Source organism: Cervus elaphus, chromosome 6, assembly GCF_910594005.1.
Source record: "Cervus elaphus chromosome 6, mCerEla1.1, whole genome shotgun sequence".
Lineage (NCBI taxonomy): Eukaryota > Metazoa > Chordata > Mammalia > Artiodactyla > Cervidae > Cervus > Cervus elaphus.
The window spans coordinates 18,408,335-18,552,513 of record NC_057820.1 but is presented as its reverse complement, the minus strand read 5'-3'; the positions used below and the strand labels follow the sequence as shown (position 1 = coordinate 18,552,513).

The following is a 144,179-nucleotide window of genomic DNA, read 5'->3' as shown; positions in this document are numbered from 1 at the left end:
AGCTGAGCCACAAGGGAAGCCCTTGAACTGAGATAAAGCAGACTTACTAGGCAAACAGCTTTTGTTTCTCTGCTTAAGATTTTACACTGGAGACTTAAGATTTTACAGAGAAGAATCAGTTAAATGCTTTCAAAAGAGACATAACTTTAGCATGGTTCTGTGAGGGGAGATGGGTGCGTGGATAGAAAGCAAGCAGGTTCAGAGCCAGGATTTGTATAGGATTCTTTAGAATAACAACAAGACAGTGTGACCTCCAGCAAATCCCACAAGCATCCCTTAATTTGAACATCCCCGTGTGAAAAATGAAAAAGCAAATCCACGCTGAATATTCATTGGAAGGACTGATGCCCAAGTTGAAACTTCAGTACTTTGGCCACCTGATGCAAAGAGCCGACTCATTAGAAAAGACCCTGATGCTGGGAAAGGTTGAGAGCAGGAGAAGGGGATGACAGAGGATGAGATGGTTAGATGGCATCACCGACTCAATGGACATGAGTTTGAGCAAACTCCAGGAGACAGTGAGGGATAGGGAGGCCTGGCGTGCTGCAGTTCACAGGGTCACAAAGAACAGGAGACAACCTAGCGACTGAACAACAACAACATTTGAAAAATGGGGGAGTCCAGCCTGTGATGACCTGGAGGGGTGGGATGGGAGGGGAGAGGGAGGCTCAAAAGAGAGTGAAAATATATATACACACACATATATAAAATTATGATTTATTTGCATTGTACAGCAGAAACCAGCACATTATAAAGAAATTATCCTCCAATTAAACAATTAATAAATAGAAAAATGAATCTAAGACAACTGTGTTGCCACCTTCCAGGACTGTTATGCAAATCAAATAAGAAAACAGACATGTACAATAGGTTTAAGGCTGATTGCCTAGGATCCTGCAGATGTCAATGGTACCATTTACTCTTCCACGTTTTTGTAGCTGACTTGTAAACCTTAAGGAAGAAATATATTTAGCATATATACAAAGAATTCTTAAGTCAAAAGTTTGTGTTTGAAGCTTTAGATAACATAATAAATAGTATAAAGAGTGACAGGGTAAGGTAGCTAATTTCTAGATATTGTACTTACAGCACATTGTGAAGAAATTATTTACTTCTCTTCCTTGTTCAAGGTCCATTTAAGAAATGGCCAGTAGTAGATTTTGGATATTTGTTCAATGAAATGATCACACTTGGTTTAACTCATTTTATAAATGACTTGGGGAAGAGATTCCTTTTTGTACAAAGACATCTTGCTAAAAATTTTATTATGAACAGTGTGCTCCATGAACTTGGGCCACTATAGATTAAAAGCAATTTTAGGGGGATAAAACCACAAAAGCCTAGCTTATATTTTGGCATGTGCTTTTTGCAGACTTTCTTAGCTTTCCTATAGTGTTCAAATAATTCCCGTAGGAATTATTCTTAGAAAATAGATATTCTCAAATGCTATTTTAGACTGTAAAAATCAAGGTCATACTTCTCAGAGCTATACCTGTGCTATTCCTATTTATATCTTCAAGGTGGCTTTTATATGAAAGGCTACAGTTCCTGATTTAGCACCAGATGTAGTTGGAAATAGGGTGGAAATGAGACTCTATTCACAAATATCTTGAAGATTATTAACAAAATAGCCAATCTTAGGGTGATATTTCTGAACAAATACATGGTACTAGCTTATCTTAAAAGTTAAATAAATGATGATTTCATGACATAAAAACATTTTGAAACTTTGGATACTAATGGCAATTTCAACTTTGATTTACTTTGCAAAATAGTTGATTCAAGTTTGTTATCATGTAAAATTGAAGTCATAAAATTTCAGATTACCCCTCTTTTTAAAAAAATCTCATGCCATACCCCAAATGACTCATGTTGAAATCATTATTTCTGGGTCTCAATTTCTTGAGACACAAAAATGTCACAATGGGTTTCTTCTAAGATTTCTTCCAGTCCACCTTTCCATGGTTTGGCTACTTATTAAGAGCACTGAATTTAATGACAGAATTGACTCTTCATAAAAGGTAGACTTTAATTGACTCACAATAACAGGAAAATAATGATCACTTACAGGCAAAGGTTCAAAATTTTCATCCACTAAGTGGTAGTTCCCGGCTCCAAACAACACTTGCCTCATCACCACTTCTATGCCCATTCTGGCTGACAGGCCCAATTTATCCAGCCACCTGGAACAGAGTGAGGCCAAGCTTTCTTCAGATTTGGAAAACAAAATAACTCCATTTTACCTCTACACTATTCTGATTTATTCCTCTGTGTGGGAGGAGCTGACAGAAAACCAGAAAAGTAGTATTAGTCATGAATAAGACATTCCGATGAAACAGAGACTATCCTTTTCTTCAGGTGCTCTCTCACTCCTGCATGATAACAAGTTCTTGAAGACGATTAATATGCCATAGGAGTCCCTATCAGGGTAGGACAACGTCTACAAAGCCATAGAAGCCTACAGCTATAGACAATTAATTATACAACATATATACTTGTTCTCCATCCTGTCGGATCCATGCCAACCCACCTCCCACCCGCAACCTCTCCACCTCCATCCCCATGTGAGGATAGAAGTAAAGGTTGCTGGTGGTTACTGAAATGCAAAATAATAAGCTTCTATGGACACCTCTTTCCTCCTATTTTTTTTTTAATGTGAACCATTTTTAAAGTCATTCTTGAATTTGTTATAGTACTGCTTCTGTTTTATGTTTTGGTTTTTCTTTATATTTTAATTGGAGGCTAATTACTTTACAATATTGTAGTGGTTTTGCCATATATTGACATGAATCAGCCATGGGTGTACATGTGTTCCCCATCCTGAACCCCCCTCCCCCTCCCTCCCCATCCCATCCCTCTGGGTCATCCCAGTGCACCAGCCCTGAGTACCCTGTCTCATGCATCGAACCTGGACTGGCGATTGGTTTTTGATCTAGAGACATGTGGTCCCCAACCAGTTGATTGAACCCGCACCCCCTGCATTGGAAGGCAAAGTCCTAACCACAGGACCACCAGGGAACTCCCCTCCGTCTTTATTTAGTGGCAAAACAAACACCTCCCCTCTTTTCTCTATTCCTCACGCCCCTACATAAGGATAAAGATGTGTGCTTTATTCGGGGCTTCTAAGAATGAGGGTAGGAGAGGAAAGAGAATAAAACCCAGTGAGGAACAGAACATTAGGTTAAGAGCATTAACCGAGTAATAGAATGTAAGTAAACAAGTTGGTTTTCAAGCAGTCAAGTTTGTGGAGGCTGGACAAGGTGGTGATTTAGTAAATCTTTAAACTCATTGGCAGCCCCTCGGGTGTGACCTCCTACTTCCGGGTTCTAAACGGTCTTGAGAATCTATGAATAGAGCTATAGGTACTCAGTATCCTTCTCAGGATACACTCTTTTACCATGTACTTCTTTAGAGAAAGGAATGCCTCACATAGTTATGGGCCATAAGTAAGGAACAAAACTTCTAAAGCAGTTCATTCATGATTAATCTGGGGCATCCATTAAAGATGTCCAACTAATTTAGTAAATCATTTTATTGCAAAATCTGGCATGAATTTTGGAGTTCAGCCATAGAAACTGTCTTTGATTTTTGGCCGATGAGTTATTTCAGCTGAATAGAAGAACAGGAGAGTACTATCCGGTCCCTGAGACAACTGCAGTTTCACTCACATAAAGCCAGCGGCAAAGGTGTTGGACAGCAAGGGCGCTCCACCCCCAAATGCAGAACTGGTCTCTCCTAACCAAACCTTCTTGTGGGGTCTGGTCTCCTCAACAACCTATGGAACAGGAAAATCTCCTTAGTAATTGCAAGCAAGAGGACCAAATATGATGCTAAAGATTACGCCACATTCAAACCCTCGAATTCCCAGACCCATCATCCAATACAGTTACAAAATATGTTCACAGTCATTTAGGTTTTGGGTAGTTAACTTTTATTGGAATACTAGGTGTGGAAGGAATGCAAAAACCCCATTCTTACAGACTATGAGAGTTTATTCTACTGAACGGCTGTGGGAAGTATTTTTAATTTCTAATCAATAAACATGGGTAAGACCCAATGCTAAGAGGAGGAAACTGAAGGTAAATAAGACCTAGTGCCTGTTCTCTAAAACTGAAAAAACATGTAAATTTATATACCCACAGAATTTAGGACTAGCTAGACTACAAAGTACTTTGGTTTTAACATTAAAAAGAGAGAGAGAGAGAAAAAAAAAGACTATTACCTGGAAAGTTTTTTGCACAGATGAAATAAAAGTGTCCAGTATATCAGGGTTTAGGAAATCTTCTTTGGTAGCAATTCGCCCATTCACATAGTAACTGAATTATTCAGAAAATATTCAGGAAGAAATAACAAACTTTACTTTCTGCTTTTAAGTTAATTAGCAACCTTTGCCCTCCTTTCTACTTCTTCCCACCCCTGTGCTATTTAAAAAAAAAAAGAAAAAAAAAGGTAGAGGTTCTACTAAGGCAAGAATAAGATGGGAGGAGACCAGTTACTCTGTCTTGAGAAAACATAGTCACAAGTGTAGGTATTGTGGGTTATCCGTTCTTTGGCAAGTACATTCATTTTAGCCACTTATCTGTTTCATGACTTAAATGAAAGTGTGCTTTGATCTTGTAGAAACCACCATGTTACTTAAAATTAGTTAAAATTTTTGCTTTATTAATATTAAAATCCTAGTACAATGCTGCTTTAAACACTATAAAGTCAATTAGCACTTAATGAAAACATTGTTTTGAAAACTAGGTCATAAGTAAAGCTAGCTGTACTTTCTTAGTATTAACAGTAGGAGACATACTTACTGATGCCATGTAACTGAATCAATCACTTCTCCCCCAGCCTTTAGGAAACTAGAAAAAAAAAGCTATTATCACTTAATCCTGATATGGATAATATATGCACACAATATATGCACACGAGTTATTTTCCCTAGAAATGGGCTGGTTATTACTTTAGGATAAAGCAACACGAACTTCCTAATTCTAATACAAATTTTTATCACAGGTGCCATTTGCCCCAAAATCTTTGATACTCTGAGCCAGTCAGTATTTGCTTTTTTGGTAAACCATCCAGTCAGGCAACAAATTGGTTAATTTATTTATTTTGGCCGCACCATGCGACATGTGGAACTTCCCTGACCAGGGAGCGAACCCTGCCGCCCCGCCCCTTGAAATGGAGGCACAGAATCTTAACCACTGGACCACCAGGGAAGTCCAAAGATTATTTAATAATAGGTGGTTTATTGAGGATCCTCCACCAAAGAAAAATATTTTTAAGAAAAGTGGCTCTGCTTCCTCTAGCTCTTACCTCTTCAGCATCTTAACAGTCTTTCTTCTAGGCTGGCCAACATCAGGACCATAGAGTTTTGCATTTTTGAAAGTAGATTTTCCTAGAAGTTTATGCAACTCAATAAAATCTTCTCCTAACTGCCATCCATCGATGAAAATACCAGCCTTCTTCTGGAAACTGTTAGGTTCTGAAAGACAGCAATTCTCAAAATAAATGCTCACCTAAAATTTTTTTCTATTTAGAAGCCAACATAAAAGCAACAGAGCATTTTTCACATTACCAAAACTTAGAATCCAAAGTCAAGAAAGGTAAGTTATCTAGTTATAAAGAATATATTACAGGAAAACAAAAATTTAAGTTATATAACTGAAGTATGAGGGTGTAATAAAACAGTTGGAAATTAATGATGGGTACATTAAGCCAATGGATATTCAAGAGATAGTCTGTACCGAGTGTTTAATAGCCTAATTTACTTTTAAAAAGATTGTGCAAAAAAAAAAAAAAAAAAAGATTGTGCAGGGAGAAGGCATTTAAAAACCCATTTCTACAATGTAATTAAGTCTTATTGAGCTTACACTGTTTATCTGTGAAATGCCATATGCATGTGTCATCTTCACTAGTTAGAATTTTTTGAAGCTCCATATTGCCCTTATAATGTCAAAAGTTATCTTAATAGCAAATAAAAATTAAGATAAATTCTTTAAAAAAAAGTCTTATTGAGAATTATAAAGGCAAATTATGTATGCATGTGAATCTGGAAGTAACAAAACTGAAGAGATGGGAGGAAGGCACGGAAAATGTCTAATCTACTTTCCAAATTACTTTATTCTTCTGCTTTACCCTGGAAACCAGACCTTCTTTGCAAAATGGAACCCAAGGAAGAGGGACACATGATGACATCACTGTTTTATCTTGCCCTGAAGAGCAGAAGGATTTGGGGATGGGTAGGGTAGAAAAATAGGGGGGGCGGGGAATGTACAGAGACAGGTAAGGATGACCTATGGTTCACATAGTTGCTTCAGTAAACTTGGTCAGAGCATCTACCTAAGACATGGTTGCCTCTATCCTTCCTTCTATTCTGCTTCAGTGCTTCACCTTGTCAGTTATCCTCAGCCACCAAACCCCAAAATCTGTGGCTAGACTTTATCATAACACATACCACTATAGATATGTATCACTTCTTTGCTTGCTTTCTGGTAGGTCTGGCTCCTTACCCACAGAACAGAAGTCTCGAGAGAGCAATGACCTCGTTCTAGAGCCAGACTGCCTGGGTTCAAATCCTAACTCCTCTAAGATTTCTCTAACTCATAATTGCCTAGCATCATAAGTAAAGAATCTGCCTACAGTGCAGGAGACAGGAGACGTGGGTTCAATCCTTGGGTTGGGAAGATCCCCTTGAGGCAGAAATGGCAACCCACTCCAGTATTCTTGCCTGTAGAATGCCATAGGCAGAGGAGCCTGGTGGGCTACAGTCCATGGGGTTGCAAAGAGTTGGATATGATTGAGCAACTAAGCACAGATGTACGCACACAGCTATATATTTAGCTCACATTTTTGTGTCTCTTTGGTCATCTATGAAATGAAGGTCAAAATTGTATTTACCATCTCACTTTCCATTTTATTTTCAGTTCCATTGGCTGATGTATGGACAAAGCACTGTCAATACGTTTGAATGGATGTAGCTAATTAGCACTTTGAAAGTGAAAGTGTTAGTGGCTCAGTTGTGTCTGACTCTTTGCAACCCCATGGATTGTACCTGCCAAGCTCCTCTGTCCATGGAATTCTCCAGGCAAGTATACGAGAGTGAGTTGCCATTTCCTTCTCCAGAGGATCTTCCCCACCCAGATATTGAACCTGGGCCTCCTGCATTGCAGGCAGAATTCTTTACCATCTTAGCCACCAGAGAAGACCCACTTTAATTAGAATTGATAAGTTCCTTGCAAAAAAAGAATGAAGAAGGAGACACTCAAGAGCCTGACCTAGAGGGAACTCTGTCCTGGAACTTCTAGCTTGAACCTATTATGAATGTCAGGATGGGGTTGCTGAGATTAAATGACAAGAGGAGAACAGATGAAGGAATGGAAAGGTAGAAGTAAACTGCTTGAGTCCAACCTGCCAGGCGACCTGCCACGTGACCCTAAAGATCCCAGAGGAATCAGGGAGCTGTGCATGCATGCTAAGTTTCTCCAATCGTGTCCGACTCTTCGTGACCCCATGGGCTGTAGCCCGCCAGGCTGCTCTGTCCGTGGGATTCTCCAGGCAAAAATACTGGAGTGGGTTGTCATTTCCTCCTCCAGGGGATCTTCCCAACCCAGAGACTGAACCCTCATCTCTTACAATCTCCTGCATTGGCAGGCAAGGGAGCTGTGGAAGTGCTCAAATGTAAACTGGGATGAGCAATAACATCTGGGCTACATAAGGAGTTTTTGGCCACAATTCCAAACTTGCACCGTTGAGCACTTACACAACTATTCCAAGACAAAAGGTGTATTTGCTATTAATAAAAAGGTCATAAATAGGAACAAATAATGCCAAAGGGGAATCTCCTTATTATGGAAATGTTTCTGGAGATGGGAGGCACTTACCATTGCCTAGTTCCCAAGAAATGTTATAATTCTTGGAAGAGCAGTAGTCCAGGAGTAACCGAGCGTTGGAACTGTCCCAGTGCATATCTGCGGTTCGTAGTAATGCATTTAGACCAAAGATCAAGTTCAGTCCTGAGCAATTGGCAAAAGTGTACAGCATATCCACTGAGTGTTCTAAAAGAAAAATGTTGCCATTTCATGGTTAGGTCAGCACCTGAATGTCAAAGTGATGAAAGCTTCCAGATTTGCTCCTCATAATGAATTACTATTTCTGTAGTTAAATGGAAGGAATTCTAGTCTTAATGAGTGCTTATAATGATGAATAGGAGTCCCAAAAAATTGGATGAAAAAAAAAAAAAGCTAATATGACTTTACTTGCTTTAGCTGCTGAATCAAGTCCATGGAACGTACCAGAGGGTTTGGTCTGACACTTGGGTTTTGCTCAAGTGACCTCAGATGAACTGGGGAAACTCAGTGCTCAGCATGCAAGGCCAGACTTTTCATTAGTCAACACAAATTCCACTCTTCATAACCTAAAAATCTCCACTCACAAACTCAGTCACAAAATGACTTGGTAATTTTGATTAGCTTTTTAAAACATTGTTTGAAAAAATCATGTTTATAATTTATTAATCCAAAATATTAACAAATGGAATTTTACATTTAAAAAACTGGCTTAGGGCTCTAGGCGTGTGGTTTCCAAGCTCAGTGCCAAGGTAGCCTTTTGTTGTTGTTCAGTCGCTGTCGTGTCTGACTCTCTGTGACCCCATGAAGTGCAGCGCGCCAGGCTCCTCTGTCCTCCACTAGCTCCTGGAGTTTGCACAGATGCACGTCCATTGAGTCAGTGATGCTCTCTAACCACCTCAGCCTCGGTTGACCTCTTTTCCTTTGGCCTTAAGGCACCCTGGGGAGTGAATTTACTGGGACAGTTTAGGAGATGAATATATAGGACATCTGACATCAGTTAAATTTGAACTTCAGATAAATAATGAATAGTTTTTAGTGTATGTCAAATACAATATTTGAAAAAACCTGCAGTAAAGAAATGATTGTTTATTTGAAATTAAAATTTAACCAGGCAACCCGACTTACGAGGGCACTGCAGAATCTTTTAAATTTGCAAGGGAACACATCGACATCTATTGGACATGATGAAAACTATTACTATAAGGTTGTTTGAACCTAACAGTTTAATTGAAACTCTTAGGCATTTCTTTTGGGCTAGATGTGCTGTGAAAAAAAATTACAGAATCACAAAGGGATTATTAAAGCTTTGGAACTTTTGAACCAAAAGTTTTTAACTTTTTTAACCAAGAACTTTTCAACCATTAGCTAGCCTATAATCTCTTTCTGAGAGTGGCAACGGTGTATTTATTTTATTTATTTTTGGCTCTGCTGGGTCTTTGTTGCTGCACGGGCTGTTCTCTAGCTGAGGACAGTGGTGGCTACTCTCTAGCTGTGGTGCACTGGCTTCTCACCACGGTACCTTCTCTTGTGGAGCTCGGACTGTAGACAGCTGACTCAGTAGTTGGTGCACGTGGCCTTAGTTGCCCCATGGCATGTGGAACCTTCCCGAACCAGGGATTGAATTCCATGTCTCCTGCTTTGGCAGGCAGATTCTTTATCATAAATCCACCAGGGAAGCCTGGCAACAATGTATTTTTGAGTGTCATCTTTAAATCAGTATCTGCATACATCTGGTGATCTTAATGTATATTTTAGAGTTATCTATTAAACAGAAACTCACTCCTTTAGTTCATTTCCCTTTTTTTAAATTTCTATCTTTTCTGGCCATGTCTTGTGGCAAGTGGGGATCTTGGTTCCCTGACCAGAGATTGAGCCTATATCCCTGTATCGGGAACTCGGACTCTTAACCATTGGGCTACCAGGGAAGTCTCTCCCCTAGTTTTAAAAAAAATCTCTATCTGGCAGATTTACCCCCTTTCTCCTTAAAAGTGGTTTTGTTTCTAAGTCTTCGGCCTGAACTACTTGGGTTATCATAGCAGTGAAACCATAAACTTAATACTGCCCATAATAGCTGAGGAGCGGTAACAACACTAGCAAGCTATTTTTGGTGTTTTTGATATTTGCTGTGTCATCCACTTCCACAAAACTGCTGCCTGTCATCAAGGACTTACAGACATCGGGGGCTGGAAAGCTGTCTGAGTCTTGCAGCTTCTTCCTGGGATCTTAGGGCTAGAGTGGAGGACAGCGTGGGCCTTTATGGAGTCCTCCCCAAGTGTGGCAACATCTATGAGCTTCTTAGAGACTTATTCCTACAATGAGTTGGTGCCCATCCTCATTTTTCTATGAGAAAACTGACACCCAAAGAAATAAAGAGCTTTGCCCAGTATCACAGAGCTATTTGGTGACAGTGCCATATTACTTGGAGAAGGCAATGGCAACCCGCTCCAGTACTCTTGCCTGGGAAATCCCATGGATGGAGGAGCCTGGTGGGCTACAGTCCATGGGATCGCTAAGAGTCCGACACGACTGAGCGACTTCACTTTCACGCACTGGAGAAGGAAATGTTCTTGCCTGGAGAATCCCAGGGACTGCGGACCCTGGTGGGCTGCCGTCTATGGAGTCACACAGAGTCGGACACGACTGAAGCGACTTAGCAGCAGCAGCAGCAGCCGTATTACTAGAGTCTGTTATAAAGGCTCTCTGACTGTCATAGTCACAGCTATATATTACACATCTATAGCAAATCAAGTCGAGAATGTGTCCTCAATCAAGAATCACATACCTGAGTTTGGGCCTTACCCTCCCACTTAAAGACTGAATGATCAGCGATGACCCTTCAACCTGCATAAGCCTCAGGTACTGATCTACAGACCTGGAACTAGTACCATCATCCATCTACCTCACAGAACCAAGTTGAAATAGCACATGGGAAAACCCTTTGTAAACCATAGAAAACTCTTATAGATGTAAAGCTCTGTTATTGCCTAGAACCACAACAAAAGTTACAGCATTTTCAAGAAACCTAGAATGTTTACATTTCCGAGTATTTATTCAGTTCATACCTTACTCTTCCTCTATCTCCTCATTTTTCCAAATACACTTTAAGTAGCTTCACATTCTATAGCAGTAACGTCTCCTAGGATAAGGGCTATATCTTACAGAGTTCAAATCCACTCTTGAAAATAAAACTGCAGGACTTCCCTGGTGGTCCATTGGTTAAGAATCTGCCTAACAACGCAAGAGACACATGTTTGATCCCTGGTCAGGCAAGATCCCACATGCCGAGGAGCAATGAAGCCCACGTGCCATAACTATTGAGTCTGTGCTCCAGAGCCTGTGAGCCTAGATGACCGAGCCCCTACACCACAGGTGTGAAGCCCTCGTACCCTAGAGCCCGTGCTCCCCAACAAGAGAAACCTCTGCAATGAGAGGTCCTCGCATGGCAACTAGAGAAAGCCCTGGTAGAGTGACAAAGACACGGTGCAGCCAAAAATAAATAAATTTTAAAAAACCCACCGAGTTGGGGGGGGTGGTTTGGGTGGCTTGTGAGGGATGGGGTGAATTGGGAGATTGAAATTGACATATAGACACTATTGATACTTTGTATAACATAGATGACCAATGAGAACATACTGTGTTAACTCAGGGAACTGGACTCAGTGCTCTATGGTGACCTACGTGGGAAGGAAATCCAAAACAGAAGGGACAGGTGTATTCGCACAGCTGATTCATGTTGCTGTACGGTGGAAACTAATACGCTGCAAAGCAACTACATTTCAATAAAAATTAATTTAAAAATAAAATAAAACTCACCCAACTTATTCCCTCCTCAAAATAAGAATAAGAAAACTCATAGTGAATTATCCAATTCCCAGTCGTTATCCAGTCTCTTATCTCTCACTGTCTGAGAGGGTGGAAAACTCCCTGGGACCAAGATAATCTAAATGAACCATTAAACATAGGCACCGACTATTGTGCCATTTCCATTTATGTCAGTGGGTTCAGCATCCAGTCTGGGAGTGGGACAATGAGGAAGGAAGGTGGAGAAGAAAGAGAGAAAACAATTAGCTCATTAAAGATGATTATTTTAATAAAGGGATCCTCCTTTCTGAAATCACACCCAAAATTACACCTATAACACTGCTTCCTTTTCCTGCCCAGACAGGTTTACAATGTGAATTTATATTCTCATGACAAATGTTGTTGTCATCTTCTACTTAAGTGAAACACAGCATCCGATGTGTCCTGTAATTAGAAAACTTACCTAGAGCTTCTAGGACACCTGTTTCAAAGGGGCAGGCCATTAACTAAGCAAAGAACACAACAGATTTTTGCTACCTCTTCCATCATATGATGCCACTCTCAGTTATTCAGACATTATCAGCCTTGGCCACAGATGCAGAACCAAGTGTAGCAACATCTATGAGCTTCTTAGATACTTATCCCTACAATGAGTTGCTGCCCAGACCAAACACAGTAGATTTCTATCTATATGTTTCTAAGACATGCGGATTAAAATAGAAATTTTTAAATCAGAAATCAAAATATTTCCAAACACAATTAACTCTGTGTAGTATTTGTCATACATTGTAGCATTGCCAATAGGGTGGCTGGGATTATACTAACCCAGCAACACAGTCAGTGAAAGAAGGGCTCTCCCCTGGTGTAGAAACTAGGAAGGTCCAAGTTCCAGGGGCAGGGAAAAGATGCTGAAAACCTACCATCTTGGTTCCAAAAAGATCATGTGAGGTGGCAAACATTTTTAAAGAAAAATTTAAGGTAAATTGGCATATGTTTAAGATGACCAAGAAAAAATTGGGACTCTATATGCCTAATAGCATGGCATCTTCTAGCAGGCCTGTATGATGATTTATTACAAATGAGACCTTACTGCTGCAGGCCTCTTGGACTTCTGTCATTCCTTGAGTGGGATCTGAGAAGGCCCTGTCATGCCAGATTTTGTTCAACTGTGGATCATATTATTTTTTTTAATCTTTTTTAAAAAAATATGTTTTATTTTTTGGCCACACCATGCAGCATGTGGGATCTTACTTTCCCAATCAGGGATCAAACAAATACTCCCTCCATTGGAAGTGCAGAATCTTAACTACTGGACTGCCAGGGAAGTTCCATAGATCATGTTAGTAAAGGATTAGAGGATTTCCCCCACAGCCCTCTGCTTCAAAATGCAAAAAATAATTTAGAGGACTACATTTTATATTAGCATATAACCTATTTTCTGATTTCTTACATGTTACTTTTCTCCTGTACCTTATACATAAAAAAATATTTTTAAAAATTCATTGGATACACTGGAATCCAGATAGTTTATAGTAAAATCTTACAAAGAAATAATTTAGTGTCAAAAATATACTCTCAGAAATGTTGACTAGCCCAATTTAACTTCAAGAGCAATTATTTTTCAGAAGTCAAAAGAAGATAGTTGTAGAGTATCTACGCAGGACATTTTCTTAACTGAGATCTGGGGCAACATCATCCCTTAGTTGGGTATAAAGCATCAATTTTCAGATAAAAATATATTTCACAGTTAGATAAGGATTGCTTGTTTGTTTTAGAAATCTGCGTAACAACATCAGGTGGCGGAGTGGTAAAGAATCTGCCTGCCATTGTAGGAGATGCAAGAGACACATGTTTGATTCCTGGGTTGGGAAGATGTCCTGGTTTAGGAAAGACAACCTGCTCCAGTATTCTTACCTGGAGACTTCCACGGATGGAGGAGCCTGGCGGGCTACAGTCCATGTGGTTGCAAAGAGTCAGACACGACCGAGCACACAGCACATCCACACACAAGTGACAACATCATCCTATTTAAACACTGGGAAACTATTTCCATGAATGGAAATAAATTCCTGGCTAGCTGAGCTAGTCCTGTGTTTTCAAAGCCATGCAGGAAAGAAAACGAGAAAGCTGCCCTGCCAGTGATACACAGTTCATCACAGGGGCTGCTTCTGGGAGGGGAAACAGAATGGACAATGAGGTGTGAATGATTTCACATTTCACTCTTCACACTTTTTTGTATTTTACTTTTTCTCAAGGAATGTATTCATGTCTTCCTTGACTTCCTAGTTCTTCAGAGCAGTTAAGGTCATTATTAGCTCGTGAATGAATGATTCTTTTTATAAATTGTTACTGCTTTACAATGTTGTGTTCGTTTCTGCTCTATAGCAAAGTGAATCAGCTACAGGTATCCATACACTCCCTTTCTTGAATTTCCTTCCTGTTCAGGTCACTCCAGAGCACTGAGCCGAGTTCCCAGACCTATAGAGTAGGTTCTCATTAGTTATCTACTCAGGAAAACGGTATGCGTGTGTGCATGTGTGCTAAATTGCTTCAGTTGTGACCAACTCTTTGCGACCCTATGGACTATAGCCCACCAGGATCCGCTGCCCATGGGGTTCTCCAGGCAAGAACACTGGAGTGGGTTGCCATGCTCTCCTCCAGGGGATCTTCCCGACCCAGGGATTGAACCTGAGTCTCTTATGTCTCCTGCATTGGCAGGCAGGTTCTTTACCACTAGCACCACCTGGGAAGCCCAGAAAAATGGTATAGATGATCTCATTTGCAAAGCAGAAATAGAGATACAGATGTAGAGAACAAATGTATGGAGAGCAAGAGGGGAAAGCTGGGGATGGGGTGGGATGAATTGGGAGACTGGGATTGATATAGATACACTATCGATGCTATGGATAAAACAGAATGAATGACTTCCTGGCTAGTAGGCAAAGTCAGATAAAGAAAACAGAAACTTGGGGTTCAAGATTGTCCACTAACTCTTGCTAACATTTGAGGATTATGCAGCTTTCCATGACCACTACAGGGCTTCTGAAATTTCAGTCCAAGTTCAAGCCATCCAAATATTTCAGGGGCTGGGACACCAGCAGGGTACCTTTCATTTCTTACTTGAGTAGGTACTGTTTTTGAACTTTTTCTGATACTGTTCTCTGAGCAGCAGTTGCTCCTGGAAGGGCCATTCCAACCGCAGCTTCTTCTCCACATCAGAAGGGATGGATCCGGATTTGCAAATATCTGCAAGTGGAAGGAAAAATTCAGAGAATCTACTTTTACAATGATAAGGTTGAAATCCCATACACTTATTTACCTAGCTATATATGTGAACTAAAGCAGGATAGCTGAGTTTCTGGTTTGGGGATCTAAGATCAGAGAAAGATGTATTCTGTTACATATGTCAAATTTGCTGCTTGACCAATCACCACAAAACAACAACAACAAACAGCCAAAGGGCATGTTTCCTAAGAAACACCACACATATACTGGTCACAGATACACTGCACATAACTTCAAGTTATTTAGCAATTCAGGAGGCTCCTCGGAAACTTGAAATTACTAGAGAACCCCCCTGGAAGACAAAACATTGTTCAGTTCTCTTAAGGTTCGTTTTCAAAATACACAGCAATTTGCTTTGCATGGACTGTATCTGCTTTGTGGCAATTTCCTCTTGCCAAAATGGTAGGACAAGGAATGCTGACTTGTATCCCTTCATATCTGGTATCATCAAAGCACCCGAGACCACAGCGTGTGTACTTGGACAAATCCACCCCATCCTGTCCGGCAGGATAGTACTTGTCATACTTCTTTATCATGAGGCAGCAGGGCTGCCAGGCTCAAGTTGCCAGGACTGGCTGACCCCCCGTGACTTCCTTTCTCAGAAGCTTCACATTCTGGCTTCCTGACAGCTGGTGCCTCATCCATCCTGTGTTCATAAAAACGATGTTCCAGAAAGTGTTGGTTGCTCAGTCAGGTCCGACACTGTGACCCCATGGACTGTAGCCCACCAGGCTCCTCGGTCCAAGGGATTCTCCAGGCAAGAATACTGGAGTGGGTTGTCGTTCAGTCGCTAAGTTGTGTCTGACTCTTAGAGACCCATGGACTGCAGCATACCAGGCTTCCCCATCCTTCACCATCTCCCGGAGCTTGCTCAAACTCACGTCCATTGAGTCAGTGATGCCATCCAACCATCTCGCCCTCTGTCGTCCCCTTCTCCTCCTCCCTTCAATCTTTATCCCTACCACAGTTTGGCCTCAGGCCGAACTACAGGGAGGGAACACAGCCCCACCCATTGGCAGAAAATTGGATTCAAGATTTACTGAGTAGCATTCCCTGCCCATCAGAGCAAGACCCAGTTTCCCCCACAGTCAGTCCTTCCCATCAAGAGGTTTCCACAAGCCTCTAATCCTCATCCATCAGAGGGCAGGCAGAATGAAAACTACTGGAGTGGGTTGCCATTCCCTTCTCCAGGGGATCTTCCTGACCCAGGGATCGAACCTGGGTCTCCTGCATTGCCAGCAGATTCTTTACAGTCTGAGCCACCAGGGAAGTCCCTCATAAGGATGTTTCAGAAGCACTTGGATAATCCCAGTGATCCTCTCTGCCCACCAGGATGAAGAAAACTGATGAATGATGGACAGACTCCTATGTAAACTTATGAGAACTTCAAAACGCATATGACTGACTGGGGAGAAAGGGCCAGGTCTAAATATATTTTGACATGTTATTCCAAGAAAACCCTCCTGCTTTTGTTCATTTTTTCCTAATTACTATTCTATTAACTTTGGCCCAGTTACTGATTAACTGTTCTAAACACTTCCTAACCACAAAAAAATGTAATATTTAAAATAGCAAAATATTGTTCATTAATATATATATAATACATTATTGTAATTCAGATATATATGGTATTTTCAATAATTGTTAAGATACTAATTTAACTTCCATTTGATGTCTGTATAGCACTTATGAAAGACACAGGGCAAATCCTCGTGGTGCCTTAGCGTGTTTCTCAGATGAAGCCCACAGACTCCTAAAATTTAGAATCACAAGCAGGAGCTTGCTCAACTTGTAATCTAAGGCTGGCGCCCAGGAATTCAAATATTCAAACTCCCCCTGGGTGACTGTGTATAGTCAATAAAATCTGAGAACCACTGCCCAACAAATCAAGCCTTAAAATCCATTCTTAGACGCAGAGCGTATCTCCACATCCCCTTATTACACCTTTCATCCACATTTTCCGGAATAAATGAGTTTAAATCAGCGCTGTCTCTTCAGCAGGGAATACTCTGTTTTGGTGCATTTCTCCCCACAGGTTGCTCTAGGCAGTTCTGCCCTTTAGTTATGATCTTTGTTCTGTTTACAGCACAATTAACTCTCTTAAGGGCTTCCCCGGTGGCTCAGACGGTAAAGAACTCTCCTGCAATGCTGGAGACCGGGGTTCGATCCCTGTGTCAGGAAGATCCCCTGGAGGGCTACAGTCAATAGGGTCGCAAAGAGTCAAACAAGACTGAGGGAGTAACACTAACTCTCTTAAAGCCGTGTTCAGCACCTTCCCTGTGCCCCCCCACGTCTCACATTCCTGAGAACATCAAGAGGAGGAAACCTGCCCACTGCTTCCTCCTTTTGTGTAGGCATCCCCACAGTTCCACTGGGAACCCTTCATCTCTTATTAATTGGTGATGTGACAAACAGCTCTCTAAGAATGCTCGTGACCGACTCAAGCGAATTCAAATAAATGGGTAATCTTTAAAAAGTTTCACCCTGGTTGACTTGAGATAGCCAGTAACTTCTCTCTTCAAAGGCTGGTTCCTTCTTGGGGTCAAAAATGAGAAAGTCTGCCTTGGTGCCACCAAATCTTAGGTATGCAGGAGACAAACCTCTGGCCAAGGTACGAAGCTTTGAAGAACTGTTATGAAGACAAGCAAGAAATTAAAATTATTTTTTTTCCCCCCAAGAAAATGACGTCTACACATTGACTCCCTTCTCTCTTGGTGGACCCAGTTTCTAACATCTAGCTGTAAGGGCGCTGGAGAGAGAAGTCATATCACTCTAACGGGGACTTCGTCTCAACTGGAATCTTCCTATTTGCAAGGCTGCTCTTATAGGCATCTGAAGGCAACTGGGAGGCATCTGACTCAGCCAAGAGCTTATATTTCAACCTGACTAGCAGGATAGGGTTTAGTGCTTTCAGAGACTTCATAATCTTCTGTGACTGATGGAGGAAAAGACGCAAGAGAGTGGAAACTACAGGAAAGATGACTCTGTGTCTCTTTGAAAAATATATTGTCTTCAAAAATTTATGTTCCCAGAGAAGTTCGTAAAGACTTATGAGTCCTTCTCCTCTCCCTCACCAACCTCCATCTCCACCCCAAGGAAAACTATCCTTTTCAATTTAAGTCAAATGAATTAGAATGGTGTAAGATTCTAATTCCTATCCACCAAGAACACTTCCAATTCAAGAAATTCTAAATGCATATGTAATCAAGCCCAAAACACTCCTGTTAGGTGCTCAGAATGGTACAGAATGTTATAGAACTGAATTCAAGTGATTTATAATCCATTCTCTCAGAAAGATGAAGATGTCATGAATACTTAAGTGAACAAAACTAAGAAAACAGAAGACGCAGGTAACAGGAACACGCTGCCATGTATTTCTGAAGCCTCACATATGGGATCCTGGCCATCATGCTCTCTGGAAAGCTCTTAAAACACATAGGACTGGTGCTGTGAGTTCTCAAAAATGGCCCATTTAATTAGTTTATGTGTGGGTTTGTTTCAAGTTGGAAAATCATGCCAGAGAACTATCTAATTGCCAATATTTCTTGACACCCGGTTCCCCCTTCCTGCAGTTTAGTTTTATTTGGATTCGTAGCGAAGTGGAAATTACTTTCTTCTGAATCCTTACTTGGTCCGAGCTAACATTCCCATTTATTTTCAAGAGGTTCTGAGGATTTCCTGGCAGATGCCACCATTCCCAGAGTTCTCTGGTGCTGTTGGGGATTTCAGTCAGTTCCACAGTGATAACATCCCTGAATGAATCTCACTTTGCGTTTCATCTCCTTGTGCCGGGACCCACCATAGGTTCAGGGACCCTCGAAAATACTTCAAGTTCTTTTAAGATGCTCAAGGTGTGGCTTGAGCCTGGAGACTGGGGCAAGGGAGGTTCTGGGAGAGGATAGACTGGAGAGGCAGGCAGGACCATATCATGGATGGCTGGTGAGCTGCTATGTCCAGGAGTTCTGGTTTATAAGATGGTGGCCATGGGAGGATTTAAAGCAAATGCACCAGACTTTTGTTTTAAAAAAGAATCCCAGGCTGCCATGTAAGTCACTGAATAGAGGGACCAAGACTGTGGTCGTGTTAATATTGAAAGAAAGTGATGGGCTGAGGTCAGGTAACAAAAGTAGGGATGAAGAGAGGTGGATAAATTTAAGACACAAGTGGAGACAGAAATATTAGTGGGCATGCATGCTTAGTCGTGTCTGACTCTGCGACCCCACAGACTGTAGTCCACCAGGCTCCTCTGTCCATGGAATTTTCCCAGCAAGAATACTGGAATAGGTTGCCACTTCCTCCTCTGGGGGATCTTTCCCACCCAGGAATTGAAACTGTACCTCCTGCATTGGCAGGCAGATTCTTTACCACTGAGCTACCTGGGAAACCTAGAAATACTAGCTTGAGTATTTAACGGAATGTTGGAGAAGGATCCAAGATTACTCCTGGGAAGCATCTTGGAAGATGGTAATATCATTTGATGAGATGAAAAATAAATAGGCGTTAGACTGGAGACAGGGATGAAGGCAGGCATGGGGCTCAGTGTTGCAAGATACCAGTGGTGCACCAATAACCATTTCCATCAGGCCCTTGGCCATGTGTGTCTGGAGCTCAGAAGACACATAAAGGGGAGGTGAGTCCTCAGTCTAAAGGTCAGTGAATGCTCAGTGTGAACCACTAGTGTGGTTACCCTTTAGTTATTGTTCAGTCACTCAGTCATGCCCGACTCTTTGCAACGTCATGGAGTGCAGCATACCAAGCTTCCTTGTCCTTCACTATCTCCTGGAGTTTGCTCAAACTCAGGTCCATTGAGTCAGTGATGCCATCCAACCATCCATCCTCTGTCGTCCCCTTCTCCTCCTGCCTTCAATCTTTCCCAGCATCAGGGTCTTTTCTAATGAGTCAGCTCTTCGCATCAGATGGCCAAAGTCTTGGAGCTTCAGCTTCAGCATCAGTTCTTCCAATGAATATTCAGGACTGATCTCCTTTAGGATGGACTGGTTGGATCTCCTTGCTGTCCAAGGGACTCTCAAGAGTCTTCTCCAGCACCAAAATCATCAGTTCCTCGGTGCTCAGCTTTGGTGCTTTGGCTAGTGTGGTTCCACTAATGTGAACCACTGGTGTGAACTAGTGAACCCCTAGCCCACAGGCAGAGTTGCAGCCCTAAACCTGATATAAGGAACTTCTGCGGAGTCACTTCAGGCTGGCCCCGTTCCACTGCTTTTTGGCCAGGCACTGATACTGGTCCCTGATTTCAATATTGGTTGTGTGTGGTGACAGAGGAAGTTCTTTTAGATTTGTGGGGCCGATGCCTGCAAGCAATTGAGACGGGAGAGCAATTGAAATGGCGCAGTCTGGGAAATGCAGGGAACACGCGTGCAGGCAGGAGCTGTGGGATCTCAAGGCGGGTGGCCCCGTACAGCCTGCCTCTGAAGTCGGAGCACCAGAGCCTGGCTCCTGGAAGGGGTGGCGCAAGTTACTCTTGACCACATTACTCTGCCTTTGTTTTCTTCTGAGCATCCAGCAGTCTCTGAGATTAGCTTCTACTGGGTTTCCTTGGTTTACTATCTACCCCCACCCCCACCTCGAGCTAAGCTCTGTGAAAGGAGGGACTCGGTGGCTCATCAGAATCTCCTCAGAGTCCAGGTAAGCACCTAGACAAGTACCTGGCATACAGCCGGTGCTTAATAAAGGTTCATATTCTTGCCTGGGGAATCCCATGGACTGAGGAGCCTGGTGGGCTACAGTCCATAGGGTCACAATGAGTCGGACACGACTAAAGCGACTCAGCAAGCATGCCCAAGTGCATGAACAGTCGAGTCCAGCCTGACAACAGGGCATGAGGGGTCAAACATAGACCGCTTCCTGAACGGAATTAAAACCCAACGCTGTGGCTTCTGCCAAGTAAACAAAATCACCTGTTTCAGAGTATTGTATCAAGGACCTTTTTGTCTGTCTCCTCTGCAATGGAATCTTTTCTTGTTTTGAGAAACAACATTGATGCTCTCTGACAAAAGCCAGATTTAAAACACCTGCGAGCTTGTCCTAAAAACAAAACTGAACAAAAGTACAGTATTTCTATCACACACGGAAAAAAGAAAGGAGGAAAATAATTCATCACCACCACCACAATGACATGGAAATAACCAAAGAACACACGAAAGCTGTGGTGGGTGTTGTGTTTCTGGAACAATTCGTTAGTGGAAAGAAATGTCTGCAGGTATTTTTATTTTACTGTATGTGTAAAAATAAGTTGCTTATCTCTGACACAAAAGCGGAGGTGTGTGGGAGCCACCCTGCACAGGCTGGTACCAGCTTGTGAGAGCCAACTGTTATGTTTTGAGAATCAGTGTTTAACTGTTGGCAGTCTGAAATCAGCCATGGCGGGGGTGTTTAGACTACAGAAATCAGAAAAAAACATAAATCAGTCTCCTCTCCTCTCAGAGAGCCAGGTGTGAAACATTGCTTGACACACCACTGTCTGAACAGTAATTCAAGTGATGCAGTGAAACCACTCAGGAGATTATGTGAAGTGAAAAAAGAAGGCCTTGGGATTTCCCTGGTGGTCCAGTGGCTGAGTGCTCCCGATGCTCCCAATGCCAAGTGGTCCAGTGCTCCTAATGCAGGGTGCCCAGGTTTGATCCTGAAGAGTTTGCATGCTGCAACTAAGACCCAGAACAGCCAAATAAATTTAAAAAATGTAATAAAAAAGAAGGAGAAGGCCTAGGTCAGAAGCCCGGGGAACAGCACCATTGAGACAAGCCAGAGGAAGAGGTGGTGAAGAACCTTAGAGTGGTGGGATAAACCCCCGGCCACGGCAGTGACACTGATCTGAAGGGGTGAGAAAGTATTTCAGTTGTCACTCTTGCCAAGTGCTTCTGGGAGACTGAATTGGTTTGCTAGGGCTGTAGTCGCAAGACACCACACACTGGGTGGCTTGAACAGTGGACCTGTGTCATCTTATAGCTCTGGAGGCAAGAAGCCTGAAATCAAGATGTTGGCAAGGCCACGCTCCCCCTGCAGGTGCTGGGGCAGGATCTACTGCAGGCCTTTCTTCAGCTTCTGGAAGCTTCTCAGAGCAGAACAGCTCCAAGTACACTTGGTGTTCTCTGTGTGTGCGTGTCTGTTTCCAAATTCCCCGTTTATAAGGTCATCAGTCATATTGAATGCGGGCCCACTCCATTCCAGTATGACCAATTCTTAACTAATTATGTCTGCGTGTGGGCATGCTTAATTGCTTCAATTGTGTCTGACTCTTTGTGACCCTACCAGGTTCCTCTGTCCATGGGATTCTCCAGGCAAGAATACTGGAGTGGGTAGCCATTTCCTACTCCAGGGGATCTTCCTGACCCAGGGATCCAACCCGTGTCTCCTGCACTGGCAGGCGGGTTCTTTATCACTGCACCAGCTGAGAAGCCCAATTGTGTCTGCAATGACATTCTTTCCAAATAAGGTCACAGACTGAGGTATCAGGAATGAGGACTTCAACATAGGAACAGTAGGGGGCCATGCAGACATTCATCCCATAATAGAGGCAAGTAAGACAAGGACTGAAAGGTATTTATTGGATTTCTCAATAAATGAAGGTCACTGATCGTATATTGGGCTTCCCTGGTAGCTTAGGTGGTGAAGAATCCGCCTGTAATGCGGGAGACCTGGGTTTGATCCCTCGGTTGGGAAGATCCAGTGAAGAAGGGAATGGCTACCCACTCCAGTATTCTGGCCTGGAGAATTCCATGGACTGTATAGATTCCATGGATCTTACATTAAGTGAAACTTAAAAATGCATTCCAATATACATTAGGTGCAAATACTGTTTGAATCCACTTAGGCAAAGTACCTAGAATAGTCAAAATCATAGAAAGTACATTGGTAGATGCCAGGGGCCAAGGGGATGGGGTGGATGGGGAGTTAGTTCTTAATAGGGACAGAGTTTCAGTGTAGGAAGGTGGAAAATTCAGGAGATGGATGATGGGGAGAGCTGCACGACCACATGAATGTACTTAGCGCCACTGAACTATGCAGTTAAACATGGTTAAAATTGTTGTTATTTAGTCGCTAAGTTGTGTCTGACTCTTTTGCAACCCCATGGACTGTAGCCCTGAAGGCTCCTCTGTCCATGGGATTTCCCAGGCAAGAATACTGGAGTGGGTTGCCATTCCCTTCTCCAGGGGATCTTCCCAACCCAGGGATCAAACCCACGTCTCCTGCATTGGCAAGCGGGCTCTTTACTTCTGAGCCACCAGGGAAGCCCCATGGTTAAAATGCGTGTGTTAGTTGCTCAGTCGTGTCCGATTCTTTGCGACCCCACGGACAGTAGCCCACCAGGCTCCTCTGTCCATGGAATTCTCCAGGCAAGGACACTGGAGTGGTTTGCCATTTCCTCCTCCACATGGTTAAAATAGGATGCTTTATATGACGTTTACCACAATTTTTTAAAAAATGCTTGAAAAAGTAAGGTCACCGATGATGTTGGAGAGATTGATTTTTTGACATGATGATGAGGTCATCATGTGGGTGGAACACGGAAAACACGAGGAGTTAGAAAGGCTGCAAACAGGAGGAGAAAGAGCAGCACCTGCAGAGGTGCCTGAGAGGGGAAAGACTTGATGTTTCTGTGCTAAGAAGAAGGATCCAGTAATAAAGGAGAGGTAAAAGATACAGGAGGGAGGAGAGGTGAGTGCTAGAGCAAAGTCCTTGGGGAGGCAGGAGTGGACAGGAGCAACAGCAGAGCTAGAAGAACTGGCCTGAGAAGAGAGAAAGGAAGAAGGCTAGACACACCCACGCTATACCTGTAGGTTCGATGGCAGGAAGAAAAACTAGTTCCAGTCTGAAAGTGAAAGTCGCTCAGTTGTGTCCGATTCTTTGTGACCCCCATGAACTATACAGTCCATGGAATTCTCCAGGCCAGAATACTGCAGTGGGTAGTCTTTTCCTTCTCCAGGGGATCTTCCCAACCCAGGAATCGAACCCAGATCTCTCGCACTGCAGGCAGATTCTTTACCAGCTGAGCCACAAGGGACGCCCAAGAATATTGGAGTGGGTAGCCTATCCCATCTCCAGCAGATCTTCCCGACCCAGGAATTGAACCGGGGTGCCCCCTGCATTGCAGGCGGATTCTTTACCAACTGAGCTATCAGGGAAGCCCAAGTTCCAGTCTAGTGACTTCATTTTCTTCGGGAATGAGAAATTTGGTCACAGGCTAAGAGTGATGAGTTGGAGGTGGGATCAGAGATTTGAAGGAAGTGGAGAGGGAGAGAGGCAGGGAAAGGAGCATGAAGGAGTAGCATCAAAGACCAAGTTAGTCTGGGGGCTTCCCTGGTTGGTTCAGTGGTAAAGAATCCACCTGCCAATGCAGGAGACCCCTGTTCGATTCCTAATTGGGAAAGATTTCACATGCCACAGAGCAACTAAGCCACAACTATTGAGCCTGTGCTCTAGAGCCTGGGAGCTACAACTACTGAAGCACGTGCTCCCTAGAGCCCGTTCTCTGCAACAAGAGAAACCACCACAACGAAAAGCCTTCACACCACAACTAGAGAAAAATCCGTGCAGCAAGGAAGACCCAGCACAGCCATAAATAAATAAATTAAATTATAATAACACCTCATCCACTTACTTAAAATTGTTTTTAAAAAAGAGCAATTAAATCTGGAGGCCAGGAATTTCCAATGCAGCATCAATCCATGTGGCTGGGAGATTCCTCTTTGCCCCTAAGAGTGTAATAGCCCAGCTATACAGGGTGTCCATTGAGATGGGAAGCAGAGGCAAGTACCTAAAACTGGTTTATTAATACACATGACTATTCATGATTAGGTAATGTTTTCCATTTCTAGGCTTTATGGCCACCTTATAGAATCCCAAGAGGGAAAATATAGCTAGACTAAGCTAGGTTTGGGTTTTAGCAAGAAGAAAAATGAGACAGGAGGGCTGTTATCATAAGAATGACTCATGGAGTAAACCAAGAGGCCTAAATCAGATATGGAAGGAATAGAAAAAGAAAGAGGCTATTCAGTAGAGGTACTTAAAAAATGGTTGTACTGGGATCCACAGACTCAAAAAAACCTAAGAGAGTGAGGAGTATAGTCCAAGAATAGAAGTTTTAAGAGTTCAGACATTGAAAGGTTCTTAGTGATGGAAAGAGTCCAGCCACAGGCATGGCATCAGGTGGCTGAAATGAAGTGGTGTGTGCTAGGAAACTGCCCTGTTTTGGGGTTGTTTTTTTTTTTTTTTTGCATTTAACAATTGCCATGATGTAAATATTCCCTTCAGGGCTGATTTCAAGATAATGGTACTAATGTCACTGGATGTGGAGTTGGGAAGAAATGAACACATTTCACAAGCCAGTGGAAGCTGGTTCCAATAACACACTGAATGAAGATTATTAGAAAATGCGGATGTGAAGAAACTGAAAGACAGTATTCAAGTGGACTTGAAGTCACCTAGGAAGGTGGTGGGGCATGGGAGTGCAGAGGAAACTGAGATCAGTGCTGGTCATCAATAAGGAGGAGTAAGTAAGAAGGGAGTAGATGCAGTGGCAAGGAGCCGATGAGGAGAGCCAGACGTGGAGACAGTGAACCTCACACAGATCAGGACAGTCCTCTCCAGCAGGCAGCAATTATCCAAGCTGGGTGTTTTAGACACTTTGCGTAGATTATTTTACTTCATCCCCAAACAACCCAAAGAGATAGCTGTCTTTATTACTCTCATTTTACAGACAAGGAACCTGAACAAAATGAGGCTAGGTCGTCTGCTCAAGGTAACAAGCCACTGGGGATTTGAACCACAGCAATCTGGAGTTCAAACCAGTGGGCAATGATCTAGAAGCTGCCCTGGGTAATGGGAAGGGGCTGCAGTGTTGGACAAGGCACACCCTCTACTCCAGAGGCTACTTCAGAGGAGGAGTGGCATCTATTTCTCCACTTGGGTCTTCAGAGAAGAGCTCAATTTGAGCTAAGGCAAAGAAGAAGCAGGAATGTTCTCCAAGGAGGATGCAGCAGGGTTACCATTTTGCATAGTTCCAGGCTACCATTTTGCAGGGCTCCAGGCTGCACAGTGAATGGTTTGGGAGGGAAGGGAACCGTGAGCCTGTTCAACCAGGGGGGAGTCTCAGGGATCAAAACATATGAGCCTATGGCTTGTGACTGTCCTCAGTTGTCTTGTTGGCCGAGGTTCTTTCTTTCAGCAACAGGAACACAGGGTGAAGTGTTAGTCGCTTGGTCATGCCCGACTCTTGGCGACTCCATGGACTGGAACCCACTAGGCTCCTCTGTCCATGGAATTTTCCAGGCAAGAATAATAGAGTGGGTTGCCATTCCCTTCTCCAGGGGATCTTCCCAATCCAGGGATCGAACCCGTATTCCTGCATTGTAGCAGATTCTTTACTGTCTGAGCCATGAGGGAAGCAAACATCAGTTATCCAAACATGCATTTGGCATTGCTGATAAGTGCTTTTCCCAAGATGAAAAGCAACTTTGTCAATGAAGATAAAGGAATCTGATTATTGAAAGTTACAAATAATAAGTATTTGTCAAATTGGCAAAAAGGGATGCACTTTGCTGAAATAAAATAAGCAAACCATTTTTCTTTTTTTGGTCATGCCACGAAGCATGTGGGAATTAGTTCCCTGATCAGTGATGGAACCTGGGCCCCCTGCATTGGGAGCTCAGAGTCTTAACCACCGGAACCAAAGTTTAAATCCTTTTGAAAAGCAAACACTGCTGCATTTTTACTGCATAGTCACTGTGTAGCGCCACTGTTTTTTCTCTGTAGCACTCCTGATTTCTACCACTGGCTCAGCACTCTAATTTTTATCTTGAGTTAGTGAATTGTGCTTGATATGTGTCTTGATTGAAATGTGGCTACACTGCCAAGATGGTAACCACACATGGTAACCCTTGAAATGGGGCTAATCTGAACAGAGACGTTCTGTGAATATAAAATACACACCAGATTTCTTTGAAGACTTGGTTCGAAAATCAGTGTAAAATATCTCATTAATATTTTGCGTTGATTTGTATGCTGAATGATAATAATTTGGATACTTTTGTATTAAGCAAAGTACAATATTAAAATTAGTTCCTCCTGGTTTTTTTTTTTACTTTTTTTTTTTTTTTTACCTTTTTTAAGTATGGCTACTAGAACACTTTATACGACGAGGCTTGTGCATGAGGCCCACATTCTATTTCCATTGAGTTGTGCTGGTCTCTGCCCTCCCATCTTTGAGAACCATATCTTCAGGCTTAGGAAGTTTTTGCCAGGGTTGTCGATGAGTTTCCTCCGGGAAGAGGGCAAACTGAAAAGATGCTCCTTTCTGATTCTAGATTGTTCTTTCATTGGCATTGCAGTGCTGTGTACTCCATGTTCTTTAATTGCAAATGTGGGAAACAAACAAAGAAACAAACAAACAAACCCTAAAACACATCTGTCTGCCATTATGGGAATCTGGAACCAGAACCATCTGTGAATTTGCTGAGGTCTTTTTTGAAGTACCGTCGAGGAATGGGCCTTGAGTTTCCTATTCTCACTTCCTTCCATCAGTCGTCTCAGTTTGTTTCCAGACAATCTTTTTCTCCCATCCCTCCTCTGCTGCCTTTAAAAAAATATAAACTGCTTTACTTTCTTTTTGTGTCTTTTTGTGTCTGTGCAATTAGCATCTGGTTTCAAATTCTGCTCCTTCATCTCATAGCTGGCTGACCATGGGCAAGCTGTTAAATCTCCCTAAGACTCAACCTCTTCATTTTAAAAATGGGGATAATAACAGTCCTGACCTTAGAGCTTTGTAGCAAGGACTAAATGAACTAATACCCAGGAGATGCTTAGAACGGGGGCTGGCCTGTGACGACGGCTCAATGAGTGTCAGCTATTTTTATAATCCTTTCCTTCTTAGTATTTCAGCTTTTATCTGCTCAGTTCTTCACCCAAGCAGTTAACTTTTGAGGAAATGAAATACAAAGATGTCCATGTGACTCTCTGCTCCTGTGACAGATAAGCCCTGGGTCGTCTTCTGTGATGGAAGCTAAATATTTTGTCTTCTGAGATGACAAGGTCACTTCGGGCACTGTGCCAACCATCCTGGGGAGATGGACCCGCCAGAAGCTCTAATTCAGAAGCTCTGTCCTAGGTGAGAAGGGGAGGGAGCTTATGCCTCCTGAGCTGGAGTCTTTAAGGTCTCAGATGAGAATTGCATGGATATTCCTGCAGATGCCTCTGGGAGTAGACACGGAAGACGAGCAGCAGCTCATCTGGGAGCCAGCCCTGGAGCCCTTGTGAAGAACAATACTCTGTATTTTGTAAGCAAACAGTTTTATTAATTGCACTCTATACTGTTTTGGTTTTCATTATCCTCCAGCCTTTGACAAAAAGGTGGAGACCAGTGGGGGAAGAAAGAGTGCTATGAGAAATTAAGAGATGCATTTAAGAAGAGGAGAGGGTATCCCACTCATTAAATCACAGGATGGAAGTTGTGTGTGTGTGTGTGTGTGTTTGGGACTGGGACTGGGGTGGGGGCGTGGTGGGGAGGGTATTGCTTGTGAGTTGGTTAGCTTGACTGCAGGGTGATCAGACTGGAACCCCAAAAGTCATATACTTCAGGGTTTTTTTTTGACTTGTTTCCCCAGGAAGGGATCCTCAAATGCTCTTCTTTGGGGAGGGGAGGGGTAGGGTATATGCTGGCCACAGTAGCAGAAAAGGACTTAAGTTCTCACATTTTAGTAAATAGTTATTTACTTAAGTCTTTCTGTTTGCAGTAAGGCACCTCCCATCCTCTCTTCCCCTATCACATCCTCCCATCCCCACTCCTTACTTCCCTTCTAGGCCTGGGATCCTCACATATGGAGCCCTGTAGCCCAGTGTTTCTCCAGAGTAATCTTTCTCTCAACCAGCACCAGGGGCTGCCTAGTATCAGCTCACTATGGGTAAGGGGAAGGGTGCAAAGTGGGAACTCCTTCCCACCAGGAAATTCTTGGTGGAAAGATAGAGGTTAATGACCATCGAAAGAAATCCACAGAGAACTGATGAATGGTTAGCAAATACTCACCAATTTCTAGGAAGCAATTGACAAAAAAGCAATTAAATTAAACAAAAAACAATTAAAAGAAGCAATTAAAATTTGAGCACTGTCAAACATTATGCTAAGTACTTATTTATTATCTCATCAAATGCTCAGCACAATCTTACAAGAAGGTTTTAGAAGTTCCACTGTAAAGTTGGAGAAATCAAAGCTTGGAGTTGCCAAGCAACCTGTAAAAACCAAGCCAATGGGTTCTGACAGAGTTGGGAATCAAGGCTGGTCTCAGTGTAGCCGTTCGACCATTAGGCTGTCTGCTTTTATTTGCATAGTGCTGCGGCTCCTGCTTAGTCGCTCAGTCGTGTCTGACTCTGTGCGACCCCATGTAGCCTTCCAGGCTCCTCTGTCCATGGCATTACCCAGGCAAGAATACTGGAGTGGGTAGCTATTCCCTTCCCTAGGGATCTAGCCGACCCAGGAATCAACCAGGTCTCCCGCATTGCAGGCAGAGTCTTTACCTCTGAGCCCTATTTGCATAATAAATAACTAGAATTAGCAATGACAGCAGAAGGCCAGCCAGTAGGTGTTTGGTAATGGCAGGACTCCCGGTAGTTTTGAGTTGGGTGAAAGGTGTGGCATTCTCTGGAGGCTCTCATGACCCAGATGAATGGCCTAGATGGCCTGGGTCTGGCAGTGCCCTGTCTCAGGATCACCCTACACTCACAGGCAGGGGCCAGGGAACCTGCCTACACCAGGCTCAGTCTTCCTCAAAGGAGAAAAAAATTCCAGCTGACAAAGCAACTCCACATTTTGCAGCCTCATCTTGGAGACAGAGGTTTTCGTTAAGGCTCTGTAAATCACTGTATCTCCCAGGTATCACTGATATATCATTAAAATTTTTTAAATGACTGTAGTATGGGAAATTTCTGTACCTAGGGCACGACTTTGCTGTGAACCTAAAACTACCGTTTAAAAAAAGTTTTATTGGGACTTTCCTGGTGATCCAGCGGCTGAGACAATGGAAGAGGCACACTCACTCACAATGTAAGGGTCTGGTGTCCCATCCTTGGTCTGGGAGCTGGACCCCACACGCGGCAACAAAAAATACTGAGTGCTTATGCAGCCAAATAAACATTAAAAAAAAATAAAAGTTTTACTCTAGGATAATAAGTAAGCTTATTCTCCTTGACGGCCTTTTCCACCTCCTCCTTCTTTCTTTAACCTTCCTACCAGCGTGTAAGAAACTGGAGCCTGGCACAGTTAGTGGGCAGCAAATTCAAGCGCTCAAAGCCCTCCGGGTGCGCTTGGCGGGTCCCCTCCTGCCGGCGAGTGTCTGGGGCAGGTGGAAAGTTTCTTTTCTCAATTTCCCCCCTAATATCTAGTCGTCAGTTGGCGCTCAGGCACCACTTGCTGAATGAATGAAGGCGGGAAAGGGCGGTTCGGGGGACCCAGCAGCGGGGGTGGGCTGGGGAGAGAGAGAGAGAGAAAGGAGAGAAAGACAGATGGTGAGAAGGTCCCGGAGTAAAGGGAGGAGTGGCCGGCGGGCCGGCCGGGGACGTCAGGAGGCCAGGAGCGAGGAGGCCAGGGTCGCGCAGGGCGGCACTTACCCCAGGAAGGTGAGGAAGCGCGGGTCCGTGGCCAGGTTGGCGTCGATGGTGAAGGACAGGAACGCGGGACTCACCAGGTGCAGCGGCCGCTCGGTGGAGAACTCGAGCTCCGCGGTGTCGTCGGCCGGCGCGCCGGCGGCTGGGGCGCCCGGGGAGCAGGGACCCAGCGGCCCCAGGAGCAGCAGCAGCAGCGACGGCGGCCGCAGCCCCGGCCTCCCGCGCGCGAGCATCCCTGGCTCACCTGGCCGCCCCTCCCGCCGGCCGCGCGCAGCCACCGCCGGGACCTTGCGCACTTCCTCCCGCCGCGGGCGCGGCGTCCTTTCTCCGTCCTCCCCGGCTGCCTCCTCCCCTCACCCCTCCCACCGCGCCCGCCTCCCGGCTCACTCCCGCTTCCCGGTACACTTTCCCCCGCGGTGGCTGTGTCCCGTCCACTTACGAAATCACCCTCACCCCTTCGAAGGGTGCGGACTTGGCCCGGATCCAAGAGCCCGGGAGGCCCGGAGAGGCAGCTCCCGGGAGGAGCGCTGGGCACCCCGGACCTGGCTCCCTGAAGCATGAAGTCAGTTAGCGAAAAAGCCAGCGGTTCCTCCTTCCAGGTCCTCCCGGTGGCGCCCACCGGGTCTTCTGACTTCAACTCAAGCCTCCAGTGAGCATACATCGCTTCACTCTCTTCTGGCTTTGGAACACTTGCCGGCCACTCCGTGTCCCACTCTTTGCCACCCCCATAGACTGGGGCCCGCCAGGAACCTCTGTCCTCTGTCCATGGGATTCTCCAGGCAAGAATAACTGTTGTGGGTTCGCATTCCCTTCTCTGGGGGATTTTTCCCGACCCAGGGATCAAACCGGGGTCTCCTGAATTGTAGGCGGATTCTTTACCAACTGAGCCACTGAAAGTGAAAGTCGCTCAGTCGTGTCCGACTCTTTACAACCCCCATGGACTATACAGTCCATGGAATTCTCCAGGCCAGAATACTGGAGTGGGTAGCCTTTCCCTTCTCCAGGGAATCTTCCCTGATCCAGGAAGGGAACCCAGGTCTCCCGCATTGCAGGCGGACTCTTTACCAACTGAGCTATGAGGGAAGCCCTTAGAGCTTGCCAAGATCTAATTAACTGTGTGTCCTCTGGCCAGAGTGCTGTTTCCCAGTCATCTTACTTTTGCCTGAAAAAAAATCTGACCTTGGCATTAGCTAACCTACACCTGGAAAGAGATCAAAACACCAAACATTTCTTATCAATTTCTCATGAAAACAGTATTTATCAGAGCATAGACCTATTCGGTGAGCCAGCGTCTGAAACTCAGGACATAAAGCCATACAACATGTTCAACACTGAAATCAGATTGATTATTTTCTTTGCAGCCAAAGATGGAGAAGCTCTATACAGTCAGCAAAAACAAGACCTGGAGCTGACTGCGGCATAGATCATGAACTCCTATTGCCAAATTCAGACTGAAATTGAAGAAAGTAGGGAAAACGACTAGACCATTCAGGTATGACCTAAATCAAATCTCTAAAGATTATACAGTGGAAGTAAGTAATAGATTTTAAGGGACTCGATCTGATAGAGAACCTGATGAACTATGGACCGAGGTTTGTGATGTTGTACAAGACAGGGAACAAAACCTTCCCCAAGAAAAAGAAATGCATAAAAGCAAAATGGCTGTCTGAGGGGGCCTTACAAATAGCTGGGAAAAGAAGAGAAGCGAAAAGCAAAGGAGAAAAGGAGAGATATACCCGTTTGAATGCAGAGTTCCAAAGAACAGCAAGGAGAGATAAGAAAGCCTTCCTCAGTGATCAGGGCAAACAGATAGAGGAAAACAATAGAATGGGAAAGACTAGAGATCTCTTCAAGAAAATTAGAGATATCAAGGGAACATTTCATGCAAAGATGGGCTCAATAAACGACAGAAATGGTATGACCTAACAGAAGCAGAAAATATTAAGAAGAGGTGGCAAGAATACACAGAAGAACTGTACAAAAAAGACCTTCATGACCCAGATAATCACGATGGCGTGATCACTCACCTAGAGCCAGACATCCTGGAATGTGAAGTCAAGTGGGCCTTAGGAAGCACCTCAACAAAGCTAGTGGAGGTGATGGAATTCCAGTTGAGCTATTTCAAATCCTGAAAGATGATGCTGTGAAAGTGCTGCACTCAATACGCCAGCAAATTTGGAAAACTCAGCAGTGGCCACAGGACTGGAAAAGGACAGTTTTCATTCCAATCCCAAAGAAAGGCAGCATCAAAGAATGCTCAAATTACCGCACAATTGCACTCATCTCACAGCTAGCAAAGTAATGCTCAAAGTCCTTCAAGCTAGACTCCAACAGCATATGAGCCAAGAACTTCCAGATGTAAAGTGGGATTTAGAAAAGGCAGAGGAACCAGAGATCAAATTGCCAACATCCGATGGATCATTGAAAAAGCAAGAGGGTTCCAAAAATCATCTATTTCTGCTTTATTGACTATGCCAAAGCCTTGACTGTGTGGATCACAATAAACTGTGGAAAATTCTGAAAGAGATGGGATTACCAGACCACCTGACCTGCCTCTTGAGAAACCCGTATGCAGGTCAGGAAGCAACAGTTAGAACTGGACATGGAGCAACAGACTGGTTCCAAATAGGAAAAGGAGTACGTCAAGGCTGTATGTTGTCACCCTGCTTATTTAACTTTTATGCAAAGTACATCATGAGAAATGCTGGTCTGGATGAAGCACAAGCTGGAATCAAGATAGCCAGGAGAAATATCACCTCAGATATGCAGATGACACCACCCTGATGGCAGAAAGTGAAGAAGAACTAAAGAGCCTCTTGATGAAAGTGAAAGAGGAGAGTGAAAAAGTTGGCTTAAGGCTCAACGTTCAGAAAACTAAGATCATGGCATTCGGTCCTATCACTTCATGGCAAATAGATGGGGAAACAGTGGAAACAGTGGCAGACTTTGTTTTTTGGGGCTCCAAAATCACTGCAGATGGTGACTGCAGCCATGAAATTAAAAGAGGCTTACTCCTTGAAAGGAAAGTTATGACCAACCTAGACAGCATATTAAAAAGCAAAGACATTACTTTGCCAACAAAGGTCCATCTAGTCATCTATGGTTTTTCCAGTAGTCGTGTATGGATGTGAGAGTTGGACTATAAAGAAAGCTGAACACCAAAGAATTGATGCTTTTGAACTGTGGTGTTGGAGAAGACTCTTGAGAGTCCCTTGGACTGCAAAGAGATCCAACCAGTCCATCCTAAAGGAAATCAGTCCTGAATGTTCATTGGAAGGACAGATACTGAAGCTGAAACTCCATTATTTTGGCCATCTGATGTGAAGAACTGACTTATTGTAAGAGACCCTGATGCTGGGAAAGATTGAAAGTGGGAGGATAAGGAGACGACAGAGGATGAGATGGTTGGATGGCCTCACCAACTCAATGGACATGCCATGAGTTTGAGTAAACTTTGGGAGTTGGTGGCGGACAGGGAGGCCTGGCATGCTGCAGTCCGTGGGGGCCGCAGAGTCGGACGCGACTGAGCGACTGAACTAAACTGTACTGAAAGCCTTACAAACACGGGCTAGCAACTGTCCCTTGAATGTGGATCCTTTGCCAAGTTTCCTCTCGATGCATTTTTCTTTAGCTATTGGCCCAATTTTTCTTCAGATTCCCTTTGATCCCTACACTGATGATTCATTATTGAAGGAGGAAACAGAACAGGCTCTATCTTGAAAGCAGGACTCCAACTTGGGCCGGACTGTGGACTTTGAGCTATGTGCCCAGTATCTATGGAAACGACATACCAACTTGAAAACTAGGCCCCCAGAACCCAACACCTAAAAGAATACCCTAATTATCTGTGTAACCGAATAGAATCATACATTCTATTATGCTTATTGGGGTATGCCCACAGTCCTATTGATAATTGTATACTGTTCCAACTACTTAGGCTTAAGGCATATGAATCATGGGTTAAATTTGATAGTATCTTTCTTTCCCTTTGTTCAGACTAGTTTCAGGGAATTTGGGGAAGTGGGTTTGGGCATGTACACCTAGGGTATATAAGGTTTTCACAAAAACTGGTCGGGGTCTTTGGCTAAGAGGAGACTCTACCTTGGGCCCGCTGCTGTAATAAACTGCAGTCCACTATCTGCGTTGTCCTTCTGAGTGAGTTTGTTTCCCAGAATGTGTGGCTACAACATTATAACAAGCACCATGTGCTTGCCTGGGTGCCTGCTCAGTTGTTGGACTTTTCGCGACTCCATGGACTGGTCTTCTCAGGTGGCACAGTGGTAAAGAATCTGCCTGCAATGCAGGTGTCTTGGGTTTGATCCCTGGGTTGGGAAGATTCCTTGGAGGAGGAAATGGCAACCCACTCCAGTATATATGCCTGGAAAATGCCATGGACAGAGGAGCCTGGCTGGCTACAGTCCATGGGGTTGCAAAGAGCTGGAGGTGACGGAGCACACCTGGGAAGTCCAGCCATGCCCTTGGGATTAACTGTGCCCGGTACCATGAGAGATGCTTCTCGTGGTAAGTGATGTCTTCTCACTTACTCCCACAACACTGATAAGTGGGTATTATCTTCATTTTACATGTGAGCACCCAAGCTCTGAGACATTGACATTTCCAAGAGTCAGAATCCGGATGGGAAAGCACTTATAGAACCCAGAGGAAACAGCAGCCTGTCTCAGCTGAAATGTTAACTTCCTCAAAGACTCTGCCTGAATCTCCAGGCAGCTGAATTCCCCCAAGACACATTCTCGCAGCATCCTGAACTTTGCAGAACTGAAACCACATCTGTTAGCATTGCTCCCCTGTTGGCCTCACCTGCTGGATTATAAACTCCAGAGATGGGGTTTGTCTTGCCTACTGCATTCATGGAAGCTCAAGTCACCCTCACATCAATCAACACTGAGCAAGCAAATTACACTAAAACCTTTAGAATTTTCTGCTTAGATTGTGCCTCCAATAAAGCAATAAGTACAAATGGATTATTCTGAAATTTATATCTAATTTTCACAGATCAGTCTATTAAGCAATTTAGATGTTGTTGTTTTTTTTTTCATCCACACCACGGGGCTTGCAAGATCTTAGATCCCCAACCATAGATGGAACCCCGGCCCCGGTAGCAAAAGCTCTAAGTCCTAACCACTGGGCCTCCAAATTCTCATTAAAAATTAAAAGTATAGTTAATTGAGGAAGGTTACAGTTTGGAGATTTTACATGTGTATGTATCCATCACTTAGTAATTTTACAGTTTGAATCAGGTTTATATCCTTCAGCAATCCATAAGAAAAAAATTCCTGCATAAGCACCAAATTCCCAGGAGATCATGTGGCCACAGACACGGAAGCAGAAAAGCAGATGTCTGGGCTCTTTTTCTGCCTCTGTCATGACGTTGCTTCTACAACCACCACACCCCACCCCACCCATGCCCTTGTTGTCATGGGACAAAAGTCACACCGGTTTCTCTGGAATATTTGGGCGATTTGAAAAATTGATCATTGCAAGTTTCCTAAAGAAGTCCTTGTGACATCCTGAGATGTGGGTCAGTGTGGTCCACATGCGAGTTACTAATATGGAAATGGGGAAAACATCAATGAGGAAGTGAAGAAAACTGACTTGCATAAATGATGGTTGAGATCTGATGAGTTCCTGGATCCTGATCTCAGTTGGTTTGATCCACTATGCCAGATAAGAATATATTAATAACATAAGAGTATACAGGCACATGGGAGGGAGGCTATATGGCAATATTAATAGATCTTGTCATTTCAGAGACACTTTATAATTAGACTCCTTACATTTTTATGGAAAATTCCAGCTTACATATATCCTAGCTGCTGCTACTGCTAAGTCACTTCAGTTGTGTCCGACTCTGTGCGACCCCATGGACTGCAGCCTACCAGACTCCTCCGTCCATGGGATTTCCCAGGCAAGGGTATTGGAGTGGGGTGCCATTGCCTTCTCCACATCCTAGCTAGAGCCCTTTAATTGGGTTGGCCAAAAAGTTTGTTTGGGGTTTTGTTTGTTTGTTTGTTTTTGCAAACCCTTATCTTACGGAAAGCCCCAAATAAACTTTTTGGCCAACCCAACACCAGCATCCTAGCCCTGCAATTTGGGAGGATGTGAAAGTTTGGGCCAGTTTTTCAACTTCCCAGAGCTTCAACTTCCTCATTGGGAAACTGGATGTAATAACGCATAGTTCACAGTGCTTGTTTTGAGACTCAATTAACCTAATACATGTAACACAATCTAGCTGCATATGCAATATGAGGTACGTGTTCAAGAGATGAGTCATTATTATTATGACTCATTTAATCTTCACAATAATCTCATAAAGTAGATTTGGACCCAGTTCTCTGATTCTAAGTCCAGAGATTTCCCCCTATTTTCTCCCAGATTCAGTGACACCCAAATTTTATGATGATCATGATTTAGAAATAAAAACCTTCAAATAAACTAGGACGAGTACATGCAAATCTCAATAATTATGCAGGGGCATCATTTCTGTGTGATCTTGAATTGACTTCAGTTGTGACACTGGGTTTTTAGGTTCTCACAGAAGGTTACCTGGTCTACAACTGCAAACACTTATAGAACAACAGCTGATTTCAGAGCATCATCAGAGAATAATATTTTCACTTGTCTGTCTAGAAAAATTAAGATTTTCCTAAAGCAGAAATCCCTTAGTGAGGGCAATCTCTCAGGCATTTGTGGCTCCCTCCAGATTGTGGTGCATGCGTGCTAAGTCACTTCAGTCGTATCTTTGCAACACTATGGACTGTAGCCCACCAGGCTCCTCTGTCCATGGGATTCTCCAGGCAAGAATACCCGAGTGGGTTGCCGTGCCCTCCTCCAGGAAATCTTCCCAACCCAGGGATGGAACCCACTTCTCTTTATGTCTCCTGCATTGGCAGGCAGGTTCTTTACCACTAGCATGGTACACAGCTACTATGTTGTCAGTTATTAGGTTAAGACTTACTGAAGTTTTAAAATTTTTTTTAATGATCCCACTGTAGTCTAAAGCAAAGAGAAACTGAAAGCAAGTATATGCCAGAGGGTGGAAAGAAGGAAGTTAATGTGTACTGAGCATATGTTATTCTTCAAGGAGCTCTTACACGTTTATTAATTCCTCTAGTCATTCCAAGTTGTGCGTGCATGCATGCTAAGTCGCTTGTTGTGTTCAACTCTCTGTGACCCTATAGACTGTAGCCCACCAGGCTCCCCTGTCCATGGGATTCTCCAGGCAAGAATACTGGAGTGGGTTGCCATGCCCTTCTCCAAGGGATCCTCCCAAGCTAGGGATCAAACCTGCATCTCTTATGTCTCCTGCATTGGCAGGTGGGTTCTTTACCACTAGCCCCATCTGGGAAGCCCCTCAAAGATGTACTGGGTGCCTGTAATGTGTCAAGCACTGGGCTGGGCAGTAGGAAGCGGCAAGCAAAAGGAGTCCCTGCGCTCTGCAACTCTCAGTCCCCCTGGGGAGGCAGACGGTATTAAAAATAAAAATCACACAGAAGTGAAACTGCAAGTGTGGCAGATGCTTCAAAGATGATCATGGTGCTTTACATGCATATGTTGAAAGATTTGAATTTGGGTGGGTGGGGCTGTTCCAGTGGAGGTAAAACTTAAGTTGAAAGATGAATGATGAGTAAACAACTTGGCAAAGTTGGGGAGTGGGAAGCATTCAAGGCCAAGGAGATGGCTTGTGCATGGGTGAGGGTGCTGGACCGAGAGAATGCAGGGACTGGCATTGCAGGGTCTTGCAATATCCCTGTAGCAGTGGGGCTAGAGGGGGCACTGGAAGGGCTTCAAGCTTTTGGCAGGCAGAGAAAGGATGTGATATGATCAGATATATATTTTATATAATATTTAAAAATTTTTTAAATTTTGGTCTTCATTGCTGCATAGGGGCTTTCTTAAGTTGCAGCAAGTGGGGGTTCCACTCTAGTTGCGGCGCTTGGGCTTCTCACTGCTGTGGTTTCTCTTGTTGCACAGCCTGGACTCTAGGCATGCAGACTTTAGTAATTGTAGCATTGTACTTGTGAGCTCAGCATGTGGGATCTTCCCAAACCAGGGACTGAACCAATGTTCCCTGCATTGGCAGGCAGTTTCTTAACCACTGACCACCAGGAGAGTCTTAGATTTATATTTTAAAAAGCAAACTGTAGATGTTCTGTTTCCACTCTTGGGTGGATGTCTGTCTGTACAACACGGATGTGCATCTCTCTACAGCTCTAGACTAGGTTCCCAGTTTGTTTCTATTAGCTTTATGTCTATGTATACCTATAATTATGTATTTCACTCTATGTCTGTAGGAAAGTAGGTACTTGGAGCCAGGAAGTAAGCCTAGGGGTGTCAGAGAAAGCAGGAAGTATTCCTAGAATAAGGACCTATAAGTTCCAGTGGGCACACATGGTAACCAGGTAGGTTATTGTGGTGTGGGCTGAGGATTTATTCCAAGGTCCCCAGAGGAAACAGACAGCTCGATTTTGGTCACCAGTCTCTGGGATGACGAAGGCCCTGGGCGTGCATGCATATTCAGTCGCTTCAGTCATGTCCAACTCTTTGTAATCTCGTGGACCATAGCCCGCCAGGCTCCTCTGTCCATGGAATTCTCCAGGCAAGAATACTGGAGTGGGTTGCCATTCCCTTCTCCAAGGGATCTTTCCAACCCAGGGATCAAACCTGGGTCTTCTGCATTGCAGGCAGATTCTTTAGCCACTGGGGAAGGCTGAAGGGCCTGGAAGACCCTGATAATTAATTACACTCATGCCAGAAAAGCACAATAAAGTGAATTAAGTGGGACATTATTCATTGTTATCTCTGGTTCTATAAACAGTATAGACAATGCAAACGTGGGCAAAGAAGGAAATTTCCTGCAAATGCCCTGGAAATAAGGAAGTAGTTGGGGACATAGGGAGGCGCTATCCTATTCCATATTACATGTAGTGTACGCTATCTACTGTGTTCTTGGTTTGGGTCCAGGCATCAGGTAACTGCCAATGCAAGAGACGTGGATTTGATCCCTGGATTGGGAAGATCCCCTGGAGAAGGAAATAGCCACGCCAGTATTCTTGCCTGGAGAATCTCATAGCTTAGTGACTAAATAACCAGGTAGCTTGGGGCTCTCTTAAGAAATAAGTGCTATGAAGTGGAGTGGAAATATTTCCTGCTTTGTTGACTCCAGATAAGGCGTTAAGGTGGCCTGTGTAGGAAACCGGCCCTGTGGTGGAACTGATTCAGTGCTGGTGACTTGGGCCTTGTAATGGTAATTGTTTGCATCCAGATTGCGGCCAAAGTGCATATTGGAATGCTCAATGAGCTGGATGGTCAGTGGCTTCTATAACTCTCATTGAATAGTTATTTTGGCATGATTGTGCAATTATTTGAATATTGCATTAGACTTTGTCATCTACTCGTAAAATGAATAGAAAATGGAAAATACTATGGCTGAGAAACTTGAGTCTTGTTAACTTATTTCATTTGCAGCCAGGTGGGAAATCATTAGGGGTGGTGATAGAGGCAAACCTTTTTTTCATTTTTTAAAAATTGAAGTATAGTTGACTTACAATGTTGTGTTAATTACTGCTGTACACCAAAGTGATTCAGTTATACCTACATACACATATATTCTTGTCCATTACGGTTTATCATAGGGAATTGAATACAGCTCTCTCTGCCGTACAGTAGGATCTTGTTGTTAATCCATTCTACACATTGAAAGCTTACATCTGCTCACCCCAACCTCCCACTCCATCCCTTCTTCAACCTGCTCCCCTTTGGCAACCACCAGTCTATTTTCTGTTTCCATGATTCTGTTTCTGTTTCATAGATAGATTGATTTGTACCATATTTTATTTTTTTTATTTTCCATTTATTTTTATTAGTTGGAGGCTAATTACTTTACAATATTGTAGTGGTTTTTGTCATACATTGACATGAATCAGCCATGGATTTACATGTATTCCCCATCCCGATCCCCCCCTCCCACCTCCCTCTCTACCCGAACCCCCTGGGTCTTCCCAGTGCACCAGGCCCGAGCACTTGTCTCATGCATCCAGCCTGGACTGGCGATCTGTTTCAGTATAGATAATATACATGTCTCGATGCTGTTCTCTCGAAACATCCCACCCTTGCCTTCTTCCACAGAGTCCAAAATTCTGTTCTGTACATCTGTGTCTCTTTTTCTGTTTTGCATATAGGGTTATCGTTACCATCTTTCTAAATTCCATATATATGCGTTAGTATACTGTATTGATCTTTATCTTTCTGGCTTACTTCACTCTGTATAAGGGGCTCCAGTTTTATCCATCTCATTAGAAATGATTCAAATAAATTCTTTTTAATGGCTGAATAATATTCCACAGTGTATATGTACCACAGCTTCCTTATCCATTCGTCTGCTGATGGGCATCTAGGCTGCTTCCATGTCCTGGCTATTATAAACAGTGCTGCGATGAACATTGGGGTGCACGTGTCTCTTTCAGATCTGGTTTCCTCAGTGTGTATGCCCAGGAGTGGGATTGCTGGGTCATATGGCAGTTCTATTTCCAGTTTTTTAAGAAATCTCCACACTGTTCTCCATAGCGGCTGTACTAGTTTGCATTCCCACCAACAGTGTAAGAGGGTTCCCTTTTCTCCACACCCTCTCCAGCATTTATTGTTTGTAGACTTTTGGATAGCAGCCATCCTGACTGGCGTGTAATGGTTGATTTGTAACATATTTTAAATTCCACATATAAGTGATATCATATAGTATTTGTTTTTCTGATTTACTTCACTTGATATGATAATCTCTACTTGCATCCATGTTGCCGCAAATGGCATTGTTTAGTTCTTTTTTATGGCTGAGAAGTATTCCATTGTATATGTGTACCACATCTTCTTTGGGGCTTCCCAGGTGGTGCTAGTGATAAAGAATCCACCTGCCAATGCAGAAGATGCAAGAGATGAGGGTTTGATTGCTGGGTTGAGAAGATCCCCTGGAGTAGGAAATGGCAGCTTGCTCCAGTATTCTTGCCTAGAAAATTCCACGGACAGAAGAGCTGTGAGATACAGTCCATGGGGATGCAAATTGTCAGATATGCCTGAGCGACTAAACAGGCACACCACACACACACACACACACACACACACACACACACACATTTTCTTTATCCAGTCATCTGTTGATGGACATTTAGGTTAGTTCCATGCTTTGGCTGTTGTAAATAGTGCTACTATGGACACAGGGGTGCAGGTTTCTTTTTTAATTATGGTTTTCTCTGGGTTTTATGCCTGTGAGTGAGATTGCTGGATCATACGGCAATTCTATTTTTAGTTTTCTGAGGAACCTTCATACTGTTTTTCACAGTGGCTGCACCTAGAGACAAATGTTTATCCTCAATCCAAAGTTCTTCAGACATATGCAGGCCAAATGTGCATTTGTATTAAAGAATCTATCCAAAAATGCTAGAAATAACCTTATTCCAATCCCAATTCAAACAAAGAAACTTTGTTTTAAAACATTTGTGGGGAAATTAGGGAAATACAGACTGGATATTTAATGATATTAGACAAGTTGTCAGTTTTTTTTTAAGTAGGACAGTGGCATTGTGGCTATTTTTCAGAATCTTTATCTTTTAAAGATGTATGCTGAATTGTTTATGGTTACAGGGATATGATGTTTGTGATTTTCTTCAAAATGGACTCAGCCAGAGGAGGGTTTAGGTATGGATGAAACAAGATTGACCCTGAGTGAACAGTTACTGAAGCTGGGTGATGGGGATGCGATTTTATTTTCTAAATATAGAAGTAGCAGTATTTCCCAAACCACAAGTCCTCTGTAACTTGAGCTTTCCATCCTCCCATAGAAAGGTGAGGACCTATGCTTCTTCCCTTGAATATTAGTCAGGCTTATAACGACTTTGATCAATATGGCATAAGATATTGATCCAATTTGTTGTATAGCGGAAACTAACACAACATTGTAAAGCAACTACACGCCAATAAAAACTAAAAAAGAAAGAAATATAAAGGTGAATGGGAAAGTTTCACAGTTCCTTTAGGTATGAAACTGAATGAAGAGTATTGTGACCTCCCTCTTCAGAGCAGATAAGAATTGTCAAATATAGTTAACCATGTAAAATATTCTGATTTTCAATTAACTAAGAATAGAAATTGGAGAAGGGAGTGGCAGCCCACTCCAGGATTCTTGCCTGGAAAATTCCATGGACAGAGGAGGCTGGTGGACTACAGTCCATGGAATCACAAAGACTTGGACATGACTGAGTGACTAACACACAAGAATAGAGATAACCTATTTCCTTTCGTCCAAAATTATGATGATTTTCATTTTTGGCCTTCCCTACTTTCATAAGGATTTAATTATTGTCAATAGTGTGACCAATTTATAAAAAAACATGGCATAAGAGAAATGACGCAAGGTGACTTCTGAGGCTAGGTCATGAAAGCCGTGCAGCTCCCACCTGATCCCCTTGGTTCTCTTGCTCAATCGGGATGCTCCCTCTGGGAACCCAGTTGCCATATTAGGAGAAACCTAAGTCAAAGGGAGACACTCCAGTCAACAATCTCGGTTAATTTCAGCCTTGCTGTCACCGCAGCACAGGGACAGACCTGTGAGTGAAGAAACCTCCAAACGTTTCCAGCCTGGGTGATTCAAATCACACCACTCATTTTGCTCTTTGCAGTTGAGGACCCAGACACTGCGGAGCAGAAACAAGCCACATCTGCCATGTGCTGTCCAAATTCCTGATCTTTAGACGCCAGGAGCATAGTAAAATGGTTCTTGATTTATATCATAAAGTTTGAGGTTATATAACAACAGAGGAATGAAATAGAGGGGCATTTTGCTCTTTATCTATTTGTGTATATATTTGAAACTGTCCATAATAAAAAGTTTTCAAAAGATTTGTATGGGCACCAAAAAAGAATGCTTAGAGAGATTTCTCTAGTGGTCCAGTGGCTAAGACTCTGAGCTCCCAATGCAGGGGGCCTGGGGTTTGATCCCTGGTCAGGGAACTAGAATCCACATGCTGTAACTAAAACCTGCAGCCAGATAAATAAATTTTTTAAAAAATAGAATGCTAGAAATACAACATCAGGCTGTCTAAAAGATATGATGTCATGAAGGGTTTTACAATGGTTTTAGCTCCCTGGGGATAGAATACATCTTACAATATGGTAAATTTTCAGATTCCTTGATCATGCACACACAGCCTATGAGAAAGTCAGAGGCTGTCTAGATGAGATTTCTTGTATAAATTTGGAGAGGAGAGAGTTTGGGGAGATAGTGGGCAGGGGAGACTCTAGTGTTCAGAGTAAAAGGGTCAAATTAGAGTAAATTGCAGCTTCTAGGTAGGTTTCTACATTTTATGTGCAGAGAAGCTGTCCAAATCCACATTTCTTCTTCACTAATATTTGGATTATGAAATAAAATTCATATTTTATGGCAAGACAAGAAAAATTTAAATGTGAGAAATGTTCTCTACCCTTTGGTTTCGTCTCTCCCCACATTGTATATTGTGTATCTGTTACTGCATTGAGCAAACCTCCCCTGTAGACAGAAATATCTGCTCAGCCATAAGATGCAACATTCTTCCAGCATTAGTAAGACAACTCCTTAAAAGGTAGCATTTCTTTTTTATCTTATAAGGGGTCATGATGACACTTAGATCTGGATTGCGTAAACTGTCAATGCTACACCATCCAGAGAAAAATAGATGTCATATGGTATCCCTTATCTGTGTAATCTTAAAAAAAAAATACAGATGTACTTATCTACAAAATTGAAATACAGTTACAGATGTAAAAAATAAACTTATGGCTATCAAGGGGTAAGGGGGAAGAGGGATAAATTGGAAAATTGGAATTGATATAAACATACTACTGTATATAAAATAGATAGCTAATAAGGACCTCCTGTATAGCTCAGGGAACTCACTCAGTACTCTGTAATGGTTCATATGGGGGAAGAAAGAGTGGATATGTGTGTTTATATAACAGATTCACTTTGCTGTAGACTTGAAACTACAACAGCACTGCAAATCAATTATACTCCAATAAAAATTTTAAAAAACTGACACACAAACACACACAAAGAAAGTAAATGTTTGACAATTAAAAAAATGCGTCATCTAATGTACAGCCCTCTGTCTCAGAAAACTGACACAGCTCTGCCTTGCCTTTTTCTTTTTTGATTGGCTTTACCACAAGCGGCATGTGGGATCCTAGCTCCCCAACCAGGGGTCAAACCCAGGTGCCCTGCTTTGGGAGTCTGGAGTCTAAGCCACTAGACCATCCTCTGCCTTGACTTCTAAAAAAGGAACAGTTGTTGGAGCTTTTTGAAATTCTCAAATTTGATTCAAATACAATTTTCCATTTCTTTCTTTCCTGATTAATTTTTCAGTGACAGTATTATGGATAATCTTTTCTTTTCTTTCACAGGTGATTAAATTCCCAGGAGTGCCGCAAAACAGGCTGATCAACTAAATTGGAGAACTCTGTACCTCCCTTTCCTTCTCTTTGTCTCCTGTGCTTTGTAAGGGAGAAAGTGTCATCTTTCTCTAAAAATGGAAATAGCCTTATTTTACTTCTATTTCTAAAGTGAATTCATGTTCTTTAAAAAATTAAGTAATTAAAAAAGTAGTATGTTTAGAATCAACTCAAATGTCTACTGGTGAATAAACATGTAAACAAATGTGGTATATACATACAATGAAATATTATTGTCTTAAACAGGTAGGAAATCCTGTCACAAGCTATAACATAGATGAATCTAAGGGATATGGCTCAGATGGTAAAGAATCTGCCTGCAGTGCAAGAGACCTGGGTTCAGTCCTTGGGTTGGGAAGATCCCCTGGAGAAGGGAATGCACTCCAGTATTCTTGCCTGGAGAATTTGATGGACAGAGGAGGCTGGCGGGTTACAGTCCATGGGGTTGCAAAAAGTCGGACACGACTGAGCGACTAACACTTTTGCGTTAAGGGATGTAATTCTATGTAAAATAGGGCAGTCACACACACACACAAATTAATACTGTATGTTCCACTTATATGAGGTTCCTAGACTAGTGAGATTCATAGAGAAAGTAAAATGGTAGCTGTTAGTGGCTGAGAGTTGGCGGGATGGGGAGTGGTTGTTTAATGAGTATAGAGTTTCAAATTTGCAAGATGTAAAAGATCTGGAGATATGGTTTACAATAATACGAACATACTTAGCACTACTGGATTGTACACTTGAAGAAGCTGAGATGGTGAGTTGTAAGTTATATATTTATTACCACAATAAAGTGTTTTATATTAGTACATAAAGAAATGAATAAAGAAAATAAGTGTCTTCATAATCTTATAGCCTAGAAATAATTAGCATTAATAGACATATATCCTTCTGTACATTTTTCCTATAGTGACACACATACACACTTATTTTAATTAAATATGGGATCACAGGACTTCCCTGATGGTCCAGCAGTTAAGACTTTGCCTTCCAATGCAAGGGGTATGGGTTTGATCCCTGGTCAAGGAGCTATGATCCCACGTCTTGTGGAACAAAAACCCAAAGCGTAAAACAGAAGCAATACTGTAACAAATGCATAAAGACTTTAAAAATGGTCCACATAAAAAATGTTTTAAGTAAATAAATGTGGAATCATATCATATCCACTTTAACAATAAACAGGCTATCTTTTCATTCAATAGATAGGTTTCCATGCTCCATTTCAGTGGTTGCAGAGCTTTCTGTCATACTAGATGTGTGGCAGAATAAAACTTTCTCAGTGATTCTCAAAGTTTTTGACCTCAGGACCCCTTTACACAATTATAATTTATTGGGAAGTAAAAAAACATTTTTGTGTGTTATATCTGTGATATTTAACGTACTAGGTATTAAAACTGAAAATTTTTAATGTTTATTCATTTAAAAATGATTATTATAAACACATTTAAAATTAATATAAGTAACACAATTGTGAAAATAACTACATTTTCTCAAGTAAGACACCTAATGTGAGACCTGACTCATTGGAAAAGATCCTAATGCTGGGAAAAACTGAGGCAGAAGGAGAAGGGGCAGCAGAGGATGAGATGGTTGGATGGCATCACTGACTCAATGGACATGAGTTTGAGCAAACTCTGGGACACAGTGAAACCTGGCGAGCTGCAGCTCATGGGGTTGCAGTCAGACATGACTTAGCCTCTGAACAATAACAAAGCAAGACAATTAGTGAGAAGGGTGGCATTGTTTTACATTTCTGCAAATCCTTTTCATGTCTGGCTTAATAGAAGATGGCTGGATTCTCTATCAACTGCTAAAGTCAGTCTGTTATGATATTACATGTGTAGCTTCTGGAAAACTGCAGTTATCTCGCAAGAGAATGAAGAGAGCAAATAACATTTTAGTATTATTATGAAAAGAGTTTTGATCTCCTAGACCTCCTGCCAGGATATTGGGATCCTTTATGGACTCTGGGCTGCATTTTAAGAACAGTTGTTTTATTGATATTATTCTGGGTCTTTTAAAGAATACTTTTAAAATTTCAGCTTTATTGAAGTATACTGACATGTTAAGATTTTTAATGTGTACATAATGGTGATTTGAAACATGTATGCATTGTGAAAAGATTCCCCAATCTAGTTAATTAATATATCCATCACCTCACATATTTATTGTGTGTGTGTGTGGCAGAGAGAAGACATTTAAGTTCTACTCTCTAAGCAAATTTTAAATATGCAATACAGTGTCATCAACTATAGTCATTATGTTTTACATTAGATCCTCAGATCTTATTCGCCTTACAGTTGAAATTTTGTTTTACCAACTTATACTTTTTTTTTCTTGTCTTCCGTTTAGAACAAGTAGTCCGCCAGACTCATTGTCCCATGGGAGGGATGTAACAAGGCAAAAAAAGAAGAAAAAAATTGAAAAAATTAAAAAACCTTTCATTTCCAAAAGCCTAATCCTCTATGGAAATTGTGTGAGGTGCATCAGAGGTAACATGTCACCAGAGTGCAGTTGCCCAACCTCGTACACTTGGTGAAAAAAATCATTCTATTTTGTGTATTATATAATTATGATAAGAAAAATAAAATACAGAGCATGTAGTCGCTAAATATTTGATTTGTACACAACTTCCAAATACTATCTCTTCCATTTTCTTAAGAAAAGACTTGAGCTTGATTCTATGAACAAAACATTTTAATATCCAGTGTTGTGTTTGAAATGGTTGGCCACCATCTTGATCAAATTCTTTGTTCATACAAATATATAATAACCAGCGAAAAAATTTTAATAGTTATAATTCTATTGTAAGAATCTTACAGCAACTCCTTTTTAATTTCATGACAAAGATAATGTTGAAATCTCCTGTGATAAAGTGAATATGTTTTTAGATACAATTGAACTTTTTCATAGTAAGTGTTTCAAAAATACTGATGAAATTGTAGTTGGCAGAAAGGTCTTGACAATGACCAAGAGGCAGGTGGGCCAATAGCTGTTCCCGCTGACACCAGGGCTGATGGTTACCTGGAAGCTCAGTTCGGTCCATTACCTGCCTGCTCCCTACAAATACTACCCCTTGGCACCATGCAAGTGCCCCTTCCTCAAACTCAGATATAATCCCGCAGGATAGGAAATATTCCCTTTTTTAAAAACTCTTTATTCTGTATTGGGGTATAGCCAATTAACAATGTTGTGATAGTTTCAGGTGGAAAAATTCTTAAATTGTTTTCTATTTTAAAATGTTTATTTTTCTTTTCCATTTTGCTTTATTATGAGATATTGAATGTAGTTCCCTGTGCTATACAATAAGACCTTGTTGTTTATCTATTTTATATAAGTAGCTTGTATCTGCTAACCCCAAACTTCCAATTCATCCCTCACCCCACCTCACCACCAACCCCTGGCAACCAGAAGCCCATTTGCTGTGTCTGTGAGTCTATTTCTGTTGCATAGATGTATTCATTTGTATCATGTTTTAGATTCCATGTATAAGTAATGTTATAGGGTATTTGTTTTTCTCTTTTTGACTTACTTTGCTTAGTATGATAATCTCTAGTTGCATCAATGTTGTTGCATTATTTAATTCCTGAGTAATATTCATATATATATAAATATATACATATATATATGTATACACCATATCTTCTTTATCTATTCATTGTGTCAATGGACATTTAGGTTCTTCCATACCTTGGCTATTATGAATAGTGTTGCTATGAACATAAGGGTACATGCATCTTTTCAAATTAGTTTTGTCTGGATATATGTGCAGGAGTGGAATTGCTGGATTATGGTGGCTCTATTTTTAGTTTTTAGAAGAATCTCCATACTGTTCTCCATAGTGGCTGTACCAATTAACATTCCCACCAACAGTGTAAGAGGGTTCCCTTTTTTCACACATGAAGAGGGAAAATTATTAATTGACTGAGATTGTGTCTACTCTTTCTATGGAATGGGCTCAAAGTAAAAATTGAGTTGTCATAGAAGTATTTATAGTTTTATACTTAAGGCATACCTCAATTTGTGCTCTGAGATTCATCTCTGCCACAGAGTTTATTTACTGTATTTCCAAAGGTTGTGTTATGATAGACAACACTTTGGGGAACTTCTTTCCACATACATTTTTTTCAGCTAACTTGTCATTATTTCCTTAGATTAATTTGCTGAAGCAGACTTGCTGGGTCTCATGTTTGCAACACTTGTTATTTTCTGTCCTTTTTTAAAATTATTATTATTATACTTATCCTAGGAGCTGTGAAGTGATATTTTATTGTGATTTTGATTTACATTTCTCTAATGAAAAATGATGCTGAACATTCTTCATGTCCTTATTAGGCATTTGTACATTTTCTTTGAAGAAGAGGCCATTTAAATTCTTTGTCAATCAGCTTATTTTATTGATATTGCAATGTAAGCTATAGACAGTATACCCTTAAAGACTTCAGTTCAGTTCAGTTCAGTCACTCAGTCATGCCCGACTCTTTGAGACCCCATGAACCGCAGCACACCAGGCCTCCCTGTCCATCACCAATTCCCAGACTCCACCCAAACCCATATCCATTGAGTTGGTGATGCCATCCAACCATCTCATCCTCTGTCATCCCGTTCTCCTCCTGCCCTCAATCTTTCCCAGCATCAGGGTCTTTTCAAATGAGTCAGCTCTTCACATCAGGTGGCCAAAGTCTTGGAGCTTCACCTTCAGCATCAGTCCTACCAATGAACACCCAGGACTAATCTCCTTTAGGATGGACTGGTTGGATCTCCTTGCAGTCCAAGGGACTCTCAAGAGTCTTCTCCAACACCACAGTTCAAAAGCATCAATTCCTGGGCGCTCAGCTTTCTTAGTCCAACTCTCACATCCATACATGACCACTGAAAAACCATAGCCTTGACTAGACGGACCTTTGTTGACAAAGTAATGTCTCTGCTTTTTAATATGTTGTCTAGGTTAGTCATAAATTTCCTTCCAAGGAGTAAGAGTCTTTTAATTTCATGGCTGCAATCACCATCTGCAGTGATTTTGGAGCCCAGAAAAATAGTCAGCCACTGTTTCCCCATCTATTTGCCATGAGGTGATGGGACTGGAAGACATGATCTTAGTTTTCTGAATGTTGAGCTTTAAGCCAACTTTTTCACTCTCCTCTTTCACTTTCATCAAGAGGCTCTTTAGTTCTTCTTCACTTTCTGCGATCAGGGTGGTGTCATCTGCATATCTGAGGTTATTGATATTACTCCTGGCAATCTTGATTGCAGCTTGTGCTTCATCCAGCCCAACATTTCTCATGATGTACTCTGCATAAAAGTTAAATAAGCAGGGTGACAATATACAGCCTTGATGTACTCCTTTTCCTATTTGGAACCAGTCTGTTGTTCCATGTCCAGTTATAACTGTTGCTTCCTGGCCTGCATACAGGTTTCTCAAGAGGCAGGTCAGGTGGTCTGGTATGTCCATCTCTTTCAGAATTTTCCACAGTTTATTGTGATCCACACAGTCGAAGGCTTTGGCATAGTCAATAAAGCAGAAATAGATGATTTTTGGAACTCTCTTGCTTTTTCGATGATCCATCAGATGTTGGCAATTTGATCTCTGGTTCCTCTGCCTATTCTAAAACCAGCTTGAACATCTGGAAGTTCACAGTTCACATATTGCTGAAGCCTGGCTTGGAGAATTTTAAGCATCACTTTACTAGCTGTGAGATGAGGGCAATTGTGTGATAGTTTCAACACTTCAACATGAAAATTATTACCCATAGTTCAATATTTGTTTACGGTTTCTTTGTTTCTAGGAAAAATTTACATATAGTGTGTTAAAAACAAGACAACAGGGCCCAGATGGAGTCACTTAGGTAAAGATTCATGTCACTAAACTGAGAGAGGACAGTTTCAGCACTGAAATGGAACCTTCAACCAGTCAATCAGGAATCACTTGATCAGCACTAGTTAGGTAATTGGCCTGTTAGACCCCTGCCATCCTCTAAGGCAAGTGACCTTACAATAACTAGTCTGCTATTTTGCCTGTTACAACTTCCTTATTCCATTCCCTTCTACCTATAAAAGTCTTGCATTTTGTCCAGCTCCTCAGAACTCTTTTCTGACTGCTATTGGGTGCTTCCTGATTCAAGAATCACTGAATAAAGTCAATAAAATCTTTAAAATTTACTCTCTTGAATTTTGTTTTTAACAAGTGAAGTGCACAAATTCTACGTGTAACATTGGATGACTTTTGACAATGTGTGAATCCAAATCTCTACCACTCTGGAAACTTTCTTTAAACCCTTCCGCAGTAAATCCCTACCCCCATCCCTCAAAGCAATCACTGTTCTGACTTCTTTCATCAAATATTGCTTCAGCCTGCTCTAAAACCAAAAAAAAAAAAAAAAAAAGAACCCTAGAATCATACATTATGTACAGTTGCATAATACTCCTTTTAGTCAGCATGATGTCTTCAAAATTAATTCAGGTTGTTGTATGTATCAGAATTCATTCATTTTTTTCTAAGCAGTTTCCATCCTATGTGGAGAAGGAAATGGCAACCCACTCCAGTACTCTTGCCTGGAGAATCCCATGGACAGAGGAGCCTGGTGGGCTACAGTCCATGGGGTTGCAAAGAGTCGGACATGACTGAGAGACTTCACTTTCATCATATGAATACACCACTGGTTGTTTATCCATTTTTCTATCAATGGGCATTGCCAATTTTGGGCTAGGATGAATAAAGCTACTTAGAACATTCTCTTTTCTTTTTTAAAAAATTCTTATTATTTTATTTATTTTTATCTTTTGACCATGCTACAAGGAATGTGGAATCTTAGTTCCCTGACCAAGGATTGAACCCACGGCCCCTGCATTGGAAAAGCAGTCTTAACCACTAGACCACCAGGGAAGTCCCCAGAACATCCTTATCTTAGTCTTTCTGTGGACATATATTTTCATTTCTCCAGGGTAAATATCCAGGAGTGGAATTATTTGGGTCATAGGACCTGCCAAAATTTTTTCCCAAGTGACTGTACCACTTCACACTCCTATAAACCATATTTGGGTATCTTGATTTTTCCACACTTTTGCTAACATTTAGTGCTGTCAGTTTAAAAAATTGTACCCATTATATGCCCATATAGGGCATAAAAACCTATCTCATTGTGGTTTCAATGTTCATTTTGCTGATGACTAATGATGTATTTTATGTGCTCAATTGCCATTTGAAAAGCTTCTTTTATGAAATGACTGTCTAAAAGTTTGTTAATTGTATAGCATTTTAACTTACATAAGGGTTGTATGTCTTTCAAGATAGTAAAAATTTAAAAAGAACACAGAATTCTGACCTTTAAGTACCTTAAAAGCCAAGGAAATGCACTGGCATGAGGGATACACCTAGGTGAGGTGTGAAAATTCTGTAGATTGACTTAAGAATGAGGACCTGATAGCGTTCACACCCAGGGAAGTGGGCCAAGGGACCAGAGTCGCCTTATGATTTTTGCAAGCTTTGGGCACTTTTGCCTTTGTGGGGAAAAAATCTTATTGTATTTTTACTACTGCATTGGAATAAAGATGAATATAATCCAAACTTGATTTGGTATTATATATGCATTGTTATCATATTAATATTTTCTTCTGATTTTAAAAGAAATTAAAATTAGAATATATTTGTGGGCACCAGTTCGATCTTGGGTCAGGGAGAGCCCCTGGAGTAGGAAATGGTGACCTGATCTAGCATTCTTGTCTGGAAAAATTCAATGGACAGAGGAGCCTGGTGGGCTACAGTTCATGATATCGCAAAGAATTGGATAAGACTGAGCACAGGCACACACACACAAAAGTAAGTCCTAGTCACTGGCCACTCAGCTTCATGGATGTCAGCCTTGCTGTTCACTGCCCACTCCTTTAAATTACAGCACAAAAAATGATAGTAATTAGAGATGGGAACTCAGCCGAGGCCGGGTTGTGAGAAAAGCGGGTCAGGCTGCAACTTCTGGTTGTTCTGCAATGTCTCAAGAACCTGAGAAGATAATTTCCTGGGTGTGGAATGACATCATCTTTTCCTTGGTGGGTAAGCACCTCTCCACCTTAGAAGGCAACAAGTATAGGAGTGTTTAGGAAAATCACACGAATATCTTCTGGTTAAAGAAATTGTACATATTTGATTTTTAAATCCTTAAGAGAACTTGGCCTGTTTTCATAATATTTTAGCTTTGTAACCCCCAGTTAAATGTATAACTGGGCAACTGATTTGGCTCCTGATTTTAAGTTGAGATGTTATAAGTTTAATTTATGAGATTTTAACATAGGAAACTTTTGTTTGTTTGAATAGTACTTGAAAGGTAAATCAAATATGTTAAAAGTATAAACATAGTTGGAAATATTTAAGGGAATCTACTCATTTAAAAAATTTATCCTTAAGGGGAATGTTAAAATTGTCCAGATAAATAAAAAGAATTACATGTTTTAAAAACTGTGGGACTTCCCTAGTGGTCCAGTGGTTAAGAATCAGTCTGCCAAATGCAGGGGACATGGGTTTGATCCCTGATCAGGGAACTAAGTTCCTACATGTCATGGGGAAAATAAGTCCACGCTCCACAACAAGAGAAGCCACTGCAATGAGAAGCTCGCACACCACAACTAGAGAGTAGCCCCCACTTGCCACAACTAGAGAAAGCCCACGTGCACCTACGGAGCCAGCACGGTCAAAAATAAATAAATAAATAAATTTTAAAGACTGTGACTTCTTAAAAGCTTAAGAAATAATCAGGTTTTAAACAACTGAGATATTAATTAAAAAAATAATTTTCTGTGCACAGACACTACCTATGAGGACATTAAAATTAAAAAAAAAGACGTTGAGAGTGTCTATTGCTGCAGTGGAGGAAATTTGCTTTAGATGAGGGTTGAAGAGAACAGGTTGTGAAGGAGGGGAAGCCTGGAAAGCAGTGATAATAGGACCTTCTCCTCTTACAAAACTTCCGATTTGACATGTTGGGGCTTTGGCTCCGAACTCAGACGTGTATCTACAATGGTATATGTGCTGGATACTGACACCCCGATGTCAAAATTTCAGGTCAATCAATTTGCTATGGTCACCAAGGGCTTCCCCAGTGGCTCAGCTGGTAAAGAATCTGCCTGCCAATGCAGGAGATGTAAGAAATGTGGGTTCAATCCCTGGGTCAGGAAGATCCCCTGGAGAAAGAAATGGCCACCCACTCCAGTATTCTTGCCTGGAAAATTCCATGGACAGAAGAGCTTGTGGGCTACAGTCCCTGGGGTCGCAGAGTCGGATGCAACTGAGTGCAGGCACACAAACCTTTCTATAACAAACTTTAAATCTTTCCATCGGCACCTGAGTTCTCAAATATGACTTCCACCTTGGCCCAGACTCTCTGCTTTTGCATTATTTATCTGACTTTTTATTCCAACCAGATTCTTCTTTGTATTCCCTGGGTGCAAATTAGAGCTTTTGGAGTCAGTCTCAAATTTTTCAGTCATTCAGTTCAGTTCAGTTGCTCAGTCATGCCCGACTCTTTGCGACCCCATGAATCGCAGCACGCCAGGCCTCTCTGTCCATTACCAACTCCCGGAGTCCACCCAAACCCATATCCATTGAGTCAGTGATGCCATCCAACTATCTCATCCTCTGTCTTCCCCTTCTCCTCCTGCCCTCAATCTTTCCCAGCATCAGGGTCTTTTCAAATGAGTCAGCTCTTCACATCAGGTGGCCAAAGTATTGGGAGTTTCAGTTTCAACATCAGTCCTACCAATGAGCACCCAGGACTGATCTCCTTTAGGGTGGACTGGTTGGATCTCCTTGCAGTCCAAATGACTCTCAAGAGTCTTCTCCAACACCACAGTTCAAAAGCATCAATTCTTCAGCGCTCAGCTTTCTTTATAGTCCAACTCTCACATCCATACATGACCATTGGAAGAACCATAGCCTTAACTAGATGGACCTTTGTTGACAAAGTTATGTCTCTGCTTTTTAATATGTTATCTAGGTTAGTCATAACTTTCCTTCCAAGGAGTAAGTGTCTTTCAATTTCATGGCTGCAATCACCATCTGCAGTGATTTTGGAGCCCAGAAAAATAAAGTCAGCCACGGTTTCCACTGTTTCCCCATCTATTTCCCATGAAGTGATGGGACCGGAAGACATGATCTTAATTTTCTGAATGTTGAGCTTTAAGCCAGCTTTTTCACTCTCCTCTTTCACTTCCATCAAGAGGCTCTTTAGTTCTTCACTTTCTGCCATCAGGGTGGTGTCACCTGCACATCTGAGATTATTGATATCCTGGCAATCTTGATTCCAGCTTGTGCTTCCTCCAGCCCAGCGTTTCTCATGATGTACTCTGCATAAAAGTTAAATAAACAGGGTGACAATATACAGCCTTGACATACTCGTTTTCCTATTTGGAACCAGTTTGTTGTTCCATGTCCAGTTCTAACTGTTGCTTCCTGACCTGCATACGGGTTTCTCAAGAGGCAGGTCAGGTGGTCTGGTATTCCCATCTCTTTCAGAATTTTCCACAGTTTATTGTGATCCACACAGTCAAAGGCTTTGGCATACTCAATAAAGCAGAAATAGATGATTTTCTGGAACTCTCTCGCTTTTCCAATGATCCATCGGATGTTGGCAATTTGATCTCTGGTTCCTCTGCCTATTCTAAAACCAGCTTGAACATCTGGAAGTTCACAGTTCACGTATTGCTGAAGCCTGGCTTGGAGAATTTTGAGCATTACTTTACTAGCGGGTGAGATGAGTGCAATTGTGCGGTAGTTTGAGCATTCTTTGGCATTGCCTTTCTTTGGGATTGGAATGAAAATTGACCTTTTCGAGTCCTGTGGCCATTGCTGAGTTTTCCATATTTGCTGACATATTGAGTGCAGCACTTTCACAGCATCATCTTTTAGGATTTAACACAGCTCAACTGAAATTCCATCACCTCCACTGGCTTTGTTCATAGTGATGCTTCCTAAGGCCCACTTGGCTTCACATTCCAGGATGTCTGACTCTAGGTGAGTGATCACACCATTGTGATTATCTGGGTCATGAAGATCTTTTTTGTACAGTTCCTCTGTGTATTCTTGCCACCTCCTCTTAATATCTTCTGCTTCTGTTAGGTCCCTACCATTTCTGTCGTTTATTGAGCCCATCTTTGCATGGAATATTCCCTTGGTATCTTCCTCAGGAATCAATGCAAAGAAATAGAGGAAAACAATAGAATGGGAAAGACTAGAGATCTCTGCCTTTGAGTAATTTTATTAATTGTATTATTTTCTGTAAAAGATCTATACATGTCTGTATTCATTTGCTAGGGCTATGATAAAAAAGTACGCCAGACTGGGTGGCTTAAACAAAGAAATTTATTGTCTCACTATTCTGGAGGCTTGAAGCTCAAGATCAAGGTGTTGACAGTGATGGTTTCTATCGAAGCCTCTCTTCTTGGCTTGTAGACAACTGCCTTCTCCCTGCACCTTTGGATGGCCTCCCTCTGTGTGTCTGTGTCCTAATCTCTGCTCCTTATAAGGACACCGTTAAAATTGGATTAAGATCCATCCCAATGGCCTCATTTTACCTTAATGATCTCGTTAAAAACTCTTTCCAGATGCTGTCATATCCTGAGATGTTGGGGTTATGATTTCAACATATGAGTTTAGGGGAAAACAATTCAGTTTGTAACAAATCCCTTGCCAAGTAGACTATTTTGTTCCCAGCATTTTTCATACCACGCAGATTTTCTTTTCTAAAGCTAATTTATTTTTACATGTAACAGATAAAAATTTTTTGTGGTCAAATATACCCATCTTCCAATTGTTTGACAAAAGCTTATTTCTTAACAAACACTTGTTCTGTATTTTCCAAGTCTCATGTAAATGTGTTATCATACTGTCATAATTTGAAAAGATAAAAATTAAAAAAAAAATTTAAAGCTTATTTTTGCTCTGTTTATTCATATAACTTTAAAGTATCTTGAGGTGGTTCTGATATTATTCAAGTGAGAACTTAAAGAGTTTTTATTTCTTTAAATTTTAAACTAGTTATCTCAACATCATCTTCTAAATATATCTTCCTTTACTCATTTGAGTAATAATAACAAAATAAATAGTAATAACAGATAAACAATAATAAAATAAAGAAGTAATAAATAAAGTTGTATTTTTATGTAACTCTGTTGTTTTGCACCCAAGACCTATATAAGGTTCAGGCCTTTACCAGAATGAACGACATAATATTTCTTTGTATTTTCAGTTGGCACATCCCTTAGTCTGTCTGGAGGCATCTTAGGATGGTAATTCGCAAATGGCATTACTTGCTTCCTTGCTCTGGTCTCCTCTGCAGTCCCCCAGGGTCCAGCCTCAATTTTGCTTCACTCTTAGCTGTTGGGGTTGGTGGGATCACTTGCTCCTAGCCTCTGAGATAGTAAGATGGATTTTTCGTTTCACCCTGTTGGGCAATGGATCCTTACAATCTTCAGAGATCTGAGGGGTATGGAGGTTTGAAATAGCCATTCTGTTGAGTGGAAGAGGGAGCTGATCAGAGATATGCAGTCTGATTTCTGGGCACGGCTGAGCCCATTTGAGGTTGGTGATCCTGAATTTAATGTGGACACCTGCAGCTTCATCGTGTGAATCTCTTCAGTAGGGACTGGAGAGATTTGAATTCCTTTTGTGGGGATTGAAAACAAATGGCGTGGAGAGGTTAAAATCAGAGGAGAGATGCAGACAGTGAACAAGAAAGAAAATACTTTATCCTTTCTGGGGAGGGAGGAAAGGAGAGGGTGTGTGTGTGTGTGTGTGTGTGTGTGTGTGTGTGTGTGTGTGTGTGTGTGTGTGTATGTGTGTGTGTGTGTGTGTGTGTGTGTGTGTGTGTGTGTGTGTGTGTGTGGGCAGGGGTGTGTGTGCAGGAGTGCCTGCCTGACTGTCCCAGTGCCCTCCCTCTGATAGTGGAAGTAGAAATGGGAGGACCCACTCACCCATCCCTTGGCAACCAGGCTCCCTCCACCTGACGCTGGGAGTTTGAACCTGGAACAAGCCCTGTCCTTGGCACCTGCAGTGATGTTCTGTCGAGATGGCAGCAGCGTCTGGCCCCAGTGTCCCTCCCAACAGTCATGGCTCAAAAGATGACTCCATATTCTTTCTTTTTTTATTCCTGGAGCTTCCTTGGTTGCAGCTACTTTTCCAAGTCTGGTTCTTAGGCTTCAAGCCAATATAGTGAACACCCACCATTCCTTTTGTTATAATAGACAGTGTCAATTTCTGTGACCTGCTGCCAAGAAACCTGACTGTCGCTTGCAGATGGGCTCTGGAGCTAAGCACGGGTTTTCATTTCAGCCCTAAGGGCTTCCCTGGTGACTCAGATGGTAAAGAATCTGCCTGCAATGCAGGAGACGGGGGTTCAATCCCCGGGTCAGGAAGATCCCCTGGAGAAGGGAACGGCTATCCCTCCAGAATTCTTTCCTGGAGAATTCCATGGAGAGAGGAGCCTGGTGGGCTACAGTCCATGGGGTTGCAAAGAGTCGAACACGACTGAGTGACTAACAATTTCACTTTTTATCTCAGCCCTAGTACTAGCTTTGCAGCCTTGAGCAAAAACACTTAAGCATTCTAAGTCCCAATTTCTTTCATTTTGTAAGGGAAGAATATCTATCTTACAGAGCTGTTAGATCAAATGAAACAATAAGTGCAAAATATCCTCAAAAACACCTGCCTTTTGTTGAGATCTTGATGAAGAACAGTTACCTTTTCACAAAGTGTTTCCATGTGTGTAATGTCACACGACCTTCACACAAGGCAGGGTAGAAATCCCCGTTTCAGAGTTGGAAACTGAGGTTCAGAGAGGCAAGGTGACACCCTCACCTTGCCGCTCACAAGCTCACACAAATCTGGGATTTGATCCAGGCTTTCTGAATTGCAGTCCAGCTTCTAAGAGCCGTGGCTGCGGGCTTGTAGGTGAATAAGAGAGTTTCACTGGGTGTTCACGGTTACATGTGGGGAAAGGTGATTTGGAGACAGGAATGTGGGACTTAGGACCAGCAAGACACATTGTCATCCCAAGATGACAGTGAAGAGTGAGGTCTGTCTGGTGTACGCCGGCTCAGAGGGGAAAGATGTACAAACAGAAGGGGTGGAGTAGTGCGCAGAGAATCGGTGTCTGTACAAAGCCGGAAATAAATAAGACCATGGGACTGATTGACAGAATCAGGCGTTTCAACGAGGTCATACAGAAAGAAGACTGAGAACAGGCCGTTGGATGTAGTTACAGAGACATCACTAGTATTCAAAGACTCCACACTGTTCCCCAGTCTCGGCCTATCTAGATCATCAAATCAACAAACATTTTTAAAAATTGAAGTATAGGTGATTTGCAGAAGGCAATGGCACCCCACTCCAGTACTCTTGCCTGGAAAATCCCATGGGCAGAGGAGCCTGGTGGGCTGCGGTCCATAGGGTCGCGAAGAGTCGGACACGACTGAGCGACTTCACTTTCACTTTTCACTTTCATGCATTGGAGAAGGAAATGGCAACCTACTCCAGTGTTCTTGCCTGGAGAATCCCAGGGACAGGGGAGCCTGGTGGGCTGCCGTCTATGGAGTCGCACAGAGTAGGACACGACTGATGTGACTTAGCAGCAGCAGCAGCAGCATAGATGATTTACAATGCTTCTGGTGTCCAGCAAAATGATTCAGTTTTACATGTGTACTTATATATATTAAATCTTTAAAAATTAATTAATTTATGTGTTTTTGGCTGCATTGGATCTTCACTGCTGTGCATGGGCTTTCTCTACTTGCAGAGAGCAGGGGCTGCTCTCTTGTTGCGGCAAGTGGGTTTCTCTCTGTGGTTTCTCCTCTTGTTGCTTCTCTTGTTGCGGAGCACAGGCTCTAAGCACAGGCTCTGTAGCTGCGGCACATGGGTTTAGTCGCCCCGTGACATATGGGCTCATCCTGGACCAGGGATTGAACCCATGTCCCCTGCACTGGCCGATTTTTAACCACTGGACCACCAGTGGTTGATGTCCTATATATCCTTCTAAAATGGACAAACATCTTAAAGCATTTGTTTCATTCACAAAAGTAGTCATAAATAGAGTAAGTAGACTTAAATAAATAGAATAAGAACAGTGACATCTTTCATAGAACATACTGTATTCTGGTTTTCACTAAATATCATTAATCTTCTAAATGGTAATGTTCCCAGAAATGGAAGTACATAATAATTTCTAAAATCTCCCCCATTTGCTGATCTTTAGTACATTTCTCTATTGATCTCTGGAAAAAAAATGAATAGTTTTTCTGATACATGTAAGTGCACAGTTAAAACATTTTAAAAAGCCAGCAATACAGGTGATATAAATCTATTTCCTTATGTCTAGGAATAGGAAGTATATAACACTAGTGAGCAGTTCGGATTTTTTTTTTGTTCTTTGCAAGTTTCAGGAGTATAAATGAGTGCCGAGCCTGACAGGTTCACTCAGCTCTAAAATTATAAGACAGGAACACATTATTTGAAATTGACTTTGGAGGTCAATCGACATAGACAAGAGAATTTTTTTTTTTCCAAGAGAATATTTTTAAAAAATCTTACCTGGTTGGGGCTTTGCGTGGTCTTCTCTATATTTTCTGGGGATATCTATGACACTGGGTTCTCTTCATGACAATGAAAAAAGACATTATTTGGAGAATATAATGTTATTCTCTTGTGTTATTTTTTGAAAATCTATTTTCAAATGTATTTTAACGTAAAATATAAACATATTTTATCGGAATGTACTACTAATATGTTTGCATCATCACAGTTTATGATCTTTGACCTCTGCTTAAGGCTGAAAGAGACACTGGCTACTTTTGAAGTCAGTTTTTGAAATTTTTGAAACCACTTTAAATTGACTTTTAAAATTAACTTTACTTATTTATTTCTGGTTGCTCTGGGTCTTGGTTGCTGAGCGTGTTTTCTCTAGTCACAGAGATCGGGGGCTTCTCTCTAGTTGCAGCATATGGCTTCTCATTGCAGTGGCTTCTCATTGCCGTGGCTTCTCTTGTAGCGGCCCACGGGCTTCAGTAGTTTTGGCTCCGGGGCTCTGAAGCGTGGGCTCAAACAGTTGTGGAGCATTGGCTTAATTGCACTGAGGCATGTGGGAATCTTCCCAGACCAGGGCTTGAACCTGTTCCCCCTGCCTTGGCAGGCTGATTCTTACCCACAGTACCAGCAGGGAAGTCTATTTTTTTTTTTAATTAATTTCTATCGGAGTATAGTTGCTTCACAGTGCTGTGTTAGTTTCTGCTGTCCGGTAGAGTGAATCAGCCGTGTGTGTACATATAGCCCCTCTTTTCTGGATTTCCTTCCCATTTAGGCCACCACAGAGCACTGAGTAAGGTCCTGTGTTATTTACAACAGGTTCTCAGCAGTCATCTACTGTATACAAAGCAGTGTGTATACGTTGATCTCAGCCTCCCAATTCGTCTCTTCCCTGCCTTTCCCCCTTTCATGTCCCGACTTTTGTTCTCTATGTCTGTGTCTCTATTTCTGTTTTGCAAACAACATCATCTGTACTTTTTTTTTCTAGATTCCACATGTATGCGTTAAGATACTGACTACTTTGATAGCCTCGAAACAGGCTCCAGGAAAACCATCCACAGCACAGCCTTTGAGGCCAAACCCAACAAACCCATTGTTTTCCTCAGTGCAGTTCGAGTAGCCATCACTGCTTGGCCAGACACCTGGCAGAATTCAGCTGTTTGACTTCGACCATGCTTGTCCCAGCCCCTCAGAGGTGCTGGCTCTCAGGTCTGTGCTATCTGGGTTTCCCTGGATCATGCCACTTCTGGTCCCACGGGTGGCTCGGAGCTTCTTGCCAGAACTGCAGGACTGATCATGAGAGCAAGTAACACAGGTTCTTTTGTCAATCCAGGGCTAAGCGTTATAAACACTCAAAAAGAAGGAGAAAAAGAAGAAAAGCCAAGGAAGGCGTGGTGTCTAAATGTGATCTCAATGTGTGTGTCAGTTATCAACTTCTTGCCCATCAGCTCAAAATCTACTGTTTGTTATCTGCTCTGTGGTAATGGGTTAGACCCTCACATCACTTCTCATTTCTGGAGAGCACGTTGTTGGGCTTTGTCAAGAGAAGACACTGGAAGAACGCGCAGGAGGAAGGGGCTGTTCCTGGGTCTGGTTCTTCCATTTCATTTCCCCCAGATACGCATCCCCCTGACCCAGGCTGAAGCAGTAGGACTGCAGCAGGTTCCCTGTGCTGGGCAGCTAGGGGTCCCAGGTCTGCTTTGCCATCAGAGGTTCCACTGCCGCCCCAGTTTCTGGGCGTGGGGACTGATAACACCCATACTTGCTGCCTTTGCCGGAGAATTGCCCTCAGCTACCTAGCTGCTGCCTCGGCCCACCCAGGAGGCTCTGTTACCCTCTCACTCACCCTTGAGTTGTCCAGTTGTCCAGTGACTGATGAAGAAGGGTACAAACAGCTTCAAAACAACTAATTCTGCTTAATAGATAAACCTCTAACTGTAACCATTTAACTAGCCAGCTGCTTCTTTTATTGGCTTCTGTGTGCATACCACTAAACTTTTTTCTCCTGTTAATCTTTTGTCAGTTTAATTCACAGGCCCCAGGGACTGAACATAAGGGGGTGGAAGAAAAAGTTTTTCCTTCCCTATAAAGGCTTTGGAAAAGAACTGCTTTTTCATTTGTGGCTGTGTGGCTTGACTATGTACAAATGCAAACTTCCCAGCTCATTATCTTAACAAGGATGGATGATTCTTCCAAATAAGATGTGATCATTATTGCTCTCATCAGCTTCTAGCAACTGCTGGACCATGTCTGATCCACAGATGTTCACAATGACCCTTCTCTCCCTGACACATGACTAATAGGCAGCACATTCATAACCTTGTTAAAAATGTAGACATTTTCAGGGAAGAAGAAATGAATATATGCCAAAGTGTCAGTATGAGTTATTTCTGGATGAGACCATTTTTTTATGACTCAAATTTTAATTTTTAATATTGTTTTTTATTGGAGAATTTTTTTTGGCAATGTTTTGTAGGATCAGACCATTTTAAATTTCCTTTTTTGGGGTTTTTCTTTATTTTCTAAATTTTTAGCAGTAAATACTAGTATTATAGTATAAAAAAGCTCTTTTCTCCACAATTAATAATATTTAAAAACAAAAGTAAGTCATTAATCATATAAGATAGACAATGCCCTCTAGATAATTCTTGTCTGCTGATATTTTATTGTTTTTGTTTTACCTTCTATCCTGATTTGACATTGCTTTTTAAGTATTTACCGCATACTCAGCACTCCTTGCTCTTTGGACAGTTACATAAGTAGCAGCAGGGAAGTCATTTCCTCTGGGATTTTGCCATCTATGCAGCGGTTCAACTTTTGCCTCCCAAACCTGAAACCAGAGCTCATTTTACTATACTTTTTTGCAAAAAAAATAAATAAATAAATAAATACCCCAGCTAATCACTATTTCTTTCTAGAGCTCAGTTATGGGAATTGTTTTTATTAAGCACAGCTCCCATTAATAAAGAAAAGGAGAAAATTTTAAATGAATAGAATGATTTCCTGGAAAGAAATATGAAACAGGAAATCTTTCTTTTGAAACAAAGGTGATTTGAAGGTCACATACCAGTTATTTGAAAACAGTACTAATATTTATTATAATTTGGTTAAGGACAGGTTATAAGAACATTGAAACAAATGGAACTTGAACTGAATCAAGATAAAAGAAAATCACTGTAAACTGATATGAAATATCCTTATTAGAGGGCTTCCCTGGTTGCTCAGCAGTGAAGAATCTGCCTGGCAATGCAGCAGATGTGGGTTCGATCCTGTGTCAGGAAGATCCCCTGGAAGAGGAAATGGCAACCCACTCTAGTATTCTTGCCAGGAAAATCTCATGGATGGAGAAACCTGGCGGGCTACAGTCCATGGTGTTGCAAAATGTCAGACACAACTGAGTGACTGAGCACATCTTATTAGAAAACCACAGAGAGATGTGAGCATCCACGTCTCTGAGTTTTAAAGAGTTTGCGCTTTAATCTCACTAATCAATTGGCATGGGGGGAGGGGAATATAATTAAAAACAAAATCTCTTCACAGCCCAGAAAACCCCTCTGTGAAGAAGAGGTAGAAAACCATTGTATTATTGAATAAGTGTAAACCAGAATGCGATGTGCAGGTCAGGCCATCTGCTAAGAGATGGCAGAGATAGAAGGCCACCTCACACACTCACACCAGAGAGGGTGCAACCCATGGTGTTAGGTCAGTTTTTCCATTTGCAGTCGGGGACAGCTGACATTAGGTGCAGCTCCTCCTGGGAAAGTGGGGGGGGGAGGGGGGGAGGGCTTCCTTGATGCAAATTTATTTCTTTTAAAAAATATTTGTTTATTTATATTTATATATTTATTTGACTGTGCTGGATCTTAGTTGTAACAGGAGGGACCTTTGATCTTTGTTGCAGCATGCAGGATCTTTTGTTGCAGTATGAAGTTTCTTTTAGCTATGGCCTGTGAGATCTAGTTCCCTGACCAGGATTTGGACACAAGCCCCCTGCACTGGGAGCTTGGAGTCTTAGCCACCAGACCATGAGGGAAGTCCCAGTGCAACTTTCTAAAATATGGCTCCCAGGTCCTTGGGAAATATCCCCAAGTTTGAAACCAATAAGAGGCTTATTTAGTCAATAAAAAGATGCATATGTATACAGAACAAGAAATTCTGAAAGAAAAGGAAAAAGTAAGGGGGCTCTTTCCAGCAAGGATTAAACCTCTTATTTGTCCTTACACGTACTGAGGGGTAATTTAACAACTCAGTTGTGTCGAATAATGAGCACAAAAAAGAAAAATGTAATTCAGCAAATGTGAAGTTTAGTTCCCACCTCCCCCCCTTTTTTTTGTTTGGCAAAATGCAGAAACATACCCTTTTCTGATTGCCCAGACCAGGGCTTATAAAGTGTGGCACTGTCAACATTTGGGGGCCAGATAATTCTTTGTGGCGGGAATTGTCCTGCGCATTGTAGGATGTTTGGCAGCATCCTTGGCCTCTAGCCACTAGATGGCAGCTGGGCATCCCCTCCTCACTCAACCTATGACAGTGAAAAATGTCTCCAGATGGTGGCAACTGTCCTGGGGCATGGGGATGGGAACCATCCTCCATTAAGAAGCACTGTCCTAGATGAATGATCAAGACATGCAACCCAAATGGGTAGTTGAGTCTAAGACTGGGCTAGGATGCTAGTAAGCCTTCTGCTCTCACTCCAGGAGCAACGCCTGTACGATGCATGTTGCGGTAATGTTTGCTCAAGCACGGGCTGAGCCCTGCTATTCTCAGAGGAACTCAGAGGCAGTCTTCTTAGTGGAAGACATCTCTCTGCTAGCCCACCATCCAGCTTCCTTTTTTTTTTTTTTTTTTAAATAAACACCTTGATTGTCTTTCTCAATCAATCCAGAGAGGTGGGTTATGACCCAAATCATTGTAGCTTTAGGGGTTGTCTTGTATCTAAGGACTGGTCAACTGTTCATCCTTCTAGCCACCATGAAAAACATGAAAGAGGAATTCTTTTTCCCAGCTGTGAGGATAAGGCTGACTGAGAATGGAGGCAATTCTGGGGGAAGCAGAATTACAGTAAACAGAGACAGTGTCTTGTGGAGAAAATTTGATTCCTGGATCTAGCCATGCCTGAAGCCATCTTCTGAATCCTTTGTTCATGTAAGTCATCACAGCTGTGACTGGGAATTCAGCAAGCAAGTGGCACACAGCACTCAGATTCTTCACTCTTTCCTCTTCTCCCAAATAGATCAGGGAGGTGGAGATGGAAGGGATCGTGGTCTTAACATCCTCCTCAGATCACCAGCCCAGGTTGGATGCATGAGATGGGTGCTCAGGGCTGGTGCACTGGGAAGACCCAGAGGGATGGGACGGAGAGGGAGGCGGGAGGGGGGGATCGGGTTGGGGAACACATGTAAATCCATGGCTGATTCATGTCAATGTATGGCAAAAACCACTACAATATTGTAACGTAATTAGCCTCCATTGAATAAAAATAAACGGAAAAAAATAAAAAATAAAATCCTCCTGTAATCTACCTCATCATTGTGCTTCTACAGCTGCTCTGAAGCTCCTCTCCTTATTCACTCTTGTTATAGTTACAGTTCATGACGATGCCTTCTGTCTGCTACTAAGTTCTATGTTTCCTGAGGACCAGGACCTATCAGATTCACCTTTCCATCCTCTGCAGTGCCCAGCTGGCCCTCAATAGAAAGTACAGGTTGCATAAAGCAACTTCAGCAGGTACCAGATGCTGTGATTGACCTGTATCTTAAACCGAGGCCCTTCTGGTTTCCACAGTAAGATTAGAGGAACAATTTCAGCAATGTTCTGGTGTTGAAAGCTGGGCCTGTTTATTCCCTCTTTGTCCATTGGATTCCATCTGTCCTTTCTCTCTGTCTTCTTTACTCATAGTTATGGACAGACAGTATGGCCAAACAGCTCACTGTCACTTTGCCAGTCACTTCCTGTTTTGCTGTTTGTTTTTTTTTTTTTTTGAGATTCCTCTACCACGCCCCCAACAGCCGCATGCATGAAAACTATGATTTTATGTTGAAGCTGAAGCTCTAATACTTTGACCACCTGATGCAAACAGCTGACTCATGGGAAAAGACCCTGATGCTGGGATAGATTGAAGGCAGAAGCAGAAGGAGAAGAGGGTGACAGAGGATGAGAAAGTTGGATGGCATCACCGATTCAATGGACATGAACTTGGGCAAACTCTGGGAAATGGTGAGGGACAGAGAAGCCTGGTGTGCTGCAGTCCATTGCATCAAAAAGAGCCAGACACGACCTGGCAACTGAACAACAGCAAGTAAGCAACAGCAAACTTCAGTGCTTAAACAGAACACCAGAAAAGCACTTGAAAGTCTCTTAACTCACAATATGGATGTGACAAGTGGCCCCAGAAAAACAAAGAATGGAGCTCATTCTCTTCCAAGCAATTTGAAGTTCCTATGGAACAGTTTCCTGTACAATTCCAGCAGAGACCAGCCAGGGCACCAGTTTTCAGGAGTTGAAGTCAAGCTTCTCATTCAACAGAGATCACCAAAGTTCCCTGCGGAGGAGTGGAAATGTAGGACGGGAAGCTGTTGGGGAAATTAAAATGGAGGAGGTCTTGTTCGGGCTTCAGAAGCAGGAGAGCAGGCCTCCGAGCTGCCTGAACACTGGAGGTTTCCATGCCTGGCTGCAAGCACAGCTAGTAAGGTGGTACTTTATACAAGAAAGGGAGCAAGTCTTGGAATTCTTGCGTCCTGGGGAGTCTGACCAGCTCCTCGGGTTTGACAAAATCCTGTGGCTGCTCACAAGATCAAACAAAGGTGCAAAAAGGTGAAAGGAAAACCAGGGCTGCATTTTTCATGCAAACTGATGATGAAATCGGTTTGCAGCCTGGGGTTACAAGAGAGAGCCCCGGAAACTGCAATTTGAAGCCTCCTCTGTAGGGTGGATGTGCTGCCCACGACCCTTTCCCAGTTGGGACTCCAGATTGCTGTTAACCAGGGATTTAGCAGTGCTGTCCCAGTCTGAATGTAGTGTGGCCCAATTTGGTGATCTACAGGTGGCGCTAGTGGCAAAGAATCCGCCTGCCAATGCAGGAGATGCAAGAGACAGTGGGTTCTCTCCCTGGTGGGAAAGATTCCCGTGGAGAAGGATCTGCTCCAGTATTCCTCCCGAAAAATCCCATGGACAGAGGAGCCTGGTGGGCTACAGTCCATGGGGTCGCAAAGAGTCAGGCAGGAGCACGCAGGTACCTACGATGCTATGCTCCATTGTCTCCATTTCTTTTCTTTTAAAGATTGGATATTGAAATTTAAGTCAAATAATCCTCTAGACAAATACTTTAGCCACCTGATGCGAAGAACTGACTCATTGGAAAAGACCCTGATGATGGGAGAGATTAAGGGCAGGAGGAGAAGGGGACGACAGAGGATGAGATGGTTGGATGGCATCGCCGACTCGATGGACAGGAGTTTGAGCGAGCTCCGGGAGTTGGTGATGGACAGGGAAGCCTGGTGTGCTTCAGTCCATGGGGTTGCAAAGAGTCGGACACGACTGAGCGACTGAACTGAACTGTGAACCTTCTAGAAAAATTGAAATTGTTTATGTGTGTATTGAGTGGTTTCTTTTGGTAACAAATCCTTTGAACCTAAAACAAAAGTAAAGCTTTTGGCAAAACAGACACCTAGACCCTAGCCTGCCTGGCAGCCTCTACAGACATAAGACCCAGTCAGTCGGTCACTGTGTGTGAAAGAAACCACTAGCCACTGTGAATCAGGAACATGCCAATCATGCATTTGGAATAAATAATGGGAAAGACGTTTTCTCTCTGTTGAATTGACAAGAAAGCTGTTTCAGCAGCATCTGCTAGGATCTGCTCTTCTCGAGGGAAACAACAGCAAGAAGGGCACCTCCTAGTCAGTTTCCACCGGAAGTAAACGCTGCCCTTGGTAAGAGAAGGGCAGACGCAGCCACAGCCGAGCTTGATCTGCACGTGGGACCGTTTGGTGGAGCATCAGACCACACTCATCTTTTTCTACGTGTGGACTTGTGCCTTCCTTTTGTGCTTCTCTCAAGGACTTTTAGCCTCTCCAGTGAGAACACATGTTCCTCCAGCCAACTTCTTGGCAAAGGCAAGTCTTTTTGGCGTATTAATGATAATAGGTGCTGGCATAAATCTAGGAGGCCAGGGCGCCAGGGAAGGCGTGACCCAATTACTGACAGCTGATAGAGCCTCGTTTCTCTGCATTTTAGTTTCCCCAGCAGAGGAACAGACACCACCATCAGTAACATTTCATTTTGAGTCAGTGTGTCTGCACAGGCTGGAACAACTAACGTGCAGCCTGTTGCCTATAAAAGTCCATGCCCCCTTGAGGTCACTCTGGACTGCACCTGCTCAGGCACAAGTGATGGACAGAGGGAGCTTTTCAAGGTTGTTCCAGTTTCTGAAGGCTTCCTCCTGCTGCAGGAGTCTTGAGAGGTGAACTTACGAGCTTTGTGAAGAACTGGAATAACTCCTGCGAAACCCCCTTCCTACTCCTCTGTGACCATGCTGAGAAAAAGAACTAAAATTAAAGACCAAGGCCTAGGTTTCATAACATAGATGGAAGGAAACCAAATATCAACCTTAGTGATGGCATGTTGTTTTGAATTTTATTTTTTAATTTTTTGGCTGTGCAGCATGTGGGATTTCAATTCCCCAGTTGGGGATCAAACCCACAACCCCTGCAGTGGAAGCAGAGTCTTAACCACTGGACCACCAGGGAAGTCCCAGTGATGGCATGTTTTAAAGTGAGCCAAGTGGTGCGTGTTGAACTAATTCTAGAAAGTGACAGATTCTCTTCTTGACCAAATTTTAGATGGACTCATCTGAGCCCTCTTTTTGACCAGCCCTTAACTCTGGCCTAGAAAAACTGCAGACTCTCAGCATAATTGATTCCACCCCCTCCCTCCCAAGCCTCCTCTAAAAGGTTTGATAGACACTAACATAGAGCCTTGTAGCTCAAGGCTGCCACCTAGGATGACCCCAGTCTCCCTTTTTCTCAGTCAGCCTGAGAAAACCACCAGGAGGACTACTGTTTGTTCCAACTTAGACCTGGTAATAGACAGATAGGCCCCTGAACACTCTCATCCCTGTCTGAGCATTTACTTTAGGAGGCTGTGCTTGGCTTGCTCTATCTTGCACCACTACCTCCTGTCGTAAAGATACTAGGAGCTTGCTTCTCCTCTGGATAAGCATCAGTGAATAAACAGAGGCTCTGGTGGAGTGCCCGCTCATTCCCCACTGCTGCCCTGTGCTCCTATAAAAATGCCCATTGCCTCTGCGCTTGTTGTTGTTCAGCTGCTAAGTCATGTCTGACTCTTTGCGACCCCATGGACTGCAGCACTATCTCCCGGAGTTTGCTCAAACTCATGTCCATTGAGTCGGTGATGCCATTCAACCATCTCATCCTCTGTCATCCCCTTCTCATCTCACCTTCAGCTTTCCCACCATCAGGGTCTTTTCCAATGAGTTGGCTCTTTGCATCAGGTGGCCAAAGTATTGGAGCTTCAGCTTCAACATCAGTCCTTCCAATGAAGATTCAGGACTGATTTTCTTTAGGATTGACTGGTTTGATCTCCTTCTGTCCAAGGGACTCTTAAGAAGTCTTCAACACCACAGTTCAAAAGCATCAATTCTTTGGCACTCAGCCTTCTTTATGGTCCAACTCTCACATCCATACGTGGCTACTGGAAAAACCATAGCTTTGACTGTACTGATCTTTGTTGGTAAAACGATATCTCTGCTTTTTAATATGCTGTCTAGGCTTGCCATAGCTTTTCTTCCAAGGAAAAATGTCTTTTAATTTCATGGCTGCAGTCACCACCCGTAGTGATTTTGGAGCCTAAGAAAATAAAATCTGTCATTGCTTCCACCTTTTCCCCTAGTTGTCGTGAAGTAATGTGACCAGATGTCATGACCTTAGTTTTTTTAATGTTGAGTTTTAAGCCAGCTTTTTCACTTTCCTCTTTTATCCTCATCAAGAAGCTCTTTATTTCTTCTTCACTTTCTGCCATTAGAGTCATATCATCCACATATCTGAGGTTGTTGATATTTCTCCCGGGAATCTTGATTCCAGTTTGCGATTCGTCCAGCCCAGCATTTTGCAAATGTGCTTTGCATATAAATTATATAAGCAAGGTGACAATATACAGCCTTGATGTACTCCTTTTCCAATTTTGAACCAGTCCGCTGTTCCATGTCCAGTTCTAACTGCTGCTTCTTGACCTGCATATGTTTCTCAGGACGCAGGTAAGGCAAGTCTGGTATTCCCAATAAAGAATTTTCCACAGTTTGTTGTGATCCACACAAAGGCTTCAGCGTAGTCACTCTGCAGTTAGTACTGAATAAATTCTATCCTTACCACTTTACCTAGTGTCTAGCTTATCTTTGACAAAGCTCAGACGTACATTTTATTTCTGCCCTAGGGAGCAAGGACTGGACAGACAGATCACAGTGCCAACAAGGCAAGGCTGTGAACTTGATCTCCATATGGCTCACGGTCACACGTGTCCACCTGTCAGGTAAGGTCTCACCAGGGCTTTTCATTGATCACAAGGTGATCCAGGTGAGCACGTAGCGATGGCTTGGCACAGGTCACCTGCTGCTGTTTTGTGGTTTCTAGTTACTGCTTCAAAAGCGCAAATATTCGGATGGTGTGGCTTGCAGCTTTCCCTTCGAACAGCTCAGCTAGAAGGCAACCCTCCTGTCGCCATTCATGTCTCCTCTCCCCTCTCTGCCCCGTGCCCTCTGTTCTGTTCGCTTTCAGTCTGTGGCTGACCTCTTTCACCAGTTCTCCCTCAAAGACACCGCCTCCCACTTCTCTGTCTCTAGCGCCTTGTAAGCATTTCTCTTTGTTATGTAGTGCTTCATTATGTTACTGTCATACCAGCCGTGGCTCACAGTTCATGTGCTTATTCTAAGTCACTTCACTTGTGTCCAACTCTTTGCTACCCTATGGACGGTAGCCCGCCAGGGTCCTATGTCCATGGGATTCTCCAGGTGAAAATACTGGAATGGGTTGTTGCCATTTCCTACTCTGGGGATCTCCCTGACTCAGAGATTGAAGCCCCGTCTCTTACATCTCCTGCATTGGCGAGTGGGTTCTTTCCTACTAGCACCACCTGGGAAGCCAGTGATGCTCTACTGCTCCTAAAAGAAACAGGAATCAGATATTCCCCCTCTCGTTTTCCACCTGTAACTATCATCAGGCTAAGCATATCGACAGTATTCAGTAAAATGCATGTAAATGTTTTCGTTGAGATTTTTTTTTCATTTATTTTTATTAGTTGGAGGCTAATTACTTTACAATATTGTAGTGGGTTTTGTTATACATTGACATGAATCAGCCATGGATTTACACGTATTCCCCTTCCCGATCCTCCCTCCCTTTGTTGAGATTTTGAATGACTCTGATGAATTTCAGCAAAATGCTGAATTCCTTCATCATTTCTAGAATGGGCAGTAGACTCTCAAAGTACTTACAAATTTACACAGAATTAAACTAGTGTTACTGTACTTCATGTAGAGTGAGTAGATTTTTTCCAACTTTGTGTGTGATCATACAGTAATATTACATTATAAAAGACGCTGATTTAGCACACAGCAATATAATGGCTGGTTCTTTATACTTACATTGCTGGCAGCCTACATTTCCCTAGCTTTATGCATATCTCTTTATTATAATAACACACTTTATGCCTCTTTGAAGACAGAAAACAAACTTAGGGGAAATATCATGGAATACATGGCTCATAAAACCCCTCAGAAATTAGGGATGCAAACTTCCAATCTCTGTGATAATCGGATCTTTTTTGCTATTGTTTTGTTTTAGTCGAGTAGGGATAGAACTTCTACATTTTACTTAAGTTGTTGAAGGGATAAATAAAAAATCTTTTCACTGGAGAAGATGCAATTAATAAAAATGGTAGGTATTTACCATAGTTAACCTCTACAAAGAAGGAACCCTGTCTGTGCATAAATCTCCTTTGGGGGAGGTTTAATCATCTAATACATTTGGTTCAGCTAGAGCAAAATCATTCATTTCCTCTCGAGTGGCAGTGTTAATTCTAATAGCAAAATTTTGATACATTACATACATATGCTCTCCTGAAAGAGAATTATCATATCTTCAAGTACTCCAAGTGACCACATATCACTTGGGCAACCACTTATGGAAGAGAGAGATCAAAAGACTGTTTTATAAATGAAGCATGCTAATTTATCACATCGTATTTGTCACCACGTCATAGCATTTTAGGCAGGAGGAAGGCCTATTATATATGCTGTCTGCCATCTTGATCAACTCCTCTCCAAACACACATAGGGTAGCCTGAAATGCGAATTTGTGTGTGTGTGTGTTAGTCATTCAGTCGTGTCCAACTCTTCGCAACCCCATAGACTGTAGCCCACCAGGCTCCGCTGTCCATAGAATTCTCCAGGTAAGAGGGTTGCCATTCCCATGCGAATAAACACAAGGGAAGAATTACCAGTATAATCCAGCTGTGACCTAGGCTCTGTTCCTTATCAATGGAGTGATCCTGGGCAAGCCACACTTTCTCATTTGTAACATAGGGTAGAAAACGAAAATGTACCTCAGATTCCTCAATAAGGAATCTCTACGCATACAAAATACTTAACATATTGTTGACACAGGGTAAGCCCTCAATAAATGGTGATTTATTGTAATCCTTATTATTTATCATTGACAGTAATAAAAGAAAATGCAAATTTATCAGTATGATTCTAAATTACTAGAAATTGTCGAAGAAAACTAAGTATAACAATGCTTACATGTCCTTGTGCTACTTTTTGTCATATTGGTATGGAATCCAAAAGCTGTAGTGATTCTTGGTCCTTCCTGAAAAAAATAGCAGTTTGGATATTTGTTGAGAGGATAGCTGCATTTGAAATGCTTAAACTGGATCAGAAAATTGATGTACCCAATAGAAAAAAAAATTGTTTTTTCTTTTGGTGGTGCTTGTTTAAGCTCATAATGCAAATCCAAAAAACCTAGGACATAAGAAAGGTCTTAGTAAAGTTAAGCACTCTAGAAATGGGCAATCTTGCTCATAGTTTGAAAAAAAAAATCCAAAAAGGAAAACTGGACAGCAACACTGGAATTGCTAAAATTTTAATGTGTGGAATCTCAATACAAGGGAACTACAGGTACATTTCTTGATGCTTCAGAGAAGTCAGATGACACCACCAAAAAGTCTACATTCAATTCTTTTCATTTTACCTAAAACTTAAGTTGGTTTAAGAATACAGGTTGAAATTCAGCTGAATATTTTCCTAAAACATGATGCAGCCATTGTTTGAATGACATGCTTGGAGTGATGCATCTTCTCCACTGTGACTTAAGTGTTCCCTGTACTTCTTTGCCCACCACTCCTTCCCTCCAACTTCTGAAAAAACTAACACAAAGCAAAAACTCTAGATCTTGGCCTCAGAGGTGGGCAAAGGACCAACTAGACCAATGAGAATCTCTTCAGGGATTTCTCCACCTGGGATGGCAGCAGAGAGCTCTTTCTGCTTTCATCTTGAAGCCATTGAGTCAGTCGGTCTAGGGTTGCCTGACAAAGAAGAGGTGGCAAGCCCTGAGACGCTAGTCTCTGGTTCCAGCTGCTCCGAGACCAGTGTTATTGCTGTCATGGTTTAAGAATGTGGCCACTCTATTTTCTTTTTTGTTTAAGCTAGATGTACCTGGGTTTCTATCAATCAAAACTGAAAAAGCATGTTTATTACACATTAAATTCTTAAATGTCTTTGAATCTATTTTTATTCTCTGCTGTGTTCCCACTAATCTACGTCTCTTCTCTAGAGCGGAACTGTCAATGTCCTTGTATTTTAACATCTTTTAGGGCTGATCACCCGTCACTGCCCCTGGTACACGTTCAGTTGGCTCGCCTTACTGACACACTGGGGGCGGGGCAGATGGTCCCAAACTGCAGGCACAGGTTTTCTAGTTTCTGAAAAGGTATCCCTCCAACCTGCTGCCTCTAATCTTAATAAATTAATAAAATGAATTATATATCAGCCTCATAAATTGATTAGCCAAGAGTCAGGGCTTACTTATAGCCTTATTCACTTGGGCAAACTAATAGAGCTGGGGTGTCTAGGTTTTAAAACACTGAAGACTCGACTGTGGACCAGTGGACTGTGGACACCTCATGGCTGAGCCCAAGCAAGCCAGCAGGCGGCCAGCTGTTCTCTTACGACTTTTTTAGCTGCAACAAATGGAATACATTCAGTGCAGCCCTGGACTCCACCAGGGCATTAGGACGCTGTTCTGTACCTCACATGAGGGCATGAGATGTGGCGATGTGATGTCATGCTGGAGACAAAATCAAGGTCAGGTGAAAGGGACACTCAGGAAGGACAAAACGGGGAATATTCTACCAAGGCCAGACTGTCTAATGGTTAAGTGCACAGACTTTGGCGTCCCAGGTGGCTCAGTGGTAAACAACCTGTCTGCCAATGCAGGAGATGCAGGTTTGATCCCTCGGTCAGGAAGATCCCCTGGAGGAGGAAATGGCCATCCACTCCAGTATTCTTGCCTGGGAAACCCCATGGACGGAGGAGCCTAGTGGGCTACAGTCTGTGGGGTCGCAAAGAGTTGACATGACTGAGCATGCATGTACAGACATCAGATTGAGATCGCCCAGGTCTGAAGTCCCTGCTTTGCAACAAGTATCAACAGTACGTGACCTTGGTCAAACTACTCTAGTTTCATCGGCATCACTTCCCCAGCAGCACCTGCTCACTTGGTATCTCTGTGGCACATTTCGGTAGGTCTAGCAATGTTTCAAACTCTGTCAGTATTCTCACATTTGTTAATGTGACCTTTGATGTTACTGTCGCAAAAAGGTTACAACTCAGCAAAGGCTCAGATGACGGTCAGAATCTTTCAACAATATTTTTTATTAAGATATATGTTGTTTTCTTTTAGGCACAATGCTATTGCACACAATAGATTCTGGTATAGTGTAAACATAACTTTATATGCATTGGGAAGCCAAAAAATTCATATGACTTGCTTTATTGCAACAATCACTTTTTTGTGGTGGTCTGGAACTGAACCCGTACCATCTTTGAGGTGTGCCCATATTACAATGAGCTAAAATGTTGAGGCACAAAGAATTTAGACTGTGGCTCTATCTGCAAAGTTGCCAATGGATGTCTCTCAGACACACGAGGAAAGCTTTAATTAAACCAGTTCAGTACTTATAAACAGTAATAGTTATTACTCTTTCCCAGTTTAACCAGTCATCTACATTTGAGCTAAGAATCAGAAAAGGGAAGGGAGAGAGGTAATATTTAAATTTTTGTGTTAAAGAGAATCTTTAAATTATCAATTTGAGTAAGAACTCATTTTTCACAGAGGTCCTTACTTTGTGCAGAAAACTGTGTAGATGCGATGTGGCATACAAAGACCATAACACAGGTCTTGGCCCTCCAGGGGATTTCAGACTAGCAGCATTAATAAAGACCTGGACATGAGTGAGGGACTCACAAAAATTAGAGGAGGGAAAGAACCCATGGATGGGGTGGCGATAAGGCTGAACTTGGACAGTTTCATAGAGGAGACAGTATTTGAGCATTTTTAGTTAAAGCATATAATACATTTCAAAGATAATTTTCCATGCACTGGGAATAGCATAAGGCAGATAGGAAATAGTGGGTTTGTGAATCCCAAGGAAAATTCTGGGATTGCAAATAGTCCAGTTTGATGAAAGAAATGGGTAAGAGGGATAATGAAAGGTCTGGTTGTAAAGGTAGGCTGGGGATACGCTGGGAAACTTGGATTTCATTTTGTGGTGGACACCAGACTTTGGATCAGAGAAATAATGCATAATTATTTATGTAAGTATGGATGAGAGGAACATTCAAACATCAGCCACAGTTCTTTATATATAGTTAAAATATATTTTTTTTCATTTATAACTTATAGGAGAGCTTTAATAAAATGCATGTACAATAAATAATTCATACTTAAAAATGCTCATCAGATAGCTTCATGCCTTTTCAGTGGAAGAGGCCACAATACCAGGGAAATCAGAAGGCAATCTCAATAATTCTTCTACTTCTTCTTGCAAAGCTTCTGCTTTCTCATGCAACAGCATCTACAACATAAAAATCAAGATGTGAAGCAAAAATGTGCATTGTTAGGGAACTGCTAACATTTTACCACCATCTATTCAATACCTGAATCCTTATGTATCAGCATAATCTAGACATTAAAACTAATAATGAGATTGAAAAATGGTCACTTAAGAACAGCAATTATAGTAAATGAAGCTGAGGCATTTAAAGCCATTTTAGCTGATCACTGCATTTGGTATACCAAAAATAATGGAGCTTTAATACTCTCAAAGGTTTGTTTTATTGAAGACTCAGCCACTTAAAATTAACTTTTAACCTATAAAATTTAAGACAATTTTGAAAAAATTTAATTGGTTCTTAAAAATGTTACCCTTTATATATAGATTTTATTAATCCTCACAGTTTAGTATGCTATCTTTTAAAAACCTATTGAGAGAGTTAAAGCCTGGGGCCCTTTAGGGATCAAACCAGTCAATCCTAAAGGAGATCAGTCCTGAATATTCTTTGGAAGGACTGATGCTGAAGCTGAAGCTCCAATACTTTGGCCACCTGATGCGAAGAACTGACTCATTGGGAAAGACCCTGATGCTGGGAAAGATTGAAGGCAGGAGGAGAAGGGGATGACAGAGGATGAGATGGTTGGATGGTGTCACCGACTTGATGGACATGGGTTTGAGCAAGCTCCAGGAGTTGGTGATGGACAGGGAGGCCTGGCGTGCTACAGTTCAAGGGGTCAAAGGGTGGGACATGACTGAGTGAGAGAACCGAGCTGAACTGAAGGAGGAAGTGCACATGCCGGCTCAGTTTCCTTAAGCCTCCTGCGACGATGTGTCTTGCCCGATACATTGGGCTCTCTTTAGGTCCTGAACTAATGATGGTACAGCACAATGTCTTACTCATGGAAATGCTTTTCTTAGGCTCTTTGTTAAATGATTATAATTGTAACAAATCTTTCCTGGGAACCTGTTTCTCAAGACTTGTACCCCTGATTACACAGCAACAGTGTATCTGGCCCAGAGACCTTGCCCTGAACACATTCTCCCTGGCTAATCTTGCACCAAAGTTATCTCAGGATGTATGCCTTGGGAAAGGGTCCGGTGGAACTCTTACAACCTTGAGGTATTCTTTTTATCTATTCTCAGCAGCCAGCTGAGAAGTATATAAGGCCCAGCTTAAACTAGTGAGGCGGGGACTCTTTCTACCCACTTCTGATGTCTATGTCAGAAGCTTTCTCTGTTCTGTCAACTTAAAATTTTGCACACAAAGCTCTGAGTGACTGAGAATCTTCTTTGGTCCTGGAGTTAAATCTCCTTCAGAGACCACAAATCTGGCGGCACCCTTTACCATAAGCTGTCACTATCAGTGTTTCAAAGAAAACTTTTCTTCAAGCTCCTAAAACTAATATGGTTAATTTCAAAAGGAGCATAACAAACAAAGAAAGTTATTTCTAAACCTGGTACATAGTAGATGTCAATGAATACTTGAATAATGATTTTTCCCCTTTCTTTAAAAAACAACAGAAACCAAATGTTGGTATTTACTGCAGCTGGGTTTGTGTATATTGGGTGTGAAATACTTGCACTATTTCTCTTACAACATTTAATAATAAAAAGCTCAATAAAAATCATAGAAGATAAAACTACTCTCTCTACCAATTTGATATAAAGCACAACATTACGAGCATTATTGTGCCTGAACTTGTCTAATACTTTTAACATTCAAACTCACTTATTAAATATTTTGGCCACTGTTACTGCAGCTCTCTTGGCATCTTTTTTAAAGTTGTTTTTTTTTTTTTTTTTTGATGTGGGTCACTTTAAAAGTCTTTATTAAATTTGTTACAATATTGCTTATGTTTTATGTTTCGGTATTTTGGCTGTGAAGCATGTGGGATCTTACCTCCTGGACCAGGCCTGATCAAACCCATACCCCTTGCATCAGAACACCAAGTTTTAACTACTGGATCACCATGGAAGTTCCCCTTTGTATCTTTAATAATATATAATCTAATACTATAGTCTTGCTCTACTACTTACTGATTATCTGTGTTTCCTTGGGTAAATCACTTCATTTCTTTAAATCTCATTTATTTATTTATTCAAATATTTGTTAAACATCTACTATAGGCTGAATACCATGCTAGGTGCTCCAGCAATGAAATAACTACAATTTCAACCCTATCAACCCAAAGAACTCCTTATCTACTAGGACAAATTGTAGTGTCCTGAGAGGGCTGTCACGAAGATCAATCACAGTCAGACAAACAACGGGAGAGCCTTTCAAAAAAGTAAGCTGGAAACTTACTTTTCAGTCAGTTTGATTTATATATGACAATAGTGTAACAATGAACTTAAAGAACACACACACACAACTGTACAATTTCAGACCACAAGGATGGAAATATAGTTGAGATCAAGAAGGAAATAATCCCTTGCTGTTTAGTTGTTGTGTCCAACTTTTGGACACGATGCCATGGACTGTAGCCCGCCAGGCTCCTCTGTCCATGGGATTTTCCAGGCAAGAATACTGGAGTGGGTTGCCTTTTCCTTCTCCAGGGGATGGTCCCGACCCAGGGATTGAACCCATGTCCCCTGCATTGGCAGGTGAATTCTTTACCACTGAGCCACCTGGGCAGTTCAGACAATCCCTAACTGCTGCTTACTGGATTTACCCACCTGGAGCAGGAGGTGGTGACAAACTGGGCGGCACCTAGGAAAGTGTAACCAGGACAGTGAATGACCTAAAAGCAGACTGCTGACTCCAGGTGAAAGAGACAGAAGAGAGAAACCTTCGGAGGCCACAAGAGCTGTTTTCAAGTATGTGAAAAACCACCAAACGAACAAAGGAAGAGCCGGGTGGCAGAGGGCAGTACTAGGATGCCATGGGAGGCATTTTAAGGCAGCCTCATCATATTGGGATGCTCTGTGTAACACTGAGTCCAAAAATAGAACTTAGTTCTTGAGGTTGTAAATTTCTTGTCAGTGAGGGTGTTTAAAGGTGAGAAGACCAGATGATGGGGATGCTGAGGAAAGGACTTCTGTGACAAGAGTAGTAGGAGGCAGAGTTCAATGAGTTCAGAGTTCCTTATATTTCAGTGAACTCTTAAAAGTGCCTTTATTTTTTAGATCCTTTTTCTCTTTTTAACAAGCCTTGTATCATAACACGTGCACTATTTTTATCCACATATTGTGATATATATCTTTGTGCCTGTAGTTAATATGTCTAAAGTACAAGGAGACTACTCTGTAAAATATCATAAAGATTAAAAAATGCCTTGTTTGCTTACCTTGGCTGATGAAACAATTTGCTTGGCCTGGCGTCTTGATAAATGATCAATTGTCCTTATCAGCACTTCAGGATTTGCATTAGCCAAGTGCGTTAGACTTTTATAACCTGCATTGTATAACTGTCTTGCTCGACCCTGCAAAGTATTTATAAAAATCATTAGGATCAGAATTGGGGATTAGGAAAAAAATAATTAAAGTGTTTTACTGAAGGGAAAAATTCACTTGCAAGAGACAGGAATAAACTAAGATAATAAAGTAAATATGAAGAGATAACACATCAGAATCTGAAGGAATTTTAAGTGTTTTAAAAGAATTTTAAAATAATTTGGGTGGCTCCAATCTGACTGCAAGAGAGCTAGCTTTCTGTGCAGCTGAGGTCAATTGATGTTTGCTGCAATCAGAAATGAGAAACCTGGGGACTTCCCTGGTGGGACAGTGGTTAAGAATCCACCTTCCAGTGTAGAAGACGTGGATTCGATCCCTGGTTAAGGAACTAGGATCCCACATGCTGTGGGGCAACTAGGCCCATGTGCCACAGTGACAGGTCCCACATGCCACAACGAAGATACCCCGTGCTCCAACTAAGACCCAACACAGTCAAAAATAAATAAATTAATTAATTAAATATTAAAAAAAACAGAAATAAAAAACTCCTTAGGGCACTTAGGCGAGGGGCATTAGTTCAGATCCCCAATCAAATGTTTTGGTTCAGTATCCCTAGAATGCTCTCACTATCTACACAGGCACCTCTGGAGTGTGTGTGTGAGTGTGTGTATGTGTGTGCACGCTTTCCCAAGCAGAATTCCTCTGGTTTAAGAACTGAATAACAGAATAAACAGAAAACAAGGGTTGATCAAAAACAGAAAGCTGAGAAACCAGCTGAGGAAACCTTCATCTCATTCTCTTAGAAAATGTAAATGACCCTCACTGCCACCGAGTGACCAGCACCTTCAACAAGCACGGTCTCAGCTGACAGAGGCGAGTCTTCGCTGGAGCGGAGGAGGGTGTGGCACACAGGTGTACTTGGGGAGAATCACCCTGTCTCTACTGTTACATTTATCCACAGATGTGATTTTTCATCAGGACTGCCTCTGGATTGACAGGGATTTCGGGGAGGCCATGGCAGCAGTTTATTAAAAACAAATAAAAAAAGATTCCCATGATAAATGAGCAATATGGCTATTGTTGCCACTTACCCTGTGAGACAACAGTAAAACCTGACTTTTCTGTGAGCTGAAATCATCTCAGTTGGGGAGCTAAGAAGTTACTAACCTCTAAAACCCCAGTCACTTCCATGAGCGGGACTAGCTCTGCCTTGACACAGTAGGTCAGCTTCTTGGTGAGTTCTCCCAAAAGGGCCCTGTAAGCCCAGAACTCCTCAAGCTCCTGCAGAATGCAGAGAGATACACAGAACTGAAATCTCGTAAGTTATTTCAGAATCCAGTACGTGTGACAGGGGGCTCAGAAAGGACTCGCCCTTTGGTAACCTCTGGAAGTTGCGTAAAAGCAGAGGTGAACAATGACTCTGAGCAAAGTTACTATGAGCAAACACGGCAGAGGCGGAGGGATTTGAACAGAACGGTTTTAGGACGAGGACAGAGAGTGTAAACTGAGAGATAAGTCAACAGGAAGAATGCTAGGGAGGGGAGCTCAGGAGAGAGGGAGCACATGTATACCTACGGCCGATTCATACTGACGGCGAAAAACATCACGATACTGTAATTATCCTCCAATTAAAATAAGAAAATAAATATTTTAAAAAAGGGTTCTGTTCACCTTGATCAAAACATAACAAGATGTGCAAAGCGTGTACCATCTAGTAATGGAATTACCTCACAGAAATGTAACACACAGGAGGAGAAGGCCGCAGCTCCAGAGAGAAGGCTTTGTATATATCCTCGAGGCATGTTAAACTTTTCAGACACGCTCCAAATGTTGGTCTCTTTGAGCAAAGTATAAAGAATGAAAGACAGGTACAGTCTGTTGACAATGTTCTTGTCCACCTTCTAGAAAGACACAAATAAATTCATGTATTGGACCTGCTTAAAATGTACATCCCATTCAAACTGGACAAAAGGTAATGAGAACGAAGCTGCACACAGGACAGAGTGGTTCTACAGAAGTAAATCTCAGTCCTAACAAATGTACTTCAGATTAGTTCTAAGTATTATTTTTTCCAAGTCTATAAAAAAAGAGAGATGTCAAACTGTTTCCAATTTAAATTTCCTTCTGTAGCAAGTATAGTGAGTTGAACGGTCCCTCCCCAAAAGATATACTCAATTCCTAACCCTTGGTGCCTCTGAACGTGACCTAATTTGGAAATAGAATCTCTGCAGATGTAATTAGCGAAGGATCTTGAGATGAAACCATCCTGGATATACAGGGGGCCCTTGAGCCCAATAGTCAATGACTGATATCCTTATAAGAGAGAGGACATGAGTGACAGAGAAGGTGGTGTGAAGATGAAGAAGGAGGCAGACTTTGACGAGATGGTGACTACAAGGATCGCTAACCACCATCAAAGGCCGCAAGAGAGGCAAGATGGTTCTTCCTCAAGCCTCTAGAAGGAACAACTCTGCCAGCATCTTGATTTCAGACTTCTGGCCTCCTGACCTGTGACAGAATAAACCGTTGTTTTAAGACACCTGGTTTGTGCTAACTTGTGATGGCAGCTTTAGGAAAAGAATACGGGAAGAGAAGGAGTTGGGGAAACCTTTACATGTACTGTAGTATTTACAGTGTTGAGTGTTAGTCACTTGGTCATGTCCAGCTCTTTGCGACCCCATGGACTGTAGCCCGCCAGGCTCCTCTGCCCATGGACTTCTCCAGGCAAGAATGCTGGAGTGGGTTGCCATGCCCTTCTCTAGAGGATCTTCCTGCTGGGTCTCCTGCATTGCAGGCAGATTCTTTTACTGTCTGAGCCACTGAGCCACCAGGGAAGCCCCTGGAAGTACTTACAGATTGGGTGTATATATATACACACACACATTTGGGGAAACCTTTACATGTACTGTAGTATTTACAGTGTTGAGTGTTAGTCACTTGGTCATGTCCAGCTCTTTGCGACCCCATGGACTGTAGCCCGCCAGGCTCCTCTGCCCATGGACTTCTCCAGGCAAGAATGCTGGAGTGGGTTGCCATGCCCTTCTCTAGAGGATCTTCCTGCTGGGTCTCCTGCATTGCAGGCAGATTCTTTTACTGTCTGAGCCACTGAGCCACCAGGGAAGCCCCTGGAAGTACTTACAGATTGGGTGTATATATATACACACACACATATACATATACATATACATATATGACTGTGATTATAAATTAGACAAATGTGTTTATTTAGATAAATATGTTAATAAGCTTGTTTATATTGTAAACTAAGAGTAAATACTAGCTTCTATGACTTAGACCTGGTCATGGTAAATAATTAATGTTTCCAGAAGTTAAAACACTGAAAGAGAAATGCTTCCTGTAGTTGACAATTTCTATTCTGTATATCTGCTTTGGCCTGTGGTGCCTAGTGATTATTTTTTGTGTAAAACATTTCATAGCTAACACCAAGCTAACACAGAAACTGCATAACACAAGCTTGAAATCAGAGAAAAAAAGAATGAACTTTAAAGAGAAAAGGGAGGTTTAAAATATAAAATTATATCCTCTACTATGGTAAAAGAATGTTTAAGGTGAGAACTTAGAATGTTTGAGAGCTTAGATGAGCACATTGAAGAACGTAAGAATTTCAGATTCTGTATGTTTGATACTAGATCACCCTTTTAAAAGATTTAACCTGAAAAAGCATGATAGTTGAATAACAACTAGGAAAAGATCACTTTTTAATTTCCCAATTTTAGTGCACCTTCATTATTAACTATAAATTGAGTCAATGCAGATTTTTGCTTAGAATGTATTTTCTAAGCCAAGAAAAATGACATGATTATATTACATGGCGAGATAAGTCACTTTATGCCAATTTAAAGATCTTTTACAAGAAATGTTTAAAGAAAAGGTCCGTTTCAATGTGGAGAAATCAAGTAGATTTTAAGCAAATATGTTCTCTAGAAATCTTTTTAAAAAGATACTTCTAAAGTATTAAACTAGTAACGCGTTCATTTGTAATTAAGATAAAGTCATGCTCATACTATTTTAAATAATTATAAATTGAACAAACATTTATTGACTTTTATAAAATGTAACAAAAATAAATTCTGATTCAAGTTTCAACAGATGTATTATTGTAACATGATTTTATAAACATTTATTACTTGGTAATGAGCTCCAAATTAATATTTTTTAAAAATATATTTTAGAGTTTGAAACAAAAGGTTTAAGAAATATTTTTATTCAACATTCTGAAGGTCTAAACAATAGTCACTTCTGAGGTAAAAGACCCAATCTAAATACTGACAACAGGAATACTGACGTACCATGCATTTATACTTTTATGATAGCTCAATACAGGGGACAGCTACACCATTCAATTCAAATGTAAGTAAAACATATTCCATTTTTCAAAATGAAACTAATATCTAGTATAAATTTAAGAGATATACAGGGAAATGGTAGGTAAGATCATTAGGCTTCAATGAAGATTAGATTACCAAAGAAAATGAAAATTGAAAAAAAAAACCATAATTATTATGAGGTAGAAAATTATGTTAATTAAGGAAATGAATGTATGTTTGCCAGAGAATTATTTTCACTTCTCGTACAGTTAGTGGCGCATTCAGCACTTGATTCTTGTTTGTTGACTTAACTTTAAAAGGCAAAAATATAAGATATCACACAAGAGTACTTGTCTTCTCTGCTTCAACCTTCTAAAATGCTTTATGTACTTCAAGTACATTGGTAGTTCTTTGGGACAACGAAAAGCACCAACAAAAACAAAAATCCAAAAACTCATCTTATGTTAGAACTCCTAATGCCAAGTGGATTCTTAAGAAAAAGTTTCTAGAAAACTTTTCTCCTGTGAACTGAACTTATTTCAGGATTCTTTTCTATAACATTGTGAAAATATCTTACAATTGTTATAATTTAAACCATAATAAATAGCCTAAGAAAAATAGGTTAATAAGGTTTACCTTTTCCTATGCTAAGAGCCTTACATGTGCATGACTATTTTAGAAATACAAAGGTACACAAAAAAGGGCCATCACAACCACCCAGAAATAACATTATTTTTTTAAAAAATACCTAAATTTCTGGTCTGCAGATGTTTTGAATAGTAAAGTGGGAATTATATTAAAGATGAAAAAAGTGAACCAAAACAACCAAATCAACAAAGGAGATGAGATGACAGCATTAATTTTGTTACATGAACTTAGCTATTTAGGAAAGAAAAAAAAAAGACTATGGTACGTACCTTCCTAATAGCCTGACCTGATGCTTTCTTCCCAATAAAGTTCTCAGAGACTCCAACCAGAGCAGCGACATTTTGTTCTGCTGGACTGAGTTGGTTAAACTACACAGAAAAAGAATATAGAGAGAAATTAAATTGTAACTTTAAAAAGTCTGCCATTAACCAAATCTAGTAGTCATATCACATTTTCATTATTATAAAAGCTATGAAAAAATAACACAAATTTTACTTATAAGTATTGCAAATACTGTATTACAAGTAATACAAATAACACAAGTATTTACTTACAAGCTTGCAATATTTACTTATAAGCTTTACAATATTTTTAATGTATTATTAAAATATAACAGACTTTAGTAGAATGAACTTAAAGACATGGCCGCAAATACTGTAACCATGGTCTGATTTTCATGGACTGTGTTTATGTTTCATACGGGAGATGCCTGTTGGGGAGAGAGAGGAGAGAAAGCTTTTGGAAGTAATTGCATTGTTTATATACATGTGTTTGTGTGCATGTGCTCAGTCATGACCAACTCATGGACTGTAACCTGCCAGGCTCCTCTGTCCATGGGATTCTCCAAGCAAGGATACTGGAGTGGGTTGCCATTTCCTGCTCCAGGGGATCTTTCCAACCCAGGGATCAAACCTGGGTCTCCTGCATTGGCAGGTAGATTCTTTACCACTGTGCCACCTGGGAAGACCCGCATACTGCCACTGCCCATTCACAGTAAAATCATAGTAGACTGTGCTATACCACTTGGTTTTGTAACAGGTACAGCCAGTTCCGCCTTGCCAATGGCGATAAAGAGGATTATTCCTTCTCAGGTATCAACATCACTGGGTTTGGTGTGACAGGACGTGACACTGTGTATGACTCTGATAGAGCTTTCATGTAATTAAACTCTCAACCATCAGCAATGGTTTTCTTTACATTACAGGCATTAGAAAATGGAGTGGGCACCACATCCCAAGAGTAACCACCTTGAGGGGATGGGGACCAGGCATGGTCCTTTTTTCTCTTCTGCACCTTTCTTCAGTCTTTTCTCTGGCTATGAAAATATACTTGAAATTGGGCCTTTCATCTGTCGAAAGGCCCAATTTCAAATATACTTTAATAGCAAAAAAAATGAATAATCACACGATAAAAATCATATTGTGATTATTTTAGCCTGTATTGCAAAATCTTATCTTCTCACCTGCCTGAAGTATATCATCCAATCAGGGTCACACTGAGAAGCCATATCATAGGGAGTTGTTAAGTAGATTAGATGAAGAAGGCTTTCGAGCATAAGTCCCTCAAGACCTTTCTTCAAGTCTCTGTAAAGAATGTCACAATAAGCCAAATCTATTGTTCCTAAAAGAAAGACACAAAGAGTTCATTTTTCATAATCACCAAAGGAGGAAAGAGGTGATTTTAAAGAAAGTCTGGTTTACCTAAACAAAGTAAAAGTCTTGAGGGACTTCCCTGGTGGTTCAGTGGCTAAGTCGCCACACTCCCAGCACAGGGGGCCCAGGTTCTATCCCTGGTCAGGGAACTAGATCTCAACCTGCCACAAATAGGAGTTCAAGTGCCACAACTAAAGATCCCTTGCCCCCAAATAAATTAAAAAAAAAAAATTCTTTACAATTTTTTACTATGTAACTTAGCACAAAACTTAGGTCATTTTGATATTATAGTATCCATCAACATTTAATAAGTACATACCTTCTGACCTAATTAATTTATTCTTGGGAATCTAACCTAGAGAAACATTTCCACACATATCCAAAAATACATGAACACAGATACCCTTGTTTATAACATAGAAAAACCAGAAACAGTGTAAATGTCCATCAAAAGGGGAATGGTTAAATACATTACAGTATCCATAGTATGGATGACTATCATACTAAAACAAAAATGAGGTAGATTTAAAGGGATTGATGTGGGAAGATGCTCATGATTATTTTTTTTTCATTTTTTCATGATACTTTTTAAGTGAGAAAAGCAAGCTGCCTCCAAACACTTAGACTATGCAATATGTATGTGTGTGCATGTGTGTGTGCTATGTATACATATATGTGAACATATATATATGCATACATACATGTAATACAAACATAAATATACATACACAAAATATTTGGAAGAGTATATATACCAATTTGTTATGAAATTTTCAGAAAATGTCTGGAAAGATACATACCAAATTGCTACTCTTGGTAGGATACTAAGATTTGTATGATTACTGGGGGAGGTGAGCATAAAGGAGGGGGGACCATCTTTTTCTTCATGTATTTTTACAGTATTCTAAATTACTTGCAATTCAAAACATTTTTCAACTTTTAAAAATTGAAGTAGTTTAACAGTTTGTAAGATAAGATTATTATTATTAATATGAAATTACAAATCTAATTTAGAGTTACAGAAAATTTCTATTTTTTCCAATGCATTTCCTCAGATTCACAGTCAGATTCAGGTAAGCTCTTACCCTTAAAAGAAGCTCGTCCCAACTTTGTGATATGAAAATTATTTTGGAACTCTTCTTCAGAGCCATAAATAGTATCTTTTTGTAGAAGTCCTTTTTCTGTCAAGTATCTAAGTGATTCCATAGTTATTTCCCAGAGACTTTTTTCTTTCAACAAAACCTTTTGCTGAACACCAAAAAACGTACCACTCATAAAACGATATATGTCATCCAGATTTGTTGCAATCTGAAATAATTCAGGATACCATTAGAGCAGCTTTTCTAATTCAAGGCATCATTTTGAATGAATAATTCATCAACATGAGGACTCATTTCCATACCTCAAAGCTATTCAAATAAAATATCATTATAAAATCTACATAGTTGCATAAATGTACTTTTATAATAATATTTTTAAATGACAAGAAAAAACAATTGAAGGGAGAATATATTTACCATATTTATACTCTTAATGAAGACATCTACACATTTCTAATTCAAAAACTCCTTAGGTTTTTGAGTAATTTTTCACAGTATCTCCAAAGCTGTGTCCTCTGCTCACTCCCCACCAGTTATCACTAACTCCCACTCAGCCTCCTTCAGAAATCCTCCCTCCACCCCCCTCCAGCCACATGTGAAAATATTCTTTAGCTCTAAAAATTGTACTTAAAAAAACACATATGGAAAACACAACTGAAAGTCTCCACTAAAGCAGGATCTGGCAATACTCTCCCTGACATTTTACCTGAAAATAAACAGCAGTTTTCTACCTCTTTTTGTCTCTCGCATCCCCATCTCCTTTCCTTGTTCTTTTGCTGCCTTTTTTTTCTCCCCCCAACTCACTGTTTAAAACTTATAATACAATGGTGGTATTCAGACGTAGAGCTGACTCTGACTATGCGTAACTTACATTAGCCAATTTCAATGAAATCAGCACGTTATACTAAAATACAGTTGATCAATAAGCATATTTCTCTCTGTTTCAATTCCAATGATATTTTACTGGGAAAACTTAAGTAGTAAATTCACAGTAAACCAATATAAAGGATAACAAAAAATATTATGGAGCAGGGACATTTCCTAATGCTTTTTCTCCTTTTAATAAAAGTCCATCCTTAATATAATATTCATTCAGGCCAAAACTGCACTTTTAAGATATTCAAGAACTGATACTCAGTTTATAGATTATCAACATACTTAGCTTCTATATTGTTTTTTAACTGAGTACCGTTAACACTAGGGGTAAACCAACCAACCAACCAACCAACCCCTCTACTTGATCCTTCTAGCTACCATCACATTACCCTTGTATCCCTCTATAATTGATTTTAACCCACTGGGATAGCTTCTATCTCTGGCTTCTCAAAGCTGGGTTCTCCACTGTTGCCCCAACCTGCAAGTTTAGCCATGACCAACTCCAAAGCCAGACCATAATTCAAGTATTTACTGAGCAGCAACCACACGCCAGGCACTATGCTAGTCACTGGGATTTGGTGATACAGGAGAATAAACGTGGACCTGTCCCAGGGCTTCATTCCTGGGGGGTAAAGTTATCAGCTAAAGAAAGTCACTAACAAGAATACAACTACAAACTGACGGGTGCTACTAAGGAAAGAAGTGTGTTTCTGTAAAGAGCATCCAAGACACTGACTGCACTCAGTGGGAAGGGAAGGCTTCCCCAGGAAGTGTGGTGAAGTGCAAGTCCGATGGTGGAGTAGGGGTGGGTGAGGCTGAAACGAGGCGGAGAGCTGAGACGAATGAGTCCCAGGCTTGCAGACCACTGCGGCAGGAAGGGCATAGGACATGAAATGAAAAGAGAAGGACAGTGTGTCTGGAGCGCAGAGTGTGAGAGCGTGCTGAGAGACGGTAGGACGCAGAGAGAGGCAGACGCCAAACCTACACAGCGCTGCTGTTCAGTCGCTCAGTCATGTCTGACTCTCTGCGACCTCATGGACGCAGCACGCCAGGCTTCATAAGGGCTTCCCAGGTGGCCTGGCAGTAAAGAATCTGCCTGCCGATGCAGGAGACGCAGATCCGATCCCTGCGTCGGGAAGGTCCCCTGGAAAAGGAAATGGCAACCCACTCCATTATTTTTGCCTGGAGAATTCCATGGATAGAGGAGCCTGGTGGGCTACAGTTCATGGGGTTGCAAACGAGTCAGACATGATTCAGAGACTAAACAAGACAGTGATTAGGGATCTGGACTCAATCCTAACAGCAGTGGGAAACAACCATTAACAAATTTTAGGCAGAAAGGGATTTATACGTGGGGAAGACTGATCTATTGAAGAATAATATGGAGGGGGTGTGGGAAGGCAGGGCAGAGCTGATGCCGGGAGACCAGCTGGGCGACCATCATAGGGATCTAGGCAGGACCTCAGCACCTGGAAAAGAGAGTGCAAGCAGCCTATGTGATCTCTTTTTGCCTTGGATTCTTTTTCTTGTGAAAGCAGAACTATATTATTTCATTCAAAGGTATACAAAGATCAGAGATAAAACATATCAAGTGTCTAGCAGGGTGTCTGAAACATAGTCGTGAGAAATGATCACTGGAGGCTCCCTGCGTCCCAGGGCGCAGCAAGTGTTATGTTCTAATTCCTGGAGTTTCCATCTCTTCCACCCAAAACCTGGTGTCCCCAAGGATGCCTGCCTCCGCCTCCTGCTCTTGACCTCACACTGCCCTTCTCGAAGCCTCTCACCCCTATCCCACTGGTTGTTTCTGTCCGGAGGACTTGACTTCTCCTTCAATTCTAACTCCAAAGAGTTTTCTGCGTCTCCACCGCGTCTGTAATTCCAGCCTCCTTCCACAACTAGGGCCCGGTGATGAAGCCTACCCCAACGTGCAGGAAGAACTCTGATGGGGTTCTCAGCATGGAGCCCCGGAGCCTCTAAGGGCAGGTTTGGAACAGCAGTTGCCCACCAGCTAATCTCCTGAGCTGACTCAGCCTGGTCTTCTTGCTGCTGTACTTCAGTTGTTAACACAGAATTTAACTGACACTGTTGAGCCCTATGGATCTGGCATTACAGGCCCATAAAAGCACACCCCTGTGACCAAGTCGGTTCCCCCAGGATTCCTGTACCTGAGTGCACTGGTTTCAAGTGAAGCCTCAATTCCATTGTCTTGCATGGAGTCCTAACTCATGACATACTCCTACTTGTCAGATGTATATTTTCTTCCCACCTTTTCACTGCTTAAGTAGCATCTTTAGAAGAGAATTATAAAAATATAAGGTCTATTGATTTTTTTCTTTCATGATTTATGTTTTTAGTTTTCCTTATAAGAAATCTTTGCCTACCCTAAGGCATTTCCAAATAAATTTCAGTATTGATCTTTAATTTCTAAAAAAAAAAAAAAGAAAAAAAAGAACAAAACCTGTTGAGATTTTGATTGGGGTTGCACAGAATTTATAGACCAATGTGGGAAGAAGTAACATCTGAACAAAAGTGAGCATTCCAATTGATGAACATGGTATCTCTCTCCGTTTATTTAGGTCTTCTTTAACTCCTCTCAGCAGCGTCTCATAGTTTTCGGTGAGAGCAATTTACACAGGGTAACAAGAGACGGAGCCGTGACTGGGACACAGGTGTGTGTGACCAAGAGCCCTTGCTCTAAACCAGCACAGAACACCTGGACGCGTGCTCCACGGACACGTGACTATGTTACAACTCTTCAGTCTAGTATTTAAGCACTCTCTCCCATCCTCTCCAACCAAGGCACACAGTCTGGCCCAACTTCCCACCCAACCTTCTACTCTTAGGTTATCTTCAGCCCTTCTCTATAGCTACAATATCTAGTCTTTTGACTGTTATTCCACATCATCTTAAGGTTTCTCATCTTTCAATTTAAGTACCCGGAATGGCTTATTCCTTCCCTCTGTTTATCTAAAACCTCTACCTCCTTCAATACTGAGGACTAACTCCTCTTCTTTTCTGTAGCCTTTCGCTGTTAACAATGCCAGGGGATAAAATATTACACCATTCATCTACAAGGCAACCAAAACGGTCTCATGATATCTTTTACTTATCAATTACCTTTCGAACTTTCACTTACACCAATTTTGGATAATAAAGGTAAGCTATATGATAGATTAAGAGTCCTGGATTTTAGTTAGATAAAGCTGAATTCAAACCCTGGCTTTACCAGTCTGGGACTGAGGGGCCTTGGGCACAAGAGAATAAGCCTGAAAAAGAGGTTTTACTCAAGAATAACCTGAAAAAAGAGAGTCAATTTCTAATCCTAGGGAAAAGAGTGTTTTCCCATTGTGCCCCACCCAACTTCTTTTTTTTTTTTTAATTTTCTGCCTGATAAAGGCTATACTGACTTCACAAATGGTTATTATGCTCAGAGGACTTACAGGGGATCTTTTCTTACCAAGGCAGAGATGCTGGATTATCTGACATCAGGACCCATGCTTCTAAGGCTCCTTTATCCCCCACAGTATCCACCAAAGTCTCTTACTTGTAATGGATGCCCAGTTATTATTTGTTCCATACAATTCAAAGGATTAAAAATGCACATATAAATCCAGATTCAGATTTATCATGTCACAGACTGCTTTTTTTCACATTATATAGATGTGAACATTTTTTTCAACTTTCTTTACAGTTTTCAAAACTTTTCAACTGCCACTGTCTCAAATAATAGCAATAAGATATAAAAATAATAATAAAAAATACCTTCAAACCAATCAAAGAAAGAAACAAAGCTTGGATTCCCTTGGTGAATTCCTGAACAAGATGGCTATAGCAGTTTTCCAGTGGTCTGCTTATTAACTCCAATACCTACAAGAGTTAAAGCAATACTATGTTTCAAATTATAAAAAATAAATTGTGCTTCATATAAAATTTTATAATTTGCATAGATCTTGTGGAGGCTAGGAGAGAGAAAAAACAGAGACAAAAAAACAAGAATTTAGCAGGTATCCACATGAAAATGGAAGAAGACAGGGAAAATGCTTTTCATTGAAATAGAGAACTATTCAAGCTACTCTTTCTAATGCTTAATCACAGAGGAAAAGGAAACATTATTCAAAGGAATATTAATAATTAATTTTTAAAAGATGGTATCAATGGGCAAAATTAAAGATTGAGAAAAGTCAACAAAACAACCAACCAACAACCAGATTATTACCTGTTGCTTATCTTTTTCTTGCAATATAAGGATGCTCTCCCCGACAGAATCTATTCCAGCACGGCCAGCTCTGCCAATCATCTGTTTATACTGATTCTTCTTTAAAAATTCCTTAGCAACATAGGGGGCTCTTAATATAACTCTATGGAATTGATAAAATTAATTAAAAGTGATATTAGATCTATACCATTAGCATCTATTTTTAAACTCTTTGTTTCATTATTTTTATATGATATTCAATTTAGTGACATATTAACTCAAAATAATACATAACTACTATTTACCAGTAATCTATGTTATGATATTCTAGGTTCTTTATGTATATTATCTGTAATCTTACAAAACTTGTGGTGATAATATTCTTATGTACTTTAATTTTCCTTTACAAAGTGGTTGACTGAGGCACAGATAAGTAGCTTATCAAAACCAACAAGATTAGTAATTAACAGAACCATAATTTGAGCTTAAGTCTGCTTAGCTGCAAAGCTTATGATCAATCCACTATAGCAATAATCTCAAAGGTTTTTGATTTGATACTCCATAAATGAAAAATCTGACCACAGGCCACTAACATATGTATATTTATTTATGAATTTGTATTGTCAACTACATAAAATTGCAGATTTCAACTGTTTTTGACTTACAACATGGTGATTTCAATTCTATTTATGTATACAGAAGTCTATAGCCAGCCTTCCTGGTCAAAAATGAGAGAAAACCTGTGCTATTTACCTAAACTATTCAACCAAGTACTTTATTTATAAATCTCAATGGACAGACAAGATTATCGAATACATGAAGAAAACACAACATAGAAGAAAACAATGAGAACATACAGAATATACATCTGACAGAGACAGATAATACAGGGAACAAAAAAGAACTTTAAAAAATTGAATTAGTATACACAGAAAATTCTGGAGGGTACTGTATTTATAGTAGAAGAACAGAGTACTATAAAGAAAGAATAATAAAAGAAGAGAGTTCTTAGAAATAAAAAATGAATTCATTTAAACAATTCAACTGAAGAACTGAATAATGAATGAATATAGTTCAGTTCAGTTCAGTCACTCAGTCATGTCCGACTCTTTGCAACCCCATGAATCGCAGCACGCCAGGCCTCCCTGTCCATCACCAACTCCTGGAGTTGACTCAAACTCATGCCCATCAAGTCGATGATGACATCCAGCCATCTCATCCTCTGTCGTCCCCTTCTCCTCCTGCCCCCAATCCCTCCCAGCATCAGGGTCTTTTCCAATGAGTCAACTCTTCGCATCAGGTGGCCAAAGTATTGGAGTTTCAGCTTCAACATCAGTCCTTCCAATGAACACCCAGGACTGATCTCCTTTAGGATGGACTGGTTGGATCTCCTTGCAGTCCAAGGGACTCTCAAGAGTCTTCTCCAACACCACAGTTCAAAAGCATCAATTTTTCGGTGCTCAGCTTTCTTCACAGTCCAACTCTCACATCCATACATGACCACTGGAAAAACCATAGCCTTGACCAGACAGACCTTTGTTGGCAAAGTAATGTCTCTGCTTTTTACTATGCTATCTAGGTTGGTCATAACTTTCCTTCTAAGGAGTAAGTGTCTTTTGATTTCATGGCTGCAGTCACCATCCGTGGTGATTTTGGAGCCCAAAAAAATAAAGTCTGACACTGTTTCCACTGTCTCCCCATCTATTTCCCATGAGGTGATGGGACCAGATGCCATGATCTCAGTTTTCTGAATGTTGAGCTTTAAATCAACTTTTTCACTCTCCTCTTTCACTTTCATCAAGAGGCTTTTCAGTTCCTCTTCACTCTCTGCCATAAGGGTGGTGTCATCTGCATATCTGAGGTTATTGATATTTCTCCCGGCAATCTTGATTGCAGCTTGTGCTTCTTCCAGCCCAGCGTTTCTCATGATGTACTCTGCATATAAGTTAAATAAGCAGGGTGACAATATACAGCCTTGACGTACTCCTTTTCCTATTTGGAACCAGTCTGTTGTTCCATATCCAGTTCTAACTGTTGCTTCCTGACCTGTATACAGGTTTCTCAAGAGGCAGGTCAGGGGGTCTGGTATTCCCATCTCCTTCAGAATTCTCCACAGTTTATTGTGATTCACACAGTCGAAGGCTTTGGCGTAGTCAATAAAGCAGAAATAGATGTTTTTCTGGAACTCTCTTGCTTTTTCGATGATCCAGCGGATATTGGCAATTTGATCTCTGGTTCCTCTGCCTTTTCTAAAACCAGCTGGAACATCTGGAAGTTCTCGGTTCATGTATTGCTGAAGCCTGGCTTGGAGAATTTTAAGCATTACTTTACTAGCATGTGAGATGAGTGCAATTGTGCAGTAGTTTGAGCAATCTTTGGGATTGCCTTTCTTAGGGACTGGAATGAAAACTGACCTTTTCCAGTCCTGTGGCCGCTGCTGAGTTTTCCAAATATGCTGGCATATTAAGTGCAGCACTTTCACAGCATCATCTTTGAGGATTTGAAATAGCTCAACTGGAATTCCATCACATCCACTAGCTTTGTTGTTAGTTGGGGTATAATTAAAAGCTGATATTGTAATGTAGAAAGTAAAGGAGTTACATAACTCATATAGACTGAAAAACGTGTAAGAAAAGTTATGAGAAATGAAAGACCTATTTAATTGTCTAACTGAAGTTATAAAAGCAGAGAAAGAGAGAAAATGGAAGGAAAGATAATACAAGAAATAACTGAAAATAATTAAGATGAAGAAAAGCATAAAACTTTAGACTGAAAGAATGTACCCAAGGGCTATGCAGTATAAATCAGAAGTAGCTAGAGACTTCTTTGGTGGTCCAGTGGTAAAGAATCTGCCTGCCAAGGCAGGAGACACAAGAAATGTGGGTTAATCCCTGAGTCAGGAAGATCCCCTGGAATAGGAAATGACAATCCACTGTGGTATCCTTGCCTGGGAAATCCCAAGGACAGAAGAGTCTGGTGGGCTACAGTCCATGTGGTTCTGAAGAACCGGATGCAACTGAGCACACACCTTATAAAATGTTGAGGTTAAAGAGAAAAGCCTACAGGGCTGGTGCACTGGGAAGACCCAGAGGGATCGAGTGGAGAGGAAGGTGGGAGGGGGGATTGGGATGGGGAACACATGTAAATCCATGGCTGATTCATAATGTATGGCAAAAACCACTACAGTATTGTAAAGTAATTAGCCTCCAACTAATAAAAATAAATGGGGAAAAAAAAAAAGAGAGAGAGAAAAGCCTACAAGCTTCTGGAGAGGGAAAAACAGCAAGCTTATGTAAGAACAAAAATGTCCACCACTAGAAGAATGCTACAAAGGCTCCTAAGGGAAAACACTGAACCTAGAATTCTGTTCGCTGCGAGGTGTTCAAGTGTGAGGCTAAACTAAATAGCTTCAACTATGCAAAGGTTCAAAAATTTTTATTTCCAATGCATCATTTAAAAATAATTACCCAAGGATGGCAAAATAAAAAATGGATCACAGAAGGAAGATGTTCGATACAATGGGCAGTGGTAGGCAAAACAGAACAAAAAACAAAAAAACCCACAAGTATGATATATTGGTAAGTTTAAATAATTATTGATTATAAGATGAGAGAAGTTGATGTTTGGTAGAAACCAACACAACACTGTAAAGCAATTATCCTTCAATTAAAGGTAAATAAAATTTTTTTAAAAATGAGAGAAAATTAAAAATCTAGACGTAACATTTTAGGAAACTGCAACAATACATGAGACAGTGTAGAAAAATATACAAATGCTAAGACTCTTGTAATGTTGAGCAGAGGATACAGTTATCAATTCTAAAATAATAGAAAAACACATTTGATTACCACTGTTAAAATTTTAAGAGTAACCATTGCTAACAAGAGAAATAAAATATATAACTTCCTTTTTAATTTCAACAATTGTCTGAAAAAATGGAAAACTTACTAAGTGACAGAGTTTGAAAACAAAAGAATCGAAAAAGATATAGTTGGCAAAAAAAATACATATATAGTTCTAATGTTCAAAATAAAGTCACTCTGAGGAAAACAAGGACTTATTCTATTGTCAAAAGGTGTAATTCAGCCACAAGATATTTGGAGTAAACTATTATATACCTAAATAGTTGTGAAACACAAAGCAAAAAATTGTAAAAATGTAAAGAGGAGAAGTTGGTAATTCCATAATTACAGTGGGAAACTAACATACGTCTCTGGAACTGACAGATCAAAGAATCACAGGGAAAACAGAGGAGCTGATGACATGACTAATAACTGCGATCTCATTGAGATACATAAAAGTGCATACCCAACATAAAATATATAGTTTAAAGCTCTTGGATGATTTATAAAAATTGACCATTTATTTGGGAAAAATAGTCACAAATTTTAGTGTCATCAATAACTAAGAGTGGAAATCAACTGCACAGGCCCACAGCTTTGGTAATAATTGAAAAGGTAAACGCTGAAAAAAAAAAAAAAGATACTATTAATAGACTCAAAAGTCTTCATAGATGAGTTCTCTAAGGTGTCAAGGAAATCTCTATGTTAAATAAACTCTTTCAGATAAAAAAAAAAAAAGAATGGTCGAAAGCTTGCCAACTGTTTCTACATAACTAGAATAACAAATCCTAATATCAAAACCAGATAGGGAGAGGACTAAAGAAAGAAGGAATAATACTAGCAAGAGATCTACTAAGGGACTTCCCTGGTGGTCCAGTGGTTAAGAATCTGTCTTCCAACACAGGGGACACAGGTTTGATCCCTGGCTGGAGAACTAAGATCCCTCCTGCGGTGGGGCAACTGAACCTGCTCACAACTAGACAGAGGCCCATGTGCTGCAACAAAGAGGCCATGAGGGGCAGCTAAGATCAGACACAGCCAAATATAAACTTAAAAAAAGAGAGAGAGATCTACTAATGCCATTTTTCGTTAAGCTATTAAAGGAAATTAACCAAACAATCAACTCAGCAAATGCTGAAGAAAACATTTGATAAATTCGCATTCATTACTGAAAAAGAATAAAACAATTAAAAAAAAAAAAAAAAACCTGTTGGCAAGCTGGGAACTGAAAAGTTTGGAGCCGGCCAACAATGGCTGTGTCTTACCTTCTCGCCGGCAGGTTAACGCCTGCCGCGAGGGTGGATGTGCAGGTGAAGAGGCAGAGGACCCCTGTGGAGTAGGCCTCCTCCAAGAGCTTCCTTTCATTGCTGGTTAAGCCACTGTGGTGATAAGCAACTCCGAACGGGATGGTGTGCTTTAACACACGACACAGGTTGCCACCGCTGACATTCTTCAAGTTCTTAATCACCTCCTGTTTTTCTTTCTCTTTGTGCTTCAGATATTCCCTAGGGAAAAGATCTGTTAGAACCCTTGATCTTATAGGGACAGAGCATTTGAATTTGAATTTTAGTAGCTACATGTAAACATTTTCCTTTTAAAATCGTGTTACTTTTATTGACCTAAGTACATAAAATGTTCTTAGAATTGTAATTCCGATTTCATTAACAGGCAGTTTCTCTCAACCTATTTGGGGATCACAGAGTCCTATGAAAATCTGCTTAAAGTTAAGGGAAAAAACAGATATTCACATTAATACAACACTCTGCACCTCACTTCAGAGGTTTTGTGTACTTCCTGAAGTTCAACCCTGTACTTCCTATGAATTCACGAATGCTGGGTTTAAACATCTGCTCTAGAAGTTATATGTTTTTTTCACAAGAAAATACATCTTCAGTGAAGATTAATTGCTTTGTCATAAATATTCTTCTCTGAAGAGAAAAATATATATATATATATAATTAAAGCATATGAATTATATGTAAAACACTACCTAAACATTAGCACTTCAGAAGCCCCAGTAATATCCTACAATGCCTCCTTATCTAGAAGCACCTATTTTTTTCAATTCTCTTCTAGAAAAGAAAAAAAGGAAAGACTAAGTACAACTACTAATTGGCTATAAAGCAACAACTTCTGAATACCAGGAGCAAACAAATATAGTCTGTGTGCGTGCTAAGTCACTTCAGTCACGTCCAACTCTTTGCGACCCTATGGACCGTGGCCCGCCTGTCTCCTCTGTCCATGGCATTCTCTGGGCAAGGACACTTGGGGGTGTTGTCATGACCTCCTCCAGGGGATCTTCCCTACCCAGGGACCGAACCCAGCTGTGTTCTTTACCACTAGTGCCACCTGGGAAACCCGAAAAATATAGTCTAACATATAAATATAATACACGCAGCTTTTGTAGCAAACTCGTTGTAGCTTGTTATATTGTTGTAGCAAGCTTCATGGAAAGCACAGACAGCTCTGACTGGTGCCAAATGTACAAGTTCAGTCATTTCACAAGAAATTGAGAAATGGGTGGCAAAGAGACAATGAACAATGGGGCAGGAAGTGATCCAGAGTCAACAGTGAAAGAACCAAAAGCGACAGCTGGGTAGGGAGCTATAGACTTTATGTTACTATTTTCCACTCAGAGCTTGAGGTCCTGAAAGGGACAAATTCTTCTCAAGGAATTAAGTCTTAAGGACAATTACCCTATAATTTAAGAGAAGGGAGACATTATTTGTAAATGACCAGATAAGACATGGATCTATGGAGAAGGGTTTTGTGGGGGGAAGTTGAGATGTGAGCTGGGTCCTGAAGAACAGGTTAGAGGTGGCAGTTGATAGCTTAGTGGTGAACAATACTGCCAGATTTGTCATCTCCGAAGGAGAAGCTTTAACTCCGGGACCAAAGACAGTCTCAGTCACTTGGAGCTTTGTGTAGATTTTATCTAAAGTGAAAGTGACAGAAAAAGCTTCTGACAAAGACATCAGAAGAGGGCAGAGAGTACCCGCCTCACTCATTTAAGTGGGGCCTTATACACTGCTCACCTAGCTGCTGAGAACAGATAAAAAACACTCCAAGGCTGTGAGAATTTAGCCCAGACCCTTTCCCATAACATACACCCTGGGATGACATCAGCACGAGATTAGCCAGAAGGAACAGGTTAACCCAGAGCTCAGGGCTGTGGAAGTTTTTACCCAGACCTTCTCCCACAACATACATCCAAAGCTCAAAAAAAGGCATGTCCTTGAACAAGAGATACTGCTGCCTACAAGGCCTACTTGTCTATGTTAAAAGAATGCAAAAAAGAATGTTGACCTGCTCCTTAAAGGGGCCTTAGGCTTGGACTCCTTATAGACCTGCCTAAGCTAACTTTTTACAGTGAGGTGGTGGGGAAGTACATTATTGACAGAAGGTAAAGCATGATCGCAGGCATGGAAATGGGTGGTTCAAAGCATAAACAAAGGCGGCAAGTAGGGACATCCCTGGTGGTCCTGTGGTTAAGGATGTGCCTGCCAATGCAGGGGACATGGGTTCAATCCCTGGTCAGGGAAGATTCCATATGCTGCAAAGCAACTAGTCTGTGTGCCGCAATACTGAGCTTTAGAGCTCATGATCTGCAACGAGAGAAGCCACTGCAATGAGAAGCCTGAGCACCACAGCCAAGAGCAGCCCCTGCTCGCTGCAGCTAGAGAAAGCCTGTGTGCGGCAACAAAGGCCCAGCACAGCCAGAAATAAATGAATAAAAGAAGACAAGAAGTTCAATCTGGATGATGTGCTGGGTAGATAAAGAGTAGAAGAAATAAGGATGAAAAAGTACTTTGGGTCAGATTTTAGCATGAATCTAGGCTAAGAAGCACTGTGGTATCACTATTAGGGAGATTTTTAGGGAAAGTGATACAATCAGAGCTTTGGCCATTGTCAGGAAATAGTGTTTAAAAGACATTCTTTACTTAGAAGTCTAAAGCACTAACAGCCATAAAAAAGATAATTTTCCTTGAGGTTGAGACAATCACTTGGGGAAAACTCTGCTTCAGTCTTTGCACTTAAACACACATAATAAGCATATTCTAGGAGACTGTACTATACCTGCTTCCTGTGAAAGTTATGATTAGGAGGCAAATAATTAAGATAAGGGCTGATACTCCATGACTTTCAAGAAATTATTTTTTGAAGATACTACTGAGATCAGAAACCCTTTAGCCCTAGATTATATTCATCTATGTATAAATTACAGAAAAACAGAAAAAAGTATGCTCTAAATATGACAACATTTTAGTTAACAGCCACCAAGATGGGAGCTAAACTATTTTATTGTTTGTTGTTCAGTTGCTCAGTTGTGTCTGACTTTGCGACCCCATGGACTGCAGAACACCAGGCTTCCCTGTCCTTCACCAACTCCTGAAGCTTGTTCAAACTCATGTCCATTGAGTCAGTGATGCCATCCAACCATCTCATCTCATCCTCTGTTGTCCCCTTCTCCTCTTGTTTTCAATCTTTCCCAGCATCAGGGTCTTTTCCAGTGAGTTGGCTCTTCGGATCAGGTGGCCAAAGTATTGAAGCTTCAGCTTCAGCATCTGTCCTTCCAATGAATATTCCGAGTTGATTTTCTTTAGGATTAACTGGTTTGACCTCCTTGCAGTCCAAGAGAATCTCAAGAGTCTTCTCCAGCACCACAGTTCAAAGGCATCAATTCTTCAGCACTTAGCCTTCTTAATGGTTCCGCTCACATCCATACATGACTATTGGAAAAACCACAGCACTATATGGATCTTTGTAGGCAAAGTAATTTCTCTGCTTTTTAATATGCTGTCTAGATTTATCATTGTTTTTCTTTCAAGTAGCATCTTTTCATTTCATGGCAGTCACCATCTACAGTGATTCTGGAGCCCAAGAAAATAAAGTCTGTCACTGTTTCTATTGTTTCCCCATTTATTTGTCATGAAGTGATGGGACTGGATGCCATGATCTTAATTTTTTAAATGTTGAGTTTTAAGCCAGCTTTTTCTCCTCTTTTACCTTCATCAAGAGGCTCTTTAATTCCTCTTCACTTTCTGCCATAAGGGTGGTGTCATCTGCATATCTGAGGTTACTGATATTTCTCCGGGCAATCTTGATTCCAGCTTGTGCTTCATCCAGCGTTTCTCATGATGTACTCTGCACAGACGTTAAATAAGCAGGGTGACAATATACAGCCTTAATGTACTTCTTTCCCAATTTTGAACCAGTCCATTGTTCCATGTCCAGTTCTAACTGTTGCTTCTTCACCTGCATACAGAGTTCTCAGGAGGCAGGTAAGGTGGTCTGGTATTCCCATCTCCTTAAGAATTTCCCACAATTTGTTGTGATCGACACAAAGGCTTTAGTGTAGTCAATGAAGCAGAAGTAGGTATTTTTCTGGAATTTTCTAAGGATTTTGAGCATTAATTTGCTAGCATGTGAAATGAGTGCAATTGTGCAGTAGTTTGAACATTGTTTGGCATTGCCCTTCTTTGGGACTGGAATGAAAACTGACCTTTTCCAGTCCTGTGGCCACTGCTGAGTATACTCAGGACCTTTACCTTAAGAAAGCAGCAAGTAATATGGAAAATGTATTTAGAGGAAATTTTCCTTCAGAAAGAGTTAAGTCCTATCTCTTTACGAAAGTATCAAGGGTGCATCACAATTCACTAACTAAAGGTTCCGGGGAACCAAATTTTTAAGTATGTCAATATTAAACATCAACATTTACGACCCAAATAAACTATTACCCCTGAAAAGCAAAATAAGTCAAGGGTATAAGTTGACCAACAACCAATCTCATTTCACACAGTCAAAAGTCTGTCTCTAAATTTCCCCATCACTTATTCGGTACTATATTACCTTATTCTAAGAAAACAAATGACTCACTGAGCATCCCTCAATGATAATTTAATTTCCTTACATTTTTATAATCTACATCAACATTTTAAAGTCAGACTCTGTTACTGAAATGGGAAACACTCCTTGACTTTATCCCAAACATCTGCATCTTTGTGCCAGCCAATGAATTAACTCTGTATTAGGCCAATCCATGACAGTAGGATTGTGGGGGCAGGTGGAGGAAGGCTGGGTTTGAATCCAGGGTACTGATCTGTGCAGAGTCACACAGCACTGGCTCAGGGGCCCATAAGAAGTCTGAAAAATATGCTAACACAACACATGGGACAAAAAGGTACAGAGAAAACTAAAACTGTTCATACTTAAGGTCATTTTATACTTATCTCTATAACAGAGCCCATGGTGAAATACTATACAATTACAAAGCAGTACATTTCTTTATTATTTAGCAAGTTCAGTTCCAATGTACACACAATCCAAATGTGAAGCTTACTAAGAATACAAAGGCAACAGTATTTAATTACAGAGAAAGTTAAGCCAAAGATACGATTAATCCCTACACTGCTAAGTCCTCTGATCACACAGGCCTTCATCCCTACAGTGATTATTGATTAGTCTTCTGATCACATGGTGCTTCCCTGATAGCTCAGATGGTAAAGAATCTGCCTGCAATGCAGGAGACCCAGATTCGATCCCTGGGTTGGGAAGATCCCCAGGAGAAGGGAATGGCAACCCACTCCAGTATTCTTGCCTGGAGAATTCCATGGACAGACCATGGGGTCGCAAAGTATCAGACACGACTGAGTGACTAACACACTGATCACATAGGCCTTCATCCCTACAGTGATTATTGATTAGTTCTCTGATGACATAGGCCAGTGGTTGACCTTGGCTGTATGTTGGACTTGCTTAGAAGCTTTATAAAATAGTGGCACCTGGGTCCCATTCCCAAATATTCTGATTTGTCTTGGAGGTATCTTGGGCACTGAGATTTTAAAAAGGCCCCAAGGTGACTCACTGTGGAGCCAAGCTGTTGTTTAATCAGCATTCTCTTACATGTAGCCTTAGAATTTTTCTCTGGCCATTTCACATCTGTGAATTTCACAGTTCAGCTTTTTTCCCTCAAGGCCAGGACCTTTAGAATCTAGTATAATAACTTAGCATAATGTCTGCAAAAAGTAATCAGTGCTTGTTAAACAGAATATAGGCATGTAGATCATGATAAAAAATGAAACAGAATATTTTTAAAAGATTAACATACTTGCTTAAACTTTTGCATATCATTTCTGCTACGTTTTCACAGTTCTTCTTAGTGGGACAAAAAACTAAGCAGGAATAATTGGGAATAACTTCTGTCACCAGTGCTACCAATTGATCAGGATCCATCTTTTTCAGAGTATCGGAATACTGCACGACAAGATTTAGGAACAAAGTAGTTAGCAGCCATGAAAGCCTTTCATTTTACCAGTGTGCTCTGAAAGGTAAGTAAATCAACCATAATTTTGAACTCCTCATTTAATAAATATGACCATTTAAAAGAAAAGATGCAACCTATATTACACAGCAAAATGTTAAGTCCCACTTTTGTTATTAGGGTTTTGTTACGTGTATTTAATTTTAAATAAAGGAAGTGAAAATAATCAATTTTATTAATAACTCTATGGCCCGCCCATCTTCACCAAAGCAGAAAAAGTCCACAGAGAGAAACACAAATTGATCCTAATAATAGTCAAAGAACTGCATAAATAAGTTAAACCTCTTGCTATTACTAACAGTTTTCAAAAACATATTCAATCATACTACAGGACATGTTTTCAGAAATACAAAATATATTTATCAAACAGACATAAAGAACTCAAAGAACAAAAAAAAGTAAAGTTATTTAAAATCTCCTCACTTTCTTCAACTTGACTGAAAACTAATTAAGATACAGATTTAGAATAATATACCTTTAGGTTGTTGTTTAATCGCTCAGTTGTGTCTGACTCTTTTGCAACCTCATGGACTGTAGCCTGCCAGGGTCCTGTGTCCATGGGATTTCCCAGGCAAGAATACTAGAATGGGTTGCCATTTCCTTCTCCAGGGGGTCTTTCTGACCCAGGATCGAACCCCCTGTCTCCTGCATTGGCAGGTGGATTCTTTACCACTGAGCCACCAGGGAAGCCCAATATACCTTCATGGAATAATAAAACTGCTGTAAAATTCCTTTCTCCCTTTTCAATGTCCTCCATGAAAACCACAGAACATTAGCACAGTAGACATCCATATTTTCATACACCAATATCTGAGCTATACAGCTCACAAATATTTCTTCTTGCATTACTGTTGCTGCTGAATGAATAAACATTTATGGGAAAGGTCTCCAAGCTTTCTTGGTCCATGGAGCCCCAAGGTCAAAAGAAAGTTGTGATTACTAGGTAGTTAGGTCCAAAGAACAAGGATGCATTTCTTCACAAATAAGTAGCCATCTGAATAACAACAAATGTCAGTTGAAAAAAAAATTTTCATTTCATTCTTAAATAACTATCATAACCCACTAATGAGAAGTATGCACACCTGGGCCCTCCAGTCTTTCAAGCCAGGAAACCCTTATTTCCTGTTCCACATTGATTTTCACATGGTATTTGCTTACAGTAAGTGCAAAAAAAAAAAAAAAAAAGATAAAATCACCAACTTCACAAAGATATACTATCCTAGGAAGTAATGTAGTGTGATCTAATACTGACATTGGAAACTGTCTGAACCAGTCATTTGTATGGTGTCCAACAGATGTCCAGCATCAGCTTTTTTTCTCTGAAATATATAAACTGTCCCATGGTACCCATGTGACTCCTTTGCGGTGTCCCAGGGCAGCTGGGCACAAAGTCTAGGAACCTCACCATCAGGGATTATCAAGGTTACCTTATAATTAAGGAGGCGTGAAAAAGTCATGCCATTCTCAGCTCTGCTGTCAACTTCATATATTGTGTCATTTATTTTCAGGTATTCTTTTAATTCAACCTTGAATTAAAAGGACATTTGTAATTAATATCATATATAAATTCCTCTTTATAGAGTTTCAAATTTTGTAAAATATGTTCTAAAACAGTACAAAAACTTTATCTTTTCTAAGGTATGCAGAATACTTCAACTTAAATTTCTTTCCCATTTAAGTTTCTTTTTCCTTTAAATCAAAATAGGGATTACTATCCTTGAAGAAATACTTTTGAATTAAATAGCCACATATCTAAAAGGAAAATCAGACACTTACATTTGTCACAAGAGGAAGTAAAAGTGAGCCAAGTGTTCACTATCTATTATTAAGGAGTTATTTGTGTTACTCCTCCAGATTTAAAACTTTATTAGTCACCAGTTTTAATGTGAATACCATCAAATTATTTTCAACTTAAGTATCTGTAGACAAAAGAAGTTTGTAAATAGAGCCTACTGAATTTTTTCAAGAATAGCATTGAGAAGCTCAATGCACTAGCCACTGTACCACACAGCCAGCTACAGAACACCACCTAACTTGACAATTAAGGTCAGGAACTATCTCTTGAAAATTCTCATATTTGGTGCAAATATAAAAACATCAAATTTCAAGTTAAAATTTGGTGATTCTAAAAAATTATTTTTTGTAAACCTATTTAGACACAGAGACTACAGAGTACATGTACATTATAAGCTTCTCTCAAATAACTATGAACAACATGTACTTACTTTCTTCAAGCCTTTTGGGAACACTGTTATTGGGGAGTTTAAATTTATATCCATGTGAGGTCTTATTTTAAAAAAGCATTATAACTATCAAAACTTAAATCTTTGAAAACAGTTTTTAACTTTTAAGATAAACTTTTATATGTGTCAATAACTCAAAATGTGAATCACTAAATTCTCACCAGATGAAAAAATTTACCTTAGAGAATATAAAGTGGAAAAGCAGAATGGGTCTGAAAATTTTCATTCAGTAAGTATTCACTGAAGGCCCATGAGCCGGCACCCATCCCGGCCAAGCTCCCTGACCCCACAGTGCATGTTCTCTCCACACAGGCTTGTCAGCATTTAGACACAGTGAGTGGCTCCTTCATCACTCTCAGAATTTTTATACAGTACGTTTGCTACAAACAGAAGATGGCACATAGCAAATCAAACCTTGGGTACATACTGGTCTAAACTGACTGGTGTAATATTCTGCTTGCAGGAACTCTTGCAGGTCTTCAACATTGTTTAACGTTGCACTCATACCAATAATTTGAGTCGTCTCTAAAAAAAGAAAAAGTATCGAGAAAAATGTGTTATTTAGTATATCATAACAGTAACTTTAGCAACCTTTTTGTGTTTGTAATTTTTCCAGAATGACGTGGGAATGAGGGGGCAGGTAAGACAAACACAGTTGACCGTGAACGAAATGAGGGTTGAGGACACCACCCCTCTGTGCAGGTGAAAATCCGTGTAAAACCTGGAGGTGGCCCTCCTTATCTCCAGTCCTGCCTCTCTGGACTCAACCAACCACAGATCCTGCGGTACTGTAGCACTTACTACTGAAAAAACTCACTTATAAGTGAACCCATGCAATTCAAACCCGTGTTGTTCAACAGTCAACTCTATAAAACCAGACTATTAACCTGGCAGATGATATTACTCAGAAGAGAGGTATAAGCTGGTCACACAAATTGGAAACCATCAGAACACAAGAAGACTTTGAAGTCATGCGTATGGATGAGAATTAGCAGAAACTGTATGAAGAAGGAAACAAGGGATGAATCTATGGTATACGATCAACGTATATGATGAACACACTTAGAAAGTAGTGTCACAAAGGAGAACAAAAGGAGAAACTGAAGAGAGCCCTTTTGTTCAAATATCCATTAAGTGTAAGGCACTGGTGACAGAAAGACACATAAATATGTACCAGTATACTTATATAAATAAGTATACAGCAGCAGTATACATAATTATACACATACGTATACAGAAGCAGCGTATATAAATATACATGGAAGTACACAGCAGCAGTGTACCTAAGTATACAGCAGTGTACGTAAGTATACACATAAGCGCCCAGTAGCAGCATGCATAAGTATACAGCGCAGTTATATAAGTATTCATGTAAGTATACAGCGGCAGTGTACTTAAGTATACAGCAGTGTACGAAAGTATACACATAAGTATACAGAAGCAGTGTACATAAGTTTACAGCAAACACATGTCCATTATGTGCAGGTACTATGCTAGATGCTTCACAAAGACTCATGCTATCTCCACAGCAATTCAGTGAGGAAGGTTCTATTACTATCCTCCATTTTTGATGCACAAGGAAAAAGAGGCACAGTTACTATCAGTTCAGTTCAGTTCAGTTGCTCAGTCGTGTCCGACTCTTTGCGATCCCATGAATCTCGCAGCACACCAGGCCTCCCTGTCCATCACCAACTCTCAGAGTTTACTGAAACTCATGTCCATCGAGTCAGAGATGCCATCCAGCCATCTCATCCTCTGTCGTCCCCTTCTCCTCCTGCCCCCAATCCCTCCCAGCATCAGGGTCTTTTCCAATGACTCAACTCTTCGCATCAGGTGGCCAAAGTATCGGAGTTTCAGCTTCAGCATCAGTCCTTCCAGTGAACACCCAGGACTGATCTCCTTTAGGATGGACTGGTTGGATCTATACTATATAGTATACCTGCCCAAGGTCACATACAAAGTTAAAAGTGAGCCAGGATTTGAATCCAGCTGCAGAGTCTGCCCTTAGTCATTACACTGTTCTACCTCTCAGTGCTAACACATGATTGGTCTTACAGAAGGACAATAGAGAAGTGAAAAGAGAATGGTGTTTCAGCACCCAAGGGAAAAAAGAATGAGTACTCAAATACTGAAAAGAAATTAAGACAAGAACTATCAGTGTACACTGGATGTGACAAGTAGATGATCATTCTCCCTTCATCCTCTGCTTTATATTTTTCCATAGAATGTATCACCATCTGATACTATCTGTTTCCTTGTTTATCTGCTTATTATCTGTTCACTTTCACTAAAATATAGGTTTGATAAAGGCAGGGACTTTGTTTTATTCACTGCTACATCCCTAGCACTCAAAATAGGGCCTGACATGCAGTGGGTACTCAATAAACATTTTTTAATCAATGATTATAAAGTGCTACAATCTGCCTAAATAACAGTTATCAAAATTTTAAAAATAATTCTTAAGATTTGATCTTTATGATGGATAATTTTCTATAAACTATTATAGTACCTAATAAGCTATTGCAATAGTATATAAAAATAAACATTTAGAATAAATATATCATATAAATTTAGAAACTATCTGATGGTGCAAAATAGTTCCTTAAAGTGACTATTTACAGACATTTTTAAAATGATATTGATGGTGGCGATAGCAGCAAACCTTTAGTGTGCTGAGCATGGCTGAATGCATTGGTCACATGTGTTACCTCATGTATTTCTTACAACAATCCCATCAGGTTGATACCATTATTGTGCCCATTTCACAGATGAGGAAAGAGTGGTTGAGTCACATGCCTAAGCACACAGAGCCAGTAAGTGGAGGATACTGATGGGGACATCTTCAAATGCTAACTTCATTTATCTTCATGATTCTACTCATGCATCCAACAAAAATGTATAAGCTTACTTTAGAAATAAAAAACTAAGAAAGCTTAAGCATCTTACTCTAGGTTACATAATCTAGCTAGTGATAGAATTAACTCTTTTATAGGTCTCTTGATTATAAATCAACTAGTGACCACATTTGAAAAAAAAACTTACTGCTCGTGTAGAGGATTTTTGCCAGAGTCATTTCCAGTATAGCCCCACGGCTTCCTTCACCAATCATGTGCAACTTTGAGATTTAAAAAAAAAAAAGGATAAAAGTAAATCTACATATAATACCTACATAAAACAAGCATATATTTGATGAAATGAAGAAGCAATGTTTGCTTTATAACTCAAGCATTTTAGTTATGGTAACTAGAGTACATACACATTATTTCACTGATATTTTAAGTTAATGAAGTTATCCCCAGGACAATGTCCTGGCATCACGAATTCATCAGTACTATTATAAAACTGAACATATACACATAAATTTACTCTTCAAGAAACAACTGACACAAAACTGAATTTGATTACCAAGCATTAAATGCCTTCATCTAAATACTGTCTATATCTTAAAATACTCATCCTCATAAGGTATTAAATGGATACACATAATACTGTTAGTACAATAAAAATGTTGATACATCAACAAACATAGTAACCAACCTCATCTACAACAACCAGACCCAGACTGCTAATTCTTCCAGTTTCAATCAAGGAGTTCACCAGACTATGTCCTTTTTCAATAGTGGCAATATATAATGATTTCTTTTCCCTTCTTTTAATTGGAGGAAATTTTCCTTTGCTTCCAGCATACTCCTCAACAAAGAAACCCAGTTCTATACCAAAACTTGACAAACCTGAAATCTAGAATATTAAAATAAACAAAAAAATTCAGATAAATAAGAACTGTATTAAGTGTTCACAGGGATTTAAAAAATCTAAAATAGTGTTTAATATAAATCAATGAGAATAAGGTTACAGATAAAGCATATACATCTAAGAAATGTCATAACTAATGTATTGATCCTTGAAGTGAATGCCACTTTTAAACTATGTAATGAATGTAAAAATAAATTTTAATTCTCTTCTGATATTAAAAAACATCATAATAACTCATTTATTTTGATAAATAATTGGTTAGTTTCTGCTTGAAAAAGCATGCTAAATATCAGTAGAACATTTGAAATGGAGTTTAATTCACAACTTTAGGGGGAAAAAAACTCTTTCTTAAACAGTATTAGAAGAGATTTTTAGTAAGTACACCACACTGCTTCTACACATCCTAAAAATAATAATTCTCCATCAGTAAGGCTACCTCTTCTCAGTCAAGAAAAAGTTGTTACATTTATTCTAGTTTTTATTTTATCTAGTGTTTATCTAGTATTTATTTTATCTGAAAGTGAGAATAACATTAACAAATACCATTTTAAAAAATCACACCTTTTCTTGAACAATTGCTACATATGGTAGGATCATTAAAACATCTTTTCGTCGGCATAGTAGTTCTTGTAGCATTAAAATCTCAGCCACGAGGGTTTTCCCACCACTTGTTGGCAAGGAATATATTAAATTTTTTCTTTCTTGCACAGATTTCAATGTTAAGCAAGTATGTTGCCATTCTGTGGAATTGAAAAAAGAAGGAAAAAAGCCTTATTTTTCCCTTCTACAAAGTTTTCTAAGAAGAAAAAATCAAATCCTATCCTGTGTAGCATCTTCTCATAGTAATTAATGCAACTATATATAAATATCAAAAATCTCCAATGCATGGTGTGCATACTAGTTCAGGCCTGGTTGGTGGGGTGGGCAACTAGTTCACCCAATTGCCAGCTGCAGACTGAGGTCTACGATTCCACCGGGCAGGCAGGCCTGCTGGACAAGAGGTATTGCCTGCGACATCAGAAGGGCTAAGGGGCCTTTCAGGGATCTGTGTGAATTCTAAGGCCTTTCTCTTATGTTCAGTAAGGACACTGTGTAAGCCTCCCTTCCTCATTCACCCAACAGAGAAACAGAGCGAAGAGGAAAAAAAAAATTGAGAATTTACACAAACCTAGAGACTATTCAACCAGCTTTCACAGGGAGCTGGTTTGAATGGTCTGAATACCATTTTAAACTGATGAGAGGGACTTCCCTGGTGGCCCAGGGGTTAAGACTCCACACTCCCAATGCAGGGGGACTGAGGTTGATCCCTGATGAGAGGATAAGATCCCGAATGCTGCATCTAAGATCTGGTGCAGCCAAAAAAAAAAAAAAAAAAATCCTTAAACTGATGAGATTGCTTAAACCATAAAAGACTAGTGTTATTAACTATAACATCTAGATTTTCCCTGGTGGCTCAGTAGTAAAGAATCCACCTGCCAACGTAGAAGACACAAGAGACATGGGTTTGATCCCTGAGTTGGGAAGATCCCGTGGAGAAGGAAATGGCAACTCACTCCAGTATTCTTGCCTGGGAAATCCCATGGACAGAGGAGCCTGGTGAGCTACAGTCCATGGAGTTGCAAGAGAGTCGGACATGCCTTAGTGACTAGACAACAAAATCTAGAGTTTCCACAAGTTAGCAAGGTGGAATTCATGAAAAGGATCATATTAGATCCAAAACAAAATGTGAAAACTGGTATAAGTACTTTGTAGGAAAAGTGGACAATGTGGATCATCAAAAGTCTTCAAAATGTGCATTATATTTACCTCTAGAAAAATGGGCAAAAGATATGATAAGACATTTCACAGTATGGAGAAATGCAGATGGTTTATAAATACATGAAAAGATGCTCTACTGTTACCTATTAGCTTGGCAAAAGAAATAAACCAATAAAAAGCATTAAATAACTACCTAAACAAAAAGCCCCCCACATGTAAAATACAGAGTTGACTAGAGCAGGAACAAACAGGCACTTTTGTGTGTGGCTGATGAAAGTATAAACTGCTACAGTCTTTTTGGGAAGCAATCTGTCAGCAACAAACATAAAACTGCATGCTGCCTTTGATCTAGCAGTATTGCTTATAGAACTCAACACTGACAGAAATAAAAAGCATGTGCATATGTAAAGATTATGTGCAAGATGTTCACCATAGCATTGTTTATATAACAAAGAGTCAACAGGGTAAAGACTGAATTATTACACAATCATATGAGCTAATTATTTGCAGCCTGAAATATATGCAAATGATTATGTATTTTTTACTTTAAAAGCATTTCAGGATTTTACAGTACAGGGAAATAATAGCCATTATTTTGTAATAACTTTAAATAGAATATGTAACCTATAACAATATTGAATCACTATTTTGTACACCTGAAACTAATATGTTGGGTAGGCTGCAAAGTTCATTTGGGTTTTTCCACAAACTGCTGCTGCTCACTCACTTCAGTCATGTCCGACTCTGTGCGACCCCATAGACAGCAGCCCACCAGGCTCCTCTGTCCCTGGGATTCTCCAGGCAAGAACACTGGAGTGGGTTGCCATTTCCTTCTCCAATGAATGAAAGTGAAAAGTGAAAGTGAAGTCGCTCAGTCGTGTCCGACTCTTAGCCACCTCATGGACTGCAGCCTACCAGGCTCCTCTGTCCATGGGATTTCCCAGGCAAGAGTACTGGAGTGGGGTGCCATTGCCTTCTCCGCCACAAGCTGCTATAATGTTGTAAATCAACTATGCTTTGATAAAAAAAAAATTTCAAAAATATTTAAATACATTGAATATTTAATACTTAAATATTAGAAAATACTTCAGGCTAGTATCACCCATTAGTTATCCACCTGCAGATGTTTATGTGAAACTACATGTCCACATTTTATCCAACTCAGAGTTTTAAAGTATAAAATGACCAAAATAATAAATACTTGGAAATAACATTTTTCTTCACATACTAAAAAAAGTTACATTAACTTAGTTCCCAACATTTTTATAAAACACACTAAGCATGTAATTCTATGCCTAAAAGGCAAAAACAACAGTATTGTATAAGGTTGAGGTTCTCTAACTCAGGAGCTCTCAAACTTGCTGCACACCAGGATCAGGAGGGCTTATCCAAGCAGAATGCCAGACCTCAGCCCAAAGTGCTGACTCAGGGGGGCTGGCGCGGAACCTGGGAATGCGTATTTCAACAGATTTCCAGGCGATGCTGATGCTGCAGTTAGGAACTGCACTTTGAGAAGCACTGCTTTAGCTCAATGAAAAATAACACACATATTCATGCTTTAAATTGGTCGTATCGTCATCAGATTTACAAATACTGAGATTTTTAAAAATTATTTACTAAAGTTCTTACTTTAAAGCAAACAATATATAATTACTGACAGTCATAACCAAAGTTCAACTTGGCAAGTTCTTGACACAATATAACCGGCAAAAAAATGATTATCCCTTAACAGATCAGGAACTAAGGCTCAGAGTCCAAGACCTGTGGTTAAGTGACAGTGCCAGAACTCATCATCAGATTGACAATCCCCAAGATTCCACATGTCACGCGACAATCAAGCGCATGGGCACAACTCCTGAGCCTGCGCTCTAGAGCCCGGGAGTCGCGACTACTGAGCCTGCGCTCTAGAGCCGGGGAGTCGTGACTACTGAGCCTGCGCTCTAGAGCCCGGGAGTCGCGACTACTGAGCCTGCGCTCTAGAGCCCGGAGTCACGACTACTGAGCCCATGGGCCCTAGAGTCTGTGCTCTGCAACAGGAGAAACCACTGCAACGAGAAGCCTGCACACTGCAACTAGGGAGTAGCCCCAGCTCGCTCCAACTAGAGAAAGCCGCCTTCATCAATGAAGACCCAGCGCGGCCAAAAATAAATCAATAAAAATAAATCTTAAAAAAAACCAAAAAGATGAGTTAGGTAAGTCTTGTCCTGAGAGCAGGAGATGCAGATGAAACATAGAACAAGGTGCTGGTAAAAAAAAAAGCAGAGGACAGAAAAGTAACATCTACTTCAAGGACAATACACACCTTTAGCTCTTGAACTGCAAACCTCACAGTTTAGTTTTGTTAAGACTCTTGTAAAGCCTTGTATTAGACTTTGTTTCCCATAGTCCTACTACTCCAACCTTAATGTCTTCCCCCAGAGATAAGAACCCATGTTTTCAGGTGGTTCACAATACTAACTTAGGAGTTTCAGAAGTAATTATGAAGTGATTAGACAGGATGCTCTTTCAGGATGGCAGCAAGTGTCCCTTCTTTGTCTAAAATGACACATATTTGAGCCAGGATTTGTGAAAAAATGTTACAAGACAAATTAGCTATTACTACTATTTCTCTGCATTTAAACCCTAACTTAAGCTGTCTTTAAAGATGTTTAATTAATAATATTATCAATACTGACTCACTCAAGACATCTGAGTAGTCAAAGGAATTTCAGCAACTAAGTTTTGGTAGCAAAGTAACAGTCAGCCAAGGAAACTAAGAAGACGGAGGAGCAGCCAGCTAATTAGGAAAAAACAAACACAAACAGGAGTGGAATGTCAAGAATTGGGTGTTTCAAGAAGGGTCTGGTCAGTTATGTTTGGTAAGCAACTGAAGTCAGGGAAGAACTAAAGTCTCACTGGGTTTACACCCCAGTCATTATATAACAAGTGACAACACAGACCCCAGAGGTGGAATGGGCTGGGAATTATCTGAGGTGAGGAAAAGGAGACAGCAAGAATAACAGGTTGGAGCAGTGTGGCCACGAAGGGAAGAAAAGAAATTCAATAGCAGCAGGATATGGATGGAAGGCTGAGAGGACTGAGTTTTTGATTTAAGGTGAGAAATAGAACCATGGCAGCATCTTTTTTCTACTGATTTGCACCAATATTATGGTAATAAGGGTAAATGTTTTTTCATTCCAGCAAAAAACATTACCATATAATTTTTCAATTCCCTTGAACTGAACATAAAGATCTCTCACTTTGCTGGGTAATGAATAAAAAGGCCCAAGGTCATCTGATGATGACTCGATTGTTTTCTTAGCAACATTAATTTCTTCAGATAGGAGAGTCTCTTTGAGCTGTTTAGTCCTAGAAAATATTGGTGTTTGGGCTTTGGCATTTCCAGTCATGGTACTTTTTAGATGATCTTTCAGACTTTTTCTCATATTTGCATCTGAACTAGGTCTGATTTTCGAAGAGGATTCAACAGTCTGCTGGGGCTGCTCTCTGCTATTAACGGGCAATTTCTCATTCACAGTCTTAGGAGAGGATGAGTTCCAATCCTTTTCTTCAGTAGATGGATCACCCAAATCACTGGAAGACTTATACAAATTTTCAAAGAATAAAACCTGAGAAGAAGGTACATCATACAAAATATCAGCTTCAGGTTCAATAGAGACATCTTCATGCCTGCTCTGGTTCTTCATGTGCTCATCTATATTTAATTCTGTACAGTCACCTACAGTAGGAACATTGAGTGTGTTATGTTTATTGCTTCCTGAACAAAGATCTTCAGTGGCATGGTCTGTAGCATGGTTCCTATGTTCAGGAAGTTGCAAATACTTTTGTTCCAGATCATCAACTTGAGCTAAAAGAGAGTTCTCAGCAAAGCTATCATAGTCACCAAACATGTCCTCTTCACTGTCAATGATCTGGAAAGAAAACAAAAAGATTTATCGTGGAATCTAGCTTCATTAAGAATAAAAGTTTCAGCTGAAAGCTCTCTTAGGTATATAATTGTATGGTCACATACGGATCACAGACCTAAATGTAAATAATCCTATAAAATAGATACTACTGTTCCATTTTACAGATGTAGATACGGAGGCCCAGAGACGTTAAGTGACTGACATCAACTGTACTCCTAGTGATCCTGGGATCCTAATTCTTAAGCTACCGTTAAATCCTTTAAGATGGTAGCAAGACCGACGGCCATCTACTGGGAGAGATATTATCTCACTAGGAGTTTCTGATAACCGCAGTACTGTTTCCTGTCCCATTTGCAGACACTGGCCTGCAATAAAATCATGCTTGTGCTACCCGGCACTCCAAGAAAATTGTTCTTAGAATAGAATTGAAAGGGAAAGTCTGACTTGGGACAGTCTATAAACAGAAGAGGTATAATTTGGGGGTAGCAACATAGGGAAGGGATTAAGAACACAAGATTTGTAATAGGAAGTGTAGTTTCTTTACTTCTCGGTCTCGTTTCTGTTGTAAAACCTGGATAAAGCAAATAGCTTAACAAAGCCCATAACAGGTCTGGGTACTTTTAGTACAAGGAGAAGCAAAAACTTGGAAGTACAGGCTTGTGTCATGCCGTTCTTTTTATGTCTCAAGGTCTATGTTTCACAACAATATATATCTACGGGAGCTATCAGGATTAACAGCGATAACAAAGATGAGGTAAGCCCAAGAAGACTAGTAGATGACCTGTCAATTGCTTGCACCTGAGACGGGAACGGCCGAACGCGGCAGTTTCAAGTTCCACGCCTTTCAGTGAGCATGCGCAGTGGGGACCTGGGACTGTATCATCACTCCAAAGGTGGGAAATAGAACGAGGAACTCAGGGGAATCTGAGAGGTGATGGGGCTGTACCTCGACCGGCTGCACGTCCACGGTTTTCCGCCGCCGGCTCCCGGCCTCCATCTCCTTGTCCTCCTTCTCCTCATCGCTGGGCTTAAGCTCGGTCGCGGGGCAGGCGGTAGAAACGCTGTCTAGGCTAGGACGATTTCTTTTGCGGACGGACACCCGCCTGCGGATGCGGGAACCACCTTCGTCCATGGCAGGGCCTAAGGGCCCAGCCCCAACTTCGTTTCCCGAGACCCAGCCGCCAACCCCCTAGTGGAGGGGTAAGTGCAGCAACGAGGGGAGCGTAGCAACAGGTGGAAGCTGCGCTCCCCTCTCCATCCACCTTGGGAGGACTGTTTTGGGACCGGAAACGAAGGCACAAACCTGGGAGCCCGCCCTCTCCTCGTCCAGTCGTTAAGTGTGCTGGGTTGGCGGCTCGGCAAGCGGTGGGGGCAGGGTGGGGGCGGGGTGGGGGGGAAGGGGCGGAGAAAGGGAAGGTACTGCGCAGGCGTATTGAAAACCCCACCTGCTCTTTTGATTCCCGGCAAACTGCGGAACCTTTGAACCGAGTCCTCGGGCCTCTAGGGGAAGTACACCGGAAGGGACTTGTCAGGACGTTTTTGGAAAGAGGAAAGGAAGGGGAGGAGCAAGGAACCATGGCTTCTCTGGTAGCTCTCTGCAGTGGGCTAGGGAAGAGAAAGTTTACGCGTTTCCCAGCGGCTTTTGTCTGCCTCACAAATCCCGGGACTCGTGCAGGTAAAGTCTCCATATCCTAGGCTCTTTTGTAGCATTGCTGCCATTGGTTTAGCTCTAATTAGGTCTTTGGAGTCGTCGCTGTTAGCTAAAGGACGCCGGTGTTTAGGCGATTGTTTCTCCAAAAGAAGTGGGCATCTGTAATGGCCCGTGTTTTAATTGACTAGTATTTTAAAGCTGAAGAGGGCGTGAGATGCCGTCCAGTACAGTGTTTTAACGTACGAGGAGCGATTCTCGAAAAGAGGCAGGGACTTGCCCAAGATCTTCAGGTAGACTTGGTAAGGAAGGAGCATTTTCAGAGTCATCTAGCAGCAAATCGCAGATATCCGAGGGCCCCAGATCAGGGCGAAATTGTGACATAGGCCACGGAATCTATCACTTCGGCACTTTTATCTGCTTTGGGCTTTTTTTGTAGAGTCTGTTTTCATTTTCCCTTTGGTATGACAATGCCTTTCAGTTTTGCATTAAAATCTGTCTCTACCCACGGGAAATAAATTTCAGGAACAGGTGAGAGGTTGTATGGCTAGGGGTATAGATGCCCTTTTCCATACGCCCCAGAAAGCATATTTATCCTAAGTCTACCACTGCCTCAAACCTAAAAGCCCTTTATTTTACTTTGTTAGTAATAATGAATATAAACCTTTTACATTATGTCCCGTAGTTCATCTTGCCTCAACAGAAACACAGTCTTTCCTTAGCTGCTGAGCTAACAAAAAAATACTTTGTTGCTGTTTCTGTTTAATTGCAGTGCTGTGGAGAAGCTGTTCACAATATGAACAGGTAACCAGCAATGAGGACCTGGTAAGAATTTTTTTTTCTTCCTTTTAATAAGGCATTTGCAACTAAGCCCAGATTATGTCTTTGCTTTTAGAATTCAGCTGAAGGACAGAGACAATTAAAATGATACTCATTAATCTGAGTTTGAAAATTGTAATTTATTGATGAAAGTGAAGTCGCTCAGTTCTGACTCTTTGAGATACCCCATGGACACCAGGCTCCTCCGTCCATGGGATTTTCTAGGCAAGGGTACTGGAGTGGGTTGCCGTTTCCTTCTCCAGGGAAATTTATTGATGAGTAGTCACTTAAGTGAACTTTGAGGTAAGCGAATTCCTAGATTCTTTGCAAGAAGCATGACTTCTGCAACACCACCATATTTTTCTTTCTAGATACGTGCTTTGGGAATTTAAAAAGGTAGTTTTGATGCATGCTGTAATTGCAGGAAGTCCAACAAAGGGGTTGTGCAAAGTTTATCCATACCTTGATTCCCTGTCCTCATTTCAAATTCAATTCTATTTTTATCTTAGTCATTAAATTTTTATACCAGGACGTTAAATACAGTTTCTTCTAAACAGTAGATGTATGTTTTTTATGGATTTCAAGTACTAGCATTGGATTTAGGCAGTATAGCTTTTCTTGCTACATACAAAGACAATTTGATACTAGTTAGACCACATGAAACACATAGAGAAGGAATAGTCATTACACATGAGTTGAATGCAAGTTGCATTAGGAACATTTGAGGAATTGGAAGAAACAAAAGAACTCCTATAGTCCCTTTGAGCATCCATCTTGGTCATCTAATTCATACCATAGTCAAGAGAGTAAATGAAATTACTAGAGCTTCTCTTTAGGTCCTTAAATCCCACTGAGACTCTCATGAGAGCTAAGGGTTCCTCAGAAAAAGGCACAACGTCCCATTTATTTGAAGTTTTTTGTGCAACTACAGGGGCTGAAGACTTCAAAGCCATTTCTAGATTCAGAATCTGTATACTGGAGACACCTAAAAGTGATTTTAGGACGGAGGCCGTGTGATGGAAGCTTTAGAAGCAGTAATGAACAAAGAAAAACCAAAAAGGCTGGCACAAACTTATAAAATAGTCTGGGACTGTTTTAAATTGTTATAAAACAATTTTATACTACTATAAAATTGTAGTAAAAAAGAAAAAATAAATCTGGGAAGTATTACATAACCTGTGGAGACACTGGGGCTTCCCAGGTGGTGACAGAGGTAAAGAATCTGCCTGCCAATGCAGGAGACATAAGAGACGTGGGTTCAACCCCTGGGTCTGGAAGATCCCCTGGAGGAGGAAATGGCAACCCACTCCGGTATTCTTGCTTGGAGAATCCCATGGGCAGAGGAGCCGGACTACAGTCCATGGGTCACAAAGAGTTGGACACGACTGAAGTGACTTAGCACACACATGGGGGCATTGTCTTTTTATAAAACAAAAATATCAGTGAAACATCTAGAGAAGTGTAGGGATGGATCTAGAGATTATACTAGTTTAAGAATTGCATATGTTATCTGTTGTGCTGTCTTTCTTAAGTATAAGAATTTTTAGTCACCTACAATCTGGGCAAAGCATTTTTAATCACTTACTGAGGATTTTATTTTTTTCCTCCGATAAACCCTTTTTTCTCCAAAGATTGTATTTTTCACAGAATCGTCCTCCATCAATTAATCCCTCCTTAGCCAAACTAAAACAAGATATTTGTACAAAATATGTATGAGTACACGCAAACCTTTAAAATGGCCTTTTTCAGAAATAACTCTTATTTTTCTTTTCTAAGCCAAGCTGTTGTTATTTATTCATTTTCACAGTGAGAAAGGTACAACTAATCCCTTGGAGAGATTTAAATGTGGTACCCTAAGATTTAAGTTTTTTTGATTCAAAGTTAACACAAAACGCATTATCAGATTTTTGTTTTCTTCCTTTATGCTAGCCTATTCCAATGGAAAATCCTTATAAGGAGCCTCTGAAAAAATGTATCTTGTGTGAAAAACGTGTAGATTATAAGAATGTACAGGTGAGATCTGGTTTTACTTCACTGTGATACTTGATTTGGGACTTTTGCTCTTTTACTAATACAGTAGAGAAGCAAGTTGGCTTTTATAATAGGCTTTGTGTAGGGGTGACTGTTTCAGCTTCATAATTTCAAATCTGGTTATACTTTTATGTATAAGGCAGCTATTTTATTAAAATAGGAACCTCTTGACTGTCCTTCATTTACTCTTAATCATCTCAGTGTTTCTTGTTTTTTGCTTCACCCCAAACCTCTTAACAGTAGCTCCCTGTGGCAGTGATTCTCAGTCACTGGAGTTGAGTAGTTAGGGAAAAGCTCCTGTGTTGAAGTTGCTATCCGTACCTCACCACCAGTATCACTACTGAATTCATTTTATCTGTTGTCGAGCGCTCAGCAGATTAAAAGTGGCAAATTTGGGGAAGAAGATGGTGTCGGAGTTAAGTATACTGATAGTAGTATAAAGTGATAGCTTCTTTGGTGGGAGAAAATCCAAGAAACTGTAAAATGCAAGTATTAGGATTAATAAAACATAAGTAACAGCAAATGGCCTGATATACCTGTACATCTTGAAGACCTCACTATAGTCTGATATTATGGGACTATCATGACAGATGGGATGTTCTGTACCTTGTTATAAGCAGCAGTGCTTTAGAAAAGTTATCTATGGAAAAGTCAAAAAAACAGCTTTAGCACTGAAAGAACATGCTCATTCATCTGTTGTATAGACTTTTTTTTGACACACTGGGGAAGAGATGTTAACTTTCGCAATTACTTTAGTTACTTAAAAAAGATGACCTGTTAATAGAATGAACATAACTCAGTGTTTTTATTTGTATTTTTGAAGTTTGTCTAAAATTTATTAATAAGCCTTTTATAGCTTGAAGGTGACATAAGGTTTGTGTTTTGAAATGTACACAAGGTTGAATACAAGTGTATTAACATATAATTTTTTTCCTTTCCAAATATAACTCAAACCAGCTTTTATCCCAGTTTATTTCTCCATTTACTGGATGCATTTATGGAAGGCACATAACAGGTATTTTGTTTTCTATTACAGCAATTTAAATGTAGATAAACCTACTTCTGTTATTTAAAAAAACGGGCAGATTTTCAAATATTGCCACAAATTACTATTAGACCAAAAACTATGGATACTTTGAGAAAGTCTCTTCTGAGGCTGAAAGGGTAATTATTTTGCGTATCTTCTTATACTCAGTTAACTATATAAGGTGACAACAGAGAGAACTCGGGCTTTGCTGTTCTGGAATATACTGTGGTCATCCTCAGGCTCTCATTTAAACCAGGGGCCTATTGCCTACAGGCCAGATCGGATCTGCCACTTGCTAAATAGCTTAGTTTCCACAGTGTCTGAGCTACAAGAGCAGAATTAATGATGACAGAGACCTTGTGGCCCACAAAGCCCAAGATACTTATTCTAAGGCTTTATACAGTTTTCCAGCCATTCTGTGACCTAACTGTCATGCATTTTGAATGTTGGCATTTAAGAATGTTGGCATTAAGAATGTTGGCATTTAAGAAAGTATTTTCTTTTATAGGTCTTTGTGGGAAGAAACAAAAAGAAATCACAAAAGCAATTAAGAGAGCTCAAATATTGGGTAAGAGCATCTGAAAAACTGAATTATGCTAAACAAAATTTTGCTCATTGTCTTTTGTGAAGAACTTTCATTCTTTCTTCACAGGGTTTATGCCAGTCACATACAAGGATCCTGCCTATCTCAAAGACCCTAAAGTTTGTAACATCAAATATAGGGAGTAAATTATATAAAGTTATTACCAATAAACATATTTTGCAATAAGTGGTTGTGTGGTGCTAATACTGGCTCAAACTATAAGATTTAATAACCACTGAGTAGAAAAACAGGCTAAATCTTGTCAAACTATGAAGTATTAAGTTTTTAATTCTTACAGTAATTTGGGATGAGTAAAAGGTGTTTCAGGAGTGAGGCTTCCTCTTCATATCAGAATGCTCACTAGGTAAATCAGATTATTTAAAATGTTAATACTTAAAAATAAAATAAAATGTTAATACTTGTCATATTTACATACACATATATTTTAAAATGTTAACACTTGTTACATTTAACATACACATACATTTAAAAAATTGTTACTGTGGAGTCTTCACTTAAATCTGGCCCCCCAAACAGTTCATACAACACACTGCTGACAATGTGATGTCAAACACAGCAGGGCTGACTTGTACTGGAATTTGACTTTATCCCCAGATTTTGTGTTGTAAACAGGACTGTAGAGTATGGGTGCAGGGCAGTGGGATGCTTGTGTAATGTACAAATCCCACAGGACAGGGTGTGAATTTGAAATTGTTAAGGAAGATTTCCTAACAAGCAGGTAAGTAAGCCTGGTTGGGACCAGGCGTCTTCTCTCTGCAGATGTCCCATGGGGATGGCCAGTAGTGCAGTCTGTCACAGGACCCAACACTCAGCTCTGGACTAGTCTATCATAAACTAGTAGTGTCCTCTAAATAAGCTGATCCATACGCAATCTGTTCTACATCTCTTACTCCAGTAATACAAACAAATCCCCAAAAGACAGAGAATGAGAAATGTCTTACAAGCATTCTTTTTCTCCTCATTCCCTGAAGGTTGGGACATCAAGCTTATTTTAAAATTAGGGCTCAGACAAAACCCTATTTCCTCTCCTGTCCTGTGCTGCTTAAGTAACCAGTGAAGCAATCCCAACAGCAACTCATGATTTGTACACATTATCCCAGGTACTATGTGGGCTCCATAAGCGCCCCATAGTAACTAATGTCTGTTAACACATAAATAAAAGATGACAGCAAATTCACAGCTAATATTAAAAAAACCATCACTTAGGAAGTCACTGATGGAAGAGCAATGTGTGGGTTCAACATTTCACCCAGAGAATAAAACATGAAGGCTTCATGTGATGTGTCTTCATGGGAAATTCTGTTATGGAAAAGACATACAAAAACCAAACCATAAAAGTGCTCTTAACCTACCTCCACTTAACCAACTCACTGAACAGGGGCTTTACATCCTCCTCAAAAACCACATGGAAGCCCACAACTCTCTTTTATCTGTTGAGTTCTGTATTACCAAGAATCAATTCTTTTGTTCCCAGATCTGTGTCAGTTCTGTTTTTGTACTGATGAATATAAGCATTAAAAAGACATTACTATTGCAATGAAAACCAAGTAAAATGCTTTGAGAAGACCTGATTAAAGGCAACTAAGTTTAAAAAAAGTCAAATTAGGTGTGGTTAAGACAAATAAGATTGGGAGTGGGAAATGAAAAAACCCTAGTAGCCTTTTGTGCTTAGGCTGCTTTGCAAACGTCTTTAAAGAAACTAAAACTGGGGCTTACCTAAGTAATGGATGTGATTCACACAGAAGTCCAGTAGTGTTAGCTGTTCAGGTGTGTTCCCCTCTCTGTGACCCCATGGACTGTAGAATGGCAGGCTTCTCTGTCTGTGGCATTCTCCAGGCAAGAATACTGGAATGGGTGTTCTTCCCTTCTTCCGGGGGTCATCCCAACCCAGGGACTGAGCCCAGGTCTCTTGTACCGCAGGCAGATTCTTTACCACCTGAGCCACCAGGGAAGCCCAGGAACCCCAGTACAGTCATAAAAATGTTCCTGGCCCGACAAAAGTTTGACAAATGAATATATGCTTCTGCTTTATGTTAAAACAGAATCTCTGTGATAGACACCATTCATATTTATATGGGTCCCACTTAATGGGCTTTTTCACCTAACTGAACAAGTGCTGATCCAAACACACTGCATTACCAGGCTTGTTCTGTACTCAAATTCTTAGAGCTGAACACAGTAAAAAAAAAAAAAAAAAAATCCGGCTTTCCCCTTCCGCTGATCAAAAATCTCCTTTTGGCCCAAAAGAATCAGAAGGTAGGAGACTCTGGATATTCACCAGAACCCTTCATTCTCTCAACCTCTTCATCTGTTTCTGGGCTGCTCACTGTGGATGCTCTTTCTTGGTTACTACTACTGGTATCTGTTTTAGAGGGTCTAGTCTGTATCTCTCCCAGTCGTGACTTCTTGAACTGCCACCCATCATCCGTGTCTGAGGCTTTCCGCTTGGTCACCGGCAGGGCACTACGAGCTGGACTAGCTTCAGGAAAGTCTGTGTATTCCACCATTAGGGTTAGGTTGTCTACCCCACCGAGAGGGTGGGTGGTAGTACAGCTACTTCCAGAAATGCGCCTATTTTTCAAGGAGATAACACATGAATGAAGAAGTTCACAATCTGGAAAAAAGGTCCGTAAAGCTTGACAAAGCAAAACGTTCTCCTGAGGGTCTTTTTGGACATTCTTCTCTCCTAAACAAGCAAGCAAACAGTTCAACATACGGGATCTGTACTACAAAGCTCTTGTATTTATTTGTAAGTAAAGTCAAAAGGACTTTAAAGAATTCTACCAGATTACCTACATTAAGAAAAATGATAATCCCAAATTTGTATGTCACACTATGCTAAAAGGAAATTAAAGTTATATTTCTTAATATCAAGATAGTATAGCTGCAGTTGTACCATGTTCTTTGTTGGGTGGGGTTTAAGAATATTAATAGAAGTTATTTTTAATCCTCAGGTGGCAAGTTCATCAGCTAGTGCAATCACCTCATCCATAATTCCAATCAGTGAGAATTTTTCTTTAAAGCAAAGAAAGTAGTGATAACGTGAACTTTTTACTTACGTGTTGCTTGCATCTGTGCTTGTTTTCTTTTTTTAATTTCTCCTTTTAATCTATTTACATCATTTAATAGTTTTTCTACGGCTCTCTCACTGTGTTCCACTTTTTCACATATACTCTGCAAAGTAAAATAATTTAAGGGCATAGCTAAAGTTCCAAATTGTTACTACAGTCTAGGTTCACAAATAATACAAAATCCTGTATCATCGATTATTTCCCTTTAACATTTTATTTTGCAGTTTTCTGAAGGAATAAGTTCCCACTTACACAGTTTTATCATTCAAGTTATTTCCTAGATAATACACAGAAAAAAGATATTTAACTTGCTTTGAAACAAATTATTTTGAGATGCATAGTTACTGCAAACATGTAACATTAAGAAACAAACAATAAATATGAAAAAAGTAAATTGTCTATTACAAAATAAAACAACTGATGATTTCAATTCCTGTAAAGCTATTTTTGAAATGCAGAATGGTCTTAAATGTGTCATCAGTTTTTAAGTACTAACACCCTTTGATTCAGTGATTTCATTTTGGGGATGTATCTTAAATAAGAAACAAAAATTTATATATGATGATGGTTCTCAAAATACTATCAGATGAAAAATAACCAATTTCCAACTGTAGTGTAGTAAGCCTGTTTTCGTGCATACTTTATGGCACTTCTCCACCCAGCCTATTTCTCATGAACTTACGCATCCTGCCCTAAGAGTTCACCAGCAACCTTTCACCAGCCCGACCCAAGCAGAAATATTACGGCAGCCAACTGGCCAAGTCCTAATCTCTCGAACAGAGGAGATCTAAATGCAGAGGCTGTAGGTTAGCTGCTTTCTCGTCAGCCAGTGGGTGAGGAAACAAGATCCGTAGAGACAAGGAAACCAGTGTGCAGACACAGGAGTCCAGATGGCGTTCAAGCTCCCGGTTCTAGTTCCTTCCTAGGCTCAGTGACCTGCCGTCTCTTCCTCTCACAGACCTCTCCATTCCCTAAATTAGCCCAAGTTGGTACTTTTTAACGTAAGAGTTCTAATATGCCGCTCTAAGAAATATACTATTAAAAGGAACTAAAATATGAGAAATTACTTGATACATCAAATAAAAATCATGATACAAATTTCTATGTCCCCATCACTGTCCACAGGATAAAAGCATGTATATGTTAGGGGAAAACTGAAGAATGTGACAAAGTGCAAACAGTTCAGTTACAATGGTAAGACTTTTGATGTTTCTCTATTTTCAAAGTTTCTGTCATGTCATTCATATTAAAAAAAAGAAGTACAATATTACTAGTGTGTAAAATGTATTAACCTAACCCCATTTCTCTTGGTGCGCTATCCTGAGTGTGGTGGGCACAGAGCATGCTACTCAGATCCCCATCTGCAGGAAGCAGAGCTGACCGATGGCTCCTGCTGCCATCCTTTTAGTTCCACTACTGTGTTCGCGCTTAGGTCATGCTCCCCCCGGGCCTCCCTTAGCCAATGACTGAGCACAGTGAGGATATGACAGTCTATTCCTATAGGACACCTTTGCTCAGACTCTGCATCATCTGGCTGAAGTTTTTCTGGCCATGTAGTCCACAGCTCTTCCTATCCCCCTCACCCTTCTTCCCTGTCTCCTCTCTCAGGTGTCCGACTTAACATGGCAAGTCTCCCTGCCACTCTTGGGCCCTCCGCTTTATTCTTCAGAGGCCTAACAAACCACTTGCATGTCTGAATTCCCGTATTGACGTCTACTTCTCAAGGGACCTGAGTGGACACAGTGAGACAACTCAGTACTGTGGCAGACTGTTTTGTTCTCAAATATTTGCTCCCCTTTTGATCCTGTAAAAGGGTCATATATCCTGCCTACTACCATGGCATCCTCTGGTCAGTAAAATGTGAGCGGAGGTGACATGCCAGCTCTGAGCAGAAGTTCTAAGAGCTGCTGTGAATTTCCACCAGTTTTGCTGCTCTTTTCCCTGTCATAAGATGAACTTGCCCCACATTAAGGGCTGGACCCCAGAATGAAGATGACATTTAGAAGAGAATGCAGCCAAGACACCGTGTGAATGAACTTTTATTTCTGTAGGTTACTGTGATGGAGGTCTTCGTTAATGAAGCTAAACTAATACAAAAACTTATGTCTAGTCAACTATGAAGCTGTCCCAGAGTATATATTCAGTGATCAATGTGATATGAACTCTGTAAAAGATTTTTAAAATTTTTTAATTGGAGGATAATTGTTTTACAATGTTGTGTTGGTTTCTGCCATACAACAATGTGAATCAGCCATGAATACATGTATGTCCCTTCCCTCTTGAATCTCCCACCCCCACCCCCCAACCCTCATCCTACCCCTCTAGGTTGTCCCAGAGCACAAGATTGAGCTTGCTGTTACATAGCAACTTCCCACTAGCTATCTGTTTCACATATGGGAATGTGTATGTTTCAGGGCTACTTTGTCAATTCACCCCACCCTCTCCTCCCCGCAGCCCCCCACCCCCCTGCCCCGGCCGTGTCCACAAGTCTATTCTATAAGAGATCTTTAAATGTTTAACTTACCTTTAATTCATCTTGTAAAGAAGTATACATTTCATTTATCTTCTGTACCTCCTTTAAAGATCCATCTTCTTTAAAAAATTGAGAGCTGTAAAAAAAATTACCATTTCTTCCAGGCAAATGTACAGAACTCATTTTAATAATACAATGAAAAAACTTCTTTGTAGTTGAGGAACAATGGAAGATTGTTTTTATTGGCTTTGCAGGGACCATCATTTTGTTAACCTGTTTGTATACAGCAAAACCAACCAGGAAACCTAGTTCATCTATCTTCACCTCAGCAAACTTTTCAGCCTCCTAAATACTACTTCCAGGACTCAAAAAGAGAGGTTAAGTGAAAGTAGACAAAGACTCAAGGAGAGGGGTAGAGGAGGGATCTGTCTTGGCAATGCCATCAGTCAGTTATTTCACTAAGTTCAAACCATCATTGATTGAAAAAGGAAACATTATATATATATATACACACACACACACACACACACACACACACACACTATATATATAAAAGAAAAACAATTCTAAAGCATATTTTATAAACCCCCTGATTGAGATAAATATAAAATTTTGTGTCTTAAAATCAATGAAACATGGTATTCAATTTCAATAAGACACTGTTAACCACTGTGGGAACACAAAAATAAATAAAATCGAGTTCATTAGTCTCATAAAATTTACATTTAGTAAGTACCCCACAGTACCAGTGCTGTGATTCCTGACATTCATTATTCCCTTACTGCTCACAAAACTTGCAGTTCCACAGTTGACACTGTGAGTCTTGACTAAAGCCTTATTTTTCTTTATTTAATATCCAATATAATTTTTTTGCCTTTATAATCTGAACTGCTAACTTAGAAAATTATTATTTTGAGGCTAGCTCCTTAATCTAAGAGTAAATATGTCACAATATGTAGGCTGTACACTACCACCCCCCTTTCATATTTGATAAACGGACACATGCTGGAAGGAAATAGAGAAGTTAAAGGTCTCGTTTACGTGAATAAACTTGAGGAATGTGGCCATTAGTTAGTTTTCCTTCCATTTTTATTCTCTTTGTAATAAAAAAAATTAACTTCAAAAAATGAATAGGAGTTAAGTTTACTGGGAAAGCAGTTGAGGAATCTCACCTGTGTGTTTTTACTGCTCGATTGAAACCAGCGGATGTACAGGAACCAGATGAAGTTTTATAACCCAGTTGTTCGGACATGCCTAGATTGGCCACCACTAAAGGTATCCTATGAAAAAGTCTGAAGATATAATTTTTAAAATAAATTTAAAATAAAGTGAAAGGCTAGCATCTAGTTATTAGTATAGACTGCCTTTTCCCTACAAGATTTAAAAACAAACAAAAACCCCATTTCTTACTACTTACCCAAGAAAAATTTATTGAGGCAAGTAGCTTTTAAAAATTGTGAGATGTGCACAGTGTACAATTATTGTGTGAAAAAATATTTAATGGCTATCTTAACTGATCACCACACGTGAAAATAAGGTATTACCATTGCAATTCTTCCTATCTTTCATGAATGATATAGTTACTCTTTATTGGTACTGTGAACTTCATTTTCATACTCCATGAAAATGCTGTCTATATTTCCTGTGAAGAGTCCTATTAACTCATTTTGCTGGATCAACAAGAAACACTTTGTCTACAGAGTCCAAGATTCTGTTCTGTACATCATGTCAATGTATAACAAAAACCACTACAATACTGTAAACTAATTAGCCTCCAACTAATAAAAATAAATGAAAAAAAGAAAAAGAAACACTTTGTTTCCTGGCAGAGGTTAAGAGAAAAGCTGCTCAGGTACACAGGCTTCCGGACTACATTATATTCCTTAGCAACTGATACCTAAAGCATGCATATGCTTTCCACCTTATGGCAAATAACAGCAAATTCTCAGTGTCAGAAACACAAGTCATCATTCCACTGTTTAGTTGCTAAGTCATGTCCAACTCTTATGACCCCAGGGACTGTAGCCCACCAGGCTCCTCTGTCCATGGGATTCTCCAGAGAAGAATACTGGTGTGGGTTGCCATACTGGACTTCTAATCTCCTTATCTGACCTTCATTTTCCCATCTATAAAGAACCAATGTTAAAACAGACCAAATAGAATTACTGTGACAATCTAATGCCAATACACAAAAACAGTAAGCCATAAATAGTACAATGAAAATACTGAGCACATTTTTCTGTTATCTGAAAAGAGCCAGTAACTGGCCAACATTTACCCTTTCTGAGGTTTATATAAGGCATGCTCCAGTCGATGAGTAGAGCAGCTTTCCGTTATTATACTTGGTGTTAGTAACAGAAAAACAAGTTCCCGGCTTGAAAGATGCTGCTGTAAGTTTTTGTGAAGCAGTCTCTCTCTAAATGTCATGATCTGGTCTGAATGACGTCGGAATTTGTACCAACCAACCACATCCTGAAAGAAAATAATATATCAGGTGTATACCTTCATGGTTACAATTATTATGTGTCTTACTGTCATAATTAAGTAGTAAAACTGACAATCTTAAAAATGGCTTTCTTAATATTCAGCAAGACTTGGGGCCTAAATAAACAGAACATACACTTAAGAATATGCTTTAACCTTATATATAGTGTGCAAACTGACTTGCAGTTAAATTACTTCCCATTCAGTTACAGGGCTACAATTTTATTCAATATGGATTAAAGGAAAAATTCTTAACTTCCTCTAGTTCTCTGATGGCATTTTCTATCTTAAATCTTAATCTTTAGTCAAAACTTAAATGAAGAAAATGTCAATGAAAACTAATTAACTTCTGTCTGGATCCTTGGTTTGCTAAGGAAGTTAACTGAAGCCAATAGCTTTTAATTGAAATTTATACAATAGGCATGTTATCACAGATTTCGTTGCAAGATTAAGACCATATGAAAGGGTTTTGTAAATTATAACATGCTAAACAAATGTGTTGTTAGTATCACTAAACCTTTTTCTTCAAACTGGGAAAAATCTCATTCACTGGAAACTTAGTACTAAGAGAAAAACTACCACTTTGGAGATCTCTGACAGTTTCAGCAACTAATTTTTTAATGTTTGCATGTTTAAATTGAGGAAATTAAAATTATTTTAAAACGAAAACATTTTTACAAGTACATTTTTAAAAATTTATTTTTAATTGAAGGATAACTGCTTTATAATTGTGGTGTTTTCTGCCTTACATCAACATGAATCAGCCATAGGTATACATATACCCCCTCTCTCTTGAACCTCCCTCCTACCTCCCACCCCATCCCACCCCTCTAGGTTATTACAGAGCCTGGGTATGAGTTTGCTGAGTCATATAGCAAATTCCCATTGGCTATCTATTTTCAATATGGTAGTGTCTGTGTCCATGTTATTGTTTCCATTCATCCTACACTCTCTTTCCTCCCCTCCCCTCCGTGTCCATAAGTCTGTTCTCTATGTCTGAGTCTCCACTGCTGCCCTGCAAATAGGTTCATGCGTACCATCTTTCTAGATTCCATGTATATACATTAATATATGATATTTATTTTTCTCTTTATGACTTACTTCATTCTGTATCACAGGCTCTAGGTTCATCCACCTCATTAAAACTGACTCAAATGCATTCCTTTTTATGGCTGAATAATGTTGCATTGTATATATGTACCATAGCTGCTTTATCCATTCATCTGTCGATGGCCATCTAGGTTCCTCCATGTCCGAGCTATTTACAGGTACATTTTTAAATACCCAAATATAATTGGAGGAAAAGCTCAAGCATTTTCAACAAGGGATGCTTTTTGAAAGAAACTTCCTTTAATAAATCTACTTTTATTCTTGACTAAGAGATCAAGAAGTTTTAAGGGGAAATAAGTACCAAGAAAAAAATATTGTCTTTGAACAAAAATGTTTTTTGATCATTCAGCAAGTTTTAACTGAACACCAAGCAGGCTGGGGAGGATCCGGGTGAGGCGCTGTGTGGGAAACCATCCCTGCAATAGGAGAAACTAACTGCAGCCACGGAAAAGGACGGCAGTGACTTGAGTCCATAAGAAGTGGTGTGGGAAGGGGCATGGTGGGGGTGGAGAAAAGGGAGACACTAGGTAAGCCAGCACAGCCAGGAGAAGGAGAGAACAAGATGAAGATTCTTCATGACTAGCTTTGCTTTCAGAGAAACCCCTCTGAATTTCTGGAAAGAACAAGCCGTTCCTCACCTGCTTTATAGAAGACACTGTGAAGACATGCTGCTTGAAAGTTCTGTCAAAGTATTATACATTTTCAGGAGCTTAAAATAATACATATAATACAAAAAGAGAAAAGGCAAATCAGGGAATACCTTCTTGACATTTGATAATATTTTCTTCAGTGCCTGCTCATTTACTTCACCAGAAGAATTATAAAAGCTGTAAAAGATAAAATTAAAGGCATTTGAAATAAACTAAAAATAGGCATGATTTTATTGGCACTTTTAATTTTAGTTACTCCTAGCCCAACAACCCAACATTCATAGACTTACTTACCTGTGAGTTGAAGTTCTAAAATAAATAGGAGAGAAAGTTCTCAAATGAACAGACTTAAAAATGGTAGTAATATGTGGTCCATAAGCAATTAAAAAGGAAAAGGAATGGAGAAACTTCAAGGGATAAGTATGGGCACCACATTTTTTTTAACCTAAAACAAAACAAACTATCCATTAAATACAGGTATTTGTAAGTTCACATAGCTAGTTCACAATTTACATACTAAAACTTTTTTTTACAATAATGACACATACAAAAGAATGTGTAATGAAGCAAAACAAAAAGAAAACAATTTATTCACTGCTAATTCCAAAAGCTACACTTAAATTAAGAGAAGTGCTTTGGGAGTTGGTTGTCTTCTGGGGGGATCGAGGAAGGGACAGGTATTAGTTTAGTGATCTCTGTTCTGTAGCTGGAATGTTAAATATAGATAGGAAATGTAGGGAGAACTGAAAAGTATTTCTACAAGATTCTAAAGCATTGACTTCCAACTTTCTTTCCCCTCCAGGGCTGGCAAATATCTTCCTCCTTTTTAACTTCCATCAAGATCAACAATGATGAGATATCTGTTATGCCAAATTCCTGACAAATACTATTCACTGTAATAGGCTTTTACTGGTAACTCTAGTCTGTACCCTGAAAAAATTTAGCTACATAAAAGTGAAATAATATATCCTAATAGGCAATATACTTTTTCAACTTACAAAATAGACAAAATAAAGTGTTCTACCTCTAAAGGGGAATAGTTCAACTCATTGAACAGACTGTTCCATCTCACCTATTCATTCCAACATGAAAAATCTAAATACAAGAGTTTATTCCTGTGTTTTCTCTGGGATGATTCACTTCTGAGCTTCTCAAACTGGGGAACAAGGCAACATACCAGAGTGTAAAAGAAGTAGCAGGACAACAGTGTACATCTTCTGTGCAAGCACTAATTTATGCGACGCTTTTGGGAAGGGGGGCATTTTTTTTTGTAGAAATACATTGTGCAGTAGAACTCATGTTAAACTGCTTAATTTTTTTTAAAGTGATTTTCAGTTTCAGGCTTCAATGGGCTGTTTTCCAGATTTCCCCCAGATTTCTGAGTTAAGAGAATCAGTGTATTTCAGTAGCAAGCTTTAAGAAACAATGTATCAGAGCAGTGTTGATAAACTTTTGCTGTAAAAGGGCCAGAAAAGTAAGTATCTTAGGCTTTGAGGAACAGTCTCTGTTAGATATTCGTCCATCATTTTAACTCTTAAAAAATATAATATTTATGGATGGCCATATTATTTATGGGGCCACAGTTTGCCACCCTGTGTATCAGAATACAAAACTGAGTACGAAGGCTTATCCAGCTTGGATTCCATGAAGTATGGTATTGAAAGGCTGTTTTTAATATGTGCACCTATATCATTTAAAACCAGAGAGAAACAGGACAGCATGCTGTGGGATTAGAACTTAAGAAATCCGAATTCCTCTAGTTTTGTCCTACTGCTACCTGTTAGTTATCCCGTCCCCTGCCCCACAATTCTGTAAACCTAGAAGGCTGAGGCATGGGTTCCTTATCACTGGATCAGACGGCGTCCTCAGCTCTAAGACTCTATTAAAAGCTGGTCTAATTACGCAAAGTGGTTGCCAGGAGATACTGAATCACTTTTTTTTTTTCATTCTCCCTCCATAATCCATTCCTGCCCCAGAGTTCCTCAAGAAGGTACTCTTTATGAATCTCCACCAAGAATCCCTCATTCCAAAGGTATTTTCTCATCCCCACTGTATATTAGGCAACAGAGAGGAGCTGCGCCCCTTTCCAGTACAGCGGTTTAAGCCACACTAGGCCTCCAGGGGCGGTTCTCACCTTAACTCTGCTCCACCGCAACTCTCACACAACCTTGGAAACGGTGCATGCAGTGTGACTCTAAGACATTCACGTACCATTCACATAAACCATAAAGCTATTTCACCAAAACCACACCTTATTGTTTTATGGTTATAGTTGCTTACTTTATGGAAGTTCACTGATTTGTGTACTTTTCTATGTATTATAAACCTCAATGAAAAGTTTTTAACAACATCACAGCTTATCAGGGCTAAGAATACTACCACTATCTGCAGGGTTAAGAGTGTAGGTTTCCACCCTTGAAAAACAACAGGAAGCAGCCTAGATAAAGAACCTAACCAGCTAATAGACAAAAGGTAACACTAAAAAAACAGAAGTGAGGAAACAGATGATAAACTGGAATAAAAAGGTAGGAAAAAAGGGCTGCTGCTGATGCATGAGAATGTGTCACTGAGTTTACAGTATGCGATGAGGTGATGGGTGGGAGAAGGAAAAGCAATCCTCAAGGTAAACTGGTACCTGGGAGAGGCAGTGAGGACCAGCTGAAGGAAGCAGATAAACACAGAGAAAGAACTATTAGACAGGGCTGAAATGAAGAGGTGAATTTTCAGATATTTAAAAAGTCTTTATTTTAATCTGTACCACCATGTATAACTTGTAACAAAGATACTTTGTTAGTTTTGAAGATTCACTTGCAGATAATAATTTTCACAATGGATTTCTGACTTGCTCTTACTACTCACCTAAAAAGCTGATAGCATGAAATGTATTTCTGAATGTCTGGGGGGAAAAAAAAGAATGTTTAGTTATGATTACATTAATGATCACTTGAATAACATATATCAAGCATTTCATGCCAGGATTTACATTACTGTTATCTCATTTAATCCTGACAACAAACCCACGTGATAGATGTTATTATTCCTTCCATTTTAAAGATGAAGCAACAGGCAGAGAGATTTCAACCCAGAGCCTCACTTGTGACTAGAATGCTATATTCTTTCTAACTAGGTTTAACACTGGCTACACAAAAGACAAGGTCACAGTTGCTATTTTCACTGAGTTCTGAAACAGTTATGCTCCAATTTTACCCAATTGATAAAAGTAGCTGTTCAAGGAATTATCTGTTATTCCAACTGGTTGTTTCATAAAGGATTTGTCAGTGTTAATTGTAGACTAGAGAAAAAATGTTCAACATCTCTAAAGAGGTGAGTTTTATTCTCCTGTCTATAGAAATACTACATCTAAATACATCTAAATTCTGGTAGTTGCAGATGCTATGCAAACATTAGATTCTATTATATGAGACATCATTACAGATCGCATATGAAGCAATTCATAAAGAGGTATGAAGATGAATATGGTGTTTCCTCTATCATTCCAAACCTTCAGGTCCCTCAAGATTCAGGAGGAAACAGTGAAAAGAGCGAAAGACTCACATATAATCACACGGAAAGTCATCAAGACAATGCAAGCTCTTCCAGGCACCCCATCTTTCTGTGATTGTCAGAGAGCATTTACAGGATCCCTGTCACAGTCATCACCGACCTCACACAGTTCCTATGGCATTGCTTCTCCTCAGGGAGATACTAGCCAGACTACCTGAAATTTCCTTAGTCACTTAAATCAAAGACATCAGTCTGATTATGGAGAATTTGTGAGTCTTCATCTATATGAGAAAACCCAACACCAAACTGCTGTAGAAGAATTTTTCAAGTAAACATCTGTAGGTTGTACTTTTTTCACTTATCAAACTGGGCTTCCCTGATGGCTCAGACGTTAAAGCATCTGCCTGCAGTGCACGAGACCCGGTTCGATCCCTGGGTCGGGAAGATCCCCTGGAGAAGGAAATGGCAACCCACTCCAGTATTCCTGCCTGGAGAATCCCATGGACGGAGGAGCCTGGTGGGCTACATTAGTCCATGGGGTCGCAAAGAGTCGGACGTGACTTCACTGTATTTTCTTTCAACGGTGATAAGGCCTGACCTCTGAGCTTCCCTGGACGCTCAGACAGTACAGAATCGGCCTGCAGCGCAGGAGACCTCGGTTCGATCGCCGGGTCAGGAAGATCCCCTGGAGAACAGAATGGTAACCCCCTCTAGTATTCTTGCCTGGGAAATCCCATGGACAGAGGGGTCCAGGAGGTCACAAGAGTTGGGACAGGGCTGAATGACTAACACTCCAGTTATTTAACCAATAAGTTTTTTTAGTTCTTATCTTCCAAATTTTCTGCACCAGTTTACATTTTACTCCAACCTGTTTTACCTTTTTTGGTCTTGCTTATTCGTTCCTTCTTTTGCTGGACCATCTTCCTGCCACTTATGTGTACGCAGGAACTGTTTCATCCTTGTCTCCTGACCAGGAGAATCTTGTAATCTTAATCTGCTTCCTATGTCTCACACTGTTTCTTGCTTTAGGGTATAGCCATAACTTTAAGAAACGAGTGCAATATATTGTTCTAAAATTTGCCTTTAAAAATTTTATCTATTCCTTAACAAGGTAACTTATGCTGATCCCTTTCAGCATAAACTATCAAAATAGGAGACACAGAAATAAGTGACTCACCAATTGTGTAAATAACTTCAACATCATCCATCTGGGAATCAGTTATGCTGTTCTTGGCTTCACCTTTCACTTCCCCAAGGAGAAAACCTTCCTAGGAAGATAATAAGCAGTATATGGAATACACCAATAGGATTACCACTCAGTCACTTAATTAGCCGTTATTTCCCGAGACTTTTACAACATGTGCAAGTGTGTGCTACCAACTGGGGTATACTCAAAAGACCAGGTGCACTCCAGTTTACATGGGACACATGACCAGTTTTAAAAACATGGGTGAAAGTGAAAGTGAAGCTGCTCAGTTGTGTCTGACTCTTTGCGACCCCGTGGACTGTAGCCCACCAGGCTCCTCAGTCCATGGAATTTTCCAGGCAAGAGTACTGGAGTGGGTTACCATTCCCTTCTCCAGGGGATTTTCCCAACCCAGGGATTGAACCCGGGTCTCCTGCACTGCAGGCAGACGCTTTGCCATCTGAGCCACCAGGGAAGCCCAAAACATGGTTAGAAGAGACTAAATACCACTGTGACTTTAGCACTCTTGGAAGCACAAAAGGCTTAAAGCCAGAAATGAGAGCACAATGTTTGAGGAAGGAAGAGCAGCACAGTTAGCCTTAGAAAAGAAGACTCCCATTTGTAAGTGAAAGTCGCTCAGTTGTGTCCTGACCAGTTGGGTCTGACACCTTCCGACCCCATGGACTGTAGCCCACCAGGCTCCTCTGTCTGAATTCTTCCGTCCAGGATACTGAAGTGGGTAGCTGTTCCCTTCTCCAGGAGATCTTCCCACCCTAAGGATCAAACCCAGATCCGCCACATTGCAGGTGGATTCTTTACCGGCTGAGCCACCAGGGAAGCCACATTTGTAAGGAAAGTTTACAAAGAGTCTGCCTGCCAATACCAGAGACACGGGTTCAATCCCTGGGTTGGGAAGATTCCCTGGAGAAGGAAAATGGCAACTGGCTCCAGTATTCTTGCCTGGGAAATCCCATGGACAGAGGAGCCTGGCGGGCTACAGTCCATGGGGTCACAAGAGTTGGACACAACTTATTGACTGACCCACCACCTATCTGTAAGAAAATCATAGGTAGAAGGAACAGTGCCAATAACTGACCATCCCAAATGACTAGCCCGACCATCAATGGCACGGGCTTCTGAGTCAGTGATGGCTTCTGTGCTATGAAATGACACAAGATGGGCTTTTTAGATTAAGAACTGTGCTCATTATTAATGATCTGGAAATCAATATCAGAGTGTCCTTTATAAAAGAGGAGCTTGGTTCTTTTTAAGATGTAGGCATCTTGCCACAACAGCAGTGACTTCTGTGAATTTCAAAGAATTCAATTATTTCTCTTGGTACACTTAGAGACCCAATGTGCTTGACAATGAATTTTTAATCTTTATAATTAGTTAAGACTACTTTTAAAAATTCATTAAAAGAAGAACACAAAGCAATGTTTCCACAATGTGAGTCTTCATTAGAATCAAAGGGGAACAGTCCAGAACTCTACACTCTATAGTGTTCTAGACAAACCCCTGGAAAAGAGACAACAGAAGACAATACAACTACCCAGAAAACCAGCTTTTAAAGGCTTTAGGAGAAAGATCTGAGAAGCAAAGCCCTAACAGGATGGTACTTCGGGCAAGTGCTAATCCTTTAAGCTACATAGGATTAAGCCCATTCTGTTTATATTTACACTAAGATAGTCAAGATAATTTCCACAACCACAGGCATTTTAAATCATCATATATTTGCTCTAGGCTAGGTGTTAAGCTACAGTGTAATTTAAATTTGCATACACAAAAGCTATCAATTCCAACCTTATTAGGACTGCGCCAAAATACTGTTTTGGAAAAGACAAGCCTTTATTACAAAATGAAAGGCACAACACTTAGCAGAAATCATGAGGTTTGGTACAGATATTCCCTAAACCCTCTTAGCAAATTACTAAGCACTTCCTTTCTTTGGCTCAGACGGCCAAGAACCTGCCTGCAATACAGGAGGCCTAGGTTTGATTCCTGGGTTTAGGAAGATCCCCTGGAGAAGGGAATGGCAATCCAGTATTCTTGCCTGGAGAATACCAAGGACAGAGGAGCCTGTCAAGCTATACAGCCCATAGGGTCGCAAAAAGTCGGACACGACTGAACGACTAACACAAAGCACTTCCTCTCTCTGACACTACTCCTCGGGCTCCAAGTTTTACACTGGTTTTTAGTTCCATAAATATAAAAGTTTTAAAAATAGGCTCAATTAAAAAAACAAAAACTACTTCATCACTTAACTTTATCTAGAGGTTCTTGAACCTAGGCAAAAGTGTGAAATCAGCATTTAAATATTTCATATTGGAGGCTGTACTTAAATGTACGCTTATAAAAGCGAAAGCTGAGGCCATAGCTTAACAAATTTGACAACAATGCAAACAAAAGTCAGATACCCGATACAGATCTTTTCCGCGTACTAAGACTGACGCCAAAACAGCCACCGGTGGCATCATCCATCTTTCCTTTACGAGCCATCCATTTGAGCAAACGTGCCCAACTGCGGCTCCGCAAGGGAAACACCGAGTTGTCTGCGAAAACCGCGGTCGGGAGCGAGGAGCAAGTTAACCCGTAACGTTCCCAGCCGCGGCGGGAACGCTGTGTGAACTTTCTATTCCTTCACGACCGAGTTCGACCAGAAAAGGGGGACTGCCGAGAAACACGGGGGCGTGCGAGGCACGGGAACGCAAACACTGGTTCCAAGAGGGGAGCTGAACCTGGAGAAGGCACCTCTAGGGCCGCCCGGGAGCGAGAGAACGCAGCGCCGACGGCAGAGAGCCTGGGCGGCGGCGGCGGGGAGCCCACGGGCCGGCCCCGAGCAGCGGCGGCCCGGAGGTCTCCCAAGCGCGGGGGCTGGGGGGGGGCCCTTCCGAGGCGACGCCGCATCCCGCCCCCGCCCTCGGCTCACCGTGTCCGAGTCGGTGTTGAGGTGCTGGAAGGCTAGCGCGCCGAGCACAAATCCAGAGAGCACCGCCGACGTGCTCTCGCCCTCCATGCTTCCGTCGCCGCCGCGCGACTCCGGGGGGCGGAGGGGGGAGGCGGGGCGTGGGCGGGGCCGAGTGAGGAGGCGGAGTCGCCCGAGGAGGCGGGTCTGCGCCTGCGCATTGGCCACGGCGCCCTCCTCGGTGCCGCGGGCCGGCGGGCGAGGCTTGGGCGCCCTCTGGTGGGGATGCCGCGGCGAAGAGGTTGTAACTAGTGCTCAAGTCCGTCTTTCTGGGTGTTCGGCAGCTGCTCTGCCCAGGACCAGGAATAGCGCCTTAGCAGCTAACTGCTTATGAGGGGCCCTGGCATAGATGCGAAAGTATAGGAAATGAAAACAGCTGACAGAATAGAAGCATTGCCTAGTGGCATCATATCACAATGGAAATGCCACGTTTGGAGCTTTCACAGTGTCAGATGCTACGCTTTACCATTTGAAACTTCTAGAATACTAATGACAATGTCAGAGAATGTCTCTTCTAGAACTCTCTAGTGATGTTTCATCTCGTGGAGTGAGGGAGGGGGATGGATTTCTTTGAGTGTTCGCTTTCAGAAAATTGAGAACTCAATTCAAAGAATATACAGACTGTTTAACCTTGTTCTGACAAGTTAATGATAGTTACAGACATGCTGATGATCATTTGATAAAGGTGCTGCAGAAACCAGTAATCGAGAAACCAAGCCCCAGAGTCAGAGGGTTGGAGAACTCAGGTTTATTATGCCAGCAGGCCCAGAGGAGTTAACACTCCAAGCTCTGAGCCCGGAACGAAGGGGTTACAGAGTTTTTATACACAAACTATAGTGAGCAACACTAGCAGCTAATAGGCTGGTTTAAACTAAGGGGTTTTGCACACACAGGAACAGTGGTCAAGATGGGGAGGGGGATGCCTGACCTTTACATGGACAGGCATGATTAAGCAGGTTTGCAGGGGCTAGACAATTGCAAAGAGCAGGACAAGGATGACCGAGATAAGCTCCAGTTCCTAGTATTGTAAGTCCCCACTTTCTGAGACTATGTGATCCAGATTTTGCAAGGAGCAAGCTGAGTTACAGAGGAAGATTGAGCAGGAGATTATGTAGAATTTTAACTTGTCGTCTTCAAGGGTAATAGGAAGATTATGAATTAACAATTTTCCACACATGATATATAAAGCTATGGTTTTTAAATGAAAACTAGCTATATATCAGACTACTGAATTAAATTAATATTGCTTGTTTCTGGGTTTTGTTGTGTAGCAGCCATATTTGACTAACATACTGAAGACATGTATAGCATTAGAAGTTATGTTTTTTCTCTAAAATTAAGTTTCTTGCTGTCGTTTCAGCAAAGTCACTGTTAATACAAAAAGATTTTCACTTAAGTTGTGTTTTATAGGTAGTAATGATCTAAAGGATTAAAAACTTTTTTTTAAAGTTTGTCCAAGACAATGAAAGTAAACCCTCACATACAAGAGTGAATGATTTTTGACATGGTTGCCAAGACAATTCATTGGGAAAGGACAGGTTTTTCAATAAATGCAAAAGAATGTATTTAAACCCTTACTTTATGCCATATACAATAATTAGCTCAAAAGGGATGAAATACCTAAATGAAAGACCTAAAACTAGCATTCTTAGAAGAAAACATGGGGGGAATCTTCATGACAGTGGATTTGGCCATGATTTTTTTGTGTGTAACACCAAAGGGAAAAAAAGATGAATTTTATTTACTTCATCAAATTAAAAACTTTTGTCCATCAAATGACACTATCAGGAGAATGAAAAGGCAACCTACAGAAAAGAGAAGTATTTGTGAATCATGTATCTGATAAGGGATTAATATCCAGAATATATATAAAGAATATATGTAATATACATTGAATATATATTCAATGACAGCAGAAAAAAAATTAGCAAAGGACTTGAGTAGACTTTTCTGTAAAGAAGATACACAGGTTTCTCAGGTGGTGCTAGTGGTGAAGAATCCACCTGCCAATGCAGGAGACGCAAGAGACCTGGTCTGATCCCTGTGTCAGGAATCCTTGGAGTAGGTAAAGGCAACCTACTCCAGTATTCTTGCCTGGAAAAATTCCACAGACAGAGGAGCCTGGTGGGCTACAGTCCATGGGGTTGCAAAGAGTCAGACACGACTGAGTGACTGAGCATGCACTCAATAAGTACATGAAAAAATACGTAACATCATTAGTCATTCAGTTCAGTTCAGTTCAGTCGCTCAGTCGTGTCCGACTCTTTGTGACCCCATGAATCGCAGCATGCCAGGCCTCCCTGTCCATCACCAACTCCTGGAGTTAGTCATTAGGGTAATGCAAATCAAAACCATAATGGCCCACTGTATAGCATTCTGTATTAACTTAAAAGGGAAAGGAAGCTGAAAAAGAATTGATACTTGTATGTGTATAACTGATTCATTTTGCTGTATACTTAAAACTAATACAACATTTGTTAATCAACTATACTCCAATATAAAATAAAAATTAAAAAACAAAAATGGTGGCACAATGGACATGAATCTGCTTGCCAGTGCAGGGAACACGGCTTCAATCCCTGGTTCAGGAAGATTCACACGCAAGGAGCACCTAAGCCCATGTGCCTTAACTACTGACCTGAGCGCTGCAACTACTGAAGCTGGTGAGACAAACCACCGCAATAAGAAGCCCGATCACCACAATAAAGAGTAGCCTTCGCCTATCACAACTAGAGAAAGCCAGAGCAAAAAGCAACGAAGACCCAGCCCAGCCAAGAATAAATAAATAAAATCATATCTTTAAAAAAATGCCAAAAACTTTAATGACACACCACATCATACTCATTAGGATAGCAATGGTATAGTAAAAAATACATTTGATCTTTGTTCCTGCATCCAAGAACAGAGTTCCTAAAATCCTTGTCGTCGCTAGCATGATAATAGTGTCTTCTGTATGCTAACATGATTGTTGGGGAATGAGAGTGGTGGGCTAGATAGCTTTAAGGATGGGAGCTAGTTTCCAGAAAGAGGAAGCCTTGATTAGAGGATTGGAACTTTTAGCCGCACTCCTGACTTCTTCTTTGGAGAAGGGAATGGCAACCCACTCCAGTAGTCTTGCCTGGAGAATTCCAAAAACAGAGGAGCCTGGTGGGCTACAGTCCATGGGGTCAAAGAGAGTTGGACATGACTGAGTGACTAACACTGACTTCTTAAGTGAGAGGGGCTGGAGATTGAGTTTACATCACTAATAGGGGATGATTTAATCAACTGTGCCTAACTAACAAAACTACCGTTAAAACTAAAGAATGGGGTTCCAGGTGACTGGAACCATCAGTGCTATGGATATTTGCAAATGTTTGTCCTTGTGTAGCTAAGAAATACATATTTTTCCATTTAAGTCAGGATGCATAATGTGATGGAGACACAGCTAAAGACTCATGTTAGGTTTTTCAAACATCAGGATTTGAAAAATGTCACCTTTTAGGAATAAAGAGAAGTTTCCTATGAAAAAATAAAATAAAATAAAGACTTGAATGTCAGGCCTAAAACAATTAAACTCATAGGAGAAAACATAAGCGGTGCATTCTTTGACATCAGTCTCAGCAATACCTTTCTAGATACTTTTCCTCAGGCAAGAGAAACAAAAGCCAAATTAAACAAATGAGCTCCCTCATCCCCAGACTGTTTTACCCACTCCTGTGCATTAGATTTTGGAGCTCGAGCCTAAGGAAGGATCCTGTTTTGTCAAATTTTCATGTTGATTTGTCTGCCTGACTATTGATTGCCCCAGGCCATGCTAGGTCAGGGTTCTCATTCAATTCTTTGCTTTCCAGCTTTTAAAAAGTTCTTCCAAACTGGGCTAAATAGAGCAGACTTGTTGGGGGCATTTTAATGTTTCGGGATCATCGGGGTCCACGTGGTCCACCCAAGCTCCGATAGTGTTCCTTTTCTCAGCTCTAAATAAAATGTACATTTTATTCATCCCATTTCTTAACAACCACCTGAAGATTTCCACCTTACGGAGTCCCTTGGCTCCTCCCTCTGCCTCCCCCCATTTTCCTCTTCATTAATTAAGAGGTCTCGGAGATGCCTTGACATAGGAGCCTCGTGCACCGCAGCACCAGCATCCTGGTGAAGCCCTAACATGGGCTGCAATTTGATTGAGAAGATACTGTAAAGAAGTGGAAGAGTTGATGTCTTCTCATTTATATCTTATGGCTTTAAAAATGCTTGTATTTTAAAGGTATCGACCTTGTCTGTCAAACATTGAAAGTATTTTTTTCCCAGATTGCTTTTAACTTTTACTTGCATTTAAGGTAAACTGTTTTTAATACAGAAGCTTTAACACTTCGTATTTAAAACTTTTACTCATATCCTAATCTTTATGTCTAAGGTATCATGTTTAGGAAGACCTCCCTGTGTCGTGATTAATAACCATTACTCTTGAATAAGAGGCAATTACTAATTAACATTCAGAAAACTAAGATCATGGCATCTGGTCCCATCACTTCATGGGAAAAATAGTGGAAACAGTGTCGGACTTTATGTTTGGGGGCTCCAAAATCACTGCAGGTGGTGATTGCAGTCATGAAATTAAAAGACGCTTACTCCTTGGAAGGAAAGTTATGACCAACCTAGATAGCATATTAAAAAGCAGAGACATTACTTTGCCAACAAAGGTCTGTCTGATTAAGGCTATGGTTTTTCCAGTGGTCATGTATGGATGTGAGAGTTGGACTGTGAAGAAAGCTGAGGGCTGAAGAATTGATGCTTTTGAACTGTGGTGTTGGAGAAGACTCTTGAGAGTCCCTTGGACTGCAAGGAGATCCAACCAGTCCATCCTAAAGGAGGTCAGTCCTGAATGTTCATTGGAGGGA

At 40.8% G+C, this 144,179-nt stretch overlaps 4 protein-coding genes and 1 pseudogene across 16 annotated transcripts in view; 2 read left to right on the top strand and 3 right to left on the bottom strand.

Moving 5' to 3' along the window:
- HPSE (heparanase) overlaps window positions 1-30,887 on the bottom strand; it is a 40,326-nt gene extending 9,439 nt beyond the window's left edge. Inside the window, exons 1-9 of the mRNA XM_043906309.1 lie at window positions 30,540-30,887; window positions 17,411-17,556; window positions 14,763-14,888; window positions 7,875-8,048; window positions 5,308-5,476; window positions 4,803-4,850; window positions 4,223-4,316; window positions 3,669-3,775; window positions 2,069-2,183 (exon numbers count right to left, since the gene is read on the bottom strand). Coding sequence (XP_043762244.1) covers window positions 2,069-2,183; window positions 3,669-3,775; window positions 4,223-4,316; window positions 4,803-4,850; window positions 5,308-5,476; window positions 7,875-8,048; window positions 14,763-14,888; window positions 17,411-17,556; window positions 30,540-30,769 — 1,209 coding nt within the window. The 5' untranslated portion in view covers window positions 30,770-30,887. The remainder of the gene's footprint in view (window positions 1-2,068; window positions 2,184-3,668; window positions 3,776-4,222; window positions 4,317-4,802; window positions 4,851-5,307; window positions 5,477-7,874; window positions 8,049-14,762; window positions 14,889-17,410; window positions 17,557-30,539) is intronic.
- A 44,615-nt stretch (window positions 30,888-75,502) lies between these two features.
- Window positions 75,503-117,117, bottom strand: HELQ (helicase, POLQ like). 7 transcript variants are annotated; one of them, XM_043906293.1, is made up of 18 exons: window positions 116,677-117,116; window positions 115,016-115,733; window positions 110,626-110,804; window positions 109,849-110,049; window positions 109,354-109,426; window positions 106,739-106,836; window positions 105,496-105,594; window positions 103,856-104,001; window positions 98,013-98,252; window positions 92,927-93,068; window positions 92,473-92,577; window positions 87,820-88,042; window positions 86,545-86,702; window positions 85,352-85,450; window positions 81,834-82,007; window positions 81,274-81,387; window positions 80,001-80,135; window positions 75,503-76,734 (listed from the first exon to the last, which is right to left on the bottom strand). In XM_043906293.1, the coding sequence occupies exons 1-18, from the start codon at window positions 116,860-116,862 to the stop codon at window positions 76,627-76,629; spliced, it is 3,198 nt and encodes a 1,065-aa protein (XP_043762228.1). In that variant the 5' UTR covers window positions 116,863-117,116; the 3' UTR covers window positions 75,503-76,626. The 7 variants fall into 7 exon arrangements, with proteins under 7 accessions (XP_043762228.1, XP_043762229.1, XP_043762230.1 ...); XM_043906294.1 differs by lacking the exon at window positions 81,274-81,387 and having other exon boundaries at window positions 116,677-117,117; XM_043906295.1 differs by lacking the exon at window positions 116,677-117,116 and having other exon boundaries at window positions 115,062-115,168.
- A 132-nt stretch (window positions 117,118-117,249) lies between these two features.
- Window positions 117,250-122,024, top strand: MRPS18C (mitochondrial ribosomal protein S18C). 2 transcript variants are annotated; one of them, XM_043906307.1, is made up of 6 exons: window positions 117,251-117,405; window positions 118,151-118,203; window positions 120,127-120,210; window positions 121,186-121,243; window positions 121,764-121,823; window positions 121,908-122,024. In XM_043906307.1, the coding sequence occupies exons 1-6, from the start codon at window positions 117,306-117,308 to the stop codon at window positions 121,982-121,984; spliced, it is 432 nt and encodes a 143-aa protein (XP_043762242.1). In that variant the 5' UTR covers window positions 117,251-117,305; the 3' UTR covers window positions 121,985-122,024. The 2 variants fall into 2 exon arrangements, with proteins under 2 accessions (XP_043762243.1, XP_043762242.1); XM_043906308.1 differs by lacking the exon at window positions 120,127-120,210 and having other exon boundaries at window positions 117,250-117,405.
- ABRAXAS1 (abraxas 1, BRCA1 A complex subunit) lies at window positions 118,318-139,387 on the bottom strand. 6 transcript variants are annotated; one of them, XM_043906300.1, is made up of 9 exons: window positions 139,267-139,387; window positions 136,329-136,419; window positions 134,507-134,543; window positions 131,758-131,824; window positions 129,682-129,875; window positions 128,576-128,695; window positions 127,455-127,539; window positions 124,919-125,033; window positions 118,318-124,545 (listed from the first exon to the last, which is right to left on the bottom strand). In XM_043906300.1, the coding sequence occupies exons 1-9, from the start codon at window positions 139,351-139,353 to the stop codon at window positions 124,109-124,111; spliced, it is 1,233 nt and encodes a 410-aa protein (XP_043762235.1). In that variant the 5' UTR covers window positions 139,354-139,387; the 3' UTR covers window positions 118,318-124,108. The 6 variants fall into 6 exon arrangements, with proteins under 6 accessions (XP_043762235.1, XP_043762238.1, XP_043762237.1 ...); XM_043906303.1 differs by having other exon boundaries at window positions 136,329-136,415; window positions 139,267-139,378; XM_043906302.1 differs by having other exon boundaries at window positions 128,576-128,683; window positions 139,267-139,372.
- Window positions 135,024-135,483, top strand: LOC122696660 (annotated as a pseudogene).
- Window positions 139,388-144,179: the final 4,792 nt, after the last annotated feature.

Coding starts and splice junctions, on each gene's coding strand:
- HELQ (XM_043906293.1), bottom strand. CDS start 116,862: ATGGACGAAGGTGGTTCCCGCATCCGCAGGCGGGTGTCCGTCCGCAAA. Junction 110,805..115,015: donor GGGAATTGAAAAATTATATG/GTAATGTTTTTT, acceptor TCAATTCCACAG/AATGGCAACATACTTGCTTA. Junction 109,427..109,848: donor GTCTGGTTGTTGTAGATGAG/GTTGGTTACTAT, acceptor TAAATCTCAAAG/TTGCACATGATTGGTGAAGG.
- MRPS18C (XM_043906307.1), top strand. CDS start 117,306: ATGGCTTCTCTGGTAGCTCTCTGCAGTGGGCTAGGGAAGAGAAAGTTT. Junction 120,211..121,185: donor TAGATTATAAGAATGTACAG/GTGAGATCTGGT, acceptor AACTCAAACCAG/CTTTTATCCCAGTTTATTTC. Junction 121,244..121,763: donor TTATGGAAGGCACATAACAG/GTATTTTGTTTT, acceptor TTTCTTTTATAG/GTCTTTGTGGGAAGAAACAA.
- ABRAXAS1 (XM_043906300.1), bottom strand. CDS start 139,353: ATGGAGGGCGAGAGCACGTCGGCGGTGCTCTCTGGATTTGTGCTCGGC. Junction 128,696..129,681: donor TTATATAAACCTCAGAAAGG/GTAAATGTTGGC, acceptor TTATATCTTCAG/ACTTTTTCATAGGATACCTT. Junction 124,546..124,918: donor AGCACAGATGCAAGCAACAC/GTAAGTAAAAAG, acceptor TTGCTTGTTTAG/GAGAGAAGAATGTCCAAAAA.